At 41.4% G+C, this 144,179-nt stretch overlaps 1 protein-coding gene across 2 annotated transcripts; it reads right to left on the bottom strand.

The window, feature by feature from the left end:
* Window positions 1-33,311: 33,311 nt before the first annotated feature.
* Window positions 33,312-139,597, bottom strand: LOC140190429 (protein tyrosine phosphatase type IVA 2-like). 2 transcript variants are annotated; one of them, XM_072246998.1, is made up of 6 exons: window positions 139,492-139,597; window positions 66,587-67,125; window positions 63,576-63,668; window positions 40,330-40,460; window positions 38,968-39,042; window positions 33,312-38,221 (listed from the first exon to the last, which is right to left on the bottom strand). In XM_072246998.1, the coding sequence occupies exons 2-6, from the start codon at window positions 66,680-66,682 to the stop codon at window positions 38,110-38,112; spliced, it is 507 nt and encodes a 168-aa protein (XP_072103099.1). In that variant the 5' UTR covers window positions 66,683-67,125; window positions 139,492-139,597; the 3' UTR covers window positions 33,312-38,109. The 2 variants fall into 2 exon arrangements, with proteins under 2 accessions (XP_072103099.1, XP_072103097.1); XM_072246996.1 differs by lacking the exon at window positions 139,492-139,597 and adding an exon at window positions 124,357-124,485.
* Window positions 139,598-144,179: the final 4,582 nt, after the last annotated feature.

The following is a 144,179-nucleotide window of genomic DNA, read 5'->3' as shown; positions in this document are numbered from 1 at the left end:
TTTTCCAGCCGGCAACCAGACTGATTAACTCACGCTGCTCTGAGTGTATTCTATGTTACATTGACTGTTCTATTTACTATAAATTATTATAAATTACAATGATTGCACATTGCACATTTAGACGGAGATGTAACGTAAAGATTTTTACTCCTCATGTATGTGAAGGATGTAAGAAATAAAGTCAATTCAATTCAAATATCCACAAATAAATAAAGACAAAGTGAATAATTTTTTCCAGTTTTCTATCAACTACGTGCCTACCAAAGGGTCTCTTAAATGTCCCTAATGTGCCTGCCTCTACCATCACCACTGGCAGGGTGTTCCACACACCCACTACTCTCTGTGTAAAAGACTTGCTTCTGACACTTCCACTAACTATAAATTTGTCGAGATTCAGTTTGTCTACCATGAACAAGTCCAGCCAGGGAACTAGTCTAGGTACCCCAGGAATCTAAAGACCTCCTCTTGTACCATCTCTTTAGCATACATACTCTTCAATCTCTACCCTCATTAGTAAGTGGCTTGGAGAAATGCCGAGATTTCTGTTACTGTCGTTCCGTCTCTGTTAAGCTCTGGCTGGAAGAACTTGATCCAATCCTTCCCTCTGTCATTAACTCCAAAATGAGCCAGGTCAGCTGATTTATTTCTTCCCACATCTGAACGTCTTTCACGCTCACTGTGATACCTCTTTTCCTGGTTTCAGGAAGGCAGTGTGCGGAAGGAGATTCATATCGAACGTCGCTGTACTGGTAGAAGTTTAGATGCCGAACTATAACATCCCTAATTGCTGCCATGTTACTATATCATGACACTCTGCAGTCCAAAGAATTATGATTTATTTAGCAAGATATTACAGTTTCAAGTAATTGCAGTGTACATATTAAATGAGATAAGCTGAAATAAATAAATTTCAAAAACATGGAAGTCTTTAAGCCTTGTGCTTTTACAATGTGTTATTACTGCTATAACCATAACCATAAACAACACACTTGATAAAGTGAGTATTTCAAGGTTCTGGAAATAACCTCTGTTTTCATTTTAAGAAAATAATTTTTCTTACATTTATTTAAGGTTAAATCTATGTGAAATAAGCTAAATAGATGATTTTAAATGAAGCTGGAACTTGAGTAACTAATTCAACAGAGTTCATCCATCACAAGCTATTGAAGAGACTTGGGCTCGGTAGCCTTTCCACTCTCAATAATAAAGTCTTTTTGACACATACTAAACAAGTTTGATAAGTACACAAGCTTTGCAGCATTCATTATTTGGACAAGTTTGCAACATAACTTACTTGCAGAATGTATTATTTTAGAATTATGCAAGGCTGGGAGGGATAATAAATCAGCCATGATGAAATAGTAGAGCAGAGTCAATGGGCCGAATGGCCTATTGCTCCTATGCCTTATGGTCCTGTGACTTTCTCCTTTCTGTGCCAGGCTTAGAACCTCAGTATTTCAAAATGTGTCCATTTTCAGCTTCTTGCCTGACTTTTCTCTTGCTACGTGTGCATCTGTGATTGTCGGTTTGTTTTTCTGTTGGTTTCTGGTGTTTCACGCTCTGAGGGGGTTTCTCCATCTTGCTTCACCCAGCTTGCCGTGCTACGGTGACATGGTTGCCAACAAAATGAGCAACAGCTGGTGCTGGCAGCAGCAGTTAAACGGCAGCTTGACAGCTTGAGATTTTGTCAGTTTGACAGCTTTGATGGCTGGCTAGTCCAACGACGTGGTTTAGCCAGTTGTTGAGAAGTTCTTTGTGTAGCGGGAGGCGGGGGGGGGGGTGCATGGGATAGCCTGTGTTTTCTTTCTATAAGGACTTCTCTTGGGAAGTCCTGGAATTTTCCACTGGAAGGTAAATTTCAAAGTAAACTTATTACCAGAGTACGTACATGTCACCTAATACTACCCTGAGGTTTATTTCCTTGCAGGCATCCACAGTAGAACGAGGAAATAGAATCTCTCTCTGAGGCCTCAGTCGGTCAGAGGTGACCAAGGATATTGCATCCTAGCTGCCTAGATAAGTCTGAGCAGTACAATATGGAGAGCATGCTGTGGCCCATGTAGCAAGCTCTCCTCTCTACACATCTGATGAACCCAAGGGAACGTCAGAGACTGATACAGTTTGGTACCAGAGGCATCGCAGGAGTTGCTAGTCAGCATTGAACTCAATGTAGGGCTGCCTCAGGGACCCCAGCTCCGGATTTTTCTCCTGAAGCTTTCCCCCAAAGCTAAGCCACACTTGAAGGCCAGGAGCCCGACTTGGTTGTCAGAGGCATACGCCATTAGGAGCATTTAGTAAGTAGTGAGAGCTTGAGCCCATTACCACCCCCAGCTGTAACTAGTCCTGATGAAGAGTCTCAGCCCAAAATGACGACTGTCTACTCTTTTCCGTAGATGTTCTGCTGAGTCCTCCAACATTGTGAGTGTGTTGCTTGTGGCAGCTGGGCTGAGTGGTGAGGACAGCTTTTCCTGTGACGGACTGAGCTGTGTGCAGCAAAGAGAAAGCTTCGACTGAGAAGACAGGTGTAGCCCATGTAGGAAATTTTGTACCCCACCGCTCCATCCAATGTCCTCATTGACTTTCTACCATCAGGCAGGTGACTCTCATCCATAAAAACAAGAGCGGCCAGGATGAGAAACAGTTTCTTCCCCAGGCCATCAGGCTTCTGAACTCCCTGCTGCATCGTATTGGAAATATCACTGGTTAGATAGATAGATAGATGCTTTATTGATCCCAAAGGAAATTCCAGTATCGCAGGAGCATTACAAGTGCACAGATGTAAATACTATACTGGAAGAGAAGTAGAAAGAATAAATATGTTACCACAACAGTCTAACAGGAGGGCGGGGGGGGGGGTCATCACTTCCTCGACTATAGGTTGGCTCATTATAGAGCCTAACGGCCGAGGGGAAGAATGACCGTATATAGCACTTTTTGGAGCAGTGCAGTTGTTTTAGTCTGTTACTAAAAGTGCTCCTCTGTTCAGCCAAGATGACTCGCAGAGGGTGAGAAACATTGTCCAGAATTGCCAGGACTTTCCGCAGGGTCCTTTGATCTACCACAGCCTCCAGTGTGTCCAGTTTGACTCCTATAAAAGAGACAGCCTTTCTAAACAGTTTATTGAGCCTGTTGGCATTACCCATGTTGATGCCATTGCCCCAGCACACCACCACAGAGAAGATTGTACTGGTGACAACAGACTGGTAGAACATGTGTAGGAGAGGCCTGCATACTCCAAAGGACCTCAGTCTCCTCAGGAAGTAGAGGTGACTCTGACCCTTCTTGTATACAGTCTCTGTGTTGGTGCTCATCTCAAGTCTGTCATCCAGGTGCACCCCCAGGTGCTTGTAGATCCTTACCACATCCACATCCTCACCATCAACAGCAACAGGGAGCAACACAGGCTTAGTTTCCCTAAAGTCCATCACCATCTCCTTTGTCTGACTGATGTTGAGCTGCAGATGATTCAGCTTGCATCATTTGACAAAGTCCTCCACCAGAACCCTGTATTCATCCTCCCGCCATCCCTTTACACACCCAACTATTGCTGAGTCAGCAGAGAATGTCTGCAGATGACATGACTCACTGTTGTATCTAAAGTCCGAGGTATACAGGGTAAACAGGAAGGGAGCCAGTACAAATCCTTGTGAGACTCCATGTCTGACACACGGCTCTGAAGCTGCACAAACTGAGGTCTGCCAGTCAGGTAGTCCTTTATCTTGGCTGACATTCAGTGCCTTGCAAGCATTTACAGGAGAATAAAGAAACAGAATAGAATTGATGAAAAGCTAGATATGAACAAAAACTGTCAAACAGCCAAGAAGACAAATTTTGCAAGTTAATAAATAATACTGGGAACGTGAGTTGCAGAATCCTTGAAAGTGAGCCTGTAGGAGAGAGCTGGAGAACAAGCCTGGGCAGAGTAGCTCACGGGAGCTGTGGAGAGACATGAAGAACATCTCCGGCTTCAATCAGCCTAGCTGTACAGCCTTGGAATGCAGCCATGAATGGGTGAATGAGTTAAACCAATTCTTCAGTGGGTTTGACAATTGTCCTCCTGTTCACACCCCCCCCCCCCAGAGCATCTGTTCAGGTGCTGAGGCACCCAATGCTCCCTCAGCATTAATGCCTCCCCTCCTCCCTCCTCCCCCCTCCAGTTCAACACGTGGATGAACAACACAGGCTACTGCTGTCTACATCCCCTCCTTGCCTTGCACCCACTGTCCACATCTCCACATACCAACTGCTATTGTCCAGATTTTCACCTTCCCCAGCCCCCACCTTCGACCAACACCCCCCACCCCCAGTCATCACGGACTCACCTTCACTACAGAGCAGGTGAGAAAGGCTCTGGGGAAACTCAGACATGGAAAAGCATTGGGACTGGATGGTGTGAACCCCAAGGTCCTGAAGGAGTGTGCTGAACAGCTGTGTGGAGATCTCCAGTGCATTTTCAGCCTGAGTCTCAGCCTGGAAAGGGTCTCGACTCTCTCACACACTCACTCTCTCTCTCTCTCTCAGTGGTGACTACAATTTTCAATAAAAAATGTGAATATATGGCTTTGCAATGGAATAGCAGATCAGTCAATGTTTCAGGCTGAGATCCTTCATCAGGACTGGAAAGATGGGGAGTTTCGATGTTTCAGGCTGAGATCCTTCATCAGGACTGGAAAGGAAGGGCAAATATATGATGCAATTATCTGCTAATCTATCTCATCAACCTAAGCAAGATTTTCCACTTGAAGATGTCCTGTTGCCGTAAGCAGATCGTAAACACAAAATACTCTGCAGATGCTGGGGTCAAAGCAACATGCACAACATGCTGGAGGAACTCAGCAGGTCGGGCAGCATCCGTGGAAACGATGAGTCGACGTTTCAGGCACATTCCCATTCGGATATGCCCATACATGGCTCCCTCTACTGCCATGATGAGGCCAAACTCAGGTTGGAGGAGGAACACCTCATATACCGTCTAGGTAGTCTCCAGTCCCTTGGCATAAACATAGAATTCTCCAACTTCCGGTAATTCCCTCCCCCATCCCAGTTTCACTCTGACCCTTCTCCAGCTGCCTATCACCTCCCTCATGGTTCCACCCCCTTCTACTACCCATTGTGTTTTCCCCTATTCCTTCTTCACCTTTCCTGCCTATCACCTCCCTGCTTCCCATCCCCCACCCCCACCCCTTTGTCTTTCCCCTTACTGGTTTTTCACCTGGAACCTACCAGCCTTCTCCTTCCCACCCTCCCCCCATCTTCTTTATAGGGCCTCTGCCCCTTCGCTCTACAGTCCTGACGAAGGGTTCCAGCCCGAAACATTGACTGTTCGTCTCCACAGATGCTGCCCGACCTGCTGAGTTCCTCCAGCGTGTCGTGCGTGTTGTGCGTATTGCCGTAAGCAGATCACCAGGTGCTGGGAATTACAGAGTTTTTGAATGAAATGGAGAATCAGATACAAAAAAAGAGCGTGTGATACAATACTTGTTTAGGAAACAATTACAACTGTGCCAGAGATATATTGGAAAGATCAACAATTGAACCCACGTGGATGAAGAGAGGAAAATAACCAATAATCCCTTTGATGGAGGTGGACTAGAGAGAGACAGGAGGACTAAACTGTCCGGATAAGGTAGAATTTCAATAACTCTAACATGAACTGGGGTTCCAGCAAACAAAAACCAAGAGTATTGAACGGAACTTCCTAAACTGTGAGTGATGATGCCAAATGGGGCCTGGAAAATCAGCTGATTGGGTTGCAATTTGTGGGCAATATTTGACCCATAACATTGCTTCAAATATCAGAAGAGTGTCGCTATCACTACGGCAGTCAGAGCCCAGTCTCCAATTCCATTACCCGATGGTCTGTGAGAGCCAAGTGTCCTGCTCTGTTGACATTCACAGGTGAGAGCTGGGAGCTTGTCATTGAAACATCAATTATAATCGATGCCTATAACCAACTGGAAGCCCAAGAAGAGTTTATTTGTCATGTATGCCAGGAGAGCACTAGATGCTTTTTCACATCGAAAGTATTTCAAAAGGAGACTGTGGAATCCAAGTTGAGTTGAAAGTTTGCTCAGAGCAAGAGAACAAAGGTCACTATGTCATTGTGACCAATGGTGACTGGAGAATTCCACACTCACTCACTCCCTTGCTTTTTGTGAAGTGTAGTAATTACAGAGTTAAAATTGAGGGCCGCGATGAAGTTCAATCAGAAGTCAGAAGACGAGACCCAATAGCCCAGCCTCTGTGAGTCCACTGGGGAAGTCGAAGCCCCAACGTCTGCAAATCCACAAGCCCGCAGGAGTCCTGGTTTTGAGGACTGTGTGTGTGCGCATGGGTGGGAGAGAGGAATGGGGATCGTTTTGCTACTGTTGTTTTGTCATTTGATATGTTCTGTTTTGTTGTGTCTGTATTGTCCGCTGAGCATGGTTGACATGTTACGCCTGGCAATACTTGTGGGTTGCTCCCAGCACATCAATGCTTAGCCAGAGAGGGGTGAATCTGTGGAATTCTTTGCCACAGGCAGCTGTGGAGGCAAGTCTTCATGTATATTTAAGGCAAAGTTGATGAATTCTTGATTGGTCAGGGCATGAAGGGATACGGGGGGAAGGCAGGAGACTGGGGCTGAAGGGAAAACTGGATCAGCCATGATGAAATGGGGGAGCAGACTTGATGGGCCAAATGGCCTAATTCTGCTCCCGTATTTTATAGCCTAATGGTTACAGTTAATTTTGGACTCTGGGATCTTGCAACACAACATTGATCCCAATCTGAATATTCCATTTCAACAGTGCTGTCAGGCATATGTTTCTCCAAACCGCAAAAGGTCTTAGTATATGTTCTCCCTTTAGTTCTGGTAACCTGGACTGTGAGTGAGTCCGAGATTTGATCTGAAGTCAGCTGTATTTAATAATGGTTTGTGAGAGAGCGCCACTGAATACTCACGAATCTGCCTGGCACCCACTCTGGTAGCTTGTATCAGACCATCTGAATATATCATGTATTTTTGTTTATCAAACTCGGTTATTATGGTTGTGTCTTTCTTGCTGATTTTATTCATTTTTTTCATATTTCATTGTAGCATAGAAGAATATTCAGCCATTAATGCCAAGTTCCTGATCAATCTCATTAATTCTATTTCTGTAGAATATTCAGCCCATTTGAGTCTGTTCCACCATTCCATCATGGCTAATTTATTATTCCTCTGAACCCCATTCTCCTCCCTTCTCCTCGTAACCTCTGATGCTCTTAACTAATCAAGGATTTAGCAGGCTCAGCTTTAAATTTTCCCAATAACTTGGCCTCCACAGCCGGCTGTGGTAATGAATTCCACTGATTCGCTACCCTCTGGCAAAAGAAATTCCTCCTCATCTCCTTTCTGAATGGATGTCCTTTTAATCTGAGGTTGTGCCCTCTGGTCCCGGACTCTCTTGTTAATGGACACATCCTCTCCATCTAAGCCTTTCAATATTCAGTAGGGTTCAATGAGATCACCCCTCATTCTTAACGTCTTGTAAAGCCTCATTATTACATACTTGCTTTTATATTCTAGTCCTCTCTGAATGAATGCTAACATTGCATTAACCCCCCGGTTAACTGGTTTCTCTTTCCACAGGTGCTGCTTGACTGCCCGAGTTATTAATGGGATTTCTGTTTCTGTGCTGCACACCCAAACATTGTTTGCACACTGCAGCTCAACGACTGAGAGTTGGGATGCCTCTGAATCTGGAGTGACATCGGTTAGGTTAAATGATATTCACCCAGCGCTCAGTCACATCCATTACCAATGCAAGAGAACAATGCATCTAATATTGAACCAAGGGTGCACTGCATCTGGTGTTCAGCACTGGAAACACAAAAGCCTGAGCACTATTGCAATGAATAACAGTCTACAGAGTACACCTGGTTCAGGCACGTGAGATCCAAAGGGGCCTAGACGGGGCAGCAAATCATAAACACATGAGACTCCGGTGATGCTGGAAATCCTGAGCAACACACACAAATTGCTGGAGGAGCTCAGCAGCATCTTTGAGAGGGGAATAATCACCGGACATTTCTGGCTGAGATCCAGGGTGGGTCTTTTCTTCCCCACTGGAGTGCGAGTTATGAGCAAGGGGACAGAATTACTAAATAAGAGCCCAGTCACCTAAAACTGAGGTACATAGTCATTTCTTAGTGCACCTTTAGAATTCTCTGCCCTGAAGTTGATGAAGCTGGCTGGTTAAGGTAAAAATAGATAAATTTATGAAATATCAAAGAATGAAGAGTCAGAGGGAATTGGAGGAGAAGAGGCACTGAGGCACAGATATTGATAAGCATCAATATCATTAGATCAGCCGGTACAATATCACAAGAGGGTGAGAAGAGACTTGATTATGACAGGCAGAGATAGGATGGTCAGCCAGCACCTTTATCCTTGAGCAGCAATGGTCAGTACCAGAGGAATTGAGTGGAGGGAAGGTTTAAGGAGATGCCAGAGGTAGGATTTTGTACATGGAGTGGTGGGGTGCCTGAAATACACTTCTGGGTATGGTGGTAGAGGATGATACAATAAAAGATTTTTAGTCATATGGATGTCACAATAAAGGAGGGTTATGGGCTACATAGGAGGGAAGAGTAGAATTATATGCAGTAGGTTGGCACAACATCATGGGCCAAATGACCTGTACTGTGCTGTACTTTGCTATCACATTGGAAGCTCATCTCTACGACCGTGTTGGTTTCCTCCAGGAGCTCTGGTTTCCTCCTACATTCCAAAGATGTATGGGTTAAGGGTGGCAAGTTGTGGGCATGCTCCCAGCACATCCTCGGACCGTGCCGGAAGCAGACGATCCATTTCGCTGCACGCTACGATGCTTTGATGACAAGTAAAGTCAACCTGTCTCCCTTAGCTCCCAAGTAACGCTGAATGCAGTCCGCAATCCTGAGGGTGACGACGCTACGCGCGGCCAAGGGAATGTTTCAGGTAGCTTCTGATCCAAAGACAGCCCAGGGCATATCGCATCTGCTCCACACACTGCTTCAAGTACCGGTCTAAGAAAATCTACAGCACCAGCCGAGGAAAATAAACAACCCCTTCGCCATAATGTGGGAGGTGTTGTGGGGTGTTGGGGTGGATTTCAAAGCTGGACCAGAGAATCCAGAACCTGGACCGGGAAAACCCTGGGGCAAGTTCGAAATCTAGAGAGCGAAACCTCTAGCTGCCAGCCCAGGAAATAGGCACCTGGTACTCACCCTGTGAAATAATGTATGGAGTATCTAGCCACAGAACTTTGGGTATATCTCCCAGCCCAGGAAGTAGTCCACCTGCTCCTCAATCAAGGGAATGCTGCTCTCGGATCCAAGTTAGCAAATGTGCAACAGCTGCGCGTTCCTGCACCTAGTCCCGCTTCTGGAGGTATTGCACCTGCCTCCCAGGTGTAGAGAATATTGCACTCAGAGCTGCATCAGGTTCAGATTTATCTATCAGGTGCACGTTGAAACGGAGCGCGAAATGCATCGCTTGCGTGAACATCCAGGGATGTGCTGGGGGCAGCCTGCAAATGTCGCCACACATTCAAGCTAGCTGGATATTGCATGCCCACAATGCTCGGCAGAACAACACAAACAGCAACGAACAACAACTGCGAAACAAAGTCTCTTTTCCCAACCTCCCACTTACACCCACACACAGAAAGGTCTGACCTAGGGTTGGACAGACCTCCCACTTACAAACGCGCACACACACACACACACACACACACACACACACACACACACACACACACACACACACACACACACACACAGAGAAAGGTCTGTCCTAAGGTTGCACAGATCTCCCACTTACACCCACACACAGAAAGGTCTGACCTAGGGTTGGACAGACCTCCCACTTACAAACGTGCACGCGCACACACACACACACACACACACACAGAGAAAGGTCTGTCCTAGGGTTGCACAGATCTCCCACTTACACACACACACACAGAAAGGCCTGTCCTAGGGTTGGAGAACAAGTTTCTTTGGATAATCAAATTCCTAGCCTTGGGAATACCATCTCCCTTGGTAGATCCAGCCCTGGGAAAGCACCAGTCTCTTGTGTACTCATCCAGGACACAGCACGCCTGGTGTTTATGAGCACACCACATTTAGTACCCCTCCTGAATAAAGCACCACAGCAATTGATCTGAACATATTGAACCCAGTCCTTACATCAAAGCAAATCCTATTTGCACTTTGACACCTAGAAGTGTACTTGGACTTTCATGCACATTGTAGGGTTTATTGGCCATATTTACTGTATTTATTTTTGTTTTTGTTTATTCAGATAGACATTTTACAATGAGCAATTAACCTACCAACTGGTACGTCTTTGGACTGTGGGAGGAAACCAGAGCACCCGGAGGAAACCCATGTGGTCACGGAGAGAACATATGAACTCCTTACAGGCAGCGGTGGAATTCTCACAATCTTCTCCTTGAGGACATGATAAATATGCATACAGTATTTCCCAGTATGATGCCACCAGAGCTATGGAAGGTTTAAACTTTAACAGCATAAAAATTCTACCCTTAAAATGTTTGTGTGCTTCTTCGTTTGGGATTTGCCTGCTCCCTGTGTTTGACATACAGACACACTGAGACTACAGGCTCTGAACATATCCCTTGTGCAGAGTCATGTTGCGCACACAAGGCCCACAAGCAGCAAGTGTCTCACAGCTTGATGCGGTTTAGATCAGCAATGAGGGCAGCTTTGATGTTAGTCAAGATTGCCTGGGCTGCTGCCAGGAAGTCCAGGTGTCCTTCTGCTTCATCTTCACTGTACATGATCGTCTCCACGTTTCTGCCAGTTTCTGTCATTCCCATCACTGTCCCAATAAAACCCACAAACCGTTCTTCCAAACACAACCTATCCGCTGCCACACACTCACTTCCATTCACTTTCCTGAACATCCTTGCAACCATCTCCCCTCCAGGATCACCGCACGCACTTCCTCATTTCCACCCGAGTCTCACCACCCCACCCCAGTCAGCTCTGCACCCTCTGAACTCAGCACCAACCCTTCCCTGCTACTACCCCCAAACCGGATCTCTGCACACCAACTGCATGATCAGCGGTGGGAAGTGGTGGAAATAAGCCCTTTGTGTGTGCATAACAAGCAAGACAAGGCAAACTGATGAAGGTAGAACGGCAGATGTGGTGTATATGGATTTTAGTAAGGTGTTCAGCAAGGTTTCCCATGGTATGCTCATTCAGAAAGTCAGGATCCAGGGACATGTGGCAGCATGGATTGGGAATTGACCTGCCCACAGAAGGCAGAGGGTGATGGTAGATGGAGCCTATTCTGCCTGGAGGTATGTGACTAGTGGTGTACCACTGGGATCTGTTCCGGGACCTCTCCTCTTTGCAATTTCCATAAATTACTTAGATGAAGAAGTGAAAGAGTGTGTTAGAAAGTTTGCAGATAACATGAAGGTGTTGTGGATAGTGTAGAAGGTTGTCATAGGTTAGAATTGGACATTGACAGGATGCAGATCTGGTCTGAGAAGTGGCAGATGGAGTTCGGTCTGGAAAAGTGTGAAGTCATACATTTTGGCAGGGCAAACTTGAATGCAGGGTTCAGTGATAACGGCGGGATTCTTAGCAGTGTGGAGGTACAGAGGGATCAAGTTACTGGCATGGTTTGAGCATTGGCTGATTGGTAGGAGGCAGTGAGTAGGTATAAAAGGATCCTTGTCTGGTTGGCTGCCAGTGACTAGTGGTGTTCCTCAGGGGTCGGTGTTGGGACCGCTTCTTTTTATGCTGTATATCAATGATTTAGATGATGGAATAGATGGCTTTGTTGCCAAGTTTGCAGATGATATGAAGATTGGTGGAGGGGCAGGTAGTGTTGAAGAAACAGGTAGGCTACAGAAGGACTTATACAGATTAGGAGAATGGGCAAGAAAGTGGCAAATGAAGTATAATGCTGGAAAATGCATGGACGTGCACTTTGGTCGTTGAAATAAATGTGCAGACTGTTTTCTAAACAGGGAGAAAATCCAAAAGTTTGAGATGCAAAGGGACTTGGGAGTCCTTGTGCAAAACACCCTAAAAGGTTAACTTGCAGGCAGAGTGGGAGGTGAGGAAGGCAAATGGAATATTAACATTCATTTTAAGAGGTCTAGAATACAAGAGCAAGAATGAGATGCTGAGTCTTTATAAGGCACTGGTGAGGCCTCGCCTTGAGTATTGTGAATAGTTTTGGGCTCCTCCTCTAAGAAAAGATGTGCTGGCATTGGAGAGAGTCCAGAGGAAGTTCGCAAGGATGCTTCGAAGAATGAAAGGGTTATCATACGAGGAACATTTGATGGCTCTGGGTCTGTGCTCGCCAGAATTTAGAAGGATTTGGGGGGGTCTCATTGAAACCTTTCAAATGTTGAAAGGCCTAGACAGAATAGATGTGGAAAGGATGATTCCCATGGTGGGGGGAGTCTAGGACAAGAGGGCACAGCGTCAGAATAGAGGAGCATCCACTTAAAACAAAGATGCGGAGAACATTTTAGCCAGAGGGTGGTGAATTTGTGGAATTTATTACCACAGGCAGCTGTGGAGGCCAGGTCGTAAGGCAGAGATTGATAGGTTCTTGATTGAACATGGGATCAAAGGCTACGGGGAGAAGGCCGGGAACTGGGGCTGAGGAGGGGAAGAAAAAGGATCAGCTATGATTGAATGGCGGAGCCTCGCTGGGCCAAATAGTCTAATTCCATTGCTTTGTCTTATGGTCTTAGCTTGGGGTCCAAGTCCATTGATCCTTGAAGTTTGCTGCACAAGTTGATAGTATTGTAATGAAGGCATATTGTCTGTTGGCTTTTGTTAGTCAAAGGATCGAATTCAAGACCTGCAAGGTAACGTTACAGCTCTACAAAACCCTGGTCAGACCGTAGGTGGAGTATATGCTGAAATGTTTATGGTCCATGTTCTAAATACAGTTACATCACTTACAATGTTTTGAGACCACAGTCCACAGTCTAGAATCTCAGTACCTTACAAAACAAAGCTGTTTTCCTTCTCTCTTGGATGATATTCGAGGAATAGTCAGGGAATGTTCCTGGTGTTCTTTCCCATATTTATCCCTCAAGTAACATTACTGAAAACACAATATCTGATCACTTTGCACTAAGTCACTGATTCAGTTCGTAGGCTGTATTGTTGATCTTTCAGATCCACGTTATTGGTTATAAAGCTCTTTGGTAGTTTGTGAAAGACGCTGAATGAATGCACGAACTCTCTTTACATCTGAGCAACATGACACACAGGTGAAATGGTCATTAGCCAAATGGCACAATCCAAGCTGTAGACGTATGTACTGTCAGAAACCTGGTGCAGTCACCACAAAGGCTCTCATAGCATTACAAAGAGAGATAGTATGGAGACAGACTGCTGCCAAATGCTGGTTTCATCAGTGTGGACTTAGCCAAGTCCGCTCTGAATAAATCACTCACACCGATGCTATTTAATTCCACTCTATTCTCCTCACATTCTTATCAACCCCTCCCAAATACTACTACTCACCTACATGAGGTGACAATTTAGAGTCGCCAATTCACCTACGAAAACCACACGGCTCTGGGATGCGAGAAGGAACCGGAGATCCCGGGGAAACCCCCGTGGTAACAGGACTGACCGAACTCCATATAGGCAGCACTCAAAGTCAGGATTGAACCCGAGTCCTTGGTACAGGTTTGCTAGCCCTACCTCTGTTCGGCAGAACCACAGCGTGGACTCCTGCCACCACTGAACTGTGAGGGGGCTGGGCACTGCGTGACAGTCACGCACACAACATGCTGGAGGAGCTCAGCAGGCCAGGCAGCATCCATGAGATAGAGTACACAGTCGATGTTTCAGGCCAAGACCCTTTATCAGGACGGGAGAGGAGGGGGAGAAGTCAGAATAAGGTGGTGGATGGAAGCTGGAGGAAGTACAAGGTGGCAGGTGATAGGTGAAACCAGAGGAGGCGGGCTGGGTGAAGAAAAGAGTTGGGAAGTTGATTGGTGAAAGAGACAAAGGGCTGGAGAAGGGGGGAATCTGATCGGACAGGATACAAGGACCACGGAAGAAAGGGAAGGGGAGGCGGATCAGTGGGAGCTAATGGGCAGGTAAGGAGATAAAGTAGGAGAAAGAAACAGGAATGGGGAATAGTGAAGGCAGGGGGGAGGCAATTACCGGAAGTTCAAGAAATCGAAGTTCATGCCATCAGGTTGGAGGCTGCCCAGATGGAATACAAGGTGTTGCTCCTCCATCCTAAGGGTGGCCTCATCATATCTGTGTAACACCACCCAGACTCTTCGCTGGACGAAGAGACTTCAACCTAGAACATTATTTTTTTCTTTCCATGGATGATGCCTGATTGGCCACGTTCTCCCCACATTCCTGCCTTTGCTTCATGTTCCAGCATGGGCCGTTTTATTTGCTTTTCTTGTAAGAGAACACACTGACCTGATGGTGCAATGAACACAGAGAAAGACACATCCTGAGGAGTCTAAATATAAAAGTAAGTACATTTTGGGCCGAGACCCTGTTGGGTCTCCTTCCTTTGCAGACACCTATCACTTTTTTCAAGTAATGTGTAGCACACACAGCATATTTGTAGAACTGGTGTGCCCCACTATCTGAATGATCTTCATAATGTCTTGATGGCAATGTATTTAAATGCCTCTGTAATAGTGAGGCTTAATGAAGCACTGGTGAGTTTTCAATTGGACTATTGTGAGCATCTTTGGGCTCCTTATCTAAGGAAGGATGTACCGACACTGGAGAGGGTTCAAAGGAGGTCCGCGAAAATGATTTCTGGGATTAAAAGGCTTATCACGTGAGGAGTGGTTGATGGCTCTGGGCCTGTATTCAGAAGAATGAGGGGGGACCTCATAGAAACCTATCAAATGTTGAAAGGCCTCGAGAGAGTGGATGTGGAGAGGATATTCCCTATGACTCTACGACCAGGGGACACAGGCTCAGAATATTGGGACGTCCATTTAGAACAAAGATGAGGAGAAATGTCTTCAGCCAGAGAGTGGTGAATCTGTGGAATTTGTTGCCACAGGTGGCTGTGGAGGCCAAGTCATTGTGTATATTTAAGGCAGAGGTTGATAGATTCTTGATGAGTCAGGGCATGAAGGGATATGCGAAGAAGGCGGGAAATTGGGGCTGAGAGGGAAATAGATCACACATGATGAAATAGCAGAGCAGACTTGATGGGCCAAATGGCCCAATTCTGTTCCTATATCTTACAGTCTTAAAAATCACTTGCAAACGTACAATGACATAATGTTAAATCACGGACAAAAAACTTTTTTTTACATCACTATTGGCTCGTCCACGGAGATGAATGCAGAGCAAATATTTCTTATTTGTAAACGCAAGAGATTCTGCAGATGCTGGAAATCGGAGCAACACACCCAAAATGCTGGAGGAACTCAGCAGGTTAGGCAGCATCTATGGAGGGGAATAAACAGTCGACATTTCAGGCCAAGACCCTTCATAATGAAACGTGGACTGTTTATTCTTCTCCATAGATGCTACCTGACCTGCTGAGTTCCTCCAGCACTTTGTGTGTGTGTGTGTGTTGCTCTTTCTGATTTGCCTTGCGCTTCCCAATGTCAGAAACTGTGTGCCCTCCTGCATATATCAACTGCAAACCAATGCAGACCGAATATGTTGTGGGGGAGGGAAGGGTAGGGGACGAGTTGCCTGCGCTTTACAAAACCCTTGTCAAGTTCTCATTACATTTCCTTATGATACAGCGCAAGGCATTAATCACACAATGCAAAATAAAGACACCAATACAGAACTTTGCAGGATAATTAAAGGCAAAACACCATCATTTTATGATGATTTAGTAGGTGAAACCTACTAATTTTGGTCAAAGGCTGAGCCTGAGCGCCAAACATCCCATGCTTTGAATGAGGTTCTGTCTTCATTGTCTTTTGTTGTAAGGGACGAGGCCACTTTACCAGCATTTCTGAGTCTCTGTCTGCCGTCATGGTGATGGTGCCCCTGTGGCCAGAAATTTCTAGAATTCCATTTAATTGGAAGCTCCTGCAATAGTCTGTGGCCCTGTTTGTGCAGACTGCTCCAGGAGGAACAAAGGCAGGAAGAAACAGGCCAAGACAACTAAAAATAAGTTTCATTTGGAATGCATCGAGAAAGGGCTGGCACTACGATCACTTGCTCCACTTCCTCTCCGTTTCTGAAATGGCTGAGCTGCTTGACTGGTTTTTCACAGAAGTGCCATTAAAACAAACGTGAGTCGCTCGGTAAGTTATACACAACGATAACGTTTTCCACCCTTGACCTCTGGCATCGGGAAGATGGGCATGATGCGAGAGTGAGGGCGACATTTCAATGGGCCCGCTACTTACCTAGCCTGGGCGAGCTGGTGGCAAGACTGTGAATCACCATGCGCAGTGCGCAGTGGGCTCGTGCCGTGCTTCACGGTGGAAGCAGCTAGATGTCCACCCAATTCAAGTGATATAGATTTTATAATTATTTAGAGATACAGAACGATAACAGGTCTTTCCAGATCAATGAGCCCATGCTGTCCAAATGCACCCACTTGACCAATTAACCTACTAATTGGTATGTAGGAGGGAACTGGAGCCAACCCACACCGTCACGGAGAGAACACACAAACTTCTCACAGGAATTGAACCTGGGTCACTGCACTGTAAAGTAAATGCCACAACACTGTTTGTGGTTTCAGTGCTTAAATAGGCTCTAGAAGTTAGCTTTTATTGTTAGCCCTAGATACAAGGCTAGAAACCACCGATTGTGATGAAGGCTGAAAGTATTCCTGCCCTCCTAAGTCAATGGTGTTGTCACTCACCCAACACGAACCTGGACAAGAGAAGGTAACAATCGGAGACGGGAGACCTCAGCCCTTAGAAGCCCATCTCTCCAGGACCTTAACGGTCCAACCTCAGCAATCTGACTGGCTACAAGCCTCACTGATTTTGGATCCGTTACCCCAGCCAGTAACTCGGCAATCTTTGTGAGAAGAATTCCTTCCTGATGTAAACGACAGTGGTGGATTAGTGATAGCAGTCAAACAAGAAGGTTCTGGATTCTATCCCATCAGCACAGAGGCAAGCAGTTGACCTGGACTCCAGTGCTGAACAACACAATGCTCCCAACAATCTTGCCCTTTAAGAGGATTCTTCAAACTTAAAGCAAAAAGTTCTCTTACTACCTTGGAGTACACACACATACCATGTCTACATTTCAATGCATTCAGTTGGCTGTGCCAAATTTTGAGATGGCTTCTGGTTGTGACAAGCATTGTATCAAAGACGCATGTTGTTTCTTTTCACATCCTCTCCGGCTTACTCCTTTTAATTAGCATGATATTGGTAGAAATATTAAATATTTTCAGATTTGTACACTTCAGTGTGGATCCCCATTCACCACCATCTTTATAAATTACTGAGGGAAAGAGGAGGGTGGGAGGAATTAAAAAAACAAAGAAGGATTTAATTTGTAAAAGAACTTTGGTCTTAAATTCTGGAATTCAGTCCCATTTCCTATCTGACTTTCTTTCATTGAAACTACCTTCTTGTGAGACCTCAGTCATCAACCCTAATATCATTTCCCATTGACCATAATAAATTTAGTTACTGTGCTCCAGTGAAATACCCAAGGTTCTTCTGTATGAATGCAAGTTTTCATTGTGGTTGACCTTTCCAAACTGTGAACAGGCATTTCTTCCTCATTCAATAGACGCTAGAAAAGGATATTGAATCTGGTTAAATTATTTTTTAAAAATGCCAACTACTGTTAAGTTAGCTGCGTTGGTTCTTTTGAGTGAATGTGGAAGATCTTGTGTTACTATTCAAAGAAAGGTAGTCTTTCTGGTATCCAGGACAACATTCTTCTCTCAGCCAAATTAACCCATCATTATTTTTGAGACCTTCCTCTATAAAAATTCACTCAAGTGCTTCCACACAATCATCCTCTTTGGCAGTCCCTTCAATTCAAGACTGCGACCTTGCTGGTAGTACTAATACTTTAGGGCAGTTTCTTTCATAAAGGAGTTGCTTGCCTCACATACGAGAGGACCCCTGTTTGATCCCAGGTAGGAAGATACTTTCCAAACCAGTAATAAACCAAATCAGTCCTGCTTTGATCAGTGGTGAGGTTAATAATGTGCGATCTGCAGACTCAGCAGGTCTGGTCTCACTGGATATTCCAGTGTTTGCAGTAGTGCAGTGTAAGTTCACTCCAGGTTGTTTCATAGAACATTACAGCACAGTACAGGCCTTTCTGTTCATGATCTTGTGCTGATCTTTAAATCTACTTTAAGATCAATTTAACCCTTCCCTCCTATACAGTTCTCCATTTCCCTATCTCTATTTGTTTATCCAAGAGTTTCTTAAATGCCCCTAATGCATTTACTTCTGTCACCACCCCTTAGCAAGTTATTCCACACACCCACCACTCTGTGTAAAAAGCAGAACTCTGTCATCCCCCATATACTTTCCTCCAATCACCTTAAAATTATGCCCCCACGTACTAGCTATTTCTACCCTGTCGAAAAAGTTGCTGGCTGTCCATTCCACCTATGCCTTTTATCATTTTGTAGCCCTCTATTAAGTCAACTCTCATCCAGCTTCGCTCCAGAGAGAAAAGCCCGATTTCACTCAACCTACCCAAATAAGGGATAGTAGGTTCGCAGATTATACAAGAAGATCCTGCAACCAGGAATGTAAACAGAAAATTCTGAAAACACTTAGCAGCTCGGGAAACACCTCTAGAAAGGGAAGGAGTCAGGTTTGAAGACCCCCTTTTCAGAACTGCAAGGACAAGCAGATTGATCTTAAGTTGCAGAGAGAGTGAAGGAGGGATGTCAGGACAAAGTGAATATCTTTATAAGGTGAGGCCAGCGACCCATGGGGAGAAGCTGTCAACAAGGTGAAATGGTTGACTGGGTCCTTTTGCACTGCCCTCATTAGGCAAAGGAACATAAAAGCTGAGAAATGGAGACAGATGGAGAGTGAGAACACAGGGCACTCAGAAACTGCAAAATGCAGTGCAGCAGGATGTGACAGGAAAACTGAGTCACTATCACAGACAGCCGGTGCAGATAGACACAGCAAAACTGCAATCAAGCCCAGGAGGGAATGGCAAATTGTTAAGGCCTTTATCCCATGGTAGAAACATCGAATGCTAGAGGTTATTGCTTTAAAGCTGGAACAGGGCAAGCTTCAAGTCTTTTTTTTAAAATGACACTGGTAGTTGGGCTTCTGGGATAGTGGTGGAAGCAGATTCATAGTGGGTTCAAAAGGCTTTTAGTTGAGTATATGAATAGGCAGAGAATGGAAGGCAGGAGAACATGCAGACAGAAGTGATTAGTTTAATTTCACACATTGTGGGCTGAAGGTCCTGTTCTTGCACTGTACTGTTGAGTGTTCTATTTAAGGCTGTAAATTGCCCAGGCAGAGGATGAGGTGTTGTGATTTTGGCTTCTTTTGAGGCCCTAATATAAACAGTAGAGGAATCGATGGAGAGACAGGACAGAAAATCAGAGGAATTAAAGTGTTAGGCAATACGAAACTCAGGGTCACCCCAATGGACTAAGCTCAGGTTCTGCTCAAGATCCAACCAAATCTGTGATTGGTTTGTTCAACGTAGAGAACACTGAATGCTAAACTGGAAGAAATACCGCTTCAGCTAGAAGACTGTTGGGCCCCTAGTTGATGTGATGGGAGGAGGGTCAAAAATAAAAGGACAAGTGTGTCACCTGCAGCTGCCACAAGAAGTGGAAGGTTGGAAACAACAGATTGGGGAGTAGCTTGTTGAAAACACTGATGAGAAGGTGCATTTGGTAGTGGAATATTGTTGACAGAAATTGTGAAGGACAATTGGTTGAACATGAAAGTTGTTGGAGTGGAACGTGAGGACCAGGGAAAGTGTATCTTGTTTGGTTGAGGAAAGGAGGAAAGGAAAGTTGTAGGAAATAGATGTGACTTCAGGTAACATGCTTACTATCTGGACAAGAACTGGCCAGCCCATCGGTGATATTTTAGTTTTATTTAGTTTTAGAGATACAGCACCATAACAAGCCCGCGCCATCTAATCACACCCACGTGACCAATTAACCTACTAACCCATAGGTCTTTGGAATGTGGGAGGAAACCTGAGGACCAGGAGGAAACCCACTCTCTAAACTGCCCCAATAACCCATCAGTCGGATGACCTTGTTCATTGCTTATTCTCACAGCAATCTTGGCCTCACCTTATCAGAGATATCTACTTAGCCCTATCCATCTCTCTCTCAATCACCTTCTGCTATTTCAAACCAATTTGTTTTCTCCAATTAGCGTTCAACCATGCGTGGATGCAACCAAACAAAACACAGCTCCTCTGGGACCAAGGTGCAAAACATACAAAAAAATTACATAGTCACGCAAAAGGAACACATATATAGTCCAAGACCCCACAGCAACATTTCCTGCAAATTGGTGGTACAGTCTCCCGGCACTGCGCAGGCATGCCCAATCCAGCCTGTCATTCCACTGATCAAACACAGGAGGGCAGCACTGATGGGAAAGGCCAGCTCCCAATGGAGTATGGATGCCACACTGCACCACCTCCAGCATCTCCTCATCTGGACTGCAGCAGCAGGCAGGCCCGCGGCTTTAGGCCTAGTCCTCACTATAACTGAGACCACGCAGCTCTCACGCCGCCTGTCTTCCCACCAAACAAGAGAAACGGGCCTTTGGCATCTTAAGTTATCAATATCCACCAGGGTCTTGCAATTGCAAGAGAAACGTCCAAGGCAATCACCCACGGTTACACCGCATGCTGCCTTTGCACTCTAACTCCAGTGCCTTCGAGCAGTAGGCAGCTCCTCCAAACTCAATATGGCTCCTCCACCAGCATTCCAGCAGCCAACTCCAGTCAATGAGCAGCTCACTGATGCAGTAGACCTGTTGTCCCCAAAGTTCTCGGAGTCCAGTATTGTCTTGCGATCATAATAAAAAGGCACATTTAAAGGAAAAAAAAAACACCTTTGGTTGGCCCGCAAAAGGCCATTGCATCTGAACACGCCACCATCTTACTTGAAGAAAAGAAGTCACCAGTTCTGAAGGTCTATGACCTGAAACTTTAACTCTTTCTCTTTGTATAGATGCTGTCTAATCTGCTGAGAGTTTCCATCACCGGCAGTTTCTTGACTGTCGACTACTGGGTCTATAGCTTAGGAAGAATGAGAGATCTCACTGAAGTGTACAAAATTCTATGGTGCTTGACAGAATTATTCAGGGATAATGTTTTCTTTGGTTTAAGTGCTTAGAACCGGGGATCGCAGTCTCTTTAAAAAAAAACAACCCATTCAGGACAGAGATAAGAAATGTATTTACCAAGATAATAGTAAATCTTCGGAATTCTCTATGTAAGCAGCGGGTGAAGACCTGATTGCTATGTATGATAAAGAAAGTGATCAATGTCTTTGAAAAGCAAGCAAGAGAAAAAGGAGCAATGGAGTTAGCGAGGAAAGGGACACAGAGCTTTAAAAAAAATCAGCATGTGTCATAGTGAATAGCAAAGCAGGGCTGGGTGGCCTATTCCTGATTTATGTCTCGTTCTATTGTGCAAAGGGAACGATTACAATGCATCGAAGATTCTGGGTCTGATCCTCACAAGAGTGAAGCATAGAGTAAAAGAGCAAGAAGATAGTAATGAATGTTTATTGAACATTGCAGATGTGACTGAACCAATACTGTGTCCAGCTTCAGGAAAAATACAAAAGGTTGGGAAATACGTCAGGGATCAGGGACTTTATGGACAGACTGGAGAAGCTGAAGTTGTTTCTCTTGAAACAGAGGTAAAGATAAAATTAGTCTTATCTGTCACATATATTGGAACATACTGTGAAATATGTTTGCGTCAATGACCAACACTGTCCACGGACATGCTGGTGAGCAGCCTACAAGTGTCGTCATGCTTCCAGTGCCGACATCAGGTGACCTCAATATGAGGTGACCTGATAGAGGTGTATAAGATGATGTGAGGCATTGATCATGTGGATAGTCGGAGGCTTTTTCCCAGGGCTGAAATGGCTAGCGCGAGAGGGCACAGTTTTAAGGTGCTTGGAAGTAGGTACAGAGGAGATGTCAGGGGTAAGTTTTTTTACGCAGAGAGTGGTGAGCGCGTGGAATGGGCTGCCGGTGACAGTGGTGGAGGTGGATATGATAGGATCTTTTAAGAGACTCCTGGATAGGTACAGGAAGCTTAGAAAAATAGAGGGCTATGGGTAACCCTAGGTAATTTCAAAGGTAAGGACATGTTTGGCACAGCTTTGTGGGCCGAAAGGCCTGTGTTGTGCTATAGGTTTTCTATGTTCTATAATATGCCCACAACTTACTAGCCCTAACCCATATGTCATTTTGGAACGTGGGAGGAAACCGATGTGGTCACAGGCAGAACAAACCCCTCACAACACTCACAATATGCTGGAGTGTTGCTTTGATCCCAGCATCTGCAGATTATTTTGTGTTTACAAACTCCTCACAGACAGTGGAGAGCACTGACTCCCAACCGCCGATACTGTAAAGGCAGTGCCATGAGTATCAGAGGAGGCAGACTTCATTATAGTCTTCAAAAGTGGGCAGTGAAAGGAAATCATTTGTAGGACTATGCAGGACAGAGGAGCGAGATGGCCTGGGTTGCTCTAAGATGGACCTGTAAAGAATCCTTTGTGTAACAAGGCTATGTGTGTGATTCTGTGGCAGGATACCAGATCCATAGCAGAGTCCCTTAGAAGCTTGTAGCAAAAGGCAAGCACAAAATATTCAGGAGGTTTATACCTGATCTGGACCAAGCCACCGTTACGCTTGCACAATGCTAAAAATGCAGCCAAGCCGCTTTAACAATTCAGAGACAGGTAGCCCTGTAAATCTGTTCCCTGTGGCTGTGCCCCCCAATAGAAATGCAGTAGAAAAGCAGAGACTTAGAACATAAAGAAATAGAAACCAGGAGTATGTCACCAAGTCCCTCAAGCCATTCAATAATGTCAGCCTTAGCTTCTCTTCTGTCTGTTCCTCACAACCCTCAATTTCTTAATCTTTCAAATATTTATATATTCCCACCACTATCATTCTGTAGGACAGAGAATTCTAGAAACACATTACCCTCTGAAAGAAATTACAACACAACTGAAATTTAGCTGAGTTCCATTGTTTCATGGCTCTCTCCACTGGTGGAAACAGTTCAATGTTCAAAGTTCAAATTAACTTTATGATCAAAGTATGTGTATATCACCAGATACAACCCTGAGATTTATTTTTGTTCTGGGTATTCACAGTAAGTACAAAGAAACACAATTGAACTATTGGAAAATTGCACACAAGACAAACAAATAATCAATGTGCAAAATATGACAAACTGCAAATACAAAAAGAAAAAAAAATAATAATAATTAATTAATAAGCAAGAAATATCAAGAACCTGAGATGAAGAATCCTTGAAAGTGAGTCCATTGCTCGTGGGGACAGTTCAGTGTTTGGATGTGTGAAGCCGAGTGACATTATCTCCTCTGGTTCAGGATCCTGATGGTTGAGGGGGTAATAACTGCTCTTGAGCATGGTGGCATGGGGTCCGAGGCTCCTGTACCTCCCTCCTAAGGGCAGCAGCGAGGACAGAGCATGGCCTGGATGGTGGGGGTTCTTGGTTATGAATGCAGCTTTCCTGCAACAGTGCTCCTTCTAGATGTGCTCACTGGTGGAGTGGGGAGGGCTGTATCCATTATGGATTGGGGTATATCTATTATTTTTTATAGGTTTTTCCATTCAAGAGCTTTGGCATTTCCATACCTGGCCATGTAACCAATCTGTAAATTCTACACTGCATATCTATAGAATTTGTTAAAATTTTAAAAGATGTGCTGAATCTTCTCAAGTTTCTATGAAAGTTGAGGCACTGCTGTGTTTTCCTTGTAATGGTGCTTATGTGCTGGATCCAGGCCAGATCCTCTGAAACGATAATGCTGAGGAATTTAAAGCTGCTGGCCCTCTCCACCTCTGATCCCTGATGTGGCCTGGCTCATGGACCTCTGGTTTCCTCCTCCTGCAGTCAACTATCGGTTCGTTAGTTTTGCTGACATTGAGTGAGAGGTTGTTGTGGCACCATTCAGCCAGATTTTCAACCTCCCTCCAATATGCTGATTCATCACCACCTTTGATTTGGCCAGTTGACGGTGGTGTCGTCAGCAAACTTCAGTGTGCTTACCCTCACAGTCATAAGTATAAAGTGAGTAGAGCAGGGGCTGAGCACACAGCTTTGTGGTGCTCCCGTGTTGATGGTGATTGTGGAAATGTTGCCAATCCAAACTGACTGGAAGTGAGGAAACTGAGGATCCAATTGCACAAAGGTGTATTGAGGACCAGGTCCAGGAGCTTACTGATTAGTTTTGAGGGGATGATGGTATTGGAGGCTGAGCTGTGGTCGATAAGGAGCATCTTTGCTGTGCAGATGTTTCAGGGTTATGTGAAGAGCCAATGAGATGGCATCTGTTGTAGACACGTTGCTTGGGTAGGCAAATTGGAGTGGATCTTAGCCAGTTCTCATGCAGGAGTTGATATGTTTCATTGCCAGCCTCTCAAAATACTTCATCACTGCAAATGTAAGTGCCACTGGACGATAGTCATTGAGGTAGGACACCACAGTCTTCTTGGGCACTGGTATGATTGAAGTCTGCTTGAAGCAGGTGAGTACCTCAGACTGTCAGAGCATGAAGGTAAAGATCTCAGTGAACACTCCAACCAGTTACCCAGCACAGATCTTCAGTACTCGTCCAGGTATCGTCCAGGCCAGATGCTTTCCATGGGTTCCTGAAGGATGCTCTCACTGCGGCCTCAGACACTGAAATCACTGGGCTGTCAAGGGCTATGAGTGTTTGTGAAGGTACCTCTATATTTTGATGGTCAAAGCAAGCATAAAAGACATTGAGCTCACCTGGGAGTGAAACCTTATTGTCACATATGTCACCTGGTTTTACCTCGCGGGAGGTGATAGCATTCAAGCCCTACCACAACTGTCGAGCATCCTTCTGTGATTCCACTTTGAACCTGAATTGTCACTTTGCGTGTGAGATGGCTTTCTGGAGGTCGTACCTAAACTCTTGTATTTACCTGGTCGCCAGACCTGAACGTCACTAACCTGGCCCTCAGCAGAATGAGGATCTCTTGGTTCATTCGGGGCTACTGGCTGGGGGAAAACTCTACTGACTTTGTGGGGACATCCTTGTCCATGACTGATTTATAAAGTCAGTACCAACAGTGGCATATTCATCAGAATCAGATTTATTATCACCGGCATATGACGTGAAATTTGTTAACTTAGCAGCAGCAGTTCAATGCAATACATAATATAGCAGAGTGAGAAAAAAAAATAATAATAAAGTAAATCAATTATGTATATTGAATAGATTAAAAACTTGCAAAAACAGAAATACTGCATATTTTAAAAAAAGTAAGGTAGTGTCCTAAGACTCAATGTCCATTTAGGAATTAGATGGCAGAGGGGAAGAAGCTGCTCCTGAATCGCTGAGTGTGTGCCTTCAGGCTTCTGTACCTCCTACCTGATGGTAACAGTGAGAAAAGGGCATGCCCTGGGTGCTGGAGGTCCTTAATAATGGACGCTGCCTTTCTGAGACACCGCTCCCTAAAGATGTCCTGGATACTTTGTAGGCTAGTACCCAAGATGGAGCTGACTAGATTTACAACCTACTGCAGCTTCTTTTGTTCCTGTGCAGTAGCTCCTCCATACCAGACAGTGATATCGCCTGTCAGAATGCTCTCCATGGTACAACTATAGAAATTTTTGAGACATGCCAAATCTCTTCAAACTCCTAATAAAGTATAACTGCTATCTTGCCTTCTTTATAACAACATTGATATGTTTGGACCAGGTTAGATCCTCAGAGATCTTGACACCCAGGAACTTGAAGCTGCTCATTCTCTCCATTTCTGATCCCTCTATGAGGATTGGTACGTGTTCCTTCATCTTACCCTTCCTGAAGTCCACAATCAGCTCTTTCGTCTTACTGATGTTGAGTGCCAGGTTGTTACTGTGGCACCACTCCACTAGTTGGCATATCTCACTCCTGTACGCCTTCTCGTCACCACCTGAGATTCTACCAACAATGGCTGTATCATCAGCAAATTTATAGATGGAATTTGAGTTATACCTAGCCACACAGTCATGGGTATATAGAGAGTAGAGCCGTGGGCTAAGCACACAGCCCTGAGGTGTGCCAGTGCTGATCGTCAGCGAGGAGGAAGTGTTATCACCAATCCACACAGACTGTGGTCTTCCAGTTAGGAAGTCGAGGATCCAATTGCAGAGGGAGGTACAGAGGCCCAGGTTCTGCAACTTCTTAATCAAGATTGTGGGATCATTCAGATCCTCTGAGTCCTTGAACATGGCCAAGTCCACTAACTCCAAGCAGTCTCGTATTAGCTCCTCTGCCCCTATTGACCACTTCTTCATTCTCCCTACTTCTCGATTGTCTCTTGGTTATATACAGACTGCTTTGAGATTCCCTTCAACTCTACTTGCCAAGGACTTTCCTTGGCCCCAACTGGCTTTACTAATTCTGAGGTGTTTTTTTTTAAAAGTAACTTTATATAAATTGCATGGGGTGTCCAAGGAGGGATAACACATCTGGTGAAGGGGCTTGTCGTGTCCATATCGGGGCAGCTCACTCGTCTTTGGTCCCCATTGGACACTCAGCTCTCACCTGTGGCTCCAAGTAGCTCTTTTGCATGCGATGTGGCCACACCGGAGGGCATGCATTTGAAGGTGAGGGGAATCAAGTTCAAAAGTGAAATGTAGGGCTTTTTTAAAAAAATACAGAGTGGTACATGCCAGGAACACACTGGCAGGGTTGGTAGTGGAAGCAATTAGGTTGATGGTGTTAAAAGGATCTTAGACAGGCACGTGAATGCGCAGAAAATATAAGCATACATACATTGTATACGCAGAAAGGATTAGTTCAGTTACGCGTTTAATTATGTACTGTTCCATGTTTTCAATATCCCCCTCACCATCCTGTGACATCACATTTTCATTTCCTCTTTATCGATTTAACTGCCTGTTCCTAGAAAGCATAGGTTTATTCGTACTGGGCTCTGCCTTATTCAAGTGACTCCATGCTGAATTAAAGAGCCTTCCTGAAATCCCACGTGTAGCAGTGGGCTCCAAGTTAGCCACAGATGTCTGGGAGGCTCGGAGAACAAAAAGCTCAAGGCTGCCATGCCTTAACCACTTCAGCTCAAATACTTTGGGTACAGTTCTCTCATAACATTGATATCACAGGAAGACTGATATTAGACTCTTCTCATTCGACACTTACGAAATGCAATTATGCGAGATGAATTATCTTGAGTTGCAATCATCAGCAAACATCCCCATGTCTGAACTTATGACAGAAAATATACACAGAAGAAACTGGGAGAGTTGAGCATTTTTCGATTTTTATATTCATCTAGCAGAGATTAAATATACCATGTTTTTTTTTCAAATATATACTTTTGCTTTCTGAAACTGTGTTCGTATTACTTGTTAATAAGTAGCTACAAGTTTTAAAAAAAGGCCAGTACAGGTGATCCTGCATTACTGCAGCGCAGCTAATGGAAATTTTCCATTAGACTTCACAAATCACTACCAATCTAGAATGTGGAATAAACATACATTAATACATAAGCTGTGAAAAAAGCTCGACTTGTATTTCTTGACACAAATGCAGCAGAAATAGATTCTGATTATAGTAAATTGCAATGCACTTTTTTTTAGTAACACGCTCCTCTCCCCCACCCCAACACGTGGGGGTGCCTGTGCATTTGCGTGACATTGTATTGCGCTGCCAGGTCCTTACATGTACATTTTCTTCCAGTATCTGACATCACACAATATCCCAAAAGCAAACTATTTAATATTTGTTTTAAGCCAAGGAGTTGCTTTGGGAAAGCACCAATTTACTTCCAAATAGTTTTATTAGGTACCTGTTGAATACAAGCTGAAATTACCTGTTTTACATTTGCTTTTCATTATATGAAAAGGGTTTGCAGGATAAGAATTAACACTTTGGGTCCAGTAATAACACAGTTCAACTGTTCTCTGAGGGTATGAACTACAGTGTTGAGTTCTGCTGAATGTTGTGAGATATCATGGTTTGCTTTGGCGTATGATGCAGACTGGTCAAAACACTGGACAACAAACTTTTTCAAAAGTGTTACTTCCTCAGATTTTTTTTTTTGTTTATGATAGACTGCTTGAAGATGAACACAAGTATAATTTCAGACTACTTGTATCACGTAGGAATTTTATTGAATATAATGTGTTTAATTGCATAATGGTGCTGATGCTTAATAGTTCAACTAAGTTAAAAATATTTTGTTAATGATTTTCATTTGTACTCAGTGTCTGAGGCTTCTCGCGTAAGTGTCCAACAATAATTCACCAGCATTGATGGATTCCAGCTGCCCTGGTATCTTTACTCCATGACCACAATGTCCTGGTGAAACCTTTCACCTGCTCATCACTAACAGCACCAAGATTTGCAGGGAAGAAGTCTAAATGGGAATGCAGAAAATAAATCTTCAGTGACATGTTGCATTTCATGGTTTTATATGCTTGAAGCATGCTTTCAACCAGCTGCATGTGGTTTGGTGCTCTGTAGATGCCGAGAAAAAATGTGATTTTCTCCGGTCCCACTAGAAATTCTTCAAATTGCCTGTCATTGATGACCTGTTTGACTTGTGGAGCAACAAAAATGTTTTCCTTAATCTTGGCATCAGTTATTCTGGGAAGCATCTGTCTCAAATATCAAAATCCTTCATAGAAACTTTTGTGCCTGGTGATAGCAAATTCCATCCTTACAGGCCTGAACCCAATGATTATTACTAAAATCTGTCCTGCCATGCAGCAGCCGCATCGTCTGAGCATGCCTGGACAAGATAGGAAACTTTCCAGCTTACATTGCAGGCAACATTTTAATTAACTTGAATTATGAATTGAAATAATAAACACAAGTTTATTTTAAAAAGGTGCGCGATAGGGAAATTTCATGGTGATTTTCATGATCAGTAGCCCAAAATTCATAAGATACACCTAAAGGTATTCAGGAAGCAAAACCTTTGTTGTCCAGTGTAATCTGACCATAAATTTAGGTAATATGCTTTTCCATTCTATGAGGAACACGAGATCTGTACACACTTTTCCAATTGTAGTAAGGCATCTCAACACTGGCACTTAATCTTGCAACAAAGGCACACACGCTACTTGCCTTCCTATTTACTTGGTATGCTTGTAAGTTACCTTTCAAACTTGTATAGGACACCCAGATCCATCGGAACAAAAACATGCCTCACCATTTCTAGTTTTTCCAACTTGGATGACCTCATATCTTTCCACGTTATAACCCATCTGCTACATCAACCACACATTAGAACTTGCAACATCTATACTCCAGAATCCAAACAAGATCAAACAGAAGAGTTCAGACATATAATCTAAATCTCCTGTGCAAAGACTCAGAAGGATCTGCCCAGCTTGCAAAGCAAGTTCCTGTAAACTCAACTCTAAAGGCTAATAAGAATGAACAGAAAAATGCCATTGAAACACAACAATCATTATCTGTGAAGAGAAGAAACAGGCACTGGCATGTACAAGGCAAAATTGTTTCAGATGAGTACACACACACTACTCTCTTCCAGATTTTCACTTCCATGGCAGATAAAGCAGACCTTTATTTGTAAATTTGTGTGTTGCATTTGTTAGGATTTTTATTTTAGTTGCATATTCAAATCGACTGAATAAGAAACATACAGAAGACAGTTGTGGGTGGAGGGGATTGTGCATAGCAACCTAGTTTGCTTACTTTGAAATTCTAGTGATTTTGATTTGAGAGTGGGATTTGGCTCCTATGTTAAAAGCTTTCACTATTAGCCTGTATTTAAGCAAAAAAAAAATAAAAAGGAAGTTATCATTCATGCTTAAGAGCGAGACCATTACATCCAACTCTCCTTCACTTGCAAACGGGTGTCATATTGTTAGCATGGATCAATGTTGGGATTAGCTTGATAAATAGGGAGTCCACATAACTTATATAATGTTACAAAAATAGTTTTGACAAGAGACCCAGAGATATATCACTTCTTGATGACATGTGGTTCCATTAGAATATTCATCACTCAAGCATAGTTTTAGGTCTTGTACAAAGATGACAAGTCAATGCTCCATTATGAGCACACACTCCTTCTCGCATTCACATTATAGAGATCTGAGGCAGGACACTGGTTATTTACTTACCCTCAACTCAATTGCACAAAAAATTAAAATAATGGTTACAGTAGATGACTCAAAGATCAATGAACTTAGCTGTGGAACTGTAATGTGCTTCAGGTAGTCACCAAGAAAAATTGCTCTGCTCTGTCTACACCCATAAATGTGTGGCTAGGCACAACTCAAATGTCATCTATAAATTTGCCAATGACAAGTATTGTTGGCAGAATTTCAGATGGTGATGAGGAGGTTACAAGCGTGAGGTAGATCAGCTGATTGAATGATGTTGCAATATTAACCTTGCACTCCACCTTTTGTAAGACCAAGGAATTGATTTAGAATTCTGGAAGAGGAAGTCAAGAGAACAGACACCAGACCTCATTGACAGATCAGAATTGGAAAGGGTGGCAACATCTCTGAGGATCTATGCTGGGCTCAACATATTTACACAATTACAAAGACACAACAGCAGCTATATTTCATTTGAAATTTGGTATATCACCAAAGTCACCAGCAAATTTTTACAGATGTACCACAAAGAGCACTAACTGGCTGCATCACTGTCTGGTATTTGGGGTGCAGGGGGCACTGCATAGAAAGTTGCAAACTCAGCCAGTTCCATCATGGGCACTAGCCTCCCCAGCATCGAAGACATCTTCAAAAGGCGATACCTTGAAAAGATGCTATTAAGGCTTTAAGGACCCTATCATCTAGAACATGTCCACTTCTCATTGCTACCATCAAGGTGGTGGTACAGAAGCCTGAAGACTCACACTCAACATTGTATCAACAGCTTCTCTCCCTCCACTATCAGATTCCTGAACAGAGAAAGAATCAATGTATTCTACTGTGCTTTGTTTTTGCTCTTTTGCACTACTTAATTTATACACAGTAGACTCCAGTTAATTGGGGCGGCCGCTTATTTGGGACAAGAAGAACAAAGAACAAAAACTAATCGAGAAATGAGTCTGGAAAATTCCCTTTGTTTATTTGGGATATTATGCCACTTAATTGGGAAAGGAGACCCAAAGTTGCTGAAGTTTCTAACTACGTTAGACAATACACTGTGCTTAGACCAAAGTTTTTAAATAGCATCAGTGGCATGTGTTTGTGTTCAAAAAGCAGTGATTTTTTGTCAGAGTGTTGGTGAGAAATAAGCAGTAAGACAATTTAGAATTGTTTTGTTTATTGCGATGTCAAGCATTTGGGCTTGGATGCCAGAGGTGACCAGGAGTGAAAATGAAATTTCACTTCTTGAACAAGTTAGGAACAATGAAAAATTTGAAAGTATTATCATCTCGAATGTTACAATGAAAATGAAGTTTTGGAGGATGTAATCATTGAAAACTTGTACGAGGGCAGTCAACTATCTGCACTAGATGTCTGCGCTGATTTTGTTCATTTACAATCAAAAGAACATGGCAGCATACAGTGAATAAATTTCTCCACTTATAACTATTAGGAACAAATAGTTTTATAATATTGTAATAGTATTGGTAGTGTTTGAATTTGTTCTGTAAATATATATTTATTATTGAAATTATGTACTGCTGCAGCAAAACAACACATTTCATGACATATACCAGTGATATTAAACCTGATTTTAATTCAGTTGGCCTGAATGGGATTGAAACCTAGGAACTCTGAAATCTGGTAATTCACACGAATATTCAACATGCACAATGGTTGCTGATCTGCTGGAACTCTATCCTGCTTCAGTATGTGAAAGCAGAGAAGGAATAACTTTGAATTTATGGCTCACTGATCAGAGGAACAGGAAGACAAATCTCAAGCTGCAGCAAACCTGATTTCTGTCAGTTGTACAATCAATGGCAACATACTGTACATGTTACTTAGTCAACCAGCATCATTCTATATAAATGTTAAAATAATCAAAGGAAAGAAGGAATCATTAAAGTTGTTTTCAGTTTTGTAACTTCACGCTGACCTACTACACAAAATTGATCAACACAAATTGTTCACTATAATAATGTTCTCAAAACTGGATAGTGCCAATAAATCTGAGAATTAGAAATACTGTGGTGGAACTGTGCATTTATAAAGTCAGGCAATCGACACTGATTATATAATCTGAGATGTGTTTTGCTGGACACTGAAGGTTATTCAGTAATATTGCTGAAGCACTGGGTTACATGTGACTGCATGGCAAAGGAACTTGGCTCATTAACTACAATTACAAATGCCAATCATTTTGTGGGCTATTGAATGGCAACTTAGAGTACCAAGTGATTGTGTTTTAGCACGGTACTTCATTGGAGATTTTTGGCAAGCACAAGTAGCTTTTGTTAAATCAAACTTAAAAATTCTCAGTGCAATTTGAATAATTGACTCTATTCAAAGGACACAAAAACAAAATGAACAGGGGAAGAGTGGATTGAGATAAAGGAGACAGAAAAAAAGTTAATTTATTGTAACTTTTAAAATGACCACACAATATTGAAGATACATCGAGACAAGGTTTAAGTTACACACCCAGGAAGGTGAGTATTCACTAGTCCTAATTTCTACTCGTGTATAGTGAGCTTTGTTTTAAGTACTGTAACATAATCTTTGTATTTGACTGCCAAATCTGATAACTGATACGTTGCCTGTAACAGGAGGAAATTAAAGCTCAAACCATTGCCATCCAATTATATTTAACTATGCACATGCAGATCTTAGTAATAGTTGAAATGAAAACAGAAAATGTTGTAAATACCCAGTTCAGATGAAAAGATCAACCTGAAACACTAACCTTGTTTCTCTCTCCACTAATATTGTCTGATCTGAGTATTCAGCACTTTCTATTGATAGAGGTCATTACAACAGTATCTCTCCTGTTGCAGCTGCCCAATTAATGGAATAATGGCTAGTGCTGATTGCCCAAATTTTGCCAACACAAAAAGGGTTATGTGTTCCTGTTCATACAAGACTTGTGACTTGGTGGCCAAACTGACACACTGGGTTGTAGCTTAGAAATATTATACGTAAAGCTCACAAAATTGCTTGGAAACAAGTACTTAATTTTATTAAAATGTTTTCAACAAGTATCGAGAACAATGGAAGTAGTCACCTGATACAAAGGCTTCATATGGGTTTTTCCCCACAACAACTGACCTAATTGAGCAATATAGCCACATCAGTTAGGTATCAGGCATGGCTCAGTGTTAATGCAACTGCTCAAGTCAGGAGAATGTGAACTTAAGTCATTCTTATCAGAGGGCTATACAAAGGCATTTTTCTTTCCATCATGTTCTATTCAAACATTACTTGTTGTGAAGAAGTTTACCTCCATCAGACCCGAGCATGCATCCTTCATTTCCATCAGTTACTGCGTAAACACAAGCATGACCACCTATAGAGGCAATCAGTTGATAGGCTTTAAGCAGCCGACAAGAGAGAAACTATTTTTTGTTACAAATTGAGAAAATAAATGGATGACAGATCCAATTTTTGGTATAGTGATTACTAAATCCACAATGAATTGCAACATTATAAATATATTTTCTAACATTAGCCCAAGTTGCAAAAACCAATGAAACAGAAACAGTGAGAGTGCTCTAAAGCTGAAGTCAATTGATCTCTTTAATATCAAATCAATAAAAGCAGTATTTATACCAGAAATACTATTCCAGAAAGACTGAATCCCTTTGGTCTACAAAGAAGGTAAAGGCAGCTCACAGCAGGGACAGTTTTCCTGCAACAATGAGCTGTAGTTCCAATGCTATTTTGTTCTGCAAAATGAGAAATATATACTTGGAACATAATTGGCTTAAGTTTCTTTTGTAATAAAGCTGAGTGATTGCTAGTATATATACATACATACATACATACACACACGCACACACTCACACAAACAGCCCCTTACCCCAGGCATACACAGAAAAGGCAGATCAGTGGTGTTGACACAGAATTACCTAGGATAGGTATGAGATCCATGCCACTCAGTCACTTAAAAGACACTTCAGTTTAATTCAAATCACAGGCAACAGAATGTCAGCACTTTCTCTCTCTCTCATTCTCAGTGCCCACTTTCAACAGGAAATACCACACTCCAAGGCCTGCTCAAGTTTCAGATTTGGTTAACCATTTTTGTCAATTTGAGCTACCTTGAGAAACAACATGTGCCAATTAAAAGGAATGCAGTCTTTCTAGGACAGGCATCACTAAGTTCTTCAACAAATCACCATTTAGAATAGTATATTCATTTTGAAATGACAAAATATTGATTAATCTTACATGTGAACCTTTTGAAATCATGATAAGGAATCTTATCATTTCACTCGTGCATGTATTTTAGCAGCCAAAAGCACAAGATTGGTAACATGAAAATCCACAGAAAAATCTGGACCTGTGTATAGCAGTTGGGATATCAAAGATCATCACTGGAAGTGACTGGGTAAAATACACTGAGACATTTTCAGCAATGAGCTGGTGGTTGCAGTACCTTGCTTGCAAGTGCCAGTCCATTATTCCTACTGTTCTTTATTTCTTAGCTCCATTAGTAACTGTCATGAGATGTACACAAATAAAATAGTACCCAGCTGATGGCTGCAGACAAAAAATACAAACTAGCTCAAGGAAATAGAGAAAAAGAAAACACCTGCACATTGGTGCTCATGAATGCTTTGCAAATATTTTCACCAAGAACCTAATTCATTTCCAACGCACAAGATGCATTTGGTGCAGCACCAAACCCTCTCAATGTTAGGGCCTGTAAATTCTTACTGGTTAGGGCTCTTGAAGATGGAGGCAAATTTGACCAAGTGAAGTTGGTTCAGTGTTTAAGTATAACAAATGAATCATTAGTTAATTGTCCAATGTGGCAGAATTTTGTAGGCCCTTATAATACTCAAATACAGGAGATCTTGATCTTGCCCTTCCACTGAAAGCGCAAAACAGCTTGCCCATATTGACCTAATGCAGATGGTGCTATAGATCCTACAAAGGCCTCCTTCCTGGCTTACATTAATTCCCTAGTTTAGTCAGTAAATACAAGGCACTCAAAGAGCCCAGTTTTGCTTACCGTGTAACTGATGTTTCAAATAAACTCAAGGGTAACAACATATTAATGATAAAGCTACCCTGAATGCCCAAGTCAGAGTGCAATGCTATTAGACTTTTGTCTCAGTAACATGTCTCAAGTCTGTGTGCTTCTTAACCGCGCAGCTACTTCTGAAGTCATTCCCACTGACAACATTTAACAGCGTGTATATCTAAGACTAAATGGAATCAGTATTTTAACACATTCATTGTGCTGCAAATTAAGGCAAAATCCTTTGGATTTTTTTTGGAGACGTATGGGAGTTCACCTTCTAACAAATTTCTGTGATGTACACTTAAATGTTGAAAATATAATAAACAGTTTAGAAAATTCTGCAAAAGGCTTGCCTAGCATTGGGGAAAAAGGCAAATCACAAGAGCCATGAATTAGTAATGGACAATTTTCAAACTAACACTGTTCCAAGGTTGTATCAAGTTTAATGTGGAAAAATGAATGTTTGAATCAGGGTTAAAAATGGCACAAATTCATACTCAACAGATAAGTGCAGTTAACGATTAGCCAGGCTTTAGACAATCTAACTGATATGATCTAAGCTACCCAGTTCTTCTCATAATGTGTTACATTTTTCATATTACAAGATGGCTGACATGAGGTTGGCCACAAAACTAGTGCTTCCAATAGAAGAAACAGAATTATAAGCATTTTTCAGGGACCTTCAGTGGGTTTAAATTTCGTTACACATTTCTGTACCGGATTGTATCCCTATAATCATGTATTTTGAGCATACAAGTCATGGCTAAAGGATGGCAGCAAGAGGCAGTATAAAGGATCCTAAAATGTTTCAAAAACAGGAAGCCCTCCATTAAGTGTGTTACTTTAGCTACAGACTCTGGTCAGTTTATCTTGCAAAGCTAATCACCAGCTCAGCCTCACATTTAGTGAGGAACATTGAAGCTCCTTCTGTTAAAATTAAGACCCAACAGAATTGAATAAGGATTTTTTAAAAAATTATATAAAAAAGCTGCCCATTAGTTCTGCAGATTCTGCATTGTACATGCATTGCAGTGCAACTTTGCATATTTGGCCACGAGTGTTGGAAGCTCTTGCACCAGCCACACCTGTGGTATTACAATAAAACCACAAAACAGTTTACTGAAGCAACATTTCAAGCTGTTTTAAACCATTGGGCTGGTACATCTACTGCTGTTCATCCAGTAGCAACACTTTCCGTAACACAAAAGAAGTTCCCGTACAGAAATAACAGTTTGCAACAGATAAAAATTAAAGCGTTAAAAAGAAAAAAATTTAAAAATTAAACCGCAACTCAGAAGCATTTTCACCTTAAGATGATCGTTGGACACAACTAACAAGTGCCTCCTTTCCCCAAAGATTAAACAATTTTCATTTTACACAAGCCATCTCACAAAGTTCCTGCCCCTATGCTAAAATGGAAGTGAATAAAAATTAAATCCAGTTCAATTTACCTTTTGATTTGCAATGGCTGGAAAAGTTTCATAAGAGAAAACAATAAATCTAATTTTTAAGGTGAATGAATGTTAAAGACAAACAAAGCTTTAATATGAATTTAAATGGGAGCACAAAATAGATGTCCATTGTTAGACATGTGCTTTCACTGTACTAATAATTCCACTTTTTATCTGTCTCCTCTAAGCTTCCTTCAGCTGGTTGGCAAAACTATTCAGGCTGCATGTTATGCAGATATAAAGTGGATCGATCCTCCTATACTACCAGCACACTGCCTGTCTCAATCCACTTCACTTACCATTATTTTCGTATTTAGAATAAATTGGTAACAATGATTAAAGAATAACATTACTGTGGCATCATTCTTCTGTGCTCAAAGACCACAGAAAAATGCATTAACAGCAAAATATCCACCTGGGTAGACTTCCCAATTAACAACACTGCTGCAAGGATTTCTAATACATACAAGTCATTGTCCAAGTGACTTAACTATTTTGTTTCCCCACAGAAGCCCATGTGATGATTTTCTTTATTCCTCTGATCAAGTCAGAATACCCAGGGATGAATTAAGTGTGAAACATTATCCAGTTGACCATAAAGATTCTAATCATATTAAGGGGATCTTTCCTAGAAATGGAACTCAAAGCCAAAACTACAAAATCTAACAAAAACTTTTCAGATTTTGGGAAACGTTTCATGTACACTAGAGTGCCACTGCATAGGCACTCCAAACCAAAAATTGTTCAGCTTTTATTGAAGGGACAGATTCTTCCTTGCTTCTCAAACATATTGAACGAAAAAACGCTGGCAGATTTAAAAAGAGATTAAAATACAGATGTTATTCCAGATTTAATTCTTATGTTCTGTAAATATATAAATCAAAACAATGATTACTTCTAAAGGATGGCATCATTTCCCCGAAATCAAATACAAAACAATTACAGTGCCAGATTCCACCTTTATTTTGCCTACCTGTAGCAATCAGAAGGATAAACTATTGCATCAAACCATATCCTCATCAAGTTATTGTGCAATACAAGTGAGGTTTACAAAGTGAGGTGACAGAGTGCGGGGCTTTGCACAGACATAATCTTAACCTCCTGTTCACAGAGGTAACGGATTCCTTTCTATAGACTCCTTGAACCTCCCTGATAAGATCAATCATAATATGAAACATACACAATTCCTTCACCACAAAAGACAGATTTCTTTTTTAAAAAATTCACTCCAAGATTGACGATCTTGACTTCACCACAGCGTGGATACATCTCAATTGTGTGTTCGTGTCACCAGGATGTCTACAGTCTGGTCTTAGAATGCTACTGGATGCAGCAGCTGGTACTATTAGGCGCCCTGAAGCGCAAACGTAATTTTGGCCGATATTTCTCGAGGTAAAGTAGTTGCTTTGAATTAAAAGCTCCACGTCTTTTCCTGAAGTGCAAAAAGAAGTGTAACAATATGGTTTCAGCAGATTTACAACAGAAGTGAATTGAACTTCATAATTATAACTTTTTCCTCCCCAAAACAGCCTTCCCTTTTCTGCATTTGACATTTTTGATGCAACATTAAATTTTAATCTGCACAAGTTACTTAATTTCACAACTGATTGTTCCTATAACCAGAGAAGTCAATTTCAGCATTCCCTTTGGGAACAATATAGAGTAAAAGCCCAGAACCCTGCACTCTGATTGTTTAACTGCAGTTTCTATCCTGAGATGCTAAAGTACAGCTATTGCGGTTAATACATTAATCGCTTGCCACATCAATTGAATAGAAATTAATTTTGCATACAGTTTGATCATTTGGACAGGTCAGATTTCCAAGTTGCTGCATACACATATTAGCTGAATAAACTTGGATAAAAATGCTGCAAAGTTTAGCAGCTTTCCGGTAACATGATAAAACATGACTCTGATGGCAGACAAAGCAAAAAAATCCCTACAAGCTGCTCATTACTGACGTACAAATAGCTGTATACTGACGTAGCTGTAATTGTATGTATGCCAATTATTTGGGGACAGATTTAATTCTTAAGGAAATTATATTTCTATTTTCTGGCACAACCTACTTCTGATTCAGTTTTGAAATTAAACACTCCCTCAGACTAAATTCTATAGTCTACCACTAATAAGCAAAACTTTAAACATCCTAACAAATAAGGACTCTGATTTACTTACTGCCGGATAAATTGAACTGCATCTTCATACTTCATTCCTGATTCAATCAATGCTAGCGCAACAAGAACTGGAGCTCTGCAAAGCAAAATGGGTAAACTGGGTAAAACTGGTGCTTATTCAGTGAGGCTTTCGAATCATATCACAAACAGGGAATAGGAACAAAGAAAATGGCAAGAACCCGATGAACCCAGTACACCACAAACCACACCATCTATTATTCTATCCAACAATGCACTGTCTTATTTAAAAACATTTCCATTTAATTTATACATTTATTATGAAGTGTCAGATTAACTGTTTTCTCCACTAGGACCCATCTTCATTCCTTCTCTCTCTCTCCTTTGCAAGTGGCGCAGTGATCAAACAAAACTAAAACTTTAAGTAGCTAAAATATTACAAATTGTCAATGCTTCATACTTTTTAATCCACTCTTTTTAATTCATAATTTCCTTCGAAATTTAATATTGATATTATCTTCAGCTAAGTGTACTTCAGGGTCTCTTTGGCATTTCTAATAGTGCTTAGAAATGCTTTAAAAGAAATTGTTAACGCACTTGCTGCAGATCCCTTTCTCTAATTTTAGTGGATTATTTGTAGAAATTTCCTTTATTGAACTTTTCCAAGAAATAATTCAGAACAGTTAGTTTAAATCTATCCTTTGACTGTTGCTAATAATGCAAAACTCAATACTGCAATTCTATGTTGTTTTTCATCAGTCTTCAGTTAATTTATTTTAGTTCCTCAAGCTCCTGTTGATCTTTTCTTTCAAAAATATACATCTCTCGTGTGCCTTTTACAGGTCACAAAATGGTTTAATCAAACATATTACTAAAACGTCATTAATCACATTTTCCAAACCACATTGTAAATAGCTGATGATTCCCAAACTCGAGAAGTTTGACAAAGACTTAGAATTTCAACTACTTAATGGTGCATACTTATCTTCATCAGGATTATTTTTTTTAAAAAAATAGACAAGCAGGAACGAGATGACCACTTCAAAAATTATGATGATATCAGCATCAGTTACTAATTTGTAAGATTTTTATGGAACCGGATACAAAACTCTGGAATATAGCACTTGATACCAAAACAGAGCAGTTAACATTTGAAGACTGCTATTGATAAAACGTTGCACCCACAAGGACGTGATCTGGTTGGTATGCAAGATTTCCAGTTTTGGTTGGTTTGATCAGATTGAACAGTAGTTGGGGCAAGTACCTCCCCATAAAATGTATGCAAGGCTAAGCTGAGGCCATAGCATTAGCAGCAGGGATCTATGATAAGCTGCTGGCATTGCTTCCAATGGAGTCCTTTATTAAATTCAGCTTTTGAAAGCTATAAAATGAGTCTCTTTCTTACCGTCCCAGTCCTGCCACACAGTGCACAGCAATGCAGCATCCAGGATCATTATGAAATCTCTCTCTCAACAGATTTAACCAATCATCCACAATCTGGGTAGGAGGTGGAGCACCATCATCGAAAGGCCAATCCTAAAACAGAAGAGGTGTGAGATTTCCTCAGAACCAATTGGTGCAGCATATATTGCAGTTGAAAGGATCCCTTGCCTACTCCCGTCTCATCTTAAATGAAGATCACTAACTTAGCATTGGTTGCTTAACGTGAATGCAGTACACAGATATAAAAGTGCCAATAAAGTAAACCTGTAATTAGAAGCACATTACTCTGAATCATATGCTATTAAATTACATAAGGAAAAACAGTAACATTCTTGTCACATCACATCTTATTGAATATAGAAAACCTACAGCACAATACAAGACCTTCGGCCCACAAGGGTGTGCTGAAAATGTCCTTACCTTAGAACTACCTAGGCTTACTCATAGCCCTCTATTTTTCTAAGCTCCGTGTATCCATCCAGGAGTCTCTTAAAAGACCCTATCATTTCCGCCTCCACCACCGCTGCCGGCAGCCCATTCCACACACTCGCCACTCTCTGTGTAAAAAAAAAACTTACCCCTGACATCTCCTCTGTACCTATTTCCAAGCACCTGAAAACTATGCCCTCTCGTGCTAGCCATTTCAGCCCTGGGAAAAAGCCTCTGACTATCCACATGATCAATGTCTCTCATCATCTTGTATACCTCTAACAGGTCACCTTTCGTCCTCCGTCACTCCAAGGAGAAAAGGCCAAATTCACTCAACCTATTCTCATAAGGCATGCTCCCCAATCCAGGCAACATCCTTGTAAATCTCTGCACCCTTTTTATGGTTTCCACGTCCTTCCTGTAGCGAAGCAACCAGAATTGAGCACAGTACTCCAAATGGAGTCTGACCAGGGTCCTACTGGGGTTGTATACACTGGAATTTAGAAGGATGAGAGGGGATCTAATTGAAACATATAAGATTATTAAGGGATTGGACACACTAGAGGCAGGAAACATGTTCCTGATGTTGGGGGAGTCCAGAACCAGAGGCCACTGTTTAAGAATAAGGGGTAGACAATTTAGAACGGAGTTGAGGAAAAACTTTTACATACAGAGGGTTGAGGTTCTGTGGAATGCTCTGCCTCAGAAGGTAGTAGAGGCCAATTCTCTGGATTCTTTCAAGAAAGAGTCAGATAGAGCTCTTAAAGATAGCGGAGTGAAGGGATATGGGGAGAAGGCAGGAAAAGGGTACTGATTGTGGATGATCAGCCATGATCACAGTGAATGGTAGTGCTGGCTCGAAGGGCAGAATGGCCTACTCCTGCATCTATTGCCTATACAGCTGCAACATTACCTCTTGGCTCTCAAACTCAATCCCACAGTTGACGAAGGCCAATACACCGTATGCCTTCTTAACCACAGAGTCAACCTACGTAGCAGCTTTGAGTGTCCTATAAACTCTGACCCCAAGATCCCTCTGATCCTCCACACTGCCAAGAGTCTTACCATTAATACTATATTCTGCCATCATATTTGACCTACCAAAATGAACCACCTCACACTTATCTGGGTTAAACTCCATCTGCCACTTCTCAGCCCAGTTTTGCAACCTATCAATGTCCTGCTGTAACCTCTGACAGCCTTCCACACTATCCACAACACTGCCAACCTTTGTGTCATCAGCAAATTTACTAACCCATCCCTCTACTTCCTCATCCAGGTCATTTATAAAAATCATGAAGAGCAGGGGTCCCAGAACAGGTCCCTGAGGCATTCCACTGGTCACCGACCTCCATGCGGAATATGACCTGTCTACAACCACTCTTTGCCTTCTGTGGGCAAGCCAGTTCTGGATCCACAAAGCAATGTCCCCTTGGATCCCATGTCTCCTTACTTTCTCAATAAGGCTTGCATGGGGTACCTTATCAAGTGTCTTGCTGAAATCTATATACACTACATCTATGGCTCTACCTTCATCAATGTGTTTAGTCACATCCTCAAAAAAATTCAATCAGGCTCATAAGGCACGACCTACCTTTGACAAAGCCATGCTGACTATTCCTAATCACATTACTCTCCAAATGTTCATAAATCCTGCCTCTCAGGATCTTCTCCATCAACTTACCAACCACTGAAGTAAGACTCTCTGGTCTATAATTTCTTGGGCTATCTCTACTCCCTTTCTTGAATAAGGGAACAACATCCACAACCCTCCAATCCCCTGGAACCTCTCCTGTCCTCATTGGTGATGCAAAGATCATCACCAGAGGCTCAGCAATCTCCTCTCTTGCTTCCCACAGTAGCCTGGGGTACATCCCATCCGGTCCCGGTGACTTTCCAAAAGCTCCAGCACATCCTTTTCCTTACTATCTACATGCTCAAAGCTTTTCAGTCCGCTGCAAGTCATTATTACAATCGCCAAGGTCCTTTTCCATGGTGAATACTGAAGCAAAGTATTCATTAAATACCTCTGCTGTCTCCTCTGGTTCCATGCACACTTTTCCACTATCACACTTGATTGGTCCTATTCTCTCACGTCTTATCGTCTTGCTCTTCACATACTTGTAGAATGCCTTGGGGTTTTCTTTAACCCTGTCTGTCAAGGCCCTTTCATGGCCCTTTCTGGCTCTCGTAATTTCATTCTTAAGCTCCATCCTGGTAGCCTTATAATTTTCTAGATCTCTATTTTTGAACCTTTCACAAGCTCTTTCCTCCTTGACTAGATTTACAACAGCTTCGTACCCCATGGTTCCTGTACCCTACCATCCTTTCCCTGTCTCAATGGAATGTACCTATACAGAACCCCATGTAAATATCCTCTGAACATTTGCCACATTTCTTCCATATGTTTCCCTGAGAACATCTGTTTCCAATTTATGCTTCCAAGTTCCTGCCTGATAGCCTCATATTTCCCCCTTACTCCAATTAAATGTTTCCCTAACTTGTCTGTTCCTATCCCTCTCTATTGCTATGGTAAAGGAGATAGAAATGTGATCACTATCTCCAAAATGCTCTCCCACTAAGAGACCTGACACCTGACCAGGTTCATTTCCCAATATCAGATCAAGTACAGCTTCTCCTCTTATAGGCTTATCTACATATTGTGTCAAGAAATCTTCCTGAACACACCTAACAAACTCCACCCCATCTAAACCCCTCACTCTAGGGAGATGCCAATCAATATTTGGGAAATTAAAATCTCCCACAACAACCCTGTTATTATTACACTTTTGCAGAATCTGTCTCCCTATCTGCTCCTCGACGTCCCTGTTACTATTGGGTTGTCTATAAAAAACACCCAGTAGAGTTATTGACCCCTTCCTATTCCAACCACAGAAACTCTGTAGACAACCCTTCCATGACTTCCTCCTTTTCTGCAACGGTGACACTATCCCTGATCAACAGTGCCACGCCCCCACCTCTTTTACCTCCCTCCCTGACCTTTCTGAAACATCTAAAGCCTGGCACTTGAAGTAACCATTCCTGCCCCTGCATCTTCCAAGTCTCTGTAATGGCCACAACATCATACCTCCAAGTGCTGATCCATGCCCTAATCTCATCCGCTTTGTTAATAATACTCCTTGCATTAAAATGGACACACCTCAAACCATCGGTCTGAGCGCATCCCTTCTCTATCACCTGCCTATCCTCCCTTTTGCACTATCTCCAAGCTTTCTCTATTTGTGAGCCAACCTCCTTTTCCTGTCAAAATTATTATAAAAATGTAATAATTGACCCATATTACATTTTTAAAAATGTCAAATGGAGGCAAGCTGCAAAAAGAAAATATTCTAGCGCAGGCATTCATTCTACATTCTGCCCACAACACAACTGTCACTGAGAGCAATTTCAAGCAGTAATAACTCAGGAGAATACACTCCTCCAGCTTTACACAATGTCAAAGAGGCCTTAGTTCACTTCTGTAAAAGCTTCAACAAAAGAAAGCAATGGCAGACTTGTGTGTCTAACAAGCAGGAGTTCTCTGATTTTCCTCCAAAACAGTGAACAGCAGCAACTTGGCACATTACTACCACTCTCCAATACAGCATACCACTAAACTCCAATGTTTAACTTTTCAAACACAATTAATACAGACTCTTAGAACAACTGATGTTTTGACTGACCAACAAAAGAATCAAAATGTAGTCGAAGACAGACATCTAAATGATTAGAAGGATAGACAACAAGTGCAAGTCATGTATGGTGAGATATCTCGCAAAGGTTTCTCAAGGCAAGAGAAAAGGAATTTAAAAAGTAAAACCTAGTTCCTGTGGTCGATGATGCAACAAAACAACAAGGTAAAAACAGGAAGGTGATCCCACAAGAACTTAACAGGAATTAAAAACGAAATTAAAAACAAAAGAAAGGTGATACTACCTGGATTGCTGCAGAAACAAATGCAAATTTATATATGAACTGGAGAATGAGCATGTGACTAAATGGGTCATCAATCCATCAGTACCTTAGCAACAAAAGTCATGGCATGGGGTTCCCAACCTGGAGTCCACAGACCCCTTGCTTAATGGTATTGGTCCATGGCATAAAAAAAGTTGGGAACCCCTGGTGTAAGAGAAAAGTTCCCTTAGAAAAAGGCATAAATGGGAAAATTACAGTATTTAAGTTTGAAAGACTGGCATGGAGGATAAAGGGCAAATCGACAAGTTATGAAACAGGTCTAAAGTACTAAATAGGAAAACACATTCTGAGCAAAGTTGTTGAGTTCAAGCATAAAAAGTCAATTAAATGTAATGCTAAACAAATTGTTAAAAAAAAACATCAGACTGTCAAAACTGCATCTGTAGTAAGAAGCAGGCAATTGAATCACGTTTGGGATTACCAAAATGGTGCTGCAGTAAAATCAAATGTGGAGTTGAACACAGTGGAGCACATTTGGGAATAATGGGAGATGGAACAATTGCATTCAGATAGCAGAGTAACAGAAGAAAAAAATTGATGTGAACTCCAATAGGACAGGGATACAAAGTGTTTACCCGTAAAACAAAAAGCACAAGTCCACAGACCATGAAAATGGAAAGCAATGTGTAAAAAATGTAAGTATGCTAGGAAAATGACTAAAGAAAAACCATGGGAAATTTGAACTACTCCAAAATTGCTTGGCTACAGGAGTTAGGTAAAAGGGGATAATGGAATGGTGCTCCTACAAGGAGAAAACATTTGATAAGAAAGCACATGTTAGTGAGGAATGAGCCAAATTGAAACAAGCAATAGGAGGGAAATACCTAGGTAACAATGACCATAATGTTATATGATCAAGATAAACTTCTGAGAAAATGCCAATTTTTAGGCCACTGTGGACATTGAATAAGAATGGATAAAATACCAAAGGTGCCTATATCTGGGAATGTGAAAAGAGTTAAGATGGCAACTGTGGAAAAACTGATCAGAATCTGCATGTCTAGCATCATTTCATGTTTCTACTAAAGCATAGGTCTTTCCATCCCATTTTATTTAGGCCACACATAAGTATATGATTTCAATTCAATGTCCAGAGAGAACTAATTCAGATTCAGATTATACATCAAAACAAACAGTGAATTGCAGTGTTTGCATTAACAAACAACAAATTAAAGGATGTGCTGGGGCCAGTGCACAGGATCACCACAGATTTTGGCGCCAAAACCCACAATGTTCAAAACATAAGCAACACAAACAGACAATCGCAAAACAAGCAAGCCCCTTTCCCACCCTCCCACACACAGGCATATGCCACTGATTATAAATCCAATTCTGGCCTTTCCCATCTCTCCTCATAACTTATACACTAGCCCTGGCAACATCAAAATATTGATTTACATTCTAGTTATAATTCTGTTAGGGAGTATTCTGGAGTTATATTAACATAAACTCTAGTAAGAACTAGTTTTCAGTTCTTATGTAAATTGTAAACTGCAAGCAGTAAATTGAAGTTAAAAGCACACCTCTGCATATAAATAATACTATCTGTGAAGCACAGGCTGGTCCACAGACTCACAAATATGGCTTGCAAAAATGGTGACCGTGATTATTTACAGATGCATCAGCCAAATGTTAAAAACAATGGGTTTGTGTTAATTACCCAGGAGGCTATGGATTTAAGTAATTTGCATCATTGTAAACAAATTCAAGGAACTTTGTAGACTAGACTGATACTAACAGCACATCAAATAGCTGATCTATCAATGGTTGGGAGATTTGGGTACTCAGAGTCAGCTCTCTCAACACTAATTTTGGGTGTCTGGCTTTCTGTCCTCAGATGTATTTAGAATATCTGTATCAATTAGTTTGTCACAGCAAAGGTATTTGAACATTCAGAGATGTCTCCCACTGTAGATATGCAATTCAAGGGAAGCATTATCAACCCAAAGTATTGAAGAAAATATTGTCATTGTAACTTCTGAAATTGTATTGAATTACCTACTTAAAGTTATAAAGATGCAATGTACTTTTGAGCTTGTGAGAGGGGGTCTCCAAAAGAATACCTGCTTGTCATGATGAATAGACTTGATAGTGCCTATAAAAAGTATTCGTCCCCCTTGGAAATTTTCATGTTTTATTGTTTTACAACATTACAACATTAATTAATTTGCCTTTTTTGACACTGATCAACAGAAAAAAAGACTGCCTTGTCGAAGTGAAAACAGATTTCTACAAACGTACAAAGTGAACTAAATTAATTACAAGTATAAAACACACACTGATTGATTGCTTAAGTATTCACTCCTTCAAGACAGTATTTAGCACCTCTGGCAGCAATTACAACCTGGAGTCTGTGTGGAAAGGCCTCTATCAGCTTTGCACATCTGAACACTGCGATTTCCCCCTATTCTTCTTTACAAAATTGCTCATGCTCTGTGTGACTGCATGGTGATCGTGAGTAATAGCCCTTTTCAAGTACAGCCACAAATTCTTAGTTGGATTGAGGTCTGGACTCTGACTTGGCCACTCCAGGACAATAACTTTGTTTTTAAGCAATTCCTGTGTAGCTTTGGCTTTATGCTTGGGGTCATTGTATTGCTGAAAAACAAATCTTCCCCCAAGTTGCAGTTCTCTTGCAGACTGCATCAGGTTTTCCTCCAGGATTTCCCTGTATTTTGCTGCATTCATTTTACCCTCCACCTTCACAAGCTTTCCAGGGTCTGCTGCAGTGAAGCATCCCCACAGCATGATGCAGCCACCATCATGCTTCATGGTAGGGATGGTGTGTTTTTGATGATGTGCAGTGTTTGGGTTATGCCAAGCTTAGGGTATAGCCTGATGTGAAAAAGCTCTATTTTGGTTTCAGCAGACAATAGAACTGAATTCAGAATCTCCCACGTGCCTTCTGGCAAACTCTAGCTGAGATTTAATGCGAGTTCCCCCCGCCCCGCCAATAGTAGCTTTCTCTTTGCCACTCTCCCATAAAGCCACGACTGATGAAGCACCTGGGCAACAATTGTATGCGCAGTCTCTCCCATCTCAGCCACTGAAGCTTGTAACTCAAGAGCTGTCATAGGTTTCTTGGTGGCCTCCCTCACTAGTTCCCTTCTTGCAGTCACTCAGTTTTTGAGGACTGCTTGCTCTAGGAAGATTTACAGCTGTGCCACATTCTTTCCATTTCTTAATGACTGACTTAATTGCACTCCAAGGGATATTCAGTGACTTGAAAATTTTCATGTATCCATCTCCTGACTTGTACTTTTCAATAATCTTTTCCACAGAGTAGCTTGGAGTGTTCTTTTGTCTTTATGGTATAGTTTTTGCCAGGATACTGACTCACCAGCAGCTGAACCATCCAGATACAGGTGTGTTTTACTACAGTCAATTGAAACACCTTGACTGCACAGAAATCTCCATTTAGCTAGTTATGTGACTCAGAACATATAACATAGAAATCTACAGCACATTACAGGCCCTTCGGCCCACAATGTTGTGCTAATCATGTAACCTACTCTAGAAACTGCCTAGAATTTCCCTAGCACATAGCCCTCTATTTTTTAAGCTCTACGTACCTATCTAAGACGCTCTTAAAAGACGGTATCGTATCCGTTTCCACCACTGCCACCGGTAGTGCATTCCACGCACCCACCACTCTGTGTGAAAAACTTACCTCTGACATTCCCTTGGTACCTATTTCCAAGCACCTTAAAACTATGCCCCCTTGTGTTAGCCATTTCAGCCCTGGGAAAAAGCCTCTGGCTATCCACACAATCAATGCCTCTCATCATCTTATACACCTCTATCAAATCACGTCTCATCCTCTGTCGCTTCAAGAAAAGGCCAAGTTCACTCAACCTATTCTCATAAGGTACACCCTCCAATCCAGGCAACATCCTTGTAAATCTCCTCTGCATTCCCTCTATAGTATCCACATCCTTCCTGCAGTGAGGTGACCAGAACTGAACACAGTACTCCCAAGTGGGGTCTGACCAAGCTCTTGTATAGCTGTAGCATTACCTCAAGGCTCTTGAACTCAATCCCACAGCTGATGAACGCCAACACACCATACACCTTCTCAACAACACTGTCAAACTGCACAGTAGCTTTGAGTGTCCTTATGGACAAGGACCCCAAGATCTCTCAGATCCTGCACACTGCCAAGAATCTTACCATTAATATTATATTATGTCTTCAAATTTGACCTACCAAAATGTACCACTTCACACTTATCTGGGTTGAAGTCCATCTGCCACTTCTCAGCCAGTTCTGCAGCGTATCGATATCCCACTGTAACTTCTGACAACCCTCCAGACTATCCACAACACCCCCAACCTTTGTGTCATCAGCAAACTTACTAACCCACTCTTCTATTTCTTCATCCAGGTCATTTATAAAAATCACAAAGGGAAGGGGTCCTGGAATAGATCCCTGCAGAAAACCACTGGTCACTGACCTGCATGTAGAATACGAACCATCTACAACCACTCTTTGCCTTCTGTGGGCAAATCAATTCTGGATCCACAAAGCAAGGTCTCCTTGGATCCCATGCCTCCTTAATTTCTAAAGGAGCCTTGCATGGGGAACCTTACCAAAGGCCTTACTGAAATCCATATACACTACGTTTTGCATTTTGTTACATCCTCAAAGAATTCAATCAGGCTCATAAGGCATGACCTGCCCTTGACAAAGCCATGCTGACTATCCCTAATCAGATTATGTCTCTCCAAATGCTCATAAATCCTGCCTCTCGGGATCTTCTCCAATAACTTGCCCATCACTGAAGTCAGACTCACTGGACTATAATTTCCTGGGTTATCTCTACTCCCTTTCTTGAACAAGGGAGCAACATTTGCAACCCTCCAATCCTCCGATACTCCTCCCGTCCCTATTGATGATACAAAATCATTGCGAGAGTTCAGCAATCTCCTCTCTCACTTCCCACAGTAGCCTGGTGACTTATCTAACTTAATGCTTTTCAAAAGCTCCAGCACATCTTCTTTCTTGATGTCTATACGTTCAAGCGTTGCAGTCCACTGTAAGTCATCCCCACAATTGCCAAGGTCTTTTTTTCCTGGTGATTACTAAAGCAAAGTATTCATTAAGTACCTGCACTACCTCCTCCCCTCCATGCACACATTTTCACTATCGCACCTGATTGGTCCTATTCTCACACAGCTCATCTTCTTGCACTTTACATACTTGTAGAATGCCTTGGGGTTTTAATTCTGCTCATCACGGCCCCTTCTGGCTCCCTTAATTTCATTCTTAGCTCCTTCTTAGCAACCTTGTAATTTCCTAGAGTTCTAACAGTACCTAGTTTCTTGAGCTTATCGTAAGCTTTTCTTTTCACTAGATTTTCTACATCCTTTGTACACCATGGTTCTTTAACCCTAGCATCGCTTTTATGCCTCAATGGAATATGCCTATGCAGAACTCCATGCAAATGTTCCCCGAACATTTGCCACATTTCTGCCCTGTATTTCCCTGAGAACATCTCCTTCCAAGTTCCTGCCTAATAGCATATTTTCCTCTACCCCAATTAAACGTTTTCCCAAATTGTCTGCTCCTATCCCTCTCCAGCACTATGGTGAAGGAGATAGAGTTGTGGTCACTACCGTCAAAATGCTCTCCCACCGAGATCTGACACCTGACCAGATTCATTTCCCAATACCAGTTCTCCTCTAGTTGGCTTATCTACATATTGTGTCAGGAAACCTTCCTGAACACACCAAACAAACTCCACCCCATCTAAACCCCTTGCACTAAGGAGATGCCAATCAATATTAGGAAAGTTAAAATCTCCCATCACAACAGCCCAACTATTATTGCACCATTCCAGAATCTGCCTCCCTTTCTGCTCCTCAATCTCCCTGTTACTATTGGGGGGGGGGGGGGGGAGAGAGGAGGGTCTATAAAAAGCACCCAGTAGAGCTGTTGCCCCTTTACTATTTCTGACTTCCACCTACACTGACTTCAGTAGACCATCCCTCCATGACTTCCTCCTTTTCTGCAACCTTGACACTATCCCTAAATAGTAATGCCACGCCCCGACTCTTTTGCCTCCCTCTCTTTTCTTTTTGAAACATCTAAAGGGTGATTTATACTTCTGCGTTAACTCGACGCTGTAGGTATGGCGTAACCGCGAACGCTACGCAGTGTCTACGCGGATCCCTATGCCGTAGCCTGACGCGCACCTCTCCCAAAATGTAACTACGCATCACGGCAATGCAGACCGCAACAGCTGTGATTGGTCCGCTTGGTAGCATCGCACTTCCTCCTACGCTGCAATAGCTTCCCGTTAGGCGACTGAAGGGCAGGGAAGGAACCCTGACTGCAATGCTTTCCATAAAGCTTTATAGATCTCCGAAATCATGGAGGACACACTTCGCTTTTACAAAAAAAGACGCTCGCTTCTTGTTTTCCTGAGAAAGACTACCATGACCATAAAGCCTTGCACGGGCAGGTGTGTGCACATGCGTGACGTGCGCGAATTGCAGAGCGACGCAGACACACCAACGCACAAGTATAAATGCTCACAACGCGCGTAGGTCACTTGCGTAGATTAATCAGCCTTAAAGCCTGGCACACTCAGCAGCCATTCCTGCTCCTGAGACACCCAAGTCTCTGCAATGCCTTCTAAAACCAAACGGCTACACCAATAATGATTTGGTGTGTCATATTAAAGGGGGGTGGTGGTGATTATTTATGCAATCAATTATTTTGTGTTTAATATTTGTAATTAATTTAGATCACTTTGTAGAGATCTGCTTTCACTTTGACAATAAAGAATCTTTTTCTGTTGATCAGGGTCAAAAAAGAAAAAAGCGAAATCAAATCCAATGTGATTCAATGTTGAAAAACAATAAAACATGAAAAACTCCGGAGGGGAAGAAATGCTTTTTATAGGCACTGTATATCAACAGCTTCAGTGTGGTTTCCATCACAGTCACAACTCCATTCATTTTTTAAAAATCCTACCAGAATGTAATTAACATTACATACAGTTCTAATTTCTTATCTCTTGTATTCTTTCACAGACTAGACAATGATATTTAAAGATGCCTTTCTTTCCCATCTTTCATCAACATCATGTTCTCAGGGTGGATACAGACCTGTGATCCTTCAAGTGCTGTGAATAACAATTATTTTTTCTATGGCTTATCTTTTGGGGAGATGGTTTGACGTAAGCTTTGCTTCTTATTTATAATCATGCTGGACATTTCACTTCAAAAACAAAAATTTCTGTTTGTTCTAAACTGTCAACGGTACGTGCACCAGATCTCTACCCAGTCTTTCTGGCTCCCAGAATCACAAGAACAAGAGTTTGTAAAAGGTGGCTCAAACATACTTCTCAGAATTTGATGCTATAAATATTCAAAATTAAGAATTTGCAGGCAGGATAGTATTAAAGTAAAAAGCTGAGCTAAAGCCCAAATTGTCTACATGCTTCCTTATCCCACAAATCAGTGATAAATATTAGGTAAAAACACAAACGCAAAAAGCTTATCAGCACCTTAACAAAAGTCAAAACAATGCAATATTTAATTAACTGTTTCTTAGTGACATTGTTTCAGAAACATCAGCAGAGGCATTTTAATACAGTCTGAAAAAAAATTGTTTATTTAAAAAGCTGCTATCAAACATCATCAGACAGGGAGAGCAAAATGTAAAATACCAAATCTCTGGCAATTCCGTGGACCATCACCGTTGTTCAGAGATTCACACCTCATGCGCTCTTATCTACCAGTTCTTCAAAATCAGGCAGTTTCCAAATACAAAAACCTTTAGGGTCTATCAAGGAGCTCAGCTGTATGACCCTACTTTAATTATAATTAATGCTTGGATAGATAGGCATTAATGCACCTTTGAAAAGTTACCCTATTCTGCCCTCGCTCAAGAGTTTTCCCTGTTTTCTCAAGCTAGACAGATAGATAACTCCAGTTCCAGTGTAGCTATAGTTGAAGGCAGTTTTATTATTCATCAACGCATTACAGTACACTAGGAGCTGGTGTAAAAAGACAGTACTTCTCATCGTTCTAGCAAAAGGCAGATTCAAATATTGATTGAAATTCCTTTGACATCTAACAATTGCTTCTAACTATTAAATGAAATGTACAAACAATTATATAATGGCCGGCCTAATGTCAAAAGCTAATTGCTTAACAATGCGGTAATAAGTAATCAACAACAGCTGTGAACTTACAAGTAGTGAGTTCTAGTAATTAGAATAAAAACAGACCACATCAGGTAAACTATAACATACCCATTTAGATAAGATTTGTGTACAAAATACTTACCTCTTAATTTGGCATGTCCCCATTAATAACAGATAAGGATCATATGCACACCATATAAATGCAGCCATCTAGATTAGATTAGATTATGAGGACACTCAGTCCTCGTTAATTGTCATTTAGAAATGCATGCATTAAAAAAATGATACAATGTTCCTCCAGTATGATATCACAGAAACACAGGACAGACCAAGACTAAAACTGACAAAAACCACAATTATAATATATAGTTACAACAGTGCAAAGCAATACCGTAATTTGATAAGGCAGACCATGGGCATGGTAAAAAAAAGTCTCAAAGTCCCGACAGCTCCAACATCTCACGCAGACGGTAGAAGGGAGAAATTCTCCCTGCCATGAGCTTCCAGCGCTACAAACATGCCGATGCAGCATCCTGGAAGCACCCAACCACAGTCCAACTCTGAGTCCGTCCGAAAACTTCAGGCCTCTGACCAGTCCTCCAACACCGAGCACCATCTCTGCCGAGCGCTTCGACCCCACCCCGGTCGCCAAGCAACAAGCAAAGCCGAGGATTCGGGGCCTTCCTCTCTGGAGATTTCGGATCACACAGTTGCAGCGGCAGCAAAACAGGCATTTCAGAAGTTTCACCAGATGTTCCTCCGTGCTCTCACACCTACCTCCATCAAATCAGAATTGTGCACGGTATCCTACTTGACAAATAACAGATTCCAGTGATGAATATCTGAGGCCACACGCGCTGCCATCTTCTCCTCCTCCTCCATCTGGGTACATCATGGCTTGGTATGGCAACTGCTCCACCCAAGACCACAAGGAACTGCAGAGAGATGTGCATGTCTACATGGACTGTCTACTCTCACTGCCTTGGGAAAGCAGCCAACATAATCAAAGACTCCTCCCACCCAGAAATTCCACCTTTTGGGAGAGGGAGAAGATACAAAAGCCTGAAAGCACATTCCACCAGGCTTAAGAACAACTTCTATCCCGCTGTTTTAAGACTTATTTAACGAACCTCTGGTATGACAAGATGGGTCTTGACCTCACAATCTACAGCATGGCTTTGCACCCTACAGTCTAACTACACTGTACTTTCTCTGCAACTGTAATGCTATATTCTGTAGTTGCCTTTCCATTATACTATCTTGACATGCTTTGTATCTTGGTACATGTAAATAATTACTGATTTAACATCGCAGCAAATATACTTACACTTAAGAAATACCTTTATTCCTCAAAGACTAAGGATTTATATTTAAAAAGACATTTAGCAATAAAAAAGAACTGTATCTGGATAATTTCGTCCTGGTCCACTTCTTAGTTACAAAACATCACTAATGTAGCATTGAGCAGGCAGTAACAACCTTAGTTCCTAATCCCCTTACCGAGAACAGAATCTGGAGATTCAACATGAGACATTAAATTATCATTGGGTAAATAACTTTTATACAGAACTTCTAATTTGTCTTGGAATTTTAAATGGGTCACTGAATAAAAGTCATACTGTGGTCTTCCTTTCTCTAAAGTATCACTGCTGCAGTTAATGACCTAAACTTTATCTGGAAGTCTCACCAGCTGCAAAATTCAGTTTATATTTTATTTACAGATTGGAGGAGATTTATATTACATTGACTTTTGCTTTGTAAATACTATGAGTTTCTAAATAGATTGGAAGCTTTTCACTTGTAAAGCTATTAATGGGTCTTAAATTCTTGACAGGCTGAAGTGACAACCAGAGTTTTAGACTCTTGACAATACCTCATCATGGTACACAGATGTGTCTCAGTCCTGCTCACCTGACCTCAGACATCTAGTGATCAAGTATCATCCACTTTATCAGCCAAGGGAGTTTTCAGCTATCATCCTGGTAGTGGTGTACATTTCATCTCAGGCCAATGTCGGATAGGCTTTGGAGGAGCTGAGCATCATAATCAACAGTCATGAAACAGCACACCCTGATGCCTTCCCCATCATTGCAGGGGATTTTAACCAGACCAGCTTGAAGCCTCTAAACAACTACAACCAACATATCACCTGGAGAACCAGAGGAGCCAACACACTTGACCACTGTTATACCACTATCAAGAATGCTTACCATACCATCCCACGCGCACATCTTGGAAAGTCCGATCACCTGGTTGTACTTCTATTCCCGGTGTATAAGCAAATACTAAAGACCACAGCACCACTGGTGAGGGCCAAGAATGCATGGTCAAGAGAGTGCTTTAGTTGGTGACTGGACAATATTCAGGAACTCGCCTTCAAGTCTGAATGAATATGCCACAGTTGTCACCGATCTCATCAAGGTATGTGTGGATGAGTGTGTGCCTTGGAGAACATACTGGACATACCCAGACCGAAAGCCATGGATGAACCAGGAGACTTATAGTCTGCTGAAGACTAGATCGGTGGCATTCAAGACTGGTGAACCAGAACTATACATGTCCAGGTATGACCTATGGGAAGGCTAAGTTAAGAGACAGAATCAGATGCACGTCAGCTCCGAAAGGATTCGCAGGCCATTACTTCCTTCAAAGCGAAACCCAACATCATGGATGGCCGTAATGCTTCACTCACTCAATGCCTTTTATGCACACTTTGAAAGGGAGAATAAAGCTACACCTGTGTGAATCTCTGCAGTATCTGGTGACCCTGTGATCTCTGGTTTGGAGGCCAATAACAGAAAATCTTTAAGAGGTTCGACCCTTGCAAGCCTTCAAGCCAAATGGTGTACCAGGTAGGGCATTAAAAAACTGTGCCAACCTACTAGGAGTGTTTGAGGATATCTTCAATCTTTCACTGCTGCAGTCAGAGATTGTCACCTGCTTCAAAAGGGCATTAATTATATCAGTGCAGAAGAACAGCAGGGTGAGCTTCCTCAACAACTGTCACACAGTTTTACTCACCCCTACTGTGATGAAGTACCTTGAGAGGTTGATCATGGCTGGAATCAATTCGTGCTTAAGGAGCTAGACCCATTGCAATATGCCTCTTGCCACAATCGGCCGAAAGCAGGTGCAATGTCACTGAATCACCTGGACAACAGCAATACCTATCTCAGGCTGCTGTTTATCGATTACAGGTCAACATTCAACACAATCTTGCCCTCAGTTCTAATCAACAAGCTCCAAAATCAGGGCCTATGTACCTCCTTCTGCAAATGGATTCTTGACTTCCTCACCAGGAGACCACAGTCGGTGCAGATTGGAAATAACATCTCGCTGACAATTAACACTGGCACTCTTCAAAGTTGCATGCTTAGCCTACTGCTTCAGTCTCTGTACCCATGACTGTGTGGCTAGGCATAGATCAAATGCTATCGATGAATCTGCTGATGACAACTATTGCTGACAGAATTTCAGGTGTTGTTGAGGTGGCATACAGGAGAGAGATAGATCGACTCATTGATGTCACAACAATAACCTTGAACTCGGCATCAGTAAAACCAAGGAACTGATTGTGGATTTCAGAAAGGGAAAGTTGGTGGGGGGGGGGGGGGGAGGAAACACCAGTCCTCATTGATGGATCAGTGGAAAGTGTGAACTTCAAGTTCCTGGTGTCAACATCTTTGAAGATCTATCCTGGGTCCAACATATTGATGCAGTTACAAAGAAGGCATAACAACAGCTATATTTCATTAGTAGTTTGAAGAGACTTGGTATGTCATCAAAGACTAGCAAATTTCTACAGCTGCACCATGGAGAGCATTCTAACTGATTGCATCACCATCTGGCATGGAGGGGAGCCACTCTACTAGATCAGAAAAAGCTGCAAAAATTGAAAACACGGCCAGCTGTGTCATGGGCATTGGCATCCTCTGTATCACAGATATCTTCAAAAGGCGATGTTTCAAGAAGGCAGCATCCCCCATTAAGGGCTCCCATTACCCAGGACGTGCCCTCTTTTCATTGCTACCATCAAGGTAGTGCCACAGGCGCCTGAATACACACACATTTCAGGAACAACAACCCTTTACCCTCTGCTATCAGACTTCTCATTTGACAATAAACCCATGAACACAACCTCACAATAACTTTTTTGCTCCTTTTTGCACTTAATTTTTATATATTTCTTATTTCAAGTTTAGTTTTTTTAAATTATGTACTGCAATCTACTGCTGCTGCAAAACAAATTTCATCACATATGCCAGTGATATTAAACCCGATTCTGATATTGTAGCATTAAATGTGTCAACTATCTTTTCTATGAGTGCTCTAATATTAAATGGAAGCGAAAAATTTCAGATCTCCTGTTAAGAAATTTAACAGGACTCGGTTTTAATAGATAATTGTCAATATTCTGCAATTTAATGTTGTTCTTGTGCAAAACCATTGAAAAACAATCTTCCACTGAATGCCAGAGGATGACTTGTTCAGGTAGTATAGCATTACTGGTATAACTGTGAATGAATCAGGAAGGATGCATGTGATAGTCTATTCAGTGTAACCCTCAGCAACTGCTCTGTTGTACAAAAATGTTCATTGTAGCAAAGTTGTACTTCGATCTTCCTGGCTAACAACAGACATTCTTAACCGAACACAAGAGGCAAACTAATTTAGTATCCAATCTCCCCCATATGCAAATCACATAACCCAAATTAACTAATCATTCAATCGTTTTTACTGATTAACAATCGCCTCAATGGAATACGAATACAAAATTGTTAGGGAAATGAAAACAACTAGTAAGGCCCTTATCACAGCACAGTTATTAGCTAAGTTACTTAACTGACATTCCTCTTTCCAGAATTAATATACACAGGTTATCAAGAGAACAAACACCTTCCACCTATGTGGTTTCCAAAGAACCCAAACTGATTAACCAGGGGAAACTGGTCTAATTTCAGAAACACAGAATTTAAAGAAAAACATTATTAATTGTCTAAAACAACATTTGCTATTTTTAGAACTCAAAACCAACCCAATTAAAAGCGAAATGAAAACAAAACTTACGCCCTTTTTAACCCCCACCCCAAATGAACCATGGTACAAACTAATTTACCAACTTATTTACCATCACATCCCAAAGCATGTCATTGCTCAGTTCCCTTATTACTGCATTTAAACTATGATCCTGAAGTATGACTGTGTGGCTAAGCACAGCTCCACTGCCATATTGAAATTTGCTAAGGACACCACTGTCACACAGGCCGAATCAAAGATTGTGACAAATCAGCGGATAGGAGAGAGACTGTTAACTTCATGGGAAGGCCCATGAACCAGTCCTCATCGGGGGAAATCAGAGGTGGAGAGAGTAAGCAACTTTAAATTCCTCAGTGTTATCATTTAACACGACCTGGCCTGGACCCAGCAAGCAAGTGCAATTACGAAGAAAGCAAAGCAATGCCTCTACTTCCTTAGAAGTTTGCGAAGACTCAACATTACATTTAATACTTTGGCAAACTGCTACAGATGTGTGGTGGAGAGTATATTGACTAGATACATCATGATCTGGTATGGGAACACCAATGCCATTGAATGGAAAATCCTAAAAAAGTAGCGGAATCAGCCTAGTCCATCGCATGTAAATCCCTCCACGCCACTGAGCACATCTACACAGAGTGGTGTCACTGGAAAGCAAAATCATCAGGGAACCCCACCAACCAGGTCATGCTCCCTTCTCACTACTGCCATTAGGAAGGTGGTACAGGAGCCTAAGGACTCACACCACCAGATTCAGGAACAGTTATTACCCCTCAACCATCAGGCTCTTGAACCAGAAGGGATAACTTCACTTTCCTCATCACTGACTATTACTCAGCCTATGGACTCACTTTCAAGGACTCTTCAGCTCACAATATTTATCATTCTGTTTTTCTTTCTTCTTGTATTTTCAGTTTGTTGTCTTTTACACACTGGTTGTCTGCCTTGTTGGTGTGGTCTTTCATTGATTCTATTATGGTTATTGGATTTATTGAGTATGCCCACAAGAAAATGAATCTGAGGGCTGTATATGGTGACATACAAGTACTTTGATTTGAAATTTACTTTGAACTTTCAACTCTGGGCTGATAGTGTTTACATTGAGACAAGTATTACTTTGGTAAGATGTCACCATATAGGTACATTAGATTTAATCAGATCTTGTGATGTTCACAAATCTACATAACCATTGATGTTTTTCCTCTTTAGGGTGGCTCAAGACAACCTAGGTTCTTCAAGAGATTTTGGGTTTCTAGTCTTTGTGTGACATTCATCAAATGAGGATTCAGGGCTGCTGCTCCTCCTCTGCTCTCCAACCAAAATATTTACTGAGAGCAAAACCTACCCTAGGACAAATGAAAGGAGCGTAAGTAGTCCTGTAGGATAATACTAATACCTTCTGGCAGAAAAGTAGAGTCACAGAACACTAAAGCGCAGAAATGGGTCCTTCAGCCCATCTAGTCCAGGCCAAACCATTAATATGCCTAGTCCCATCAACCTGCACCCAGACTATAGACCTCCACACCCCTCTCAATCTAACTATCCAAATTTCTCATATTGAAGTTCACCCTGCATCCACCACTTGCACAAGCAGCTTACCCCACACTTTCAAACCCTCTGAGTGAAGTTCCCCTCATGTTCTCTTTAAATATTTCACTCTTAACCCATGGCCTCTAGTTGTAGTCTCACCCAACCTGTGTTAAAAGCCTGCTTGCATTTACCCTATCGATGCCCCTCAATTTTATATACTTCTATCAAATCTCCTCTCAATCTTCTACATTCTTCCAATCAACTTCCTAGCTCTCAGCTTCATCCCCCCTCCTATCCAAGTTTCACCTATTGCCTGGCCTTTCTTTCCCCCCTCCCCACACCCAGTTTTCAAATCTACTCTGCAGCATCTTTTCTCCAGTCCTGTCGAAGGGTTTCAGCCCGAAACTTGACTTTTTTTTTCCTATAGATGCTGCCTGGCCTGCTGAGTTCCTCCAGCATTTTGTGTGTGCTAATTCTAATTCCTGTACTCAATACAATGACTTGTGAAGGCCAATGTGCCAAAAGCTCTTACTTATGACCCTATTTACCTGTAACACCAGTTTCAAAGAATTACAGATCTGTATTCCCAGATCCCTCTGTTCTACCACACTCCTCAGTGTTCTACCACTCACCATGCAAGACCTAACTGATCTTCCCAAAAACTGCAACACCTCACACTTGTCTGCATTAAATTCCATCTGCCATTTTTCAGCTGGTCCAGATCTCACTGCAAGCACTTTTAGTATTCCTCGCTGTCTGCAAAACCCCCAATCTTGATGTCACCCGCTAATTTACTGATTCAGTTTACCACATTATCACATCACTGGTGTAGATAAGGACCCAGCACCAGTCTCTGTAGCACACCACTAGTCGCAGGCCTCCAGAAAGAAGCAATCATCCTACAACCACTCTCTGGCTTCTTCCGTGAAGCCATAAATAAGCTTATTAACTCACTGCAACATTCTATCACTCAGGAGCCATTTAGACAAAGCAGTTAATCGACCCCCAGCCACGCAGTTTTAAGATGTTCAAGGAAACTCAATGACTCTGAGGAAACTCATCGCAGGGAGAACATGCAAAACCCATGCAGACAGCCCCCAAAGTCAGGATTGAACCCAGCTCTCCAGCATTGAGGGACAGTGGCTCTGCCTGCTGTATCATGTGCTGCCAGAGACCAGAGTTGTTCAAGTACTTGAACAAAGTTCAGAGTCTGTAATAAAAAATCCCTGACTAGGAGTGAAACAACAACCACAAACATGTGTGCCTTCAGCACATTACAGCATAGCGTCCTTCACAAAATATTTGAGCAAAACCAATTTAACCGACCCACCAAATTCATTTCAATTCAAGCAAACATTGCAATAAGGATTAAAACCTGACAAAATTCATGTAACACAGGGGGAAGTTCAAGGGTTGTTTAGTAATAAGCACTGAAGAGTTGATTTTCAGCAAATTCATTAAAGCTCCATAGCTTTTATTATCCAACTGATATAGAACACTATTGTAAAAGCAACATCTATGAGGTGATCAGAATGTTTTAGAGTGTACACACACACACTTAAACTCTAGATCCAGTTAGTGCTGCCTCCATTTAGTAAAATAAAATGCAACATAATTGTAAATTTAAATACACACATAAAAACAGTACTTTACAAAAATTACATCCTAGTAGACTGTTCAGCACAAACAGTCCATTCTGGCTCAATGGAAGATCAATCCATTTGTTGCACTTCCCTGCCCTCTCCTTGCAACTCTGCAAATTCTTTCAAGTTCATTCACGTCATTCAGCTTCCTTGATTATATTTATTTAACCTGCCTTCACTGGTATCTCTAAAGGTGTATCCGAGACCATAACCATTCGCTGTGCAAAACGTTATTCATGATGTTACTGTGCTCTTTTATCAATCACCTGGTCCTAAAACAATGGGAGCAGTTTCCACCTACTGTGTCAAAAACCCTCCACAATTTTATATACATCTAATAGATTGCCTCCAAATGTCAGCTTCTTCATTATAACCATATAATTAAGCCCCCTTCAGGAATCATTTAGTAAGTCTCCTTTGTACCCTCGCTTAGGTCCACAGATCTTCCCTAAATGTGGTGTCCTAAACCTGACACACTGGATAAATTTAACAATTCTTATTTAAGTGGGATAAATGACTAGAAGAGAGGTAATGAGGCACACTGTTTAACAGAATGACTGTGGAATTACTGAAAGCGAAGAATAAAGTTCATGCAATTTAACATGACATCAGTTCCCCTTTTCTGAAGGGAAAGGTCACCGACTCAAAAAAGATAGTACTTTTTGCATGATATGCGAGAATACTTCCAACATTTCCAGCAAGCATTTAAATGTTTCTAACAGCTAAAATAATTTGTTTTCATGTTATTTTCTACTTGAAGCAAAATATTCATTCAACTCAAATTAGGGGGAAATGTGGACCAGTTATATACAGAATAGTTGGTACTCAGATATTAAATTGCAGTTGCATTGTTGACTTTTATACATATGCAATCAAAAGTGGAAACCTGGTACTTGCTGACAAATTTGGAATGTTGAATCTATGTGTTCCATCCCAGGAGTTATTCAGTATTAAGTATTACACCTAGGGATCACAAGAGCGACAAAGTCATAGTCATACTTTCTTGATCCCGGGGGAAATTGGTTTTCGTTACAGTTGCACCATAAATAATAAATAGTAATAAAACCATAAATAGTTAAATAGTAACATGTAAATTATGCCAGGAAATAAGTCCAGGACCAGCTTATTGGCTCAGGGTGTCTGACCTTCCAAGGGAGGAGTTGTAAAGTTTGATGGCCACAGGCAGGAATGACTTCCTATGACGCTCTGTGTTACATGTCGGTGAAATGAGTCTCTGGCTGAATGTACTCCTGTGCCCAACAAGCACATTATGTAGTGGATGGGAGACATTGTCCAAGATGGCATGCAACTTGGACAGCATCCTGTTTTCAGACACCACCGTCAGAGAGTCCAGTTCCATCCCCACAACATCACTGGCCTTACGGATGAGTTTGTTGATTCTGTTGGTGTCTGTTACCCTCAGCCTGCTATCCAGTAAGCACACCTTAAATTATTACACCTAACTATGCCGGAGCTAATGTTGTTATATTGTTTAAGAAAAGCTCTAAGAATAAGCCAGGGAATTATAGGCTGGTAAGCCTGACATCAGTAGTAAGAAAGTTATTGGAAGGTATTCTAACAGACCAGATATACAAGTATTTGGATACAGGGACTGATTAGGGATAGTCAACGTGACTTTGTGCATGGTAAGTCCTGACTAACAAATTTTAAGAGAGTTTTTTTGAGGAAGTTACCTGGAAGGTTGATGAAGGCATGGCAGTGGATGTTACCTTTAACATCTGTCGGACGATGCTGAGGATGTTCTACGAGTCTGTGGGGGCCAGTGCTATCATGTTTGCTGTTGTGTGCTGGGGCAGCAGGCTGAGGGTAGCAGACACCAACAGAATCAACAAACTCATTCGTAAGGCCAGTGATGTTGTGGGGATGGAACTGGACTCTCTCACGGTGGTGTCTGAAAACAGGATGCTGTCCAAGTTGCATGCCATCTTGGACAATGTCTCCCATCCACTACATAATGTACTGGTTGGGCACAGGAGTACATTCAGCCAGAGACTCATCCCACCGAGATGCAGCACTGTGCGTCATAGGAAGTCATTCCTGCCTGTGGCCATCAAACTTTACAACTCCTCCCTTGGAGGGTCAGACACCCTGAGCCAATAGGCTGGTCCTGGACTTATTTCCTGGCATAATTTACATATTATTATTTAATTTTTTATGGTTTTATATTGCTATATTTATACTCTATTCTTGGTTGCTGCAACTGTAACGAAACCCAGTTTCCCTCGGGATCAATAAAGTATGACTATGACTATGTCTACATGGACTTCAGCAAGGCCTTTAACAAGATCCCGCATGGAAGCTTGGTTAAGAAGGTTCAGTCCCTTGGCATTCAAAATGAGATAGTAACTTGCAATTCCAGAGCATCTAACACAAATTCTGCACATCAACAAACTTCAAACATTTTCAATAATTACTCACCAAAACCCTGATGCCTTCTTTTTCAACAGGAGCTTTGTCATAGGTTGCTTCACAAACTCGAACCAGCGTGGTAACACCATACTTCTTGAGCTCCTGTAATGATTCACATGAAAGAGATTTGCAACAAGTGTCTCTGACCAAATACTACGTTAAATGAGATTCAAAGAATAAATCTTGTGGTTCATGTTACCACCAAACCAATGACTTTAGAACTTTGGATTTTTTGATAAATGAATGTAATTGCAAGTTTAACTGAAAACTTAAGTTTAGTTTTGTTTTCCCCAAAATATTAAAAAAAGGAAAACCTAAAACTGAAAATCAAGTTAAACTGAAATTTACGGATGTGTCATGTAGGCAAACAGAGAAAAAGAATGCATATCTAAGGATTACAGAACAATGGAAGTCTGTGGCTCCTCCTTGGCATTTTACTTTTTGAAATTAGGCCTGGATAAGAGGGATATCACGCAGTTAGAAGAGTAATCCAGTCAGAGCCCTGACCTTAACCCGATCGAATATCTCTGGTAAGACCCTGAAATGAGGAAATCTTGTTCCATCACGTTGTGCAAAATAGAGACATCAAAAAAGACTGTAATAGATGCAAGAGATGGTTCAACTAAGTACCAAAACTGGGAGGCGGGGGATGGGGGCAGGCGGGAAAGAGATTATTACTTCTGAACAACTGGCATTTCAGTTTTTGAATTTTTAAATTTTTCATGCTTTACAATTTTCTGTTTTTTGGACTCTTCTGTGGAAAAAAAAGGAGCATATGATTCATAAATAAAAATTCTCAGTTGAATTGATCAAAATCCCTGGTTGTAATACTCATTTATTTGAATAAAGGGCCGGGGCTGAATACTTTTACAAGGCACTGTATATTCTGCTGTATCCTCTGACAATCTTTCTCGCTATCCATAACTTAACCAATTTTCACCTCTGTTGATGCATCTGTACAATCTGTTTTATCCTATATACTGTATCTTTCAAACTAGAGATTTATACAACTTAAACCATCAGGCAAAGGATTCCTTCCACAGACTGTACTCTTGGAGGCATTATTTCTTTGCTGGTTCAGTATTTGAATGGAACGCCAGACTAACTACAAATTGAGCTTAATAGTTACTTAAGATCTCATTTACCAACATGAAAAATCTAGAATCAATTTCATTACATTGTGCAAAATATATGCAGATGAGTGATTATAGAGAACAAAAAGCACGCAAATTCCTAAAAGCTATTCCATGAGATCTGCTTAGCTCAGAAAACAGATTTGTTGAGCAAAAGAAAGCACAAAATACATATAATTGAAACTTTTCAAAAATTTTACACATTGACAATTTAGAAATTGTGATGAATTTAGAAAAGTAAGCCACATCATTATACATTTCTTATTCAAGATTAACATCTTTAATTGAGGATCTGAAACCCAAAACAATTTATAAATTGATTGTCATTACTTCAATGTTTACCTTAAACTTGCTTGACTTCAAAGCACTATACAATATAAATGCATACTTATGTGATATGAAATAGTTGTATGTAGCTTTTACCAAGTTTCAAAACAAAGTAGATTAATTTAATTAAGCTCTATATCAAATATATCTGAACTGCTAGATTTAGATTTATGCAAAAAATTTAATAAACGGTAATGATTACAAAATATTCCTTTAGTAAATTGAACCCTGCAACATGGGGCAGCAAAGAATGGGCAAGGGGGGCAGGCAAAAAAGATAGGTGACTTAGCTGGAAGTTTCCAGCTATTTGTTTGGGATAGAAAAGGAACATCAACTAAATTAAAGTTTTAAAACATAAACATTTTACGTTAATGCAAAAAAATGCTAATACATTTCTAAAAAATGATTTTCTAGCTTCTGCTCATGCTTACTTTCTAACCAGTAATTTGTGACCCTTTAGTATGATCACCCACATGAGAAACAAGAAATAAAAATTTCAAGTACAGTGCAGAAGTGTCAAACAAGTTGTTGGTGACTAACAAGCTGTGGCTACTATTTCAGTAGCGACAATCAAGTATTTTTGTTTAAACACTTCAGATTCAGGTTTATCACCACCGGCATGTGACGTGAAATTTGTTAACTTCGCAGCAGCAATTCAATACAATATATAAAATAGAAGAAAAAAATAATAATAATTAATAAATCTTATTCAGTATACTTTATACAGTATACGTATACTGAATAGAATAAAATCTCGCAGGAAACAGAAATACTATATATTAAAAAAGTGAGGTAGCTTATTGTTTAGAAAATCATATTACAGATTAGGTTTGTGTCCGGAAGCTTTGCAAAATTAAATGCAGAAGTCAGGAAACGCTTCATCATACAAGAATAACCTGTGTAACAATATTGAATAAATAGTTGATGTTTTGGGTCGAGACCCTACATCAGGACTGGTAAGAAAGGGGAAAAATGCCAGAATAAGGAGGGAAGGGAAGTAGTATAAGCTAGGTGATTAGTAAAGCCAGCAGGGTGAAAGAGGGATATGAAGTAAGAAGCTAGAAGGTGATACGTGGAAAAAGTAAAGGGTTAGAGAGGAAGAAATCTGATGGGAAAGGAGAGTGGACCATGGGAGAAAGGGAAGCAGTAGGGACTCCAGGGGAGGTAAGGAGAAGAGAAAGTTTAAGATGCAGGCTATGCGGGGAAGGGGGGAAATTATCAAAAGTTGGAGAAATTGATGTTCATGGCATCAGGTTCAAGGCAGATGGAATATGAGGTGTTGCTCCTCCAACCTGAGAGTAGCCTCATCATGGCTGTAGAAGAGGCCATGGACCAACATGTTAGAATGGGAACGGAAATTGGAGTGGTTGGCTTCCTCCACCTAAGCTGGGTTTGAAACCTACAGGATGAAAAGTTATCACTAACTACCAATTCCTTCTAAACTCTCTTTTAAAAATAACTATCAACCAAAAAACTAAGCAGGGACAAGAGTACATCAAAAAAACACTGGTTGCTCTGATAAGTTATCAATTGGCTTATAAGACAAATTTGTTTTTTTACCTCTGTGAACTTGTTGAGAGTAGCATCAGTTGGGTTGTGTGTGATGAGAAATCTCATACTCTCGGAGCGTATTTCTACTGGGGCTGGGCGGTTCATTGTGGCTGCAATACTTAATTCAAGTTTCAAAAATGGGGAGACGAAGCAGAACTGTGTTTGATTTCACCGTTGGTACTTGTGCTTTTAAACCTCCACTGACAGCTGGATATAGAACGCAGGATATAAAGTTGGTGTCCTTGTGCAATGGTGCTACTTAAAGCATCCAAGTGCACAAAACACCAGTAGATTTACCCCATCCAGACAAGGTCACTGAAAGAACAATTGCCCTCTTCTTCTCACAAATTATCCAATTTTTAAATCCAGTATCCAGAGGAATCCCAGTTTGTTGATGCCAATTTTCCGTTTAAAGTCGTTTCCCAATGGAATGGTAGGAAAGAGACCCAAGTTCACTTGTCAGCGAGGAGGCCGTGCTGTGCCTGGCAATAATCACTGCTGCCTTTCAGAAACTCCATAAATGAGCAACCGGAAATACCGCTGAATTGCTGTTGAAGAGAAAGAATCACTCATGAGAACATCTTGTTTAAAATACATGCAAAAATATACTAAGTTTTGAATATTGATATTACACTAAAACGTAATATACTTCATATTACCTAGAAAGAAACATACCGAAGCATTCAACCCTTTGCTAGTTGTGTAAAAAATTTTAATCCCAACCCAATATCATTTCAGTATTTACTCTTTCAACTTCTTCCAAAAATGTCATTTAGTGGACATCAACACATTTTAAACAGTTTACCCAATTCCTGACAAAGTTACTTTTCTCAGGGCTTTCCAGTGAAATTCTGCCTTGACAAATGCATTTCAACAGCTTGGATTACTGAGTTTGGCACTGTTACTCGATAAAACATAACTGAAAAGTTATTTGGAAAATATATACCTCTCCTTAATGTGTCCAGATTCTAACTCCTCCCTTGAGCTTCCCTTGGAATCACTATGACTCTTGGGGCTCTACAAGGTTTCCTCTAGTAGTACTGCATCCAAGTTGGTTGTTCTTCATGTACAAACTTAGCAAGCCAGTAAGTCTTGCCAACAGTCAGCAACACATCCTAGCATTACATTTAAAGCCAATACTGTTCCCACCACAAATATACTTTTCAGCAGCAATAAAAGAAAAGGCCTTGTTTGTTGACAGAACTGGTGAAATAAATGTATTATCATCACCCTCCCCCCCGCCCCCCCCCCCCCCCGTGTAGCTTTATAAACTGAGCTGTGCCACTGGAGAAACACATAATCCAAAATTCTGTCACGATTCCTCTCCATATCCAGTGTATGCTTAAAAATGTAGTGAATGATATACAGAACCACTACTGCAATGATAAAAAGGCAAACAAACTTCCACTGAAGAGCAAGTGGGGGAACTTTAACAAAATCAGGACCAGGAAAGAAATAAAACTGGCAGTGTTTGCCTCAAAATAATCAAAACAGCCCATGAGCTCAAGGCAGACAGGAAGCTTCAGTTCGTATATTGGCAGCAGTTCGAATTATTCAAATTAAAAATAAACTGCACCAACCATCTAGGATCAACTTAAACTTCAATTTAAAGAAAAGCAGCTTAAGTTTTACAATTACATGGCAATCAGGTCATGCACTTACTGCGCACAGCCTTCTAGCATTAGTTGTTAACTAGAATTCAAAAAGTATGAAGCCTAACGATATCTACATATAACGTTTGAGTACATCAGTGCTTTCAAAAGTTACGAAGTGCAGCTTTCAAAAACATCTGCACACCTAAGCAAAGTTGCAGATTAAACATCTCTTCATAACCAGGCACATACTTACCCCAAATTTGAAATGAGAGATTTAAAAGATTGTACATCATACAGAAAATCAATAGATGGTCATAACATAAGTTAGTTTTGAAACTTTTTTATATAAAATGGTTATCAAAGTACAGCATCAAACAGGAGTGTTGATACCCAAATAAAAATATGGAACTTGTCTAAAGAATGACAACTTGAAGACTAGATTGCACCTGGGTTAAAACATTCTTTCTAAGAATGGTGGCAAAGTAAAATGCTTATCGCCTTCAAAGCCCAAGGAATCCCCAAACTGCTGCATCTGCAAGCAACAGAAACAAAAAAAAATGCAGTTACATGCAGCGTAGACCTCTGTATTTTCACTATGACAGTTTAAACAGTGCAACCTGCTTTGCAGACTTTAAGACAGATTAAGTTACCGAATCAGCCAGCTGACTTCTATCAGGAAAGTAAAACACCTTGGAGTAAGTGACAAAACCTGCAGCTGCAGGTTTGTGCACATTGTTTTACTGTTGTCTTTGGGCTAGCAAAGCTCGAACCGGTTGCTATAAATGGGCCATTTTGTTCCTCCCTTTCCCTCCACAACCCTAGAACATCCTGGCTCAGTTACTGTAACCTGCAATTAAGTTTTTCTCTGGTTACTAAATGCCAAATTTGTTTCCTACATCATTCCGTTCTGGTTATGCAGCAGACATTTTTCAGAACAGAATACTATGCGCTATGTGTACAAGACTCCCACAGTACACACCAAAATCTGCAGCAACCACCACTGAAATGTGGTTAAAATATTAACTATTAATGTAACTTCAAAAGAAATGCATCAATCAAGCCTGACGCCGGCTCACATTCCATTCACATCAATGGTATTTTTGTAACTGTCACAAGATATACTTGCCTTAATATTAACTTTGGAATTTTTAAAGTTTGTAACAGTAACAAGACCACGTCCAACTAGAGGCCAATACAAGTCATCTGAATTTCCGCTCCTTTGGTTAGACTTCTGACCTTAATCCTTGTTTCACTTTCTTATGCTATGGACATTGAGAAATTGGCTGTATTTATGTTTAAAAAGCCTTCCAACATCTACCTAACAGTATGCTGTTAACCAGGAGGATGATAACACAAAGTCTGGCTACATCATACATCTTCACCCTGACACATTTCTATCTTCAGGAATGCAAAAAAAAATTAAAAACATGTAGCAGTTCTTCAGTATTTCACCCAGGCACCTACATGTGTGTTCCCATATGGGCTGATGGTGATGGATTGTTTTACTGTTTTACTGGAGGGTGGTAAAATGACACATTCCAAATAAGATTTCTGAGAAATCTGACTTTTCTTTCTTCTCTCTATTCTGATGTTATCTCAGACCATCAATAGTAAAAGGTGAATAATTGTACAACACAGTCACAAAATCACATCATGAAACAAAAATAACTAAAATTTTGAAACTTACAGAAAATAACTATAAAACAACCAGCATCTTGAATTTAAAAAAAAGTGTCCGCCCTTGGGTAGTTGTAATCTGGCAGTTCATACAAATCATGCTTTCCTGGTAAACAAACGGCAGCATTGAAATACACCCAGTTCAAAGACATGGACAACCAGCAGTTCCTACTACTCGATGCTCAGGTATTCCTTATTAGTTTCACTTCTCAGTACATGGATTATAAAACTGTTTAAAATGACTTGTGTTCTTTCTTGTAGGAATTGAGTACAATTTATGTTTGTATTTTTCTTGAGAATTCTGTTTTTCTGATACTATATTTTTGCAATAATGTGAGAATTTTATTGTGCTTGTGCATATACATACTTGTGCATATGACAATAAAATCAAGTTTAACAGATTAGCAGCAACATTTATATGCCTCAAATACTTTTTAAAAAACCAGTGCAACACATTTCCCAAAACCCTGGTTACTCAATGCCAGCAAGAGCAAGGAGCTGATTAGAGACTTCAGGAAAAGGAAACCAGGAGGTCCATGCGCCAGTCCTCATCAGAGGATCAGAGCTAGAGAGGGTCAACAATTTTAAATTCCTCAGTATTATTATTTTGGAGGGCTTGTCCTGGGCCTAGCATGGAAGTGCAATTACGAAGAAAGCACAGCAGCGTCTCTGCTTCCTTAGGAGTTTGCAGAGATTCTGCATGACATCTAAAACTGACAAACTTCTATAGATGTGAAGTGGACAGTATATCAACTGGCTGCATCACAGTAACACCAATGCTCTTTAACAAAAAATCCTACAAAAAGTAGCAAATACAGCCCAGTTGATCAAGGGCAAAGCCCTCCCAACTGAGCACATTTGCATGGAACAGTGTCACAGTAAAGCATCATCCATCATCAGGGGCATGCTCTCTTTTCACTGCTGCCATCAGGAAGAAGGTACAAGAGCCTCAGGACTTGCACCACCAGGTTACTACCCCTCAACCATCAGGCTCTTGAACCAAAGGGGATAACTTCACTCGCCCCATCATTGAAACATTCCCACAACCATGGACTCACTTTCAAGGACTCTTCATCTCATGTTTTTGATATTTATTGACTATTATTGTTTCCTATTTCATATTTGTGTACTTTGCTGTCTTCTGTACTCTTGGTTGAACGCCCTAGTTGGGTGGTCTTTCATTGATTTTGTTTATTTTTTTTGGCGTGTGCCTGTGTGCGTGCAAGTCTGTGCGTGAGTCTGCGTGTGCGTGCGTGTCTGCATGTGTCCGTGATGATATCTTTTTCATGGCTTTTACAAGGCGGCGGAGCAAGAGAGAGACTGTGTGGTGCGCCACTCCTCAAACAAGCATTTTCGCAGTATTTTTCCCTTTATTTTACAAGGTCAAGTTGCGATCTCGACACTCAACCTGGCACGGATGGAAAGCGTAGCGGACCCAACTGGTTTTGAACTCGGGAACCTCCCCTCCCGTGTCCAGCGCTGAAGTCATTGCGCCACCAGCCAGCCCCATTGATTTTGTTTACGTCTGTGTCTCAAATTATAGTTCAACCAAAATTTTTATTTCTTCAATCATCTGTATATTATCATACAGTTTTGACAGCTTTCAAATTCAACACAGATTACTATTTTAAAAAATGATCTATAAATTTGCAGAACATTTATGAAGTCTGAAGGAGGAAATCTACATTACCACATATACTACTGTTGAATGTTAAACAAGTATTCTTTCTACTGATGAGTATTCTTGCGGCAGAATGAAAATTATATGAATGCAGAAAGCCTTCTTGTGAGATTATTTTTTTTTAAATCACACAAGGATGTACATTTTGAAATTTTAAAATGGTATGTTTAAACAAAAGATCCAAACACATTGCAGCATTAAAGTACTAGAATCATTTTCAGTGTACATATCTATTTTCTTTCTACATCTGACACAAGAGCCAAGTTGTTGTTGATCTTTACACATTTCCCATTCCCCTCAGTGTTCACGGTAAAGAGACTTCATATGTAGTGTAATACTCAGGCTCGGCTCAATAGTAGCATCTTTACGAAACTCGTTGGAGATATTAAGCAGGCTATCTAGTTTGACACCTCAATGTAGGACAGAGAGAATGCTGCACCATCAGTGATACTAACATTTGGATGTGACATTAAATTGTGGGCACATCTTGGCTAAATGCAAAACAATTGCCAAAACGCTATTTTGGAAGACAGTAAACACCATCTGGAACAATATTCATCCAGTTTTTTTAAAAACTACGTTAGCAAAAAATAAAACCCATATCTTGCTTATTTAAAATTATATTCAAATCTTTCAAGTTTCATTAATAACACCATTTAAATTATCACACTGCCACGTCCAAAGTAGATGCGCACCATACTTAGCTTCCTTGATACTGACAGCTCAGCAGATTACTCCGTGATTTCCAAAGTTAATTATTTAGTTTGTTGTTTATATACCACGCTTGGTTCCCTGTGCGCAGGAAGTAGTTGATACAGGAGGTTTATGGCTAATAAGGATTGTTATCCATTCACGGAATGCAGAATTTCTGGCAACATTACAAGATCCATTGAATAAAAATTCAAGTTGCAACTATTACTTCAAATAGGTCAAGACAGATATATATATAATCAAATCTCCTGAATTTGTCACCAACAGCATGCTTGTACTTTTCCTGTTTGATTTTATTGCTGCATTAATGTTCCATCATTCCTGACAAAACCCAATATTTGGAAACAGGCATATCCTGAATCTTCTCTTAGAAACTGCAGAACAATATACAGCAACCACATATATTCTTCGTCAATAATACAAAATTCAATCCTAGTGTGCTTCCTACCAACTTTTATCCATTCCATAAACCACACACATAAATATGATGCAAACCTCCCACTTCAGCATGCCCAGACTTAATTGCTTTTCCTCACTAACAAGATCCAACAGATTTCCTGACCAACCTCTCTATGGGCCTTTAGAGTCTAGGCATTATGACCTCCATTGCCATTTCTCTTTGATACTCCCAAATCTCAGCCCTGACCCAAAGCCTTGTTTAGTCTATAATAACTCTGCCCACCACCAATAACAAACCTTTCGTTTGAATAGACTCTGGAAATAACCCCAAATTTAATGTTGCTTATTTGTAGATTTTGTTTTGGATGCTACACAAGTGAAATGGAAGAGAAGATTAGAAGTCGAGTTTCTACTCTGAAATGCAAAATTAAAAAAAAGAATTATTCAAAAGATCTAAGGTCTGGTGACATTCAACATCCAACAGCAACACCCCATAATTAAAAAAAGAAGTAAATTTCAAGTAGTTCAACACTTTAAATTGTGACATAATGTGCTTTCAGTTATTAAAAAAGTTCAGACAACTGCAATGGAGAATTGCAAGTTTCCAATATACTGTAGAAGCTTGCTTTATGAAAACTGGCTCAAGCAGATTTTTTTTTAAAAATCGTTAACACTGCAAAAAGGAGTATAGCTTTGGAGTGCAGCAAGACAATGTATGATACTCCTCAAGCACACACACACACTATAAAAGAGCATTCATTAGAAGGAAATGTGAAGTTATTAATTTATCCTATTCATTCTTCAATAGAAACAAACTATGAGGCTATTACTACAACTGACATGAGTGGTTAAGAATTCCAAACAAAATTTCCTTGAACTCTCTTCCATAGTAATGCTCAGATTAAATTAGAAATACTACTTGGGACTGTCAAAATGTTAAAAGGCCTGCAGTTGCCTCTCTGGAAAAAGTCCAAAGCATTGTCGTGAACTTGTCCAATATCACAAGTGTTACACTTAATATTACACATGGAGGTCCAGCTTCCTCAGCAAAATCTGAGGTTTTGTGTAGTATAAACGAAATACTGGTTTCCATTTCACCGTTAGCAACACAATAACCCAGGTTACTATGAAGATCAACCATTAGGCCAATCAAGACACTTGTATTTTTAAAACAGCATTTGTGAGAGGATAAATAATATATTAAAAATAGATTTAATGTGCTTTCTTACAAAAATTAAAGTAGCAGCAGTAGCAGTCAAGAATTGAATACTTGCTAAACATTAAATTGTATCAAACATGAGTTCAATTATATATGCTTTTAGTCATCATATTACAGGAAATTTTTATATAGAATGAGAGAGTATAGAAATAGTTCGTCATGTCAGTGCTGGATAATTATTATCCAAAAGTAAAATACAGCAGATGGTGGTGAAGGTCAGCGCAGGAGAGAGACACACACAATGAAATCAGTTTCAGAATAGTGACGTTTTATCAGAACATTTGAGTAACTCCAGTACTTTCTGTATTTTTCCAGAACTAGTTATGGCAAAGAATGAAAAGGCTGTGTTCTTTTTCACTGGAAAGGTTAACGAGTTGTGATTTATTTGAATTGTAGGTCTTTTCTGCCTGTTTATTCCCCTTAACATAGAATTAGACTACTGACAAGACTGAATCAGAATCAGGTTTATTACCACGGGCACGTGATGTGAAATTCGTTAACTTAGCAGCAGTTCAATGCAATACCAAATATAGAAGAAAAAAGATAAAATAATAACAAGTAAATCAATTACAGTATACATATATTGAATAGATTAAGAATCATGCAAAAAACAGAAATATATTATATTTAAAAAGTGAGCTAGTGTCCAAGGGTTCAATGTCCATTTAGGAATCAGATGGCAGAGGGGAAGAAGCTGTTCCTGAATCACTGAATGTGTGCCTTCAGGCTTCTGTACTTCCTACCTGATGGTAACAGTGAGAAAAGGGCATGCCCTGGGTGCTGGCGGTCCTTAATAATGGACGCTGCCTTTCTGAGACCTCCAGACCTCTATTAATAACTTCCATTATTAATGCTCCTTGAAGATGTCCTAGGTATTTTGTAGGCTAGTACCCAAGATGAAGCCAACTAAATTTACAATCCTCTGCAGTTTCTTTTGGTCCTGTGCAGTAGCCCCCGCCTGCAACCCCCCCCCCATACCAGACAGTGATGCAGTCTGTCAGAATGCTCTTCACGGTACATCTGTAGAAGTTATTTGTTGACATACCAAATCTCTTCAAACTGGCTGTCTTGCCTTCTTTATTACTGCATCAATAAATTGGGACAAGGTAAGATCCTCAGAGATCTTGACACTCAGGAACTTGAAGGTACTCACTCTCTCCACTTCTGATCCCTCTGAGGACTGATAGGTGTTCCTCCGTCTTATCCTTCCTGAAGTCCACAATCAGCACTTTTGTCTTACTGATGTTGAGTGCCAGGTTGTTGCTGCAGCACCACTCCACTAGTTGGCATACCTCACTCCTGTACGACTTCTCATCACCACCTGAGATTCTGCCAACAATGGTTGTATCATCACCAAATTTATAGATGGTATTTGAGCTATGCCTAGCCACACAGTCATGCATACACAGAGAGTAGAGCAGTCGGCTAAACACACACCCTGAGGTGCGCGGGTGTTGACCATCAGCGAAGAGATGCTATCACCAATTGAGAAATAAGTTTTCAGGTATCCAATGCTGGGAGTCTAGAACTAAGGGCAGGATCACTGTCGCATTTTTAAAAAATTACAGGAGTAAGTTCAAAATCATGTGGTAATGTTCCAGCTTTATGAAACTCTGGTTAAACTGCACTTGGAATATTGCATTCAATTCTGTTCACCTTCTCATAGGAAGGATGTGGAAGTTTCAGAAAGGGTGTAGAGGAGATTTACCAGGATGCTGCCTGGATTAGAGAGTATGTCTTATGAAGATAGGTAGAATGGGCTAGCGCTTTTCTCTTTGCAATGAAGGAGAATGAGAGGTGACTTGATAGATGTGTGCAAGATAACAAGAGAAGTAGATAGAGTAGATGCTGCCTGACCTGCTGAGCCCCTCTAGTACATTGTGTGTATTGTTTAATGTCTTCTTCTGTATTCAAGGTTAAACACCACAGTAAATTACCCATTGTAAATAAATGGATAGTAGAACAGGGCGGAGTGGATGGACACGAAAGGTTACAGGGAAATACCTGTAACTGGATGAACAGGATTGATGGGATTGTTCTGAAAATTGATATAGAAACCACAGACTAAATGGCTTGAGGAATAATAAAAGGTTATACAACATAAGGGTGGTTGGAAAAGTATCAAAAAGCGAAAAATGGAAAATCAATGTGGCTCAATTGTAGTGAAGTTTAAAATCTGCATGTGTAAACATACATGAATGAGAAAAGCAAACATTTAAGTGTGAAATGATTGAAGACTTAATTCTAGTCCAAATACAAAGAATGGTCATGTTTTATACTTATAATGACATAGGTGGTAGTTTGTAATCACTGAAGCAATATTTAATTTGCATGATGCTTCTACACCTACACTTCCTGCCAATCACTATATCTCATCCATGAATGACAGGCAACACAACTGTTGACCAGACCACATCAAGATGAACGAAGATAACTTTAAGACACACCATATTTTGAACTGGTGGTTCACTTAAGACTGTTACATTGATATTTGTCTTTACAAGTCATATACACATCCCAACATACCACAAATCAATGTTAGTTTAACCAGAATACATAATCAGCAGTGGTCAGAAGTACAGCATAAACAAGTCAAATGATTTTTCTACCCACCAACTAGACTTAAACTGCTTTTAACCAAACATACACCAAAAAAAATGCCTTTAAACAGCAGAGATCTCACCTTCATGCCTTGTGTTAAGAAAGGTCACTTGAAAGTTGCGGCTCCAAGATGACAAAAAGCAAATGCAGCTAGAAGGTCATCAACTATTAATGGTCTCTTTTGTTTTCTTGGAGTTTGTTATTCTTCCAGTGCAATGAATAGTCCACAATTGAATTATGCAGACTGGCACATTCCAAGATTCAGGAATACATGCTGGGGACACAAATCTTTATGCAGCTGCTATAAAGGCTCCAAGAAGGAAGCCTACAGTTTCAGATTCCAATCTTATTGCACACAGTGGGACTGGAAAAGTAAATGACATGATGATATAATGGAAATCCAATAAATGGAATGACGTGGTTTGACTGAAAATGGTGACATAAGTACTGCAATCTATACGAGTATTGTAAATAATAAATACCTTGAAAGTAAAGTTAATACCATTTCTAAAGTGACTCCTGAAATCTGGGTTTTCAAAAATAAAAAGTTTTTGAGAATCAGAACCCTTACCCCGGAGAGCATTCTGACAGGCTGCATCATTGTCTGGTATTGGGGGGCTACTGCACAGGACTGAAAGAAGCTGCAGAGGACTGTAAATTTAGTCGGTTCCATCTTGGGTACTAGCCTATAATATACCCAGGACATCTTCAAGAAATGGTGTCTCATAAAGGCAGTGTCCATTAAGTACCCCCAGAACGTGCCCCTTTCTCACTGTTACCATCAGGTAGAAAGTACAGAAGCCTGAAGGCACACACTCAACAATTCAGGAACAACTTCTTCCCCTCTGCCATCCGATTCCTAAATGAACATTGATCCTGTGAACACTACCTCACTTTTTTTAAAATATATATTATTTCTGTTTTTGCAATGTTGTTAATCTATTCATTACACATATACTGTAACTGATTGACTAAACTTACAACCCTCAGCAGTTCCTTTCGGTCCTGTGCGGTAGCCTCTCCCATACCAGACAATAACGTAGCCTGTCCCCAAACTCCTAATGAAGTATAGTCGCTGTCTTGCCTTCTCTATAACTGCATTGATATGTTGGGACCAGGTTAGGTCTTCAGAGATCTTGACACCCAAGACCTTGAAACTGCTCACTCTCTCCACTTCTGATTTACTTATTTATTAATTATTATTTTTTCTTCTATATTATGTATTGCATTGAACAGATTTCATGACACATGCTTGTGATAATAAACCTGATTCTGATTCTAAAGTCTTCAGAAAGAGTATAGATTTGCATAAATGATTCCAGATATGGCAGACTTATAAATGGAGAAGATGGAATTGTTTTCTTTGAAACAGAAGAGTTGGTAAAGGAATCTGAAAGGGATACAGTGGATTTCAATTAATATAGAAAAAAATAATAAATAAATCAATTGCAGTATACATCTAAGGAACAGATTAAGAATTGTTCAAAAAAACAGAAATAGTATATACTTAAAAAGTGAGGTAGTGTCCAAGAGTTCAATATCCATTTAGGAATCGGATGGCAGAGGGGAAGAAGCAGTTCCTGAATCACTGACTGTGTGCCTTCAGGTTTCTGTACCTCCTGCCTGATGGCAACAGTGAGAAAAGGACATGCCCTGGGTGCTGGAGGTCCTTAATAATGGACGCTGTCTTTATGAGACACCGCTCCTTGAAGATGTCCTGGGTACTTTGTAGGCTAGTACCCAAGACTAAATTTACAACCCTCTGCAGCTCCTTTCAGTCCTGTGCAGTAGCACTACCCCCATACTAGATAGTGATGCAGCCTGTTAGAATGCTCTCCAAGGTATATCTACAGAAGTTTTGAGTGTATTTGTTGACATACCGAATCTCTTCAAACTCTTAATGAAGTATAGTCGTTGTCTTGCCTTCTTTATAACTGCATCAATATGCTGGGATCAGGTTTGGTCCTCAGAGATCTTGACACCCAGGAACTTGAAACTGCTCACTCTCTCCATTTCTGATCCCTCTGAGGATTGGTATGTGTCCCTTCGTCTTACCCTTCCTGAAGTCCACAATCAGCTCTTTCGTCTTACTGACGTTGAGTGCAAGGTTATTGCTGCGACACCACTCCACTAGTTAGCATATCTCGCTCCTGTACGCCCTCTCATCTCCATCTGAGATTCTACCAACAATGGCTGTAATCATTAGCAAATTTATAGATGGTATTTGAGCTATGCCTAATCACACAGTCATGGGTATAGAGAGAGTAGAGCAGTGGGCTAAGTGCACACCCTTGAGGTGCCCCAGTGTTGATCATCAGCGAGAAGGAGATATTATCACCAATCCACACAGATTGTGGTCTTCTGGTTAGGAAGTCGAGGATCCAAATGCAGAGGGAGGTACAGAGGCCCAGGTTCCGTAACTTCTCAATCAGGATTTTAGGAATGATGGTGTTAAAGCTGAACTATAGTCGATGAACATCATCCTGACATAGGTATTTGTATTGTCCAGGTGGTCTAAGACTGTGTGAAGAGCCATTGAGATGGCATCGGTTGTTGTCCTATTGTGGCGCTAGGCATACTAAAGTGAGTCCAGATCCTTGCTGAGGCAGGAGTTCAGTCTGGTCATGACCAACCTCTCAAAGCATTTCATCACTGTAGATGTGAGCACTACTGGGTGATAGCCATTAAACAGCACACATTATTGTTTTTATAATTGCTGCCTTTTTTGAAGCAAGTGGGAACTTCCATCCGTAGCAGTAAGAGGTTGAAAATGTCCTTGAATACTCTCACCAGTTGGTTGGCACAAGTTTTCAGAGCTTTACCAGGTACTCCATCAGGACCTTCTGCCTTGCGAGGGTTCACCCTCTTTAAAGACAGCCTAACGTCGGCCTCTGAGACAGAGATCACAGGGTCACTGGGTGCAGCAGGGATCTTCACAGCTGTAGTTGTATTCTCTCTTTCAAAGTAGGCATAGAAGGTGTTGAGTTCATCTGGTAGTGAAGCATCGTTGTCATTCATGCTACTGGGCTTTGCTTTGTAAGGAAGTAATGTCTTGCAAACCTGCCAGAGTTGCCGTACATCCGATGTCGCCTCCAAAGTTGCTCGAAATTGTCTCTTCACCCTTGAAATAGCCCTCCATAAATCATACCTGATTTTCTGATACAGACCTGGGTGGCCAGACCTGAATGCCACAGATCTAGCCTTCAGCAGACGACATACCTCCTGGTTCAGCCACGGCTTTTGGTTTGGGAATGTACAGCAAGTCTTTGTAGGCACACACTCATCCACAGAGGTTTTAATGAAGTCGGTAACACCTGCAGCATACTCAACCAGATTCGAAGATGAATTCCTGAATACAGTTCAGTCCACCGATTCAAAGCAGTCCTGTAAGTGCTCCTGTGCTTCTCTTGTTCATTTCTTCTTGGTCCTCACTACTGGTGCTGCAATCTTCATTCTCCGTCCATACTCAGCAAGTAGAAGTAAAGCCAGGTGATCAGACTTCCCGAAGTGAGGGCGTGCTTGATGGTGGTGTAACAGTGGTCCAGTGTGTTGTTTCCTCTGGTATTGCAAGTGATCTGTTGATGGTAATTGCTTAGTGATTTTTTTCAGACTGACCTGGTTAAAATCCCCCAAAATGATGGTGAAGGCGTTAGGGTGCGCTGTTTTGCGCATGTTGATCCTATTGCTCAGATCATCTAAAGCCTGATTGACATTGGCCTGAGGTGGAATGTATACAGCTACCAAAATGATCCCGGAAATCTTCCGTGGCAGGTAAAATGGACGGCACTTAACTACAAGAATTGGGACAGCACTGATATATTCGTGCACCCCCAAGGGTTGATCATGAGGCATACTCCTCCACCTCTGCTTTTAAGAGACTCTACAGATCTATCCTGACAATGTATAGTAAACCCATCGATCTGAATCACTGCATCTAGTTCAGAAGGGGCTAACCAGGATTCTGTGAAACAAAGGACACACGTAGTCCTAACGTCCCTATGCTCTGAGATCATCAATTTTATTCATCAAAGACAGCATGTTTGCCAGCAAGATAGTTGGCACTGGGAGTTTAAAACCCTGTTTCCTTAAATGCACTTGTATCCCTGACCTGCAGCCGCATTTCCTGCGTGGAATCTGGTGAGGGGTACGTCCACAATCGGCATTGTTTCTGTCGGTTTTAAGCAGCGATAGTTCCTTTAATCGCATTAGGAAATCTTTGTTGACTTTACTGACCATGGAAGCAATTGTACTTTTTAGCTGTATCAGGCTGAAACGAGAATATTTAATCATATCCATTAAGAGTTCTGCTGCCACACGAGTCGCCTTGAGGCACCCTGGAAGTCTATTTATACATTTTGTCTGCAGCCACAGCAGAACAATATTGTAATTATGGCCAATCAAGGCTTTATAAAAATACTTCACATCTTTCTTCCTCCTGCACTCAAATGTTTCCATTTATTCTGAATACTTTTTCCTCATTGTCTCAACCTGTCTTGACAAATTTCACAAACTATTCTCATATAACACAAGCTCCCTCACTATTCTCATACGGTTTGACAATGTGCCTTCTGGTTTATATTGCCTCGCCTCATTATTTTCACCAAAATGTCATACTGCATTTCTCAGTATTTAATCTCAGCTATTTCTTATCTGCCTTTCCAGTAACCTATGTTCTTGAGGTTTTTTACTAACTTCCTTCCAGTTTATTATGCTCCAAGTTTTGTACCATGTACTGTACAAATGGGAAATTGCGTGCTGGGACCCACCAATATGCTCACAAGAGCACAGGGAGACCATAACCTCCTGATGCCTGAATAGCACCAGGTGAGGAACTGAAAATTCTCAAGGCTTTCTAAAGAGATCCAGCAGTTTTACGCTCGGTACAAGTGGAGAAGCTATTGGTTCACAGTGGAAGTGGTGGTGGTGGATACGAAGGTAGAGGAGGAAGGAGCTGTTTCAACCAAATTGTTCTGAAAGGAATAGGTCCCCAACAACTACTTGAAACATAGGAGAAAAACAAATACCATGCACATGATCAAGGTATTTTTAACATCCCACTGGGTACCTGAGAGATTCAAGCTGTTTTTAAACATGCACAGGCACAAGTCGGAGAATGGCCACAAGCACAAAGTATTCTCTAGAGCAGAAAAATATCTACTGCAGTGGAACTGCTAAATTGTAATTTTAACCAGCTGCAAAAAAAAACAGGAAGTCTTCTCAATGCTATTGTGAACCAGCTCTTCCAAAACTGTCTCATTTTTCCCCTTGCTGTGTCTTCACCCTCACTTCTTTCAGTCTGAAAATTATATTCTACTTTACTCTTCACATTATCTAGGATTACCACAAACCTGAATTAAAATGGTAAACAAGCTTAAACAAATCAACTCCAAAGATATGCCATCTTGTGTTTATATTAAAACAAATGCTTTCAAGTGAAAAGTAAATAGGTGTGCAACCAAGTGACAGAACGGGTACACAAGCAAAAAGGATGATTTTTTAAAAATAGTGAATTAGTTCAGATCAATCATGTTTGTTATCTGGTCATCAGTCACTTGCTGAGGTTTACTCCTCCTGTCCTACATTCAAAACAAGGGAAAAATTGAGAACAACAAATTAACTTCTTAGTGCTCTGGATCAGAGACAAGCACAGACAACGTCAGTATTTTCAAAGTAGGTAAGATAATATACAGTCCTATTAGAAATCTGCTTCATTCCCAAATACAGAACACCAAATATGAGCCACTTGGCATGATCATTCTAACTTCTCCCCAAAAATAATTATAAAAATACTTCACGCAATACCAAAACATAACTTGTCACATTACACCCTAAAGCTGTTTAACTGTGCACTGTGTCCTAACTTTTTAAAAGTTTGTCTTGATAGTCAATGCCTGCTAGGAGCCAAGTATCTTCCTGAACCACCACACAAGTGCTATTGAACAGCCCAGTATATCCAAGAATAGTTATCAGGCCCTCAGGTCAGCCTCTTGGCTGATCTAGCTTCTTTCAACTTCCTTTTTACGTCACTTCCACATGGCTCTCAGTTGCCTGACCTTTCAAAAAAAAAAATTCCTCTTCTTTCAATACCTCCAGACTTTTACTCTGCACAACATCTCAGGTTACAGAATTCCAGATATTAGCCATATTCTGCAAGGAAGTGAAGAGTGGACCTTCTCAACTGTCTATTACTTTCCCTAGGTCCCTTCATCCTTCCCACTCTCCTCTCCTATTAGATTCCTTCTCCAGCCCTTGACCTTTCCCACCCACCTGGCTTCACCTATCACCTTCCAGCCAGCCTCCTTCCCTTCCTCCAAAATTTTTATTCAGGCACCCTTCCCCTTCCCTCTCAGTCCTGAAGAAGGGTGTCAGTCTGCAATGTCAACTGTCCATAGATGCCGAGTTCCTTCAGTATTTTGTGTGTTGCTTTGGATTTCCAGCATATGCAGACTTTCTCATGCCAGTAATCAGTGTATTTTTTTCTGGACTGCTTCTAATGCTAGGACATTTCTTAAGTAACTGGACCAACGGTGTCCACTGTATTCCAGGTGTGGAATCAATAAGCTGTACAACTTTTTTTTTTAAGAAGCTCCAACTCCCTTGCAATAAAAGCCATTTTTTCTTAGTCACTTGCTACACCTGTACACTGACATTTTGTGCTTTTCTGCTTACTCTGCACACTTGCAGTATTCCTCCATTTAAATTAGTCACTGTTTTGATTCCTCATACTGAAGAGTGTTACCTCACATCTTCCTACATTAAACTCCATTTACCAACTTTCTCGCCCACTCAATTTACACCCACTTATGGCATCCAAATATTTACAACCCATCATGCCCTCCCACCATCAGCTAACTTGGTTACCTAATAAATGGGAAATTACTGACGGCCAATGACTGATCCTTGGGACACTCCATCCATTATTTATGTCGCTCTAGTTTGGAAACTATGCATCGATTAACTCTCTGCCATCTTGTGCATATAAATGAATCAATAGATTTGTATTGGAATTGGAACATAAAACCTTTTGCTCATTTCAAAATAACTTGCATCTTTAGCTTTAAAAGGGAAAGTGAGCGAAGAATTTCAAACCATAACCAAAGATTGAAAACAACTCCCATCCACTGTCACTAAGAAAATTGAGGAAAAACATTTTAAATATGATTTACTTTTAAAGTCCTTGGAGACCATTTTAATAAAAATAATTGGATACACTCCAGATTGAAAGTAATAACAAGGGATCAGATATCCTTAGATCAAACAAAATCATAGACAAAGAACATTAGGCAGATTCAGCACATCCAAGCTCTTCTTCAATGACATGGGATTTTTCTTCTTTTTTTTAAAAAAACACACTTGATGATCTTGGTTTAATGTCAGATCTGAAAATGCCAAGCTCCAAAGGAGAATGCATTGGGGTATTAGCCTGGATATTGTTTTCAGGACTCTTGAATAAGAGAAATCCATAACCTTCCGGCTTGCATGCAGAAGTTTTACATCTGAGCCAAGGCTAAAATTTAGTATGTTCCATTTTCTTTTGCTGTCTATCATTAAATGTGAAAATTACAGTGGATCGAAGTTCAAGTACCACAATCTCCACTAACTACATAACAAGTATACATAGGTCTGTGACACAAATTTTGTATTTTAAGCACTATTATTGTCACTTGCCATGTTCAGTGCTTTCTAACACCAAAACACCGTATTGAATTGAGATTAACAACACAGCAAAAAAAAACTATTATAGGAACTTAGTGTAACAGGTAGCATCAGCAGAGGGAAATTGACAGTCAACATTTCGGATACAGGAAAGCCAGTATGAAGAGATGAGGTGGGGCAAGAGCTAGCAAGTGATAGGAACCAGCTGAGAGGGGTCATTAGCAGATGAAGTCAGTGGGAGTCAGTGACAAAGGCTGGGAGGTAACAAAGGGGTGAAAATGGTAGAATTGGTTAAGGAAAAAGTGAAGTGTGGAACCAAAGGAAGTGGGTTAGGAAGATGGGAATTGACAGTGGGAGGGGCCCCAGTGGGAAGATTGGAGTAGGTAAGCAAAGACACTGGGTGATGGGAAACTGGGTGGGGGGGGGGTAATTGTTCACGTCATACGTCAGATTATTTAGGTGAAATTAGGAAGTGCTAATATAAACTGCTGCAACAACTTTGTTCTTCCTCTAGTTTGTATTTGGACTCACCCTGACAGTGTGTGAATGGATGGGGCAATTGAAACACTGGAGCTTGGCAAAGCAATCAACTATATTCTAACAGAAAGAAAAACTGAATGCTACTCTACCACAGAAAGAACAAGGCAAGACAACATTGACTAAAAAAGGCCATGCAGGAATGGAGGGACTTCCTAGCACACATGCACAGGTATTTGAGAGTAGTAAGGTATGTTGAAAGAGTGGTTAATAAAGCATACAGAATCCTGGAATTCATAGGAGTACAATAAGGGAAGTTATGTGAAACCTGTAAGTTACTGGCTGAGTGAATTATTATGTTCTACTGATACAATACACCCATCAGTGCAGCAAAGATTTATTATAATAGTTCGAAGGATAAGGGATTTCAGGGACAAGGCTAAACTAGAGAATTTGGATTGGTTGTCTTGGAGGAACAGTGTAAGTACATTGAACAGAATTACAAGATCAGGACCAGTTTAGGTAAGATAAAAAGATGGACACTCAGCAGCCTCAAGAATAACACTCCCTGTATTTTTTTTAATGCTGCGTGGACCAAACATTTCTCTGAGCAGGATTTTTCCCCCCACAGCCTGAAAACAGCACAGCACTTTAAATTAACATTATATAAAAGAAATTTCATCTCTGCAGTAACAAAGGTTATGTGCATGGAAGCATTTCAGTTACTGCATGGCCGCGCAACCTCGCAGCTTAGAGGGAACAGCGTTCAAGAACCAAGAGGCACATCCCATAATTTCTTTACGATACTCAATGGGTATATGGTCTCCTATTGTGGCATTATGATTCAACATTACTTATACAGCCCATGTCTGAGTATTATCTAGATCTCACCACATGCAGGCACAGCTAGTTTCTTTACACAAATGCACAGGCTTTCTTTGAAAATTTCTGAAATCTCTTTCCCAACATTACCTTGTACAATTAATAACTACATTCATGCATCTATGTTTGGTAATCTTTAACTAGTTCATCTGGATCTATCAGTCTTCCAAAGAAACATTCACTTGCAACACAGGGCCCAAAGTGGTGAGAAAACCTACTTAAAATTCTGCTGCTGCAACAACTTTGTTTTACTGGGAATAGATTGCTAATTACTAGTGAATGCAAAATAGACTAACTAATCCACAGACTGCAGCCATGCAGAACGAGGGACAAAAATAGCAAAATTACAGGCTAAATTGAGTTGTTCGCCAGCACAAATATAGCCTAGACAGATCTAGACAGAAATTAAGTGTATCTAAAGGATTGTCTGGGCACTCACTGTGGATTGATGTAATCAACCAATGGTGATAATTCAGCCAGCTCCTTTCAATAATAGCGATAATAATATTTAATGGTTAATAGAAGTTCTTTATATATAAACTTCACCCAAAACTTGTGAAATTCCTGCAACACCTGATGAAGCATTTGCGTACTGTAGTCAACCTATCTATTAACAACCAGAAATGAACAACCACTGTTATCAAAATAAACAGAGACATTTTCCAAGGCGACTCCAAGTCCACTATGGTTCTGTCAAGCTTTAAACCCATTCTCTAATTTACTGAATCAGACGAAAATTGGGTATCAAATCAGAAACAACGAAATGAGCCATACCTTAGCACACTTTTTATACGTGGATGATTTGAAATGATACGCTCCTTCATCAGTTGAGCTAAAGCAATTAATTTAAGTAGTAGAGCTATTTTCCAAAGATAAACATGAACAGAACATTAAACATAAAGGTGCAATAGAGCTTACAGAATACGAGACAGAGCAGCAGGGTACAATACTGCCAAAGGATGAATATGAAACACAAGTATCTGGGACATCAACAAGAAAATAGATCATAGTGAGTGCAATCATCAACAATAGCCAGATCAGAAATGCTGATCAAGTCAACTAGTTCCCAAAGAGAACTCTGACAGGCCAATCAGATGGTTCACTGCTGCTCAGTGATAGAACACAAAACAAGCACAAAGGTTGCTAGCCCCTGTACCCCAGAAACACACCTGAGCGGTGGGGCAGAGGTACGTGCTATGCATGACCTGATCTGAAAGCATCATGTTGACCCATAGCAGATCGTGTTCACGGTGGAACAGTTTAGTCAAGGATGGGGTGATCAGCACAGATGGACAAATTATGCCTCCACTACCCCTTAATACTGACAGAATTTACTTCAAAGCTTAAGAAAATCTGCCAATCAAAGCCCAACAGTAAAAGTATAAGGGAATAAACACTTACGCTAAACCTATATCAATATATCCTTCGGCATGATATCTTGGTCTGAAACAGATGTGGAAAATTTACAAAACTAAGAACTGAAATAACAAATTTCAAAAAAACATTATGTACACTCATGTGTGCTTAGATTAAAACTACCTAAAACAGAAGGGGGAAAAGGAATATCAGACATTAAAAATCTACACAACAGTCAGATAAAACTTCTAAGGATATACTTTCATCAACGAAAGCAGGAATCAGCACTCCACGCAAGCATATGCAGTTCTGATAACAAGTATACTGTGGTGACCCACTTGCTAGCACACGCGAACCGGCTCACGAAACAGTGTGCGCAGGCAAGGAGGCTGGCCCCAAAAAGGGCGCCAGGCCATCTTCACCAGCAGGGGAAAATCCCACGCGCGGAAAGGGTCTGGGAATATGCATTCCCCACAGCAGTCCCGCCCAGGGAGGGCGGGAACGGGAAGGCTTTAAAGCAGGCCGCGAAGTTTGAATAAACCTCTTTTATCACAACTCCAACTCACCGACTACGTGTGGTTATTTTAGCGCTGTGTGTAGCACACCACTACATTTGGTGACCCTGATGGCCCAAACGATAACTGGACCAGAGATGACCGACGCCACATCTGCTCACGCAGTTTCGTTACAACTGCCAAGCTTTTGGCCGCTGCAACCTCGTCTGCAGTTTGAAAAAGCAGAAGCTCAATTCCACATTCGGCAGATAACCTCGGAGTCCACTCGCTACTACTACGTGCTGAGCTCCCTCGACCGGGAGACAGCTGCACAAGTTGAGGAGTTTATACAGTCACCCCCGGAGGACGGCAAATACACAGCATTCAAAGCTCTGCTCATAAGGACTTTCAGGCTCTCACAGTGCGAACAAGCACGCCGTTTAATGCACCTGGATGGTTTGGGAGACAGGCCGCCATCAGCATTAATGAACGAAATGCTGGCCCTGGCTGAAGGACACAAACCCTGCCTCATGTTTGAGCAGGCGTTCCTAGAGCAACTGCCCAAGGACATACGCCTGCTGCTGTCCGACGCAGATTTCAGCAACCGCCGGGAGGTGGCGGCTCGGGCAGATGTGCTGTGGAATGCCAGGAAAGAGAGAGGGGCGTCCGTCGCACAGATCACCAAGCCGCGTGTCCAACGACAGACCAGACCAGGCCCGGCAGCAGAGCCTGCAAAACCCGGCGACGGGAGTGAGGAGCCCAATGAACAATGGTGCTTCTACCACCAGCGGTGGGGCACAGAGGCCTGCCGCTGTAGATCACCCTGCAAATTCCTGGGAAACGCCAAGGCCCAGCCGCCGCTGATGGCTACGGCGGCTGGCCATCAGGACAGCCTCTTGTATGTCTGGGACAAGCAGTCGGGACGCTGCTTTTTGGTCGACACCGGAGTGGAGATCAGCGTCTTACCTCCAACGAGTTAGGACACCCGCACCAGAGAACCGGGACCCACCCTGAGGGCCGCAAATGGCAGCGCAATACAAACCTACGGCACTCGCACAGTGCAGCTACAGTTCAGCTCCAGCTGGTTCACGTGGGACTTCACACTGGCCGCCGTGGCCCAACCACTCCTGGGGGCAGATTTTCTATGAGCTCACAGCCTGCTGGTCGACCTGCAAGGGAAGCAATTAGTCCACGCCAAGACTTTTCAAACGTTCTCCCTGGGTGAAGCGAAGTTGCCAGCCCCACATCTGGACTCCATCACGCTGTCCGACGACGAATTCACCAGAGTCCTGGCAGATTTCCCATCAATACTGACACCGCAGTTCACAGCAGCCATGCCCAGACACGGAGTACAGCACCACATCCCGACCCAGGGACCATCCCTCCACGCCCGTGCTCGAAGGCTTCCCCCAGACAAGCTCCGACTGGCGAAGGAGGAGTTCAAGAAGATGGAGGAATTGGGGATCATACGACAGTCTGACAGCCCATGGGCCTCCCCCCTGCACACGGTGTCCAAGGCAATGGGGGGCTGGAGACCATGCGGTGACTACCACAGACTGAACAAGGCTGCAACGCCAGACCGCTACCCTGTGCCGCACATTCAAGACTTCGCAGCAAACCTACACGGCGCAAGGATCTTTTCCAAGGTAGACCTCATCCGGGGATACCATCAAAACCCAGTACATCCGGACAACATCCCCAAAACAGCACTCATCACCCCGTTCCGACTTTTCGATTTCCTCCGAGTGCCATTCGGTCTAAAGAATGCTGCACAGACATCCCAGCCGTTAATGGACGCGGTGGGACGCAACCTGGACTTTGCATTCATATATTTGTACGACATCCTTATAGCTAGCAGTAGTTATCAGGAGCATCTGTCCCACCTCCACCAGCTCTACTCCCGCCTGAGCAAATTCGGCCTTACAATCAACCCAGCCAAATGCCAGTTCCGACTCGACACCATCGACTTCCTGGGCCACAGGATTACTAAAGACGGGGCAATCCCGCTGCCCGCCAAGGTAGACGCGGTCCGCCACTTCCCCCGACCCAACACAATCAAAAGCCTGCAGGAATTCGTGAGTATGGCGAATTTCTACCACCGTTTCCTCCCCTCAGCAGGCCGAACCATGCGCCCCCTGTTCACTCTGATGTCGGGTAAGGGCAAGGACATTACCTGGGACGAAGAGGCCGCAGCCACTTTCGTTAAAACCAAAGAAGCCTTGGCAAATGCCACGATGCTAGTGCACTCCAGAACGGACGTTCCTACAGCCCTCACGGTGGACGCATCCAACACAGCAGTCGGTGGAGTGCTGGAACAACTCATCGAGGGTCGCTGGCAACCCCTGGCGTTCTTCAGCAAACACCTACGACCACCCGAACTCAAGTACAGTGCTTTCAACCAGGAGTTATTGGCACTATACCTGGCAATCCGGCATTTCAGGTACTTCTTAGAAGGTAGGCCCTTCACCGCGTTCACAGACCACAAACCGCTTACCTTTGCGTTCACGAATGTGTCCGACCCCTGGTCGCCCCGCTAGCAGCGACATCTGTCCTACATCTCCGAGTACACGATGGACATCTGGCATGTCTCTGGAAAGGACAATGTCGTGGCAGACGCACTTTCCAGACCTACCATACAGGCCCTGACCCAGGGGGTGGACTATGCAGCGCTGGCAGAGGCACAGCAGGCAGACGATGAAATCCCTAGTTACAGGACTGCAGTCTCCAGTTTGCAGCTTCAGGACCTCCCCATAGGCCCAGGTGAGAGGACCCTACTATGTGACGTAGCTAATGGCCAACCCCGCCCCGTTGTCCCGGCAGCCTGGCGCCGGCGGGTTTTCAAATCCATTCATAGCTTAGTGCCCCTCCATCAGGACAACCATCCGGCTGGTCTCCAACAGGTTCATGTGGCATGGGCTTCGTAAACAGGTCAGTGAATGGGCCAAAACATGCATGCAGTGCCAAACAGCCAAGGTGCAGCAGCACACCAAAGCCCCGCCGCAGCGGTTCGAACCCACCCGCTGGAGGTTTGACCACATTCATGTGGATATCGTGGGGCCCCTGCCAGTATCACGAGGAGCGCGGTACCTCCTAACTATCGTAGACCGGTTCACCAGATGGCCAGAGGCGGTCCCGCTCTCCGACACCACCTCCGAATCCTGCGCCCGAGCACTGATCGCAACCTGGGTAGCCCGCTTCAGGGTACCAGCCCACATTACCTGCAACAGGGGCACCCAGTTCACCTCCAGCCTGTGGTCAGCTATGGCCAACCTTTCAGGATCGCAGCTACACCACACAACTGCCTACCACCCACAGTCGAACGGACGAGTGGAGCATTTCCACCGTCACCTGAAGTCGGCTCTCATGGCCCACCTGGAGGGGCCTAACTGGGTGGACGAACTTCCCTGGATCCTGCTCGGAATCCGCACGGCACCCAAGAAGCATCTGCACACCCCGTCAGCCGAGATGGTGTACGGCGCACCCCTGGTCGTCTCAGGAGAGTTCATACCGGTCCCAAGGGGGCAAGAGGAAGAACCCACAGCAGTCCTGGACAGACTACGTGAGAGGCTCGGTAACCTGGCCCCCATCCCCACTTCACAGCACGGACAGAGCCCGACCTACGTACCCAAAGACCTGCAGAAATGTAAGTTTCTTTTTGTACGACGGGGCGGACACCAGGCACCGTTACAGCGGCCCTACGAGGGGCCGTTTAAGGTGATCAGGAACAAGGGGTCCACGTTCGTGCTGGACATTGGGGGGGAGAGAGGAGGTTTTCACGGTGGACTGACTCAAATCAGCCTATGTGGACTTGGCGCAGCCGGTCCAGACTCAGGCACCGCGGCACAGGGGCAGACCTCCCAAACAGAGGCCGATCCGGACTGTGGACATTGGAGGAGGTATCGCCGGCTCTGGGGGGGTTATGTGGTGACCCACTTTCTAGTACACATGAACCGGCTCACGAAACAGCGCGTGCAGGCAAGGAGGCCAGCCCCAAAAAGAACGCCAGGCCATCTTCACCTGCAGGGGGAAAATCCTGCGCGTGGAAAGGGTATGGGAATATGCATCCCCCACAGCAGTCCCGCCCAGGGAGGGCAGGAACGGGAAAGCTTCAAAGCAGGCCGCGAAGTTTGAATAAACCTCTTTTATCACAACTCCAACTCACCAACTACGTGTGGTTATTTTAGCGCTGTGTGTAGCACATTGCTACAATACACCACTAAACTTAAATGAGAGCACAACCCAGAAAAATGGAAGACATTATCGTTATTGAAGAAAAAGTTAACCATTAGAAGAACATGACCCTCCATGGAAAACATCCCCATGATCTGAGCAGACTAGATGTCGACAAGGAAGCATCAAATGCTGGCTCAGAGTTGGAGACCTCTTCCTAGAAACAGAAGGGTTCCTTGTGGCAATACAGGACCAGGTGATTAACACAATTATCAAAAATACATAATAAAACACCAACAAATTCAAGATGACAAATGAAGTACCAAGAAAAACCAGAAACAATCCAACACATCACAGCATCCTACAGCAATTTAACACAATCTGATTACTTACACAGGAACAATCAAGTGGCAGTCTTCATCAAAATCTTGCTTTAAAATACAAACTCACAAATGAAATCACACCTTACTATAAATACAAGCCTGATCCACATTCAGAGTCAGAATACCACAAATTATATCATGACTGATTAATTACAGATAGCATAAATCCATAAACATCGTCCAGATAGAATAATTCAGGATAAACAAGAATTTGTTTAATGGATATAGAAATTCCAAACACCCATAACATACAGAAATCAATAAGTGAAAAACACCAGAAATATGCTGAATTAAAAGAGGAAATTGAAAGACTTTGGAACATGAACAGGGTATACATCATCCCGATAGTAATATTTACCACTACTGTCATCCCAAAGGCACTACACAACAGCATTAAACAATTAAGGCTTCACAGTAATATCTATGTAAATCTTCAGAAAGCCACAATACTAAAACACTACTTGAATAGTCCAAATGTTCCTCGCAATTGACAAATGAGCGTGCTTGGCTATGCCCACACCTCAAGTTTTAACAGCTTGAGCTGAGAAGTAATAATATTCTGTGACTCCATTAATTATTAATTCCAAATGAGTATTAAGTTCAAACAAAACTATAGAGATTACAAATACAGTGAATTCTAGTTAGTTGGGACAAATCAGGACCAGTACATTTTGGCTTAATTAAGGGACTGCCCAATTAGCTGAAGTTTTATGGAAGTAGTTAAAAAAGTATAAAAAAGAAATTACCATTTAACTGATAAACAAATTAGGGATTTAAATGAAATACCCAACAAATCAGAACACTCCCGATGCTACTAAAGTATAATAAAACTCTGAATTAGTTCCTAATAGTTACTGACAGTGGAATTCATCCAGTGTATGCTGCCATGTTCTTTTGATTTACTGTAAATTAATAAAATCGACACAGACCCCTAATACAGATAATGGACTGACTTAATACAATGCTTTCAACAGTTGCATCATCCAAATCATTTTCATTGCAATATTCAAGGTGATTTTCGATACCTTCAAATTCTTCGCAGTTTCTAACTTGAAGTGAAATAGTTTCATTTTCAACCCCAGCTATTCCCCCAAGTCTGAATGCTTGAAAATGCAATGAACAAAACTGTTCTGATTGCCCTACTGCTTATTTCTCACCAACTATGACAGAAACTACTGTGTTTTGAACACAAACACACTAACGGATGGTCACTAAGCATGGTGTAGTGTCCAATGGCCACACAAGAACACACAGCTGATGCTAGTTAGAGACTGTTGGGCAAGTCTCCTGTCCCAATTAATTGGCACATTGTACCAAATAAATGAAGGGCATCCCGTCTATTTTCCCAATTTTTGTTTCTTAAGAGTTGTCCCAAATAAGCTGTTGTCCTGATTAACTGATGGCCCGATTAACCGGAATTCACTGTGTATAGAAGGCAGTGAAGCATGCTGAAGTCTGAAAAGGCAGAGCTGCTCTAAATTTAAAAATTTAACATTTCAAATTAATTGGATTTACTCCTTTATTTTTAATATCACAATTCACCTGAAAGCTGCGTTATTTAATAAACACTTTTTAACGGATTGCATTACCTTACATTGGAGGTATTTGTTTAGTGATTTGAAGAATTCAATATGGCATCATGGAAATACCAATGCTCAGGAATGGGAATGGTTCCAGAAAACGGTGGATACTGCACAGTGCTACAGGCAAGGCCTTCCCCACAACTGAGCACATCTACATGGAGCACTGTCACAAGAAAGCAGCATTTGTCAAAGACCCCCACTACGCAGGTCATGCCCTCTTATCCCAACTACCATTGGGTAGGAGGTATAGCAGTCTTAGGTTCAACACCACCAGGTTCGGGAACAGTTACGACCCCACAATAATCAAGCTCCTGAACCAGCATAGATAACTTCTTTCACCGCTATTATGAAGTGCTTCTACGACCTACAGACTCACTTTCAAGGAGTCATTAAAACTCATGCTCCCAATATTATTTTTATTTGCAATTTATCTTCTTTTGCACATTGGTTGTGTAGGTTTTCATAAAATTCTATTGCAATTCATTCTTCCTGTAGATGATTGTATGAAAATTAATCTCAAGGTAGTATATGGTAACATATACATACTTCAGTAATAAATTTACTTTGGTCTTTGCTATATAAACAGAAACATAAATAAGTTTGTGCTAAAGATGTAAAATCAGGGCTATTATTTCCCTTACTTATCATTACTTGCATATAGTACTATTAACAATTAAAGTACTACTAACGATTATAGTACTATTACTTATGGTTCTATTACTATTTATTATTTATGGTGCAACCGTAACGAAAACCAATTTCCCCCGGGATCAGTAAAGTATGACTATGACTAAAGTCTGTCACGAGCCTTGTGGCCCATCAGGCTGGTGCTTACGCCAGTTTCCGTGGAGTGAAGGGACAGAGTATGAAACTCCTCCCCCAACCCCGGATAGGATGCCAGTCTATCGTGAGGTTAACCCCCCAGTATTTTTGCCGGTGCCCATTCTCAGCTGGTAAACTGGAGCATTGTGTGGTTAAGTGCCTTGCTCAAGGACACACACGCTGCCTCGGCCGAGGCTCGAACCCACGACCTTCAGATTGCTAGTCCAACGCCCTAACTACTTGGCCACGCACCACATATATAGTACCATGCAAATGTAAAAAAAAATCTACCAAGCAAAGATGCTTTCAAAAATAATGAAGTTTCTAAATAGCAAAAAAATTACTATAAAGAGCAGTAAACAGGAAATAACTAAATTAAATCAATTGTTAGTGTGATCACCCTTTGCCTTTAAAACTGTATCACTTTTCTCAGGTATACTGTCGTGCATTCTTTAAGAAAATCAGCTGGGTTAGGCTGTTCCAAGCATCTTGGAGAACTTGCCACAGTTCTGCAGACTATGGCTGTCTTGTTCGCTTCTGTGTCTCTGTAATCCCAGACAGCCTCGATCATGTTGAGATCAAGGCTCTGTGCAGGCCATAACATCTGTTGCAGACTCCCCCCTCACTGAAGCTAGTTCTTTATGACCTTGGTCATGTATTTGGGGTCATTGTCCTGCTGCAGAATGAAGTTGGTATCGATCAGACACCTCCCTGATAGCATTGTGACAGATGAGAATCTGCTTGTACTCCTCAGCATTGAGGATTGCATTCATTCTTACCAGATCACCAACTCTATTTGCAGAAATGTAGCCCCGAACTTTCAGGAAACCTCCACCATGCTTCAATATTGGCTGCAGACACTCATCCACGAAGCGCTCTCCACTTCTTCTATGGACAAACTGCATCCTGTTTAAGCCAAATATTTTAAATCTTGATTCATCAGTCCAGATCATTTGCTGCCATTGTTCAGCACCCCATTCCTTGTGTTTTGTCTGTAGGCCAGTCTCTTGGTTTTGTTTCCACTTCGAAGGAATGGCTTTTTGGCAGCAACTCTTCCACGAAAACCACTTTTGACAACACTTCTCTGGACCATAGAGGGGTCTACTTGGGTTCCACTGGTTTCTGTGAGGTCAAAGCTGATAGAACCACTGGACTTCTTCTGATTTAGAAGGGACATCATCTCATCTGCTGCACTCAGTTTCCATGGCCAACCACTGCATTTCAGGCCCTCAACCTTGTCTGTTTCTTTGTACTTTTTCAGAACAGCCTAGACAACACATCTTGAAACACCTGTCTGTGCGAAATTTGTTTGGGAGAGACCTTGCTGGTGCAGAATAACCACCTTGTCTCGTTATCATGCTCACTCCTGCCATGGTGTAAGAATTGATGATTTAAAGGTTAAACTGTCGCATCTACCACACCCTCAAACTTTTAGTTTGGTTGTCCTTCACCCAGTTTGATTCCTTCTATACCTGTTTCCATTTCAGTTTCATTCATTCAACTCATTACATCATTGATCATTAGCACCTTTGTTATCTTCATGCACTGGGGTATGTATCTACAAAGTGATCAAGTATTTATTTGAAATAAGGGGTATAGATAGGGTAAATGCAAGCAGGAATTTTCCACTGAGGTTGTGTGGGACTACAACCAGAGATCAGGGGTTAAGGGTGACAGGTGAAAAGTTTAAGGAGAACATGTGAAACTTCTTTACTCAGAGGGTCGTGAGAGTGTAGAATGAGCTGCCAGCACAAGTAGTACATGCAAGAAAGTGTGCAAGAAAGCTATCCCAAAATTTTAAACATCTTGTTAAAGAGCAAAGCTTAATTTTTAAATTTCAAGAGATTGTGCAGCTAAACATTTTGATGAAAGGAACTTCAGCATTTGTTACAGCAGCATCGGTTTTCATAACAGGTTAAGTTTGGCTCTGTAGCTGGGGGTGCTGCAGATCATCAGTCAATAGTAGAATTTAAGAGTAGCTGGCACATTGGAAAAAAAATTATCTTAGGTGCAAAAGAAAATATGTCTCCAACTGTTAAAAGGCTTGAAGCTTTTGGCAAACTGCTTGTTGTGCTTGTCTCTGCAAGACAAATTCGGATTCAAGCTCATGGTGTAATCCAGATATGCATTACTAACCCACTTAGACATAATCATGCAGTCTGGGACACAGTCCACCCACTTCTGGACTGAGAGACGTGGCCTTGTAGAGCAAGTGACTGATCATGTGTCTCACAAATCAGAATCAGGTTTAGTATTGCTGACGAATATCACGAAATTTGTGTTGTGGCAGCAGTACATTTAATTAGGCAAAAAGAGATCAAAAAGAAAAAGTAGCATACATGGACTCATTATCTATTCAACAATCTTATCATGGAGGAGAGGAAGCTGTTCCCAAAATGTTGTGCATGTCTTCGCACTCCTGTACCTTCTCCTTGATGGTAGCAACCAGAAGAGAGCGTGTCCTGGGTGACTGGGGTGTTTGAAGATGTTCTCTAAGCTGGGGAGGTTAGTGCCCAGGATGGAGCTGGCTAAGTTTGTAACTTTCTACAACTTTTTCCGATCCTGTGCAGTGGACTGTCTGCTAGAATCTTTGTTGAAATACCATCTCCTAAAACTCCTAATGAAACATAGATGCTGTCATGTCCTATTTGTAACCACATCAATATCTTGGTCCCAGGATATATATCTTCTGACACCCAGGAACGTGAAATTGCTCACCTTTCCACTGCTGATCCCTCAATGAGGACTGGTATGTGTTCCCTCGAATTCCCCTTCCTGAAGTCCACAATTGATTTCTTGATCTAACTGACATCAAGCACAAGGTTGTTGTTAAGACCACACAACCAGCTGACCTATCTCAATCCTGTACACCGCCTCATCATCATTTGAAAGACACTGTTGTGTCATTGGCAATTTAAAGGTGCCACTTACGCTGTGCTTAGCCACAGTCGTGAAGATAGCAAGAGCAGAGAAACAGAATAAGCACGTATCCTGAAGGTGCGCTAGTATCGACTGTTAGGCAGGAGGAGAAGTTACTTCCAATCGGCACTGACTGCGGTCTCCTGATGGGGAAAAGCAAGGATCCAGTTGCAGAGGGAGGTATAGAAGCCCCAGTTTTGGAGCTTGTTGATTGATACTAATGGTGTTGAATGCTAAACTGTAATCAACAAGCAGATAGGTATTGCTACTGTCCAAGAGATCTGAGGCTGAGTGGAGAACCAGTGGAATATTATTCACTGTAGATCTACAACCTGCCTCTGATCCTTGTTTAGGCAATAGATGACAAACCTCTCAAAGCAATTCATCATGTAGATGCAAGTACAACTGGGCAATATACTATTCAAGGTTTTAATAAAAAACTTTTTAAACTTTTTAAAAAAGGAGGGAGAGAGAAACCGGGGAATTATAGACCGGTTAGCCTAACGTCGGTGGTGGGGAAACTGCTGGGGTCAGTTATCAAGGATGTGATAACAGCACATTTGGAAAGCGGTGAAATGATCGGACAAAGTCAGCATGGATTTGTGAAAGGAAAATCATGTCTGACGAATCTCATAGAATTTTTTGAGGATGTAACTAGTAGAGTGGATAGGGGAGAACCAGTGGATGTGGTATATTTGGATTTTCAAAAGGCTTTTGACAAGGTCCCACACAGGAGATTAGTGTGCAAACTTAAAGCACACGATATTGGGGGTAAGGTATCGGTGTGGGTGGAGAATTGGTTAGCAGACAGGAAGCAAAGAGTGGGAATAAACGGGACCTTTTCAGAATGGCAGGCAGTAACTAGTGGGGTACCGCAAGGCTCAGTGCTGGGACCCCAGTTGTTTACAATATATATTAATGACTTGGATGAGGGAATTAAATGCAGCATCTCCAAGTTTGCAGATGACACGAAGCTGGGTGGCAGTGTTAGCTGTGAGGAGGATGCTAAGAGGATGCAGGGTGACTTGGATAGGTTGGGTGAGTGGGCAAATTCATGGCAGATGCAATTTAATGTGGATAAATGTGAAGTTATCCACTTTGGTGGCAAAAATAGGAAAACAGATTATTATCTGAATGGTGGCCGATTAGGAAAAGGGGAGGTGCAACAAGACCTGGGTGTCATTATACACCAGTCATTGAAAGTGGGCATGCAGGTACAGCAGGCGGTGAAAAAGGCGAATGGTATGCTGGCATTTATAGCGAGAGGATTCGAGTACAGGAGCAGGGAGGTACTACTGCAGTTGTACAAGGCTTTGGTGAGACCACACCTGGAGTATGGTGTGCAGTTTTGGTCCCCTAATCTGAGGAAAGACATCCTTGCCATAGAGGGAGTACAAAGAAGGTTCACCAGATTGATTCCTGGGATGGCAGGACTTTCATATGAAGAAAGACTGGATGAACTGGGCTTGTACTCGTTGGAATTTAGAAGATTGAGGGGGGATCTGATTGAAACGTATAAGATCCTAAAGGGATTGGACAGGCTAGATGCAGGAAGATTGTTCCCGATGTTGGGGAAGTCCAGACGAGGGGCCACAGTTTGAGGATAGAGGGGAAGCCTTTTAGGACCAAGATTAGAAAAACTTCTTCACACAGAGAGTGGTGAATCTGTGGAATTCTCTGCCACAGGAAACAGTTGAGGCCAGTTCATTGACTATATTTAAGAGGGAGTTAGATATGGCCCTTGTGGCTATGGGGGTCAGGGGGTATGGAGGGAAGGCTGGGGCGGGGTTCTGAGTTGGATGATCAGCCATGATCATAATAAATGGCGGTGCAGGCTCGAAGAGCCGAATGGCCTACTCCTGCACCTATTTTTCTATGAAATTAAAACTAAAAATGCTGCAAGCACTCGGCAGATCAAACATTATCCTTGAATTGAGAAACATAACATTTCAGTCCACAACACTAACTCATCCAGAGATGCTGTTCAACTTACCGAGCATTCTCATTTTTCTCTGCAGATTCTAGCAATTGTAGAATAATGTATTTGTTAAAACGAAACACGTTTCTTTGCCTTTCACCAACTTGAGATCTTTCAGTCATCCCTTCCAAGCCAGATATTTTTTAGCTTTTGAATTTTCAATACAAATTGTTTTTATAATATAAAGTGTGTCGTTTTTATGCTTGAAGTAGGCACTACAAATTCCTTGCAAATGGACACCCATACTAACAGGAGGAATAGACGTCCAAGTACACTCAATCTGCTTGAAAAATGCTCTGTCCTAAATATTAAAGTCTATTCAGTAAAATTATGTTGTTCCAGCACTTTAAGATGAAGAACCAATATAAATTATGTTTGCATAATTCAAATTAATTCCTCAATTAGAATGAGGAACAAATTATGTATTGCAGTGTAGTGTACATTTGGGGCCATAACTTCCTGTAAAGTTTACTTCGACTATCACTTCATTAGACAGCACAGATTTGCTGTTTCCCATTGTAAAAAAAGGGTCTTTGAGGTACCTTTAAATTCAGCTACAATTTTCAACCATACAGAATGCTATGACATCATGTCATATCATTCTTAGAGAACATAACAAGTAGAACAGATAAAGGGGTAACATCTACTGGTGCTTTTTTTTATTTCAGAAGGCTTCCAATAATGTCTGTGACAGGAATACACATAGATTAAGATGTTAGCTGTCCTGTGGAATCAGCAGTTGGTCTGCCACCTGTCTTCAGGAGAGAGAGAGATAAGGAAAACAATGGAGCAGCATTTGGAGATGTGTAATGAAGGGACAGGAGAGAGAGCTGTCTGGAGCGGCTCCCCCTTTGAACCCTGAACTGTTTGAAGTGATGGACAGGCGATACCCCAGCAGGGGGATAAAAAGGGACAGGTTCGCTAAGGCAGGACACACACAACACCCGAGGTAACAAGACCCTCGAAGCGGTGCGTCTCTCACAAGTCGGTGGGAAGTACCAGGCCATAAACGCACAGGGTGGAAAGGTACGATCGGCGGGAACCTGGTGTGTGTCCACCCTTGCCTGGGTGCCAGGTTCAGCGCAGGGAAACGATCGTGTCTGGAAACGGAGGGGTCACGGTCAGTGACCTCAGATGACATCACAAAGGACTCGCCCGAAAGCTGACTGCGAAGGTCTGTGTGTGGAAGCCTTGAATATAGCCACAGCCCAAAAGATTCCCCCAGACACTACACTTGCCTGTCCTCACTTCTTGAGATCATAAACAGCCTCCTCCCCAGTAGGACTCTATATACTGCTGCAGAAACCCCCTTTGAATGAAATTTATGAATTCCTTCCTACCTAAGTCTCCAGCATGAAGGTAATCACAGTTAATGTTTACAAAGTTATGATTCCCTTCTACACTGCTAGTACTTTTACATTTATCTGCAATCTACCTCACTAACTCCCAATGGACTACTGGGCAGCCTATATAAATTGTGACCAATTTCTTAGTCACAAATTCTACACATACAACTTCTTTGCCATTCCCTCCAGGTAATCCTTTTAATGATTCAAAAATAGTTCAGAGGAATTTCAGTAACTGTAAGTATGAATACAGCAGGTTTCCATAAAACTTTGTAGCAACACACATCAAAGTTGCTGGTGAACGCAGCAGGCCAGGCAGCATCTGTAGGAAGAGGTGCAGTTGACTTTTCAGGCCGAGACCCTTCGTCAGGACTCTTCAGGGTCTCGGCCTGAAACGTCGACTGCACCTCTTCCTACAGATGCTGCCTGGCCTGCTGCGTTCACCAGCAACTTTGATGTGTGTTGCTTGAATTTCCAGCATCTGCAGAATTCCAGCTGTTTAAACTTTGTAGCAAGTCCCTTGATGTTCATGGTGCATTTAAATTTGAAAGACTCAGCTGTGTTAAGACGAATGTAAAAGCGATCAAGATTGATAGTGCAACTGATGGGTAAGGACATTGATTCCAGGCTGCAGGAACATGTTAAGGTCAGCAATGAAACTTAATCTCAAGAAATGCAAGGTATACATTTGGGGAAGAGTATGCAAAACAAGGGATTACACAATGAATTGTTAGTCATAAAATGTAGCAAAACAGAAAAATAAAAAACTGCAGGTGGCAGAACTCTGGAAATTCACAGCAGCTCAGGCTGCATCTACAGGAGGAATAACAGGAGGAGGCTGACATACACGCCCAAATGCAATGACAAAGGGTTTTTGACCAAGAGCTTTAGCTTTGCTTGGAAGAATTTGGAGTCCATGTCCAAATACCTCTGGAAGTATCAAGGCATGTAGTTAAGATGCTGAAGATAGAACTGTGGGATCTTTGGCTGAGACACTTAATGCAGTCATGCTAGGAATAAACAAAACAGTGGAGACTACACCTACAAGCTAGAGCAGAGGAAAGATGTGATAGGAACAAAGTTTAGAGGGCATTACATACAGTCTGGCAGCATCCTTGTAAAGTTTTATGTGTGTGGAGGCAATGCATGCTGAGTTTATTTATTGTGGAACAAATGAGACTGAAGGGAGGCTTAACACACATGGGGGACAGGTGAATCATAGGCAGGACGTCCTGCTCACTTAAGGAAGGTGAAGTGCCTCCCATAACCTCCTTCCCAGGTGTGGTGATCACCACAGAACCACTGTTTGGCTTGCCATGCAGGAAATCACTCGCATATGGCCTCTCCTACACTACTGCACCCATAACAACATCCTCACATGGCATCCATGTTTTTACTATGTTTGCCAAGACATGGCGCAAACGAGTGTCCACCGGTATAACTGGGCAGGCAGGCAGGGCTCATTAGCCTTGGCTGGCAGCCAGCCTAGGAGAAGGACAACTCTAATTCGAAACATACGCAGACGGGACTCGTTAGCCTTACCAGGTAGTAAACTGACACTCAACCTACAGCCCAGTAATCGCTGCAGTCGTCGTAGCTTACTGTGCCGTTGTTGAATATTTCTTGGCTTAAAGAGCACAATCCGTCCACACGTGCCGATCCTCACTATAAACCTACATAGTGCAGGCAGGAACTAAAGTTCTACAGCAAAGGAGTTCCCTCTTGATCTACGCAGTGAAGAACCAGCCATCATCACAAAATGAGTAACTTTGGCAGGATAAAGAGTGGGCAGGATCAATGGAAAAAGAGTACAATTGACATTTCGGGCTGACACCCTTCATCAGGACAGTCTTGCTGAAGAGCCTTGGCCCGAAACGTCGACTGTCTACTCTGCCATAGATGCTGCTTGGCCTGCTGAGTTCCTCCAGCATTTTGTGTGTGTTGCTTGGATTTCTAGCATCTGCAGATTTTCTGTTGTTTGTGACTAGGATTAAGTGCTGGCATGGACATGGGAAAATGTGTAAAGATCAAGGAGACAAAGAAGATCAAGAGATTTTATTTTCCTCTCAACATGTTAAGAACAGATCCATGGCTTAGTTCAAAACAGGTTACCAAGTGGTTGGACACAAGATATAGCACATGCTGTTGGTGAGTCATTTCCCATTATGTTAAGCAGGCTACTGAAGCAGATCCATGATATAATCTCGTAATAGCATCATATCCATTCTTTCAAGGTCACAATGCTTGCAAAAATACATTTTCTAACAGGAAACTTCACACAGTACATTTAATGTGAACAATAAAACATTTAGGGAGCTGCAACTGGACAATTCCATGAGGTTGTTGATTTCGGAACTAACCAATCCTTGTAATTATGCCGTTTGTCCTTCAACTTGACTTTTAACTGCAGAATTTTCAAGAAACCAATAAGCAGCTGTCAAATGACTCTGTGGTAGAGTTTCCAGCTCTCAGCTATTTAGAGTATTTGGAAAGAGACCAGTTTAAATCCCTGGACGTGGTGACCTATTGCTTCGGCTGACTTGGCCAAAATTCATGCTGCAGAGTTGGATTCCCCATATTAGGGATGCCCAAACCAGTTACATCTGTCACCCTTATCTCCTTACGTTCACCACTGCTGGGATACCCTGTATAACAGCAGCTGTAACTGGAATCAGGTCTTGAAGTGAAATTGTTCACCATCATGGGATCAATTATCAAGATTCAATCACAGAGACAATGAAAACAAAAGGAAAGTAGAAGACAACAAGACAACAAAACTCCCAGGTTACGAATTTCCGATTATATATACAAGTCATATATACACAACCCATAAAGAGAAGAGCATTTAAGATACTGGCAGGATGGATTTGTTTACTACCATGGGTTTGCAGGTACCTTTTGGCATGCAAGAACTTAGTTCATGGCAATATAAATGAATCTTGTAGATAGATCTGGTTGCTTCAGATAAACAACCTTTTGACTTCAGCTTGCCCTTGGTTGGTATATGTTTTTATTTAAATATTTTACCTGGCTGCTGCATCTCTGGCATGCAAACTGTTAAGGTTTTGAAGAGTTCTCAGGAATCAACCCCGAGGACCTGTATGCTACAACTTTTTAAATCCATTCCTAAGATGTGAATGTCACCAGCCCAATAACTTTATTATCCAGTTAGATGATAACATATACAGTGGATTCTGATTAATTGGGCCCACCATTTATTTGGTAGAACTCTTAAAGAACAAAAACTAAAATCAGGAAAATAGCCAGGATTCCCTTTATCTATTTGGGACGCTATGCCACTTAATTCAGGCAGGAGACTGTTGCCGAACAGCTTCTAACTAGCCTCAGTTGCATGCACTTGTGTGGCTGTTAGACACTACACAGTGGTTAGAGCGATCCGTTTTTAAATAGCATCAGTTCTCTGTGTGTTCAAAAAGCAGTGAATTTTGTCACTTATAGTTGGCGAGAAATAAGCAGCAAGACAATTCAGAATTATATTACTCAGTTTCAAGCATTCAGGCTTTGCGATGCCAAAAACGGCTGGGAGTGAAAATCAAACCATTTCACTACTTCAACAAGTTAGGAATTATGAAGGTATCAACAATCATCTCAAATATTATGATGAAAATGAAGATTTGGAGGATGCAATTGCCCAAAACATTGTATGAAGGCAGTCCATTATTTGCACTGATACTCATTTACAGTAAATCAAAAGAACATGGCAGATGAGTTCCTCGATAATCATTAGGAACTAATACAGTTCTACAGCACTACCTTCTCTGTGGATTGTCACCTTGTCGTGGTGGAGAATGCCTTCTGGAGCTAAGCTCCTGGTAGGGTCACTCAGGGCGATAAGGTCGAGGGTGAGGTCCCTGACAAAGAACAATCCAACCAAGACCTCAACGTGGAACAGGCAAACGAAGTTAACTTCGAACTCAACGGCTGTGAAGGCAGATGAAGGCTGCAACAAATTCATCAGCTCTAATCGTCGTGGTTTCCATGCCATTGGAATCAGTTGGTTGATTTGTGAAGTATCGTGTGCTTCTTGGAGTGCAACATCAAGTACACGTTAAACAAATACACGCACAGGCGTTTTCACTCTGTGGGCCACATAGATCAACGGAATGAAGACCATCATCCTCGACCTGGAGGGATAGCCACGACGACAGTACTATGCAGATACTGGTAGCATTCTAATTTGTTCTGTATTTCATTTAAACACATAAATTGTTATTTGATTAAAAGGTAGTTTGTCTTTTTTTTAAATACCTTTTAAATTTTCCATGAAACCAGCTAATTGGAGCAACTGCTTAATTGTCCAAAATGTATAGGTCCGATACGTCCCAATTAACCAGAATCCAGCGTATCCCGGAGCCCTGCTGAAAAAGGCCTTCACAACTCATTATCATAATGATTTGGCAGAAGGGATGATGGCTTCAAGTTGCCAGTCAAATTTGACAATAACAATTATTTTTAAAAAATGCTACCTTCAAAATATTCCAGTAAAATGTTATACATATATTTTCAACTCCAAAAGGACTCATCTGCATACATGAAATAGCTGTTCCATTAAAAAAATCACTACTATTACAATTATTGAAACGTACAATATTCTTATGGGATTTAACAAGGTAGACGTGGAGTTGATGATTCACATGATAGCAGCGGCTAGAAACAGGGATCTCAGTCTCAAAATAAGGAGACACTCATTCAGGAAAGGTTTGAAAAGGATATTTTTCACCAATGGGTTGATGAATCTTTGGAATTCTCTACTGTCAAGGGCTGTGGAGGGTCAGTATATTAGCATATTTAAGAATGTTCTAGATACCAACAGAATGAAAGGATACGAGTGGTTGGGATCTTACATAATAGCAAATCATCCACAAGGTGCCAGCCATTCAACTTCTGCCTCTATTTCTTTTGTCCTCAGATACATTAAATACTCATAATTGCCCCCTTTCTTTCTTGTTCTAAGTGTCTACTTTTGACTTGTAGCAAAGAATATCTCATATACAAGATGCTACTTGCAGGTTTGCATTAGAGCAATGCAAGTACATACACTACATGGCCATACATCTATATGAACTCAACACAAATGTGACAGTGTTTTTGCATTTAACGCAAGTGAACCTATCACAAAAAAATCAAGATAAATCAGAGCAAATGCCCAAGCACTGAACTGCATGTTAAACGCAGTTGAATAATACACTTAAAAAGTGGAACATTTTCCTGTTTTCCCCCAAGGTTGATCTAGATCAGCACAGGGTGGTGGAATACAGCATAATTTCAAGAGATAGCTCTTCCACAAAATTAAATCCTTACCAGTACCAACCTAGGTTTGAAGATAATTTTAAGGCCCAGGCTGTACATTATTCTGACATTAAGAATTTTAGGAGCAGGTGTAAATTCAAGAACAGCATGACATGGCAGCTATTCCCAACTTTATCACAGAGTCAGAGTGGACACCAGCAACCAAAGGTGATGTTTTCCAGACAGCTCACTAAACTACTGGATACTCTAGTAGATATATTATTTCTTCTGGACTGCAATCACTGCAGCCTGCAATTTCACTTTTAAGAACGTTCCTTTAATTGACCAAACGATCTAGTGCTTTTTGTTTTCAACGCTGCTCTCAAAATTTCATTCCAGGACGAGGGAGATGTCCTCCTTTTTTAAAGTAAGGGGCTTCCCTTCCTCCACCATCAACTCTGCTGTCAAATCTGCTCTCAGGATGAGGCTTTTCATTCCAGGACAAGGGAGATGTCCTCCTTTTTTAAAGAAAGGAGCTTCCCTTCCTCCACCAGCAACTCTGCTCTCAAATGCATCTCCCCCATTTCACGCACATCCGCTTTCACTCCACCCTCCCACCACCCCACTAGGAATAGGGTTCCCCTTGTCCTCACCTACTACCCCACCAGCCTCTGGATCCAACATATAATTCTCCATAACTTCCGCCACCTCCAACGGGATCCCACCACTAAGTACATTTTTCCCTCCCCCCCTCCCCCGGCTTTCCGTAGGGATCACTCCCTACGCGACTCCCTTGTCCATTCATCCCCCCAATTCCTCCCCACCGATCTCCCTACTGGCACTTATCCTTGTAAGCAGAACAAGTGCTACACATGCTCTTATACTTCCTCCCTCACCATCATTTAGGGCCCCAGACAGTCCTTCCAGGTGAGGCAACACTTCACCTGTGAGTCAGCTGGGGTGATATACTGCATCCGGTGCTCCCGATGTGGCCTTCTATATATTGGCGAGACCCGATGCAGACTGGGAATCGTTTCGCTGAACACCTACACTCTGTCCACCAGAGAAAGCAGGATCTCCCAGTGGCCACACATTTTAATTCCACGTCTCATTCCCATTCTGATATGTCTATCCATGGCCTCCTCTACTGTAAAGATGAAGCCACACTCAGGTTGGAGGAACAACACCTTATAATCCGTCTGGGTAGCCTCCAACCTGATGGTATGAACACTGACTTGTCAAACTTCCGCTAATGCCCCACCTCCCCCTCGTACCCCATCCGTTATTTATTTATATACACACATTCTTTTTCTCTCTCTCCTTTTCCTCCCTCTGTCCCTCTCACCATACCCCTTGCCCATCCTCTGGGTTTCCCCCCTGCCCCTTTTCTTTCTCCCTAGGCCTCCTGTCCCATGATCCTCTCATATCCCTTTTGCCAATCACCTGTCCAGCTCTTGACTCCATCCCTCCCCCTCCTGTCTTCTCCTATTATTTTGGATCTCCCCCTCCCCCTCCCACTTTCAAATTTCTTACTAGCTCTTCTTTCAGTTAGTCCTGACAAAGAGTCTCGGCCCGAAACATCAACTGTACCTCTTCCTACAGATGCTGCCTGGCCTGCTGCGTTCACCAGCAACTTTGATGTGTGTTGCTTGAATTTCCAGCATCTGCAGATTTCCTCCTGTTTGCGATCTAGTGCTTTTGCAACCTCCTGGAGGATTCTGCAAACTTCGGCTCAAGAATGCAGGTACTGCTGGGTGGCTATCACTGGAGGTGGACACTGATGGCAGAAGACTAACCCATGGTTGGCCACATTACTTGGCACTGATTAAAGCATTGTGCAAGATTAAACTCAAGAGTAAGTGAGTGGAAAACAAATAGGTGCTCAGCGCTGTTGGCATGCACTTGACCAGTCTCCTTCTCTTCCTGCTACTACTGTCTGGCAGGAGGCACAGGTGTCTTGGGTCTACACACCGCCAGGTTTGACAGCAGTAGTTGCCCTGCAGCCATTGGGCTTCTGGACTTGCTCCACTCGCCCCAGCGCTGAACAGGCTCCACAGCTGTGGACTCACTTTCGGAGACGGTGCAGTTCATGTTCCATGTGTTGTTCGTTTACTTTGCACTATTTGCATGATGTGATCAAGATGTCAAGGCAGGGGATAAACTGTTTACTTACTTCAACCCTGAACTGACTCCGCAGCTGTGGCCTGCAGCCACCAGGCTTCTGAATCAGCCTCACTTGCCTCAACGCTGAACTGACTGCATGGCTATGGCCTCACTTTGAGCATTCTGCAGTTAATGTTCTGTGTGTTACTTATACGCTTTTCTATTGTTTGTACAGTTTGTTCTCTCCCCACCACCCACCCCCCGCACATTGGATTGTGTGTGTTCGTGTTTCACAATGGGTTATATGGTGTTTCTTTGTTTTGTGGCAGCCTGCCTGCAAGAAGACTTTGATAATAAATATACTTTGAGTCAGATTGAGTAAGCAATCAAAACGTATGACATCAAACAGTAATCATGGCCGCTTTACAGCTAAGATTGTGTTAAAATCGTAAGTGTAACACTCTTAAGAAAACGTCTATACAAAATGCTGGAGGAAAGAAAAAGCTTTAAAGATTTAGATTGGAATAAAAGGCAGAGCATGAAAAGTCAGCACCCTATAGACGTTTTACAGCTAACAAAGAGAGAAAAGGCACTGAAGACACTCAAGGATTGTTTTTATAATTTGTTCCCTGAGAGCAGCTGCGAAGTGGAGAAGAACAAAATGGAAGGAATTCAGAATGAATTTAGCAACAGAGGATGAATTTATAGAGACTTTACATCAGAGTATAGCACAGGAATAGGCCCTTTGGCCCACGTCTCTAAGCACGATAGCAATTTAAACTAATCCTGTCTGCCTGCACATGGTTTAAATCCCTCTACGCCCTGGCTGTCTAAACATTGCTATTGTATCTCCTTCTACTACCACCTTGTCAGCATATTCTATGCACCTACCAGTATAAAAACTTTGTAAATCTCCTTAAATCTTTCTCCCCCTCTTGCTGTAAATCTCTGTGCTCTTAGAAACAGAAAACCTACAGCACAATACAGGCCCTTCGGCCCACAAAGCTGTGCCAAACATGTCCTTACCTTAGAAATTACCTAGGGTTACCCACAGCCCTCTATTTTTCCAAGCTCCATGAGACTATCCAGGAGTTTCTTAAAAGACCCTATCATATCTGCTTCCACCACTGTCACCAGCAACCCATTCCACGCACTCACCACCCTGTAAAAAACATACCCCTGACATCTCCTCTGTACCTACTTCCAAGCACCTTAAAACTGTGCCCTCTCGTGCCAGCCATTTCAGCTCTGGGGAAAAAGCCTCTGACTATCCACACGATCAATGCCTCACATCATCTAGTACACCTCTATCAGGTCACCTCTCATCCTCCAACGCTCCAAGGGAAAAGACAGAGTTCACTCAACCTATTCTCATAAGGCATGCTCCCCAATCCAGAAAACATCCTTGTAAATCTCCTCTTCCCCCATTCTATGGTTTCCACATCTTTCCTGTAGTGAGGCGAACAGAACTGACCACAGTACTCCAAGTGTTCTATATAGCTGCAACATTACCTTGTATTTGACATTTCCACCCTGAGAGGAAGAGGCAGACTATCTACCCTATCTAGGCCCCTCAAATTGGATATACTTCTGTTAGGTCACTCCTTTGTCTCTAATGCTCCAGAGAAAACAATCCAGCTTATCCAATTTCTCCATATAACTAATACACTCCAAGTACCTGAGGGTGCACCTGGATGACAGACTTGAATAGAGCACTAACACAGAGGCTGCATACAAAGGTCAGAGTCGCCTCTACTTCCCAAGGAAACAGAAGTCCTTTGGAGTATGTAGGCCTCTCCTTCACATGCTCTACCAGTCTGTTGTCGTCAGTACAATCCTCTATGCAGTCGTCTGCTGGAGCAATGGCATCAACAAGGGTGATGCTAACAGGCTGCAAACTGATTAGAAAGGCTGGCTCTGTTATAGGAATCAAACTGGACACACTGGAGGCTGTGGTAAAACAAAGGACCCTACGGAAAATCCTGGCAATTCTGGAGATGTTTCTCACCCCGTGCATACTAACTTGGCTGAACAGAGGAGCACTTTTAGTAGCAGACTAAGACAACTGCACTGCTCCAAAGAGCACTATAGAAGGTCATTCTTACCCTCAGCCATTAGGCTCTATAATGAGTCAACCTATAGCCGGAGGATTGACAACCCCTTCCTGTTAGACTGTTGTAACTTACTTCTTTATTCTTTCTTAGTTCTCATCTAATATTTGTATATTTTCATATCTGTGCACTTTTAATACTACTGTCACACTATAATTTCCTTTGGGATCAATAGAGTATCTTATCTACTCCGGTCGACATGACAAGCTGGTACAACGACTTTTACAGTTTCTACAAAGCCTCAACATCCTTCCTGTTATTCAGCAACAGCAACAAGACTCACAATAAAACAAATAAGGTCTAACCACAGTTTTTGTACAGCTGTAACAAGACTGACCAACTTTTACACTTAGTGCCTTGACTAAAAGGCAAATACGCTACACACCTTCTTATCACCCCATCTAGTTGTGTCACTACTTTCGGAAACTATGGACATACACCTGTACGTCAATGCTCCTTAGGTCCTGCCACCTGAATACACCAACGTTGGTATGGCAATTGCTCTGCTCATGACCACAAAGAAGTGCAGAGTTGTGCTGAGCTATGTCCGTATCACCAAAACCAGCCTCCTCTCCATGGACTCTATCTACATGTCTTACTGCTCAGTAAGGAAGCCAGTGTAATCGAAGGTGTGCTCTTTTCTAAACCCCTCCTCTGCTCCCCTCCCTCAATTGGACAAACAATACAGAAGCCTGAAAGCACATACCTCAATTCTGAAAAACAGCTTTTACACAGCTATTATAAGACTATTGAATATTTCCCTAGTGAAATAAGATGGGCTCATGACTTCACAATCTACTTCACTGTGACCTTGAACCTTACTGTCTACCTGCACGGCACTCTTTGTACTGTAACACTGTACTGCAACACTGCACTCTTTCTACTGTAACACTGTACTGAAACAATAACTGCACTGTTATTGTCTTACCTTGTACATCCTTAATGCACCATCGTAATGAATTGATATACATGGATAGTATCTAAGTTATTCACTCTACCTTGGTACATGTGACAATGATAAACCAATTATTTATTGACAAACAAGAGAAAATCTGCAGATGCTGGAAATCCAAGCAACACACACAAAATGCTGGGGGAGCTCAGCTGGCCAGGAGGCATCTATGGAAAAGAGTAGAGTTGACATTTCAGACCAAGACTCTTCCGTAGGACCGATGAAGGGTCTCAGCCCAAAATGTTCACTGTACTCTTTTCCATAGATACTGCCTGGCCTGCTGAGCTCCCCCAGCATTTTGTGTGTAATAGCATTTATTGTACACTTTCCTCTTACATTTGATCTAAAGTACAACATCTCACACTGTCCATTCAGGATATGCTTTTTCAGTGATATCACGAGGATGTACAAGAGCCTGAAGGGACACACTCAATGTTTTAGGAACAGCTTCTTCCTCTCTACCATCAGATTTTTGAATGTTCCATGAACTGTACCTCACTACTATCTATTTGCACTATTTTTATATATATTCCTTATTGTAACTTACAGTAATTGTATAAGTTGCATTGTACTGCAGCTGCAAAATAACAAATTTCACAACAAATTTAGAGGGACAAATATAGGAAAATGTGATTAACACAGGTAGGTACCTTGGTTGGCATGGATGAACTAGGCCAAACAGACTGTTTCCTTGCTGTATGACTATGACTTAACCCACACAAAACTAAACAGGCTTGACTAAATCCATGCTTTTCCAGATGCAAATTTTTACCCTGAATCACCTTCACCAGTAATTTCCCTACCACTGATGCAAGCCTCAGCAGGTTAAACATTTCCTGGTTTATCCTCACTGTCTTTCTTAAATAAAAGGATTGCCTATTCACTACACTTTCATATTGAATGAGATAAGTAGGTTTGGTCACCAGAAAGCAAGTCATTTTCTGGGTCATGATCAGTACATCTTCTGCAACATTCTGCACTAGGATGAGCTAGTTATGAGCTAGATTTACTCGATTGTCCAATGGTACACTGATATCTAATTGTCTCAATACAAGCTTAATGCATTGTTTCAAAGGGAGCTATTACAACTCTAGATTTATGCAAGGCTCACACCAATCTGATAAGATAAAGCTGGATCATTAGTAGTATTTAAAGTGGAGATAGATGAAGATTTAATAGATCAAAGAACAAAAGGGCATGGAGAAACGGCATAGAAGGTGAGTTGAGGCCAGCAATGATCAGCCATAATAATATTAAATGGTGGGACAGGCCTGAAGGCCTATTCATGCTCCTATTTTCTTGCGTTCTGATGTAAAGACTTCATTAATGAATTGGGCAAATGAAGATAGATACTTTCAGAAGTTGAAGTGATGCAAAACTAATCAAGGACAGATCAACTGCAAAAAATAATTTGTAAACAAACATAGTAGCAGCACTAAATATCAGCCTCATGGATATAATGGCAGGAAAACTATAAAGCAAGTGCCTATGTCTTCACTGCAGAGGTCAATTAATGCACATAAATTTATACAAAACAAAGTATCCAATGACATTAAGGAATTAATTTATTCAATACTGTAATATTAATTGTTGTAAAACTAGGCTCATCCCCAAACCTGATGGGATGCCCAGTGTGTTCCAAAATAGGCAGTTATGGAGATAGCAAATGACTAAGTTCACTAGGTTCTAGGACAGATACAAACAGATTGGAGGTTCAAGTTTAATGATCATTCATCCACACATGAATACAGTCAAACAAAACAGCATTCCTCCAGGGCCAAGGTGTGAAACATAAACAGCACAACACCAGGCGCACACACAGCATACTCAAATGCAAGAAAATCTGTAGATGCTGGAAATCCAAGCGACAACACAAAATGCTGGAGAAACTCAACGGGCCCAGCAGCATCTATGGAAAACAGTAAACAGTGGACATTTTGGGCTGAGATCCTTCATCAAGATAGCAAGCAAACATGCAGTCACTCAAAATATATGTACCCCATGCCTTTGACTGACACATCTTGCAAATTGATGGCGCAGTTCCTGGCAGTCTGCAGATGAATGGACACAAGCTAACTTAGCATTCCACTGATTGAACAGTGGAGGGCAGCACCGATGGGAGATGCCAGCCTCCAACCGAGCATGGATGCCACACTACACCACCTCCGACGTCTCCTCTCCTCGACTGGAGTTTCAGGCAAGCCCACAGCTTGAGGCCTAGTCCTCAATACAACTGAGGCCACACAGGTCCCTGCCGTCTGTAGCACCAACAAATAAGGGAAATGGGCCTGGGCATCTTACATTATCAATGTCCAAAGTCTCGCAATCACAAAAAAAAAATCCAAGACTATCATCTGCAGTTACACCACATACTGCCTTCTTGCACTAACTCCAACATTCTCCTGTAGCAGGCAGTAACACAGTCTGCACCAAGTCCAGCTCCTCCGCCAACAAGCACCTCACTAATAGGGTAGACCAGCAGCATCTTAAGTACTTAAAGTCCAGCATTGACTTGAGACTGTAAAAAAGACATACAACAAAAAAGACAAAAATCCCTTTGGTTTGCCCCTGAGAGGCTGCTGCATCTCACTGCACCACCATCTTACCGGAAGTGCAATTGGAAGGAAGCAAATGCAACTTCATTGTTGAAGGAAGTGTGAGAATTTTTTAAAAATCATTGCTTTATTAGCTTGACTTATGTTGCCTGAAATTCAACATTACCAAGGCAAATCATGATAATACGCAAAGTCAACATGGTTTAATGAAGTGAAAATGATGTTTAAAAATGTGAGTATTCATGACAGTGTAACAGAAGGATAAAGTGGCCTGGGATACTGTGAACATAATGTATACAGATTTCCAAAGGGCATTTGATAGGAAACTACATGAAAATAATAAAATTACAAAGAAAAAGGCATTAATCAGGACTTGAAAAGTTGGAAGATTGTTGCACTAATGGGTTCCACAAAATTCTGGTCTGGTGGGATCATGGTGCACTAGTTCACATGCTGAAGAAAGGTTTATCCAGGTGTAGCAGGCAAATTAGGCAGGAAATGCTATACTATTGAGGTGTTGGAACACAAAGGTCATATAGAGCTTTGGTGAAACTTAACAGTTTTATTTCTGTGCATGGCTTGAAATAGTATTGATAGCAGGGAGTTTGGGACTTGGTCTCCCCTCACACTGGACTGAAGGAAGCATAAATGAGACATATGGCCCAATGTAGCCCTTGAAATAAGACTCACTGGCCTGGTGACTGCCTTAGTTATGATTGACTGACAGCCCTGGTGAGACCAAGGCACTGACAGACATTGGGCCTAATCTAAAAAACACAGCATGGTAACAGACCCTTTCGGACCGAGTCCATGCCACCAATTTACACTCATTATCCTACAAATCCACAAGTCTTTAGAATGTGGGAGGAAATCTGATCACCCAGAGGACACCCACACGGTTACAGGGAGAACATATAAACAGCGTTGGGAATTGAACCCAGGTCACTGGTACTGTAAAACAATGCACTAGCTGTTTTGCTACCCTACTGTCCACTCACTGTCACCCTGGTTCCTGCATTCCTTTTAATCTTGTTTTAAAGTGCAATTTATTGGCATAAAACTAAAAATTGGAAAATATGCCAAAAGGAGGAGAAGGAAGTAAAGTAATTGTTGCGAGACTGTTTGCACACACAGTTGGAACATCCTCTGTTGGAATAAAACCCTTTCAAGATTATAATTGGATAATTATTCCCAAGCACACGATGTGTGCAGCAAGCAGCACGAACATCATGCACTGTGAGCAATTACACAAGGATCGCAGATCTTGATTTTTAGTGCCAAGTTCTTACAGGAAGCAAGAACTCCCGCCAAAATTAAAGGGAGTGGGTAGATTACTAACCATGAAGTAGTTTTCTATAACATTGGAAAGTGCATTTCAATCTCCTTGCTGAACTCCTCCGAAGTTAGGTGAATAGATTTAATGTTTATATCAAAACATGGAAATTTCCCAAATTAGAAGCATAAAATAAAACACAGACTAAATATGGATTGCAAGATTCGAAACATTTACCAAATCTTGGGTCATTTTAATTCAAGGTAAAGATAATGCATATCTATAATCAAGTTTGCAGACGACACCATGGTGGTCAGCCTGATCATTGGGGATGACGAGACGGCCTACAGGGATGAGGTCCAGCACCTGGCCGCGTGGTGTGCTGATAACAACCTGGCCCTTAACACCCAGAAGACCAAGGAGATTACTGTGGACTTCACACATGCTAGGAGCCACACTCATGTCCCCATCTACATCAATGGAGCTGTAGTGGAGCCTGGACATCAAATTCCTTGGTGTCCACATTTCCAATGATCTCAACTGTCTCTGAACTCCTCCATCCTGATCAAAAAGGCACAACAGCGCCTTTATTTCCTGCGGAGCATCAAGAAAGCTCACCTCTGTCCCAGGATACTGACGGACTTCTACCGCTGTACCATTGAGAGCATACTCACCAACTGCATCTCAGTGTGGTATGGCAATCGTCCTGTATCAGACCGCAAAGCACCCCAGCGGGTGGTGAAAACTGCCCAGCGGATTATCAGCACCCAGTTGCCCACCACTGAGAACATGTACCATAAACGCTGCCTGGGCAGGGCGAAAAGCATTATCAAGGATGAATCTCACCCTGGACTTTTTACTCTCCTCCCATCCAGTAGGCGCTACCTCTTCCTAGAGATGCTGCCTGGCCTGCTGCGTTCACCAGCAACTTTTATGTGTATTACATGTAATATTGGATCATTTTTCTCAATAAGTAAATTAGTGTAAGTTTTGTTATTTATTTAATTGAGATCTCTATCTTGTTTTCGGACTCGTGATTAGATCTTCACATTTTGGGTTATATTAATGCAGAAAGAAAATTCTACAGGGTTCACAAACACGCACCACTGTACGTACTTTGACAATAAATTTACTTTGAACTTTAAAAGAACCATTATAAAATCCAAAAGTTTAAAAATCAGTCATTTAATTTTTTTGTTCATGCTAACAGATAATATGAACAGAACCTAATAATGGTACTTTTCAAATTGTAAAGACACAGCAAAGGGGGAGCATTTGGACAAATGTATAAAGGAAAGAGTGTGTCATTGAGCACAATGTTTCCATTTTGTCATGCATCTTCCCCAAGTTTCGCCAATGGACCAATCAAAATTCTAACAGTTTATTTTTATGTATTTTTCACTCAAAGATTGAAAGATATCCAATGAGGGAAAAATTGACATTAAAACTGATCCAGAATCATTTCCCTAAATTCCAGTGAGCAGCAAAATATTAATTGAACATTTCGATTGCAGACACACTCAAACAATAATCCTCCCACATGCTTTATCCAGTTTTGGCAAAAATTACACATTTATGTAACAAAAAGTGTACTAAACTGTTAGATAATGTAATTTATGTACTACCCTACTGGACAATTCCAGGATAACATTAAATCATACCAGAAGGTCCCTGGCTCAATTCTCAAAGTAAGTTACCCTCAAATATACATGCATCTTTCATGGGGATTTCCCAATTTGTTCTATAAAGAGTTGCACGTTGTTAGTGAGGCCAGCATTTAAGAGCAGGCATTAATTTTGCACTAACTTAAAAATCCAAAAGTTTAAAGTAAATATTATCAAAGTACATAAATGTCTTCATGCACTATCCCGAGATTCATTTTCTTGTGGGTATTTACAGTAAATACTAAGAAACACAATCGAATTCATGAAAAACTGCACACAAGGACAAACAACAACGTGCAAGACAAATTCTAAAAATACAAAAAAGAAATAATATATAATGTAATAATTTGAGAACATAAGGTGTAGAGTCTTTGAAAGTGAGTCCATGGGTTATAGAATCAGTTCAGTGTTGGGGTGAGCAAAGTTATCCACTCTGGACTGAGCAGCTTGCCAGTTTCTCTCAGAAAGCAGTTCACCAATAGTCAGCAGTCTGGCATCACATATTAGGCAGACCAATTAACAGTAGTAAAATGGTGCAGCAGTTGGTGCTGCTGGTTACAGCTCCAGCGACCTAGAGCTCAGTTTAAATTCATCCCCAAATAAACAGTTCAGTAACCATGATATTTTCCTTTAATTTTGCTCAATTTTTTTTTCAGGACGAAATCCTTAAAAATTTCAGCTTCACCCGAACTTCCTGGGACATCTCCCTTCCCCAAAAAAATTAACTTTAATTATTCACATTATTAAACAAATAATAAATTTCTAAAGATATAGAACTAGCCACTAATGATACACCACCTTATATCCTGTTTGCATATTTAGAGTTACTGACTCAACAGGCAAAAAAAAGTCATGGAATAAGGGAGTTTGAAATAGATTTAATTAGGTGGTTTTATTTTAGCTCAGATCTTATAGCATTAATGACTGTTTTGAATGGAGTAAAAATTGAAAGCAGTCAGGCTTGTTCAAAGTCCAAATTAGGCCAACTCGTGTCTTATTTTTGGAAAGGAAGCTTCATGAGCACATCATACCACTGATATTTTAAACTTTTGAAAGTTGAGTACATGTCACTTAATCAAATACTTAGATATAAAAGGGCCCACTGCTACACCTTGGATCATAGGCCTGGATTTTATGACATGATTTCTGATGATTCTGTTGTGCCAGATCAAGTTGCAGATTTAAAAATTATTACAGTGGTCTTCTGAAAAGCCACCTAACTTTCAAATTTAATACTTTGTGGTCAATGGATAAATGGAATTGCATTTCACCAGTCCACTTAACCTAAAATTTTAGATATTCTCTGCCTATCTTTTCACTATGACAATTTCAGATCCAGTGCATGGTTGATAAAAATGTTATGTCCTGCAAGTCTCACCAATGAACCACTGAACAGGACTTGCAGTATTCTCCATTACCAACATCCAATACCTTGCAATTACAAGGAAAACATCCAAGACCATCATTTGCACCATTCACTACTTCCGTACACTGCAAAGAATCCATTTGGTACATAACAGCTTATCGAAGTATTGCATTACTGGTAGCAAAAGAAAAGCCTTGTAGGCATTGTGGTTTATTAAGCTGATCTATTCTGATGTAGTGGTGATATTTTCTGAACTTCTATATTAGCAAAGATAGTAACGTGAGATAGGCAAGCAAAGGCAGCTAGGGTGGAAGTGAAACTGTTTCAGAAATGCATTTAAGCATAGAAGTTTATATATTCTTCAAACTTTTTGATGGAATCTATTTGATGATGAAGACTAACGAGACACTATAAACATCTGTATTAATTGCACTTTGTAATGAGCCTGTACAGGTCAAGCTGTAAATAAACAACACAACTTGCAGAGATACTTGTTTTACAGCCCAGCCCTACAACTTTTCCTGAGTATGCAGCTGCAATACATTCGCAGTGGACTCTGGGCCAAATACAAGGCTTATAAATAAGAATATTTAAAAGGCCACATTCCGAGAAGTGATTCGTTTACTTATGTGCAAAGCTTTCACTAAGGGCATGCAAGTTCAGTGTACGCTTAATGAAAATCATTGGAAGTCTTACATTAGTTTTTTTTCCTCAGGCTGTGATATTAAGAAAGGAAGAGAACATAAATTCAGACCTCAAGAACACAAGATAGGAGCAGAGGCCTTCAAGACTGTCCTGCCACTCAGTATTTTTTCCATAGCAGCTCTCCCTAATCTTTCAGATATTTACCCACATCTTTCCAGCATCCAATGCCACCTTCTGGTAAAGAATTCCCGAAATTCATCACCCTCAAATCAAAACCCAAAAAGTACATACTGTATGAAAGAATTCCCAATCATATTCTATTTACCTAATTTCTAAGGTAAGGACATGTTCGGCACAGCTTTGTGGGCCAAAGGGCCTGTATTGTGCTGTAGGTTTTCTATGTTTCTGTATTTTAATAATCTTAAATTATATTTTTCATATCATACAAGTATTTTCACATAATATGCTAAAAAAGTGATGGTGTTATTCCATTGAAAGGCTAATCAAATCCATCAGAAATGGATCATTCCTGCCCCCCCAACCCCTCAAAGAAATAAAGGCATAACACATGGTACTTCTCCATCTAAACTAATCAATCAACAGTTGCATATTCAAAAAATAAAAATTATTTTGCTAATATCCGTTTTCCATTGACCGATAATTGCAAAAACTGTAAAAGTTTTCACTCCTATTAATCATGTGTAACGTTTGAAATAGCTTCAATAAAAGCAAATAATGTATAAATTTACAAAATAGTATACACATTTCTCAAAGATGGAATCAGAGCAATTGCTATAACATGGTAAACATACAAATGTTCCCCTCCTTGCAAATATATTCACGCAGATTTATAACAAAAAAGCTTCCAAAATTAAACCACTGAGCCTTCCCGTGTGTAACTGTAACACTGTACTACCTGTAACTGCAAATAACAAATTAAAATTGGCCCACAGCTTTTGTTACATGCCAATCACTGGTTCCTAAAAGCAATGCATTAATCCTCAATAACCTGAGCACAATAGGACAGGCTGCAAAGTATCTTTGGTTTCAAAACAGTGCCTTCGAGAACTCAACATTCCAAGTTAAAATACCAACAGAAAGTTCATTAAAATGCCATTATTAATAAGCAACTTTCTGATTTATATATTTACTGTGTTTTTGTTAGTGCCAGTTGCAACACAGGTGATCCTTTCAATTGAGCAATTTATTCTGTTTCATATTGGCTACATCAATGCTTCAGAAATCAGACAGGAAACATCGTCCTGTGAGAAACTTCAAAATTTTTATTTGAATTTCTATTTCCCCCTGTTGGATTGAATGTTGAATAAATAATAATTCTACACCACAATCCAACATCCCACTACTTTGGCATAAATTCTTAATATTAGCATCACCATGCCACGTTGAATATCAGCACAGTGATCCACTGGAGATTACTGCCAACACAGAAGCTGCTGGCATGTGATCCGATCAAAATCAGTTGGTTAGCTTCTACTTTTATTGCAGCATTGTCAAGAACCAAATCATGTTTGGTATTCACTTCCTTTATAACACGAAAACAACTTTCTATCCCCATTAGGAAATGGGTCATTATAAGCCCCCAGATGTACTTTGCACCTTTGCCAAAGAAATTACAATGGCACATATATAGAGAGTTTTACAGATACAGAGTCTCCTTAAACTGTTAAGATTCACATGTTGTAGAGACTAATTCGTCTCTAACAATGAACCGCACTGAACAAAAATACACAATTTTTGAATAATCACCATTTAAGTTGATGAACAAGGACTGTCATCATTTTTAGCCATAAACCTTACTCAGCATAAAATTCTACCAAAGCTTTAAAAATTGTTTCATTCACAAGGTCTCAATTCCCTTTCAAAGTACAACCATTTTTCAGGAATTGATTGGTTAATCAAAAACCTTGGCTCACAATTTAGTGAAATAAAACACCAGAGATCGCAATAAAATTGAAAACTTTTTTTAAACAAGCTTTCAAAAATCTGTATTTCATACATTATATTGTTAGTTGTTTTCTAATTAAAATGGCACAGCCAAATGAAGGAGATCTGATCACAGCTTCTCATCAATCCAGCTGTAAATGCAGTTTATCAGTAATCTCACAACCTAGTACAAGAAGCAGGCATCTTATGAGCAGGTCTCCCAATCAAAGACCACTTTGCTCCAGGTTATCCGCCTGAGGTACCCCAAAAGAAATAATAATCCCAGGCCGGATGCATTAAAGTTTCCTTTTGAGAAAGGCATACAGCCACACCCAAAACATGATTACAGTGAGCCACTTACAATGTTTTAAACAGTCAATAGCACCCTGCTTCATCCCCATGACCAGAGGGCACAATACAACTTGAACCTCACGTGTATTGTAAAATGGCTGAATCCAACACAGAATCGTAACGCATATCCCACATTTTGCACAAGTTGAGATTTTATGTCATTTCCAGATGTCAAACATGAGAAACAACTCTATGAAATGACTAGCATGAAAAATGCTTGAGTTCAGACGATGCTGAATACCATGCATATCTTGAATTAGACATGATTTTTTCACATAATTCATTTCTGTCCCATAAGATTATTCTGACAACACATTCACCTTTCCCTCTGAGGGTTTATAAAGAAAACATTTTCACCATAAACATGAAACAGTAAAAATTTAAAACTCTGAAGCGTGCTACTTCAATTTCATCCATTAAATTCAGAAAAAAAAAGGTAATTTGGTAAAAGGTAATAAAAGGTAAAAAGAAATATGTTTATTGGTGACTGACCAGGGCACTGTGTTAATAAACCTAGATAGTAACAGCACAGATAAAATTCCCCATTTATTGTTGCAATGTTTATCAGATGGACTAAATTTCTGAATTACTTTCTTCTCAAAAAAGGATATATAATCATCATTAGATGGGGCAGCAACACAACTTTTTAAGAACAGCTATGTCATGCTCTTTTCTTGCTGCTGCCACCAGGCAGGTGGTACAGGAGGCTCAGGGCTCACAGCACCAGATTTGGGGGTTATTACCCCTCATTCATCAAGCTCTTGAACCCGAGGGGATAACTTCACTCACTCCAGTGAACTGTTCACACAATTGATGGACTCACTTTCATGGACTCCATTTTTTTCCCTTTTTGTATTTGCACAGTTTGTCATCTTTTGCACACTGGTTATCTGTCCTGTTGGTGCTGTCTTTCATTGATTCTATTATGATTATTGGATTCATTGAGTATGCCCGCAAAACAAAATGAATTTCACGGTTGTATATGGTGGCATATATGTACTTTGATAATAAATTTACTTGGGACTTTGAGTCGCTGACCCTTCATGAGAAGTGACAAAGGATCGTTGACCTGAAATATTAACCGTTTCAATGCCTGTTCTCTTTCCATAGATACTGCCCTAAATTTTGTTTATATTACTTTTTTTGTCTGCATATTTACTGGGGAGTTCCTTGGATATGAAAGTTATACTCTTACTTAAACCATCAGCTTCTGTTTTACAATCACCCAAAATAATTACATTTTGTTCTTACTCTCATTGGGCAGCATTTTTTGATAGCTCCTTAAAGCATCTGTTTCTGACTTTGAATTTGTTTTTACTTCTCAGCAATACTTGCTCCTCAGTCTGTCATCTTCATTTTTAAACAAGTTCTGCCCTGGCATCCAGTATATCACTTCTCAGGAAAGCCGATCCGGCATCTCATTCTTGTGAGCACGTCTCATTTAAAATACTGGATAAGTGCCACCAGGATTAAAGACTATAACCCGATTATCTGACAAGAACTAAGATTGCATTCCAGTAGTCCAGTAGTCAGAAACAACGGATTGCAGTTGGGAGTTCAAATCTATACCACAAAGCAGATTCAAAACCTGAACTGCAGTTTACAGAACACCCAAAGGCATATATCCATAAAATACAAAAAGCATGAACTTATGACATTTGGTTTTCACAAGAAAGAGCTTTCTGCAATATAATAGGATGCACCTTTAAATGTGTAGAATTTCAGTAACTAAACCATAGGAACAGCAAGTTTAAGCAACTTTCATGCTAAAAATACTTTCATCTGCAAAATGTCACAACAGTAGCTTCAGAGAAAAATCCACCAATATCACTTTGAACTGTGTAACTAAATAAATATTTTTAAATTTTAAAATATCATACTATAAAAATGTACTTGTTTCTTTATAAGAAAGATAATCTGGCAACTCTTAACTATGTACTAGACTTCTAAGGCTCTGAACTTTCTCTTAAATGCTGAATGTAAAAGTTCACCTAGATACAGTAGTAAAAGAACTGTCAAACTATATTCTGCTCACTCCCAAGATTTCTTAGAAACGATGCCTGTTCTATTCAAGGCTATCATTCAGTGAATACTCTTTCCTCTAGTATTGTGTTTAATCTAGCTTCTGTGATGATGCAGGGACTCCAAATACACATGCCCTCTCAGGATCAAAGCATAGCTGTGACCCTTCTCCCATCCACTATTCTTTAATCCAAAATCCTACTTTTTGCACTTTAGAAAAACAATTAGGTCATAACTGGAATACTGCATGTTTTCTGGACTATAACACTAAAGGAAATGTGCGATAATCCAAGAGGGAATGAGGAAAGGACTGACTCCATGGATGAGGGTTTTCAGCTACAAAGTTAGACTAGAAAAAGTGTGGTTGTTCTTGGAGCAAACAGGATTTGATAGAGGTGTAAAAGATCTTAATGGATTTCAAATGGTGCAGAGAGAAGTCATTTTCATTATGGTTGGCAGCATGGGGAACAGTATTATCTACGTATTAAGGAGGCATGCCAGCAAAGACAAACTACAAAAGTTGGGGACAAAGGTGAAGGAGAACCCATTTTGTTTACAGAATAAAACTGTCCAGAAGAGTGGGGAAACCAAAAGGGCAATCAAATAAGGGCTTTCAAGGTGGAATTAGACAAGCACTTGAGGGAAAACTTACACATTGACAAAAAAAACTGACTGAATTGTTCTAGAGTTGGTTTGTATTGATAGATCAAATGTTTCCCCACTTCCACAGATGCATCTCTATTACTCCATAGATACACAATTTTAATGACAGTCGACAAGAAAGTCGTAGAATTGCATGTATTCTTCCGCCTTACTTTGCCTGAAGACCATGTTTCATTTCTTCCACAAAGCTACGTGCCCCCAATACGTAGGAATTGTTTAATCATCTAAGATCATAATGGTTACATAAAAATAAATCTGTCGGCTGGTGTTGGCTGTGACAGGCAGAAAAAGTTACGTGCTAGAGTTTTTGGAGACAGACCCAGGGTAGTTCGTTCCGCCTAAGCACATTATATTCTTCTAGCTTTCAACCCCATGCTTCTAATCAAGACAATGTGATGAACTTTGCTGTATCTAACTCCACCCCACTCCACAAAAGAATTCAAATACCTACAAAAATGAACCAGACAGCAGCTCGCATCCCTTTCCTCTTTCACGGGCTTGGGCTAACTCCCTTAGTAACCCGGAAACAATCCGGGAGTCACTCCCCGATCTACTTCGCATTATACTCCCGATTCAGACCTACTCTGATGTGGCCGGTGCCTTGCCAGTCTCAGCTCGGCCCAGATGCCGCCTGGTGCCTCCCTAGGCCTGTCTGTCGTGTTGGCCGCGTTCCCCTCTGCCTTTCCTCCCTCTCTCCCCTTCACTAAATCGGGGGCCCCAGGCAGCAGTTGAATGCCCAAGCCACATCTCGTCGGCCAGCATGCCGAGAGTCACGCCGCCGCCGCCGGCCCCACAACTCGCTTCAGAGGGTCTGGGTCAGCCACTGACCCGGACCCGGCGCGCACACGAGCCGACGTGCCCGAGGAGAACCGGCGGTTCCGCCTTCACTTCCATCCCGTTTAATCGCCGCACGAAGGCTTAACATACTTACAGCGACCAGCCCGTTCATTGAAAACTACTGAAAGCCGTGCGGTTCCGAGCAGCGATTCCGACACAGACCGCCTCGTACGCAGCGTCACACGGTTTCAGGGCGACTGGCGGCTCCAAATCTCCGAAAGTTCACGACTTACCCAGAAGGTTGACGAACAATACCGAGTCTTGCCGAGCGTGGCCGAACGATGCCGAACACCTTCGGCTGGGAGGAGCCATGCTTACGAATCAAGTCGAGTGCAGTGTGCTGACTTGCCTTGTCGGTTGTGAGCGTCGCAAGACGGCGCCGTGCACTCTCTGAGGGTGTAAAGCCTGGCGAAGGGATTTGAGTTGGATTACTGGTTCTCATTTCAATGTATTGAAAGATTGGGAGAACAGATGAGATTATAACGAGGGAAGGTGTGTTAAGACTTGTACCGCCCTTTCTCCTGCTCCACTCCAATGGCGCCGATGATTCTTGCCGGAGGGAAAAGCTAATTTTCCCGCCTGTCACGGTTCGGGCTGCTTTAGCTCATTGATCGTAGACATAGTCTGTGGCCATTGGCCAGCAGTGTGCTGCTGATGATGTTTTAACTTCTTCAACCTTTTTTGCTGACTGAAATTCTTGGGTCAGCATCAGCATTGCCTCAAGATCCGACCTTGACTGTTGGTGGAGTTCCCCTGTCCCTGCCCAGTCTGCTTCGATGATAAGGCATTTCACGCATGTTCCTTTAAAATGTTTCCCTCTGCCAAAGTGACCACTTCTCATCTACTTCCTCACCTCTGCTGTCTCCCATTTGCCTCCTGGACAGATCAAGGATAAAGTTCCCTAGGCCTTGTTTTTCATCCCTTCAGCCTCTACATTCAACAGATCAATCCTTACAATCTCTACCACTTCAATGATAATACACAACTAGGTACATTTTTCCTCTTGATAAACCCCTGCATCTCCTTTGCACTTCCATCTCCTGCAACCAATCCACTTCCCATTACAGCGTACATTTGTAACTGCTGGAGATGTAACACTTGTTACATCTTACTATCTTTTGGTTTCTAACACCTAGGGACCCAAATAGCCCAAGGTAAAGAAGGAATTTCTTCCAATTAAGAAGAAATCCCTCAACCATCAACCTCTTGAACCAGTGGGGATAACTTCACTCAGCCACACTTGTCCCATCACTGAACTGTGCCCACAACTTATAGATTCACTTTTAAGGACTATTTATCTCATGCTCTCGATTATTTATTGCTTATTTATATTTCTTTCTTTTCTATTTGCAATTTGTTGTCTTTTGTACATCAGTTGTTTGTCCGTCCTGTTGGGTGCAGTCTTTCATTAATTCCATTGCGTTTCTTGGATTTTCTGAGTATGCCCGCAAGAACATGATTCTCAGGGTTGTATATGGTGGCATACATGTACTTCAATAATAAATTTATTTTGAACTTTGAACTTGTTTGTAGTCCAGGTTAGCAAACGCTTTCTGTAATGAAAACTGAAGACGTGAGTTTACACTTCCACTTTAAACCACCTTTGCTACTGATTCTATCTGTCCTGGCCTCTGTCATATGTTGTTAGATTGTTACCAAATGTATTAGTCCTTACTTGATCAAAGCTGGGTTTTACAAACCATTATCCTTAAAAAACAGTGGTACTAATTTCACGTTATCTCCAAACTATTTGCCTGCTGTTGGAACATGAATCTTAGTTTTCAATAGATTTCAGATTGATCAGTGTTCTCCCTATTAACAATGTCTTCATAGATCATCATTCCTCAGTGATTCAGATTCCTAATATAAAACCCTATTTACCTAATATAAAGAGTTTATAGAGTTAAGAATAAATCTCATTTTTCTTTATTTCTCAATTACCAGTTACCATAATTTTCTCATCCGAAGTGTAATCAAACTGAATCAGCACATTATGACTTTAATGTTATTTTATAATTAGGAAATTATAAAATCACATTAAATTTACGGTGTATCGCATTATTATAGTTTCTTTCTGGTCCCTACTTAGAAAAGAGTATAAATGCCTTTTCTATAAGAAGAGGTACAGTTGACGTTTTGGGCTGAGACCCTTCGTCAGGACACCTGAAACATCGACTGTACCTCTTCCTATAGATGCTGCCTATCCTGCTGCATTCACCAGCAATTTTTATGTGTGTTGCTTGAAATTCCAGCATCTGCAGATTTCCTCGTAAATGCCTTTTCTAATGCTTTCTCTACCAGAAAACTTTGCAGGAATTAGATCCGTGCCTTTGATTCTCCACACTATTTGGTGATTAGCCATTCAATTCCATCCTTGTTTTTCTTCCAAAATCTGCTGCCCCACTTCTCCACATGAATTGTTCCTTTGGGCCATTATGCTAGTCTGCTTAACATTTGCTGGACGTCATTCCAGTCTACTTGTTCCATATCTTGGTAATATTCCACAGGGATAAACTTTATATCCCCTAGTTGCTTCTCAAGTATTCGGTTCAATTAGTAACCATAGAACATAGAATAGTACAGCACAGTACAGGCCCTTCAGCCGACAATGTTGCACTGACCCTTGAACCCTGCCTCCCATATACCCCCCCCACCTTAAATTCCTCCATATACCTGTCTAGTAGTCTCTTAAACTTCAGTAGTGTATCTGCCTCCACCACTGACTCAGGCAGTGCATTCCACGCACAAACCACTCTCTGAGTAAAAAATCTTCTCCTAATATCCCCCTTGAACTTCCCACCCCTCACCTTAAAGCCAAGGAGAAGGCAAGAGAATGGGATTGACATGTCCCTCTCCTTATTCCCTGGATGTTGTGCCAACCTTTTAACCTACTCTAAGATCAATCATAACCCTCCATTCTTCTATCATCCATGTGTCTGGATAAGATTAAAGGCTGTCATGAGCCTTGTAGCCTATCGGGCTGGTGCTTATGCCGGTTTCCGTGGCGTGAAGCGACTGAGAGTACCATCGTAAGAAGATGTGTATATCACGTTCCACTTACGTAAATCAAATATCTTTGATATCCATGCTACACTCTTCCAATAATTGCTTATTTGGAGTAACGTATATTGCCACTAGCCTCATGATTCCTATTTTTAATTGACTTTCTTTCTAATGATTTGGCTCCAACAGCTCATCATCCTAACAACCCTGGACTTACCCTAACAAAGGCAATCCTTTGGTGTTAACCATCTGTCTTCCATCTTCTCTGCAAACTTAAAACTAGCTTGATTTCTTTCAAAGATATGATGAAAAGAGATCGGTCATCATTATCATTGAAAAGGAGGTACCAAATGTCTTAATGGACTTAAAGGTGAGTAAAACCCTGGAGCCTGATAAGATGTATCCCAGATTGCTGTATGATGAAAGGGAAGGTATTGAGGATCTAACCTCATCTTAACATACCGATGCAGCTATAAAGAAGGCAAGACAGTGCCTATATTTCATCAAGAGTTTGAGGAGATTTCGTTTGTCACCTAAGACACTCAAAAACTTCTACACGTGTACCGTGGAGAGCATTTTGACCAGTAGCATCACCATCTGGTATGGGGGGACGTTTGCTACTGCACAGGATCGACATAAGCTGCAGAGACTTATAAAATCAGTCAGCTCCATCATGGATACTAGCCTCCGTAGAATCTAAGACATCTCAAGAAACAGAGCCTCAGATAAGTGGTTCCCACCACCCAGGACATGCCCTCTTCTCATTGTTACCGTCAGAAAGGAGGTACAGAAGCCTGAAGGCACACAGTCAGCAATTCAGGAACAGCCTCTTCCCTTTTGCCATCTGATTTCTAAATGGACATTGAACCCATAAGCACTACCTTACTACTTTTTTCTAAATTTCAGTTTTTGAGCTACTTATCTTAGTTTAACTATTTAATATACATATATGATCGTAAGATATTTAGGGGCAGAATTAGGCCATTTGGCCCATCAGCTCTGCTCTGCCATTTCATCATGGCTGATCCAATTTTTCTCTCAGCCCCAATATCCTGCCTCCCCCCCCCCCATATCCCTTCACACCCTGACTAATCAAGAATCTATCAACGTCTTCCTTAAACATACATGAAGACTTGGCCTCCACAGCTGCCTGTGGCAAAGAATTCCACAGATTTAACACCCTCTGACTAAAGAAATTCCTCCTCATCTCTGTTCTAAAAAGACACCCTCTATTCTGAGGCTGTGTCCTCTGGTGTTAGACTCTCCCACCATAGGAAACATCCTTTCCACATCCACCCTATCAAAGTCTTTCACCATTTGATAGGTTTCAATGAGGTCACCTCTCATTCTTCTGAATTCTAGTGAATACAGGCCCAGAGCCATCAAACACTCATCATATGAAAAGCCATTCAATCCTGGAATCATTTTTATGAACCCACTTTGAACCCTCTTCCGTTTCAACATATCCTTTCTAAACTAAGGGGCCCAAAACTGCTCAAAGTGAGGCCTGACCAGTGCTTTATAAAGTCTCAACATTACGTCCTTGCTTTTATATTCTATCTCTCTTAACATTGCATTTGCCTTCCTCACCACCAAATTAACATTTAGGGAATCCTGCACAACGACTCTCAAGTCCCTTTGCACCTCTGATTTTTGAATTTTCTCCCCATTATAAAATAGTCTATGACTTTATTCCTTCTACCAAAGTGCATAACCATACACTTCCCAACACTGTAAATCTGCTATTTCTTTGCCCATTCTCCTAATCTAAGTCCTTCTATAGCCTCTCTCTCTACTTCCTCAAAACTACATGCTCCTCCACATTTCTTTATATCGCCTGCAAACTTTGCAACAAAGCCATCAATTGCAACATCCAAATCATTGACATATAATGTAAAAAGAATCGGTCCCAACACAGACCAATGCGGAACACCACTAGTCACTGTGCAGCCAGCCAGAAAAGGCTCCCTTTATTCCCACTCTTAGCTCTTGCCAGTCAGCCACTGCTTGATCCATGCTAGAATCTTTTCTGTAAACCATAGGCTTATAGCTTGTTAGGCAGCCTCATGTGTGACACCTTGTCAAAGGCCTTCTGAAAATCTAAATACACCACATCAACCGAATCTTATTGGTCTATCCTGCTCGATATTTCTTCAAAAAATTCCAGCAGAATTGTCAGTCAAGATTTTCCCTTGAGGAAACCATGCTGACTATGGCCTATTTTATCACATGCCTCCTAGTATCCTGAGACCTCATCCTTAATAATCAACTCCAACATCCTCCCAACCACTGAGGTCAGACTAACTGGCCTATAGTTTCCTTTCTTCTGCCTCTCTCCCTTCTTGAAGAGTGGAGTGACATTCGCAATTTTCCAGTCTTCCAGAACCATTCCAGAATCTAGTGATTCTTGAAAGATCATTACTAATGCCTTCACAATCTCTTCAGTCACCCCTTTCAGAATGCTGGGGTGTACACCATCTAGTCCAGGTGACTTATCTACCTTCAGACTTTCAGTTTCCCAAGAACCTTCTCTCTAGCTATAACTTCATACCGTAATTTACTGTATATACTTACTGTAATTCAGTTTTTCTTCTATGCTTAACATATATTGCATTATAGTGCTGCCACAAGGTTAACAAATTTCACGACATATGCCGGTGATATTAAACTTGATTCTGAGCTACTTCCCTTCAGCCATGTGCTTCTTGAACCAGAAGGCACAACTCTAATGAGTGCAGTTTAGCAACACCATACCACTTTTATCACTTTGCACTAAAGTGGACTTGCTTTTTTTGGTTCTCATTGTGTTCTTTCTTGTCTTGTGTACAAGTTACATTACTGATGAAGGGATCCAGTCCTGATGAAGGATCTTGGCCCAAAACTTTGACTGTGTACTCTTTTCCATAGATGCTGCCTGGCCTGCTGAGTTCCTCCAGCATTTTGTGTGTTGCTTGGATTTCCAGCATCTACAGATTTTCTTGTGTTTTAATTTACATTAATTAGTTTCTTTCATCTGTGCTGCTCATATTGCTCTATGTACCTGTGATGCTGCTGCAAGTAAATTTTTCAATACACCTGTGCATACATGTACTTGGGCACATGATAATAAACTCAATTGATGAGCATGAATAGGCATCATAGTTGGCATTGTCGAGGTGGCTGAATGGATCTGTTTCTGTGCTGTATGTTTTTGTGATGTATCAGGTAGCGAAATGAATTGATAAAGGCAGTGCGATTGATTTAATCTACATGGATTTCAGTAAAATCTTTGATAAAATCACACATGGTCACTCTTTGGATCCAGAGTAAGTTGGCAAAGTGGATCAAAGTTGACTTGGTAATAGGAGGCAAAGTGTGATTGTTGTTTTTTGATTGAAAACCTGTGACCATTGTAGTATGACAGTAATCAATGCTGAGACCGTTTCTGTTTATTAAGTACATTAATATTTTGAATATGAATATGAGAAGTATGATTACTAGGCTTATCCCTATGATAGGGCCCTTGGTTTACAAGTCCATAGAACCTTAAAGGTGGACGCACAGGTGGATACGTTGACGAAGAAAAGCAGGATGCTGGGCTTCACTAGTCAGACCATTGAATATCTACATGGAGTCCATGGTACAATTTGATAAAACATATCAGGTCAGGCTCCAGCTGGAGTACTGTGTTCCAGTTGCTACCCACCCTAGGGAGCACTGGAGAGAGGACCGAGGAAATTAATACAAGGATGTTGCTTGTGAAGGAACATTTCAGTTATGAAGCAAGACTGAAAAAGTCTTGGTTTGCTCTTCTTGGACTGTAAAGAGCTGAAGATAAATCTGACAGAGGTATACAAAATTATGAAGGGCATAGATGGTGTAGATAGTAGGAAGCTTATTTCCTTTGGGTAAGGATTAAGGAATAAGAAGTTTAGATGGCATCAGAGGCAGAACTTTTTCACCCAAGGGGTTGTTGGAATGTGGAACATTCTGTCTGAATGGGTGGTGGAGGCAAGTAATCTCACAACATTTAAGAAGTACTTAGAAGAGCACCTGAATCATCAGTCATTTGAAAGTTATGGCCAAGTACTGATAAATGGGATTAGTAGATGTGTGATGGTTGGCATGAAACAGAAGGGTCTGTTTCTTTACTGCATGCCTTTGTGAGATGTTGCCTGTTCAGCTGAGGGTTGCCAGCATATTCTATTAACACATTTACAATACCTCCACTATTTGGATTTTTTTACTTACTATGTTTCTTTTAGATTTTATTTCATACAGTATACTTGAATTGTTGTAATTTCTTTCCATGAGATACTTTTTTTATGGACATCATGTTTTAGAATTTATTTTACCTACACTCAGTGATCACTTTATTAGGTACCTGCTATACCTGATAAAAGTTTAGCAGGTTGGTGGGGTGGAAGTACATCTCTACTGAGGGAGGTGTAAGGCACTCCTTCCCTTTGCTAGCCTGCAGGTCACCCTTGGGCAAGATGTGGCACCTGCTTAGCCCCACACCCCCAAGCAGGGTCACGTGGAGCCTTGGGAGCAGATGGTGGATGGTTGTATGAGCAGCTGGTGCATATCACAAGTCCTGGTTATCCAACCACTGATGTCAGGCAGACAATCTCTGAAGAGTACTGATAATGGCTAGGGTCACCCATCTTGTAAAGACACTGCCCAGAAGAAGGCAATGGCAAATGGTTCTGGAGAAAGGACCATTTTCGCCCATGTCATATGACACAGCATATAATTATCAAACAAATGAATGTACCAAATAAAGTGGCCACTGAGTGTATGTTCGTGGTCTCCCAAAGTTTGATGTGTCGTGCACTCAAAGATGCTTTACTGCACACCACTGTTTTAATGTGTGGTTATCTGAGTTACTGTCGCCTTCTTTTCAGCTTGAACCAGTCTGGCCATTCTCCTCTGATCTCTCTGTGGCACTTTCACCCACAGAACTGCAATTCACTGGATTTTTTTTTTTCGTTTTATGCACATCCTCTGTAATCTCTTGACTGTTATGTGTGAAAGTTCCAGACCAGCAGTTTCTGAGATACTCAAACCATTCCATCTGGCACCAACAATCATTCCATGGTCGAAGTCACTTAGATCAAATTTCTTTCCCATTCAGATGTTTGGTCTGAACAACAACTGAACCTTTTGACCATGTCTGCATGCTTTTTTGCATTGAGTTGATGCCATATGAGTGGCTGATTAGATATTTGCATTAACAACCCTTTAATAGTAGAAAGAACATTTACCAGACAATCTGGCTATCTTTGATTATTCTATTAATCAGTAAATACTATCGAATCATGGATTCTTGCGAGTTTATCAACAACTAACATTAGGCTAATTGATTTGCATTAGAATATAATCTTCTCTACGTTGTATATGTGTCACATTGAAAACCATCCAGTTTATATATGAAAACAATGGACTGGTAGTAATTATATGCTGTGGATGTTATGATCACACAACTGAACATTTTAACTATTGGATAACCCTTCTGTACAATCATAGAGATCAATATTTTAACGATAACTTTACGTAACTCAAATCTTCCCTGTATTTCTGCTCTGCACATGGTTTTCTAATTGGAGGCAAATACCTTAAGAATTCCACATAAATTTGATGCTTAGTTTCACCTGATCAGAGATGCTTGTCATAGTCTGTTCTTGACTATCTGCCCTTACAAGCAGATTGGTCCAAATTCAGTTTGTCCAAAAAGTATATTTTTGTTTTCCTGTAAATGTGCAAAAAGTATATTTTCTTGATCATTTAAGTCCCACAGTCCAGAGCTTCATTTTGCCTGAATGTTAAGGATCTGTTAGTAAAGGTCTTATCTTGCAAATTTGCTCTTTGCACTTCTGTGATAGCACCTCCATATTTTTATGAAGCTTCTATTCACAAGCAGACTCATCCTTCATGCTCAAATACTAAATATTCTTATAGAAGGACCAATAATTTATGAGATTAGGGCAACACAATGGCATAGCAGTTAGTGCAATGCTTTATAGCACCACTGTAAGATCGGGTTCAACTCCCACCACTGTCTGTAAGAAGTTTGTACCTTCTTCCCATGACTGCATGGGTTTCCTCCAGATGCTCAGGTTTCCTCCCACATTCCAGAGACATACAGTTTAGGGTTACTGAGTTGTAGACATTCTATGTTGGCGCCAGAATCATAGTGACACATGCAGGATGTCCAGCACAGCTCTCACGCAAGTGACGCATTTCACCGTATGTTTTGATGTACATGTGACAAGCTAACATTTATCACCTTTTTTTTTCTTTATCTTGAGATTTCCTTTGGTAATCACTTTTGAATTATAGCAAAAGCTCAGTGTGAATTAATTCATTAAACACAAAATAATATCTAAAAATGAAATGTTTATTATTGAAAGGTGTGAGTATTAACATCTTCACCTCACATTCTGCGTGCATACATCTACTGATGCTTCTGGACACATCTTCAGTGATGTTCCTTGAATCATCGGGTGTTTCGGGTCTTTCAACATCATACAACCTCCTCCAGGTGACCCAGCCGGGGCTGATCAGACCCCAGCTTGTGTCCAGATGGCTAGCTACTTATGACTCCATGGCTCCCCTCTTTTGAGCCACAGCCATCTTGAGGCCCTCTCTGCCACATTGGTGGTACTGCGGATGGCTCTTCTCTTCCTCTCTCCCTCGGTGCCCAAATTGCTGAAGGCTCTGGCTAAAGAACGGGCTGCGAATCCCCTACAACCAACCTCCACCGGGAGACACTTCGCTCTCCATCCAGCCTGCTGACAGTTGCTGACCAGTCCAGCGTACTTGGAGAGCTTCCTTTCAAAGGCGTCTTCCAAACGATCTTCCCATGGGACTGTCAGCTCCAGCAGCACCACTTGCTTAGTAGACTCAGACAGTAGGACAATATCTGGTCGCAGGGTGGTGGCTGCGATGTGGTTGGGGAACTTCAGCTTCCATTCGAGGTCCACCAACAGCTGCCAGTCCCTTGCAGAGGTCAGAATGCCTGCAGATGTTCTTTTGGCAGGTATTGGCTGCTCCCCAGCTCTGACAAAGGCAATGGTCTGCTTGGAGAGTCGGGATGGCTTCGCCCACTCAACTCCTGCGCTGATGGCTTCAGCGATGGTCTTCAGGACCTGATCATGCCTCCACCTGTACCGTCCCTCACCAAGTGCCCTTGCGCAGCTGCTGAGGATGTGCTCCAGGGTTCCTCGCTTGGAGCACAGTGGGCACGCAGATGACTCTGCCTTGCCCCATGTGTGCAGGTTTGATGGGCTTGGAAGCACATCGTAAACTGCCTAGATAAGAAATTGGAAACGGTGTGGTTCGGCTGTCCAAAGATCAGCCTCGGTCACTTTCCTCTCAACCGCATTCTCCCATCTTGTCCAAGCTAAAAAAGATATGTTCGAAAAGAATCCATCTGATTTAACCAGTATTAGTATCGAAATGAAAGTCTAAACATTACAGAATGAGGAATGAGTATTACAGGGATGACATAGGTCTAAACACTTAATATATTTCAACAGAAGGTGCAATGACTATAAATTATTTAAGACTGGCCACTTTCCAATTGGCACAAGTTAATAACTTATAAAATTGCTCATTGTGTCATGTCCTGGCAGTTGAGTTTTGTGCAGGTTGAGATGTTGATTGAAGTATCCTTTGAAGCTAGAAGGTAAATTGGTACGTGAAACCTATTATTTACAAAATGTATAGCAAGCTCTAGAACAAGTAATTTTTAAATTTTACCCAGCTCTAGTTGAGCTGCTGTGTTTATAGCTTGGATCAAGAGCCATTCTACCTTTCTCAAAATATTGCCGATTACTTTTCAGGCATTGAACATGAAACATATATTTAACATTCCCTAAAACAAATAAACAGAGCAAGCGAAACTAAAAGAAAAACAGATATGAAACTATCTGAAGTTAAGTAAAGTAGCGAAGAGATAAAAACTGAAGTGAAGAAAGATAAAGAGTGTGTTCTTAAACAATAAGATTGCTGAAGAGTGTCAGTAAGGTTTGGAAGAATTACATCCTCTCGGCATTGAAATAGTTCTGATACTTAATTATCATTAGAGAGTTTCTCAAAAATTACACTATTTTGGCCATAAATTAGTTCAAAAGTGCCACTAATCATTTTGAAAAATAAAATTTGTATTACATTTGGTCAGAAATTCCTTGTTTATACTCTGGCACAGATGAATATTGTGCCTTGACAAGAATGCAGCTTTTCTGAATGCTGTGTTATCCAGCAAATCACAGAAGATAATATTGGGAGTATTTCTCCCTATTTGTCTAAAGGTATGGATTGGCCTGTCATGATGGAAAATTAGACAAAAGTTGAAGCAGCAGATTTCATGGATTAAATTGTTTTCCTATTCCAGAACATATTAGTAGGTTCACAACCAGATTTTGCAATTGACAACTTTTAAATTGATTTTCTTTATGTTGACACTGATATTCATAGTCATAGTCATAGTCATACTTTATTGATCCCGAGGGAAATTGGTTTTCTTTACAGTTGCACCAACCAAGAATAGAGTATAAATAAAGCAATATATAACAATAAATAATTAAATAGTAATATGTAAATGCCAGGAAGTAAGTCCAGGACCAGCCTATTGGCTCAGGGTGTCTGACCCTCCAAGGGAGGAGTTGTAAAATTTGATGGCCACAGACAGGACTGATTTCCTATGACGCTCTGTGTTGCATCTCGGTGGGATGAGTCTCTGGCTGAATGTACTCCTGTGCCCAACCAGTACATTATGTAGTGGATGGGATACATTGTCCAAGATGGCATGCAACCTGGACAGCATCATCTTTTCAGACACCACCATGAGAGAGTCCAGTTCCATCCCCACAACATCACTGGCCTTACGAATGAGTTTGTTGATTCTGCTGGTGTCTGCTACCCTCAGCCTGCTGCCCCAGCTCACAACAGCAAACATGATAGCACTGGCCCCCACAGACTCGTAGAACATCCTCAGCATCGTTTGGCAGATGTAATGGAGGAAATTATTAAATTGTTATTTTCTCTTTGGTAAACAATGACAGTCTTGGTATAAAAATAAATGCAAAAAGATGTATGTGCAAGTTTAAAGTGGGTCAGCGCATTGTTGTGTCAGAGCTCCATTGACCTCAGTTCCATCCTGATCTTGACTAGGGCCTGTGTAGATTGTACATGCTCTCCCTGTGACTGTGTGGCTTACTCTCAAATGCTCCAGTTTTCTCCCACGTCCCGAAGATGTGCTGACTAGTAGGTAATTAGTTACTATAAATTACCCATAGTGTAGGTGGGGAGTTGTAGAATTAGGTGGGAGTTGATGAGAATAGGTTATAGGAAAATAAATGGGTGATTGGGTTTGCTGTGAATGTGTTGAGAGCCAGCAGCGATGTGTAGGTCTAAATGGGCTCATTATATGCCAAGAGAAAGTAGTAATTGACTAATTTGAATGAATGATGCTGCATACACTTTATGGAACTGAGCTACAGGCAGAAGACATTATTTACCATGTACTTTGTTAAATATAAACCTGACATTTTACTGTTGTTAGATGCTTGGTAATAATACCATTCCCCTCTCTCTTTCCTTGCCTTGTACCAATACACTTGGGTTTGACAGGCTGGGAAGATGGTCGAAGAATCTAGAATAATGATCATTGTCCCAGAATAAAGCATGGGGCTATTTAGGACTGAGATGAGAAGAAATTTGCTTACAGAGAAAACGCACAGGTAGAGCAGAAAAATGATGTTGATATAGAAGCTCAGCCATGATCATGATAAATGGCGGAGCAGGTTTGAAAAGCCAAATCATTTTACTCCTGCCATTAATTTTTATCTTCTGATGCACTTGCTTACCCATATCAAAGGAAAATTCCCCATTGTCATATCTAAGTCATCACTCAAATTAATGGAGTGCTGATTATACTTCCTAGACCCTCCGGAAGACTGCAATTCAGTTGCAATTATACATGATACCTTCGACCACATTTAGTTATTCCCTACAGGAGAACACTTTGTCTTCAGTTAACAATAAACAAGTAACAAGCAATAAACAACAGACCCTGCAGAGTAGACTCGATTGGCTAAGTGGTCTGATTCTGCTTCTGTGTCTTAAGGTCTAAAACACAAAAAGTGGAAACGGGACGAGGTTGTATGGTCCCTAGAGACTACTGGTCTACTTAATTATGCCTACCATCTAATGTCCATTTCTTCTAGTCTTATTATTCTTCAAAATTTTGTCAGTCTCAGCACTGAATGTACTAAAGCAGAGCTTTTTCTGGTGTGTGCGTTTTTTGACTTCCTCTTCCTGAAGTCCACAATCACTTCCTTGGTTGTGCTGACATTGAGTGCAAGGTTGTTGTTGTGACTCTACTCAACCAACAGATCTATCTCACTCCTGTACATTTCCTCATCCCCTTCTGAGATTTTGCCGACAGCACTGGTGTCATCAGAAAATTTTTGATGACATTCAAGCTGCGCCTAGCCACACACTCATGAGTGGAAAGGAAGTGGAGTAGTGGGCTAAGCCCACATCCTTGACGTGCACCTGTGATCATTATTATTGAGGAGGGGATGTTATTACCATCCCACCCTAACTGTGGGCTCCCGATGAGAAAGTAAAGGATCCAGTTGTGGAAGGAGATACAGAGGCCCAGATTTTGAAGCCTGTTGATTAGCAGTGAGGGAGTAATGGTGTTAAATGCCAAGCTGTAAGCGATAAACAGCAATCAGACACAAGTATTGCTATCGTCAAGGTGCTCCAAAGCCTTTAGGATTTATATCCATAACAATGAAATCTAGTATTTTCAGGAAGGGTATCTGGTCTGCGATCATTTCTGGCATGTGGGTAACACTGATGAGGCTAGTATTAGTTATACATTTCTAATTGCCACCTGAACAAATTGCTGCTTCAAGTGGAGCACACTGGAGTGTCAAGGATCAAAGGTGGGCTAGGGTAAGTAGGTAAAAAAATAGCACATTTCCTTCCCTGAAGGTCATCAGTGAAACAATGGCATTTTTACAACTAGCCTTCACAATTAATGTAGTTTTTGCTCCTGATCTATTCAAGTATGTGAATATTAATTCTTCAACAGTTATAAAGGGATATGAATTAATGTAGCTTTTTACTCCTGATCTTTTCAAGGATGTGATATTAATTCTTCAACTGTTATAAAGGGATATGAATTCTTGCCTCCTGATGAAAAGTCCAGGCCTTTATTTTGTTATTTCTCTCTGCTTTCTGGAGCAGGAATTTTGTACTTGTTTTCTTCTAATCTGCTGATGTTGGTCTGGAACGTAGGAAGATCACCACTCATGTATCTACCACTCCTAGATCTCAGGCTACTGCCTATCATGGGCAGGAATTTTTTTGGCTTTTCCTCATTGTTATGGGCTCTTAATTTTCCTTTCCCCTTTATTTTACAATAAAGTCAAATGCAAAATAATTCTTTAATTCCCCAGTCACTTATTTATTTACCATAATAACTTCTCTTGCTTCTGAGAAACTCAGTCTTACATTTGTACTCTATTTCTTCTTATATACTTGCAGTGATTCTGAAAATCCTTTCTAAAGTACTTCTTTCACAGCTACTTTAAATCTTCCAATTTATGTTTACAATTTTGGTTATATGTCATGGTTTCCAAAATTCTTTCAACTGGGCACTGATTTTAGTCCCTGTATTACCCTGTAGTCATAGACATTTCTTCTGAAGTTCTTATTTTTCAGTAAAATTTACAGTTGCTGACTATAATGAAATGTTTCTTTAAAGGTTTATCATTTTCATTGATTGGCAAAGATTTTAATGTAATTTTCCAGTTTTTCTGAGCCTATTTAACCTCATCGTACTTTTATTATGTCAATTAAGTTCAGAACGCTAGTTTTCAACTGAACTTCCTTCTCAAAATGAATTTCAGATTATAATGTAGTATTCCCCTTAAAATTATACTATTCAATTTTATTTCCTTATTTTTCCTTCCAAAATTTATCAATTCATAAAAATGTTGATGCATTCACGTTTTTATCTGCTTTTTTATTTGCAACCACCTTCGTGTTTATCTCACGATTAACATTTAAATCATCTGTAAACTATACATAAGCAACTCAAACTTAACAACAAAGCAGGACTTCATGCTTACTATTAATCGTGAATAATCCTGAAGTGTTAGGTTTTGCGTTGCGGTTAGCTCAATGATTTACAATGATGGCTGTAAGCTTGGGGGTTGATTCTTACCAATGTTTTTCTCGGAGTTTATACGTTCTCCCCATGACTGCGTGAGTTTCCTCTGGGTGCTCTGGTTTCCTCCATTCCTCCTATGGTTAAGGTTAGCGACTTGTGGCACTGGAAGTGAGGTAGCACTTGCAAGCTGCTCAGCACAGTCTTTGCTGATTTGATTTGACCCAAGCGATACATTTCATTGTATGTTTTGATGTACAGGGTACGGGTGACAAATAAAGCTAATCTTTAATCTTAAACTTGCACTTAGATTAACAGCAAGATCTTAAGTAGCCTGATTAATAATGCAGGCTTTTTTTTTCAATGACATTTGCTTTCCTTTGTAAGTTTTAACTACATAGCAGCTTCAGTAATGAGGGAACTGTAAGAATATGGGTCAAATAGAGCTTTATGATTATTCACCATGACAACACTTGCCAAATAGGGTTGATCAAACATTTAGGTAGAACAGCTTCCAACGAGCTCCATTCCTGTGGTTGCAATTGTAAATAAACTACTTGTATTGTGGAAACTTACTAAAAGCCTCAGGGTCACCGTTAAAAGTGTGCATGCATACATTAGATACTCTGTGCTTCCTGCACAAGGACATTAAATCTAGCACATACGTGACATGCCAGCACTCACTTGCACTAAAGGGGAATTGATCGTCCAAGTGCAAGATCAGTCTCTGCATTAATATCACATTTTCCTGTAAATAACTAATTGTTTCTTGTAACAAGCAATCTACTGGAGGAACTTTGCAGTTCAGCAGGGTTCTAAAGCAGGGTTTCAATGTCCCACCCTAAAGATGCTACTCGACCCATTAAGTTCTTCCAGTATTTTGTTGCTCCAGATTCCAGCATCTACAGTCTCTTCGGTTTCCAATTGCTTTTCATACTTGGCTCCTTATCTGGTAAATAGGATATTTATTTGTTCCCGTGATAACTGTGAGGTTTTGTGAGATATTTCTCCCTGTTCCAAACCAAATCACTAGATAGCTTTCTGATCTCTAACTGCTTAGACGGTATCTGGGCTAATGGTGTCCTTCGAACCACAGATCCATGTTATTGCTAAGACTGGCTATATCTCTTCAACTGATCTGACATGCAGATTAATATAGATTAAGATTAGCTTTATTTGTCGCATGTGCATGCATAGAGTGACATGCATTATTTGCGTAAAATCAGAACAGTGAGGATTGTGCTGGGCAGCCCACAAGTATCACCATGCTTCTGGTGCCAGCATTGCATGCCTTCAATTCACTGTACGTTTTTGGAATGTGGAATCAAATCAGAGCTCCCAGAAGAAGCCCATGTGGCCACAGGGAGAACGTACATGCACCATATAGACAGCGGTGGGAATCGAACCCAATCTTACAGCTAGCACTGTAAAGTACTGCCTTAATCCTATGCTTACCATGCTGCCCTTTACTGAGCCAGCCCTCTGTAGAGTATATAGTGCCACAGAGTATCAGGGAGAGGAGATCTCATCCAGTCAGGTGAATCTGTGGTTATGGAAAGGTCCTTTCATACTGGGCAAAGTACTAGTGTATGGTGATTTTATCCAGGAAGACAATGGGAAATAATATTTTGAAAGCCCCACGATGATATGGCCGATGTAATAGTTCAAAGTTTAAAGTAAATTTATTATCAAAGTACATACAGTATATCTCACCACATACAACCCTGAGATTCCTTTTAGATTAGCTTAGATTAGATTCAACTTTTTTGTCATTGTGCCAAGTACAGGTACAAAGCCAATGAAATGCAGTTAGCATCTGACCCAAAGTGCAAAAGAATAGTATTATTTACAAAATAACCGTGAATAAAAAGTAAGTGCTACAGCACACAAATATAAAAGTACTGAGACAGTACAATATGGGTGCAATACTGCTTAGCGCTGTGATGTGAGGTTCAGCAGGGTCACAGCCTCGGGGAAGAAGCTCTTCCTGAGCCTGCTGGTGCAGGAGCGGAGGCTCCTGTAGCGCCTACTGGATGGGAGAAGAGTAAAAAGTCCAGGGTGAGATGCATCCTTGATAATGCTTTTCGCCCTGCCCAGGCAGCGTTTGTGGCAGATGTTCTCAATGGAGGGCAACTGGGTGCCGATAATCTGCTAGGCAGTTTTCACCACCCGCTGGAATGCTTTGCGGCCCGATACGGGACAATTGCCATACCACACTGAGATGCACTTGGTGAGTATGCTCTCAATGATACAGCGGTAAAAGTCTGTCAGTATCCTGGGACAGAGGTGAGCTTTCTTGCAGGCAATCACAATAAAGACAAGAAACACAATAGAAACAATGAAGAACTACTCCGGGGGTGGGAGGGGGGGATTGATTGTTATAGCTGAAGACAGCACAGATGAGGAGTGAAGATCACCTATCAAGATGTATCTTTTCAGATGGTGTCAGCAGTTTCTGCCGTGCCCCAATGTGAAGCCTCTGCATCTGAAAGTTCAGATCCCTCGTTCTATCTGCTCCTCTTGATGTTGGCTGCTAGTGGCCACCTGGCAACCCCGGTATGGAGGACGTTCCTTCTCCACTCCAACTCATTCATGATGACGGCTAGGTCATGGGCAGTGGAGCAGACGGCCTGCCCTTTAATCCCCCTGTGTCAAACCTATGGATGATCTAATGTGCTTTCGTTTCATTCTGTAAAAGCAATAAAGAGATGTTTGAAAAAAACAAGAAGTGCAGAGATTATGTGGTTTAAGGGAGAGTGCCCACTAAGGATTAGAAATCACAAAAGTTAGTGCAAGAAAGTAGGCCAGTGAAGCACAAGACATAGGGCCAAATTAAGCCATTCGGCCCATCGAGTCTGCTCCATCATTCCATCATGGCTGATTTATTATCCCTCTCAGCCCCATTTCCTGCTTTCTCTCCAAGACCTTTGACGCCTCTTCTTATCAAGAACGTATCTATCAATCTATGCTTTAAATATACCCAATGACTTTGTCTCCACAGCCACCTATGGCAATGAATTCCACAGATTCACCACACTCTAGCTAAATAAATTCTTCCCCATCTCTGTTCTAAAGGGATGTCCCTCTATTCTGAGGCTGCGCCCTCTGGTCCTAGACTCTCCCACCATAGGAAACATCCTGTCCACAGCTCCTCTTTTAAGTATGGGCTGCACTAAATTTAAGTATTATTGCCAGGACTTGCGCAATCTGTCATAGCACAGTTGCACTGTAGAGGAGTACCTGAGCTCTACCCTGATTAGCATGCACATGTTAACAACCCTACTTAGCAATCATCCAGTTTCTGGGTACCTTATTTATAACCTCATAGATTTCATCAAAGCTTTAAGTTCAAGATACTTCCCATTTTTCTTTTATTTTCTTTTTTGTTCAGTTCTCAGTGCTTTTCCATTTTCAGCAGTATTTATCAATAGGTGTTAGTTTTAATTGCTAATAACACACAATCAAACCTCCAGCTATTTTCTCAATTCTTTCAAAACACAGAAGAGCTTCAGCATGCAGCTGGCAGAATTAGTGCACACAAGTCACATTAGTCCACAACATTTTGAAAGTGCTGAGAATTAATCCAAGCAGTATTGCTGAAGAGAAGGAGTTACATACTCACATAATTTCCATGATGCTCATTAGAGCATTCTTCCCATTTCTGTGCAGATGGTTTGCCATTTACTTGAGGGCTTTCGACCCGGATAATTAATGTCTTTCTTCCATTACTCAGTGTGTTAACAAGTCATTTTCAAAAACTGCTGAATATTTGCTGTACAGGTGACATTTGTATGGAAGATTCTCACTGCTACTGTTGTTGCATAACAGTTCACCAAAGTGTCCATCCACTTCAGTCGAGCTCCTACTGCCAAAAATGTTAACAGAATCCTCCTCGTCATCCTTTCGTTATATTTTAACTTCAGTTTCCGTTAATAATAACTTTACTAGTTAGATTTAGATTGACATATTTATCACATGTATATTGAAACTTAGAGTGAAATGCATTTTTCGTATTAACAGCCAACAGGGATGTGTTGGCGACAGCCTGCAAGTGTTGCCACACATTCCAGTGCCAATGTAGCATGCCTACAGTGCTTGGCAGACAGCACAGAACACAACATGCAATAAAACAAGCCCCCCTCCTCCGCTCTATCCACCCACACTCCTCCGGTCTCCCGGCTTCTGTTTCCAAACCGCTGATTGACCGTCGGGCTCTGATCTTCAGTATCCACCCTTGGACCAACGGATGGTGGGAGCCCGAACTCTGGGCGCACCAGCCGGTGGGCCCTCGGGGCCTTTTGCTTGTGGTCACTGGCCTCCGACCATGGAGCAGAGGCCTGGACTGAGAATGTTCTTCATCGCCCATCCATGTCGCTGGACTTTGAATGAGGAGTAGAGCCTTTCTACTGCCTTTTCTCTCCTCTGTCTTTCACCCCTCCTCTGCATCTCTGTGTAACTCTCCCACTATCTCTTTGCTTTCCCCCCTTTCTATCTCTCTCTCTCTTGTTATATGCTCTATTTCTCTCTTGGACATCTTTTCACTCACTTCCACTCATTCTTTGTATACCGTACTCTCTCTGAATCCTTTATTCCCTCTCTCTCTCTCTCACACACACACACACACACACACACACACACACACACACACACATTTTTTTGTTCCCTGCTGTGGTGATATCACATGTCACATGTTAGGACGTGATTGGACAGAGTTCGGAGCATGCACAGAAATGACAGAATGATCG

This window comes from Mobula birostris, chromosome 30 (genome assembly GCF_030028105.1).
Source record: "Mobula birostris isolate sMobBir1 chromosome 30, sMobBir1.hap1, whole genome shotgun sequence".
In the NCBI taxonomy this organism is placed as follows: Eukaryota; Metazoa; Chordata; class Chondrichthyes; order Myliobatiformes; family Myliobatidae; genus Mobula; species Mobula birostris.
The sequence above is the reverse complement of the archived record's forward strand: the minus strand, read 5'-3'. Positions and strand labels throughout refer to the sequence as shown.

What these genes read in the sequence shown, in the direction of transcription:
- LOC140190429 (XM_072246998.1), bottom strand. Translation starts at nt 66,682, where the DNA reads ATGAACCGCCCAGCCCCAGTAGAAATACGCTCCGAGAGTATGAGATTT. An exon ending in AAGAAGGCATCAGGGTTTTG is followed by an intron (nt 40,461 to 63,575) that starts GTGAGTAATTAT and finishes CTTCTGTTTTAG; the next exon opens with GATTGGCCTTTCGATGATGG. An exon ending in GCAGTTCAATTTATCCGGCA is followed by an intron (nt 38,222 to 38,967) that starts GTAAGTAAATCA and finishes TTTGCACTTCAG; the next exon opens with GAAAAGACGTGGAGCTTTTA.